At 45.0% G+C, this 144,179-nt stretch overlaps 1 protein-coding gene and 1 pseudogene across 1 annotated transcript; one reads left to right on the forward strand and one right to left on the reverse strand.

The window, feature by feature from the left end:
* The first annotated feature begins 5,830 nt into the window (after positions 1–5,830).
* On the forward strand, positions 5,831–92,745 carry LOC147711687 (uncharacterized). Its single transcript, XM_086919518.1, has 4 exons — positions 5,831–5,944; positions 20,097–20,197; positions 63,777–63,934; positions 92,538–92,745. The coding sequence occupies exons 2-4, from the start codon at positions 20,105–20,107 to the stop codon at positions 92,743–92,745; spliced, it is 459 nt and encodes a 152-aa protein (XP_086775644.1). The 5' UTR covers positions 5,831–5,944; positions 20,097–20,104.
* LOC147711688 (protein CFDP2-like) lies at positions 27,399–31,997 on the reverse strand (annotated as a pseudogene).
* Positions 92,746–144,179: the final 51,434 nt, after the last annotated feature.

Here is a 144,179-nt window from a genome sequence, read left to right on the forward strand (position 1 = left end):
GGTTCAGCGGTGTACTGCAGAGCTGGGTCTGAGTGTCCACTATTTATACCTGGTGCCAGCTTTGAAGTAGGAGAGGTTCTGGAGGGTTCCGGCCCTTGAGTTGTTTTGAATTTCCAGCCTCGCTATTCACCCAGAACATGGACTTCTATTGGAATTCTCAAGGGCATATTATTAAGCTTATTATCGTCGTTTTAGCGGCAGTTTTCTGCTGCTAAACCGGCGATAGTTTTTAACGCCGTTCTTGATAATATGCCCCCAATTTCTCCTTATACTTTTCCCCAGAGAATCAATTAGATTTTGTGATTCTAGAAGATCAGATGTATATTCAGTTCAATGTGATAAATATTGTTCCCATTTTAAACAGAGTGACACGTATAACTATCTTTTAACATACCATCTATGGAGTGCAAAGCATTCTCTATCCAGACTGATCTAAGAACTAAAATCTTGAATTGAAGACGTCAAAAGTTCTTTCAGCTATATTCCTTGTTTTCTTCAAAGCACATTACATTTCTTTTCATTTTCATTTTTTGGCATTTGAAATGTGATCATTATCTAAGGCTGAAGAGCATAACCTTAATCACCCAAAATAAAAAATTATGTTGGACCTGGCCCTTTTTGCGGGGTTATCCCCAAACTTTTTGCCTTCCTTCTGTATTTTTCTGAACTTCCTTTTGTTGGCTTTAGGACTCTAGTCACTTTACCATTGCTATTCAGTGCTAAAGTGCATATGTTCTCTCCTTTAAACATGGTAAGATTGATTTACACCTGTTTGGCAGATTTAAACATGCTCTCGCTGGGTGGGAGCAGACTTCTGTTTCTCTGACTGCACTCCTGCGGGCAGTGAAACCGAGATTGCTCCTGCCCAGAATGAGCAAGCAAAATCAGCTTCTCCCTCTAGGCAGTAACAATGCCGGCTACCGTACCATGAGGGGGCCATGCCTTGCAACCGACACACCTGCCAAACATGGCCAAAGGCAGTGCGTGGCAGGGGCTGGATTTATGTACAGTAATAAAATATTACTTTATGTGAAAGAAAACTAGAAATTCACGAAGGTTAGATTGACATTATAGTTAGGTGTGATAAAAAGATCTGCTTTTCTTTTTTAAACCTTAGAAATTCACAAAAAAACAAAGGCAAAAGTGAATTTATAGTTAGGTGAACATATCGGTGGCAACTTAACATTTTGATCTAAAAAAACACAGATATTCACCAGTCATAGCTATCAAAGCTAACTGTAACCCATGCCCCTGCCATGCACTACTTATGGCCTCACATATTACATCACTTGTGACGGTCTGTGACACCATTTATGACATCACTGATCACACCTCAATTGACATAATTGATGGCATCACTGATGACTTCATCCGATGAGCGTGTTAGTTTGTTTTATACTTTGCATAGTGGCAGGTAACTATAATCCTAGTTCTCTACCTAATAATGTACAAAATCTTTGCTGCTAATGGGTGTAAGTGTTCACAAAATGTTTATACTCCTAATTGGTCATAGGTGTGTAGAGGTCTTAAGCATGTGATACATGTTTATGTACAGGACTAACACTGTGTCCTAGGGACAATTGATGACTGGCATAAAGGTTTTTGTTGTTGTTGAAGAAGTGTGTGATGCTTCTATACATCTTACTGGTGGAAGTGCAACATTGCTAGGGACATAAATAGGTTTCTGGCAGAATTTGACTTTTGTGTTACTCTTTATGTCATATGAAAATACCATTGCATTGGAATTGCAATGGTTTTTGTGGTACCGATTACCCTGCATACATTAAAAATGTTTTCACACAAGGCAATGCTACGTAGATCCTACACCACAAAAGACCTGAAAAGTAATACAAAACGACCACTGCGCCACTTTAAAAATATAACTTAGGGATTTGCGTTGACATGCGTGGCGTATGAATGATGCACGAACTTTGAAAAACTGGGCCTAAATAAACAATATGAAAACTGTAACTGTAGTAATAATGTGTAAATTCTTTTTGCATTTTCACACAAGTCACATTCATTATATTGTTTTTTTTCTAAATCTAGATGACTGAAAACAGCTGGTGGTTACAAATACTGCAGTAGAAATAATAATTTTGGTTTTAGAATTGTGCCCTTTATTATTTATTATTCATCACAACATTACAAGCCACACAGTGATTACATTCACCTAGGGTGGTTGAACTGTTCAGATTGTTCATAGGAAATCTGGATACTGGATGCTGATATTTTGTATATTGTTGAGATTTAGTTTTTTGTATTGTATTTTTTAGGTGGCCATTATAACTTTACCACGATTCTGATAATTTTGTCACATTTTATCTAGTATTAATTTTCACAACACTTGGTTTGATCTAGGCTTTTAATGCCCATCTAAACTACCTTGGGGGGTCAATTACGCCTTAGTAGACATCTTTCTAGCAAAAGGGAATTGATGGACATGATGCATACCATGCTTCCAGACCCTCTGTACAACAAAAGAAAAAGGCTTGGTTAAACAACCAACTGTAATCTTCTTGGTCTCGTCTACTACTAATCCTTCTGCAGGCCAGTAACATGTAGATTGTTCCTCTCTTGATGATTTTCCAAACACTTCTGCTTAGGAGCTATATCCTGGAACTGGGATGGCAGTTTGTAGACTAAAATCTTACACTTAGAAGTAACCTCCCCAGAAATCCTACTTAAATTGTGCATCACAACTTTTTATTTAACATGCCACAAACTTGACTTGGTCCTTTTCTTGATGTTCCAAAACTAAGGAGTACCTTTCCTTCAGAAGTGCATAAACATAGTTAGAAGGAGGAATACGTTCACCCATATAGTGATTGGCTCACCATGCCAAAGACTTCTCCGAAATAATCTGGAAAGGTATACATTCATCAGCATAGAGATTTGGCCCCACCTAATCTTATTATCAGATAATCTTTCATAACCAACATCCTGTGATAGCAGGTTTTCTCAAAAGAAATTGGCTAGCACAAGGGAGATGCTATGTTCATGTGTTTTAATTAGTTTAGTGCTTGTCTTCTTCATATGTATTCTTAATAGACAGTACAGTATTTTACTGAACTGTCTAAAATATTTAGTCAAGCTGTGTAAAGGCTAAAAGTTGCCGATGTTCTGGCAGAAGTATTTATATATAAGCCATGAAATAATTCAGTTCAAGTACCTGTTTTTTAAGTCGTTAACCAAAGCTGCTAAAATGATGCTGCAATAGAGGACTGTAGGAAATGGGGGTCTCTAGTTGGCAATGGTGTGCACTTTTGTCCAAGTAGGGACCCTTGCTTCTAGTCAGAGTAAGGGAGTTACGCTCTTAGACAACCACTGCTCACCCCCTTTGTAGCATGGCATGAGCAGACAGGCTTATCTCAGAGGCAGTGTGTGAAGCATTTATTCAGACATACAGTAACATAGTGACAACACTACAAATGGACATCATGCCAGTTTAGAAAAAAGTTATATTTATCTAAACCAAACAAGACCAAAATGACAAAAATCCACCATACAGTATCAAGATATCACCAAAAATAGGTTGTTCGCAAAAATAAAGCTTGTAGCAACAAATAGCTCCACCTAGGGCTATTACAATGGTGTGACAGCTGCAAATCCCAAAGTATGGTGCCGACTGTGAGGTGCACGGAGTCATGCCTGGGTTCACATGGAACCCAAAGAACAGTACCTTGGTAAACGATGAAAACAAAGACGGTGCACGGTGTCGGTGAGGTGAGGTGATGCTTCGTTGATGCCAGGTGGCATCGGTTCCCTATGACCACATGGAAGATGCGTCTGTTCCTTGCTGTGATGCAGGGGAGGTGAGGCGTCGGTTCCTTACTGTTGCTGGGAAGGTGACGTTGGGGCAGCTGCGCAGCGTCGCTTCCTTATGATGATGCGGGGGATATGGATTCGGGAGGTCACCCATGTCAGGTATTGGTTTCGCGATGAGGAAGCAGCAGTGCCAGTGAGGTCAGGGCTGTGGTGTGGGGACGAGGAAGTGCGTCACGAGAGGTGTCATCAGCTCCGGTGCAGGCAGCAGCCTCGGTGACAGGGTCAGAGTCGTCACGGTACAACATTGTCAAGGGTTTGTATGTGGTGAAAATGGGTCGGTGTTGCTTTTTCCCTCTGTGGCAGCTGAAACAGCAGTTCCTGGTGCATGAAGGCAGAGGGGATGACATCTTTGTTTCCCTGAGACGTCAGAACAGGAAGCAAGCTCTAAACTAAGTCTTTGGAGATCTTCTTCAAGCAGGATGCACATCACACTGCAAAGTCTTGGTCCTCTCCTTGGCAGAAACAGCCACTGAAGGCCAACCCCACACAGCACACAGCAAAGGGGCAGTACTTCTCCTTCAGTTTTCCCAGCTCTTCCCCTTGGCAGAGGTTCCTCTTGAGCTCAGAAGTAATTTTAAGTTCTGGGGTCTGGGCCCCAATATTTATACTGAATTTGTCTTTGTTTTGTTGTTGCAGAGAGGCTCTGTGCCCAGTCCAACCCTGTCCTCTCTGGCTCAGATTCCCGACAGGAGGTGGAGACAGCATTGTCTAAGGCAGACCAGTCCTATTCTGGTGCCGGGTAATCCCCTCCCACTACTCTAAATGCCACCCAGGTCTATTAAGCCCAGCCCTGACTCATACAGAAAAGGCAGAACACACCTCAACCCCCCCAGTGGCTGTCTGAAGAGTATGCACATACCGAGCCCCTGTCACTCCAAAGACAGACAGTCAATCCACAGACCAGCAGAGGCACACAGGATGGCTAAGCAAGAAAATACCCACTTTCTAAAAGGGGTATTTCCAAACACACAATATAAAAATCATCTTTACTAAAAGATGCACTTTTATAGCCTTTCCATAGTGGATTACACTATCAGGACATGTCACACACCAGTACATGTCCTACCTTTCACATACACTGCACCATGCCCACAAGGGTACCTTGGGCCTACCTTAGGGCGACTCACATGTAATAAAACGGAAGGTTAGAGCCTGGCAAGTGGATGAACTTGACAGGTCGACATGGCAGTAGAGACTGTGCACTGACCCTAAGTGGCAAGTCTGAGACCCCTTTGAAAGGCAAATTATGCAGCATCATATCACATTTTCTGTGGCCATAATATTCCATTGTTTGGACATTTTAACACACATTAACTGGGTGAAAGGTTCACCTCACTAGTATCATTTTAGAATATGAATACTGCAATTAGCAGCTGAAAGGTGACCAGTGAACCTTTGCCAAGGCTCTGCCACTGGGCAGCACCACAAGTAGTAGCTTTTTTAAAGTAACGTTTGATCTTTTTTTTGTGGCAAGTGGGGTCAATCCATAACTACGCAGAAAACTTTGTAGCCGAAGAATAATATTATTCCAGTGGCTCTCGGCATATCACTCTTAGCACATTGCACTAGCTATCATTATCCACTCGACAGTTTTATGTCAGTCGTTGCACTTCCATTACAAACATTCCCTTGGGCTATGTACTTTACTGTCGAGTAGGCATATGTTTTACAAGCCAGGTTATAGGTGGGTGCTTAATGTCTTTTTGTAGCCTGCATTTTATCACACACCTCAAAGCCCTTGAGAGCGCCCGATGAACATGATGCCTCGACAGTTGTCCATAAGTCAATATACCTGGAGAAGTGACTTCTCTCCAGCATGCAGTTTAAGATTGGAATTCTCATAAACAGGTCAATATCAGTATATGCCCCAGCAAGCTGACTCATAACAGTGCTGCTGTGTAAGAGAAGAAAAGTGATTAAAATGAATTGACTATTAAAAGATTTAATTAGCGATAGCAACTGATGCAAGACGAAGGTCATTACCAACGAATCTGTTGAGACCCAGGCTGTATTGTATAAGTACCAGGCGCATAAAGCAAAAGCACCCGGGACAAACTTCAGACAAGTTGTTGTTGGAGCAAGCGGGTCTTTCTCTAGCGTGTCACTGCCCTAGAAGGTAAGCAATCATCATGTTATTATCTGCTTTATCAAAGCCAGGGACGCGTCCCCTGAGCAGGGGACAAGAGAAATGACAAGTGAGGTTTCCGTCACTGTGTGCCAGGTCTTGTCTTTTGGGGATCAATAGGTCCTCTCGGTGGTTTTAGCTTTACTCATTTGTACTCAGGTTGACGCAACGCACATCCATCTTCCATCTTTGACGGCTCATAAGCTGTCCGGTGGGAAGATTGTGTCTGGCACAGGAGGAGATCCACGTGCTTTGCCTGAGAACTGATGATGAAAGATCCCCAGAGGCAGAAGGGCATTTCTTGCTCATCTCACACTTTTGATGGATCTGACCTTTTTTTTCTAGGACACGTGTTACAAAACTTGTTATAAGGAAAAAAGACTGTTCTTCCCTCTAATCGGTAATACGATCAACGTTGACACTGTGGGGTAAGGACTGCAGAAAAATAACAGAAAGAGAACCCAGAACACTTGCAACAGATAAAATAAAAAATCGGAAGCCATCTCAGGGCAATATTTCTTAACTTATTGCATTTATGGACTATTATAAATGTACTTTTGGGAGGTATTTTTGCCTGAATCAGTTTCCCCTGCATTTATTGAATGCGTATTCACAAAGATTATTACATAGGTTAAGTGTCAATATATTCTATTGCCTCTGGGGGAGAGGTTAGGTTAAATGGGAAATTTGCTGCCCGACCCACGAAGGTTTATCATCTCTGCCTAGCTTGGGTGGGAAACACTGGAAAGAGTTGAGAGAATCCGATAGGACAAATTCGAACTCTCTAGTACTTGGCGAAAGGTAAACACTTTCAATGATAAAAGACTGTCAAAATGCCCTGCTTTGGAGTGCCTCCTGAGGAGATATGTTGGTAACCTCTAGGCTACCGTCTCAATCCTGCATGGAGCTAACCCAGCTTGTCATCCTTCTGGAGTCGGTAAGGCTGGCGTCATTTGGTTTAACATATATTACATAAGGACGTGCAGACAACTCTTTTTGTGGTGTACACTATGGATGTGGTCAGTGATACACCTTTTTTCATATTCTAGTAGTAAAATACACAAATCATAAAAAGTTTTTTTTATACTTCTTAGAAGAACGAAGGGGTCTAACAGCGGCACCAGAGTAAAATTGTCAAGTAGGAATTAGAGTAAAATGATGGCATATATTTAGAGCGCTCAATAAAGGCAGCCCAACGTGTTCCAATGTATTGCAGAGGGGCGCTATATAATGAAGAAAAATATTAGATTTTGGGTGACTGAGAGTAGACGTCGCAAGGCAGCATCACCTCTTGGGCAGGGATGTCTGATTCTGGGATCCAGGGCTGGCTTTAGCACTGGTGGCGCCCGGTGTGACCATCTTTTTTGGCGCCAACCCCCCCCCCCCCCCCCCCCTCCCCCCCCTACCCGAGACTTCTACCTCGGAGTCCCTCATGACCACCCAGCAAAAGTGCCCCTCTTCTCTCGATAGCCCCTCTCTCACATGCATTTCATTTGTTTCAAAGCACTGGTAAAGCTGACTTTACTAATAAGAATGGTTATCTACCCAAAAGATAATGAAACACTGCGGAGAAAACAAAAGGTCCTAACTCTTTAATGCAATTTGCATGCAGCTTTTTGATGACAGTTTGTAAGAGTCACTGTTTTATATTAGAGTTGTATCTTATGAATTGCGGTAATAAATCGGTTACAAAAGCAGCAATCCACTCAGTTATCCACATAAAAAACAGATCTGTGATCTGCACAATACGCGTTCTTTGCAGCAGGCATATTAACCCTCTGTGCTACTTTATGGCAAGTGCAAACTGCCACTAGACAACGCTCTGCTCTCTCTCTCTAGGAAGAACATTAACCACAAGCGTTATCTTGACATTTTTAATGCTGGGAGAAAACTGCACAAGGAACTCTGCAGCAGGTGTTTTTAAATCATAAGTTATTGCTAAACACGGCATCTCTCCCATGATGTTGGCGCCCCCCTTCCCAGGTTAGCGCCCAGTGGGGCCGCACTAGTCGCACTGCCCTAAAGTCGGCCCTGCTAGGATCAAACCGTGGTATACACACAAATGCATCACATGCCATCTGAAGATGGCAGCAGTTTACAAACTTATTTGAAGTAGGCTGGCAAATATGTTCATGCAAGGCAGGCAGTGCTTATTTCCTGCTAGTTTATTGACTTTCCTGTATCCCTGGTGTGATAGTCTTTAAAATATTTAGTAGCAGTCCGACTGCTCTTGATTCAGTGGCTTTCCTCCGTAGTCATGTGTTATCCCTCTCAGGACCCATTCGGTCTCACAATGCTCTGACTGGATGAGTTGTGTTATACCAATAGTGCCTTGAGTAGACATTTTGGGCCTTATTTATGAGGCTTTGCAACACTTTTGTACCACTTGTGCGTCACTTTTTGTGAGGCACCGGCGGTGTAAAAAAAAGCACCATGTTGCACCATATTTAAAAATAGATGCCTCTAGGCAGATGCTTCACTTTGTAAACCCCTGCACCACATTATACCTGCGCCGACTATTATGCAAGCAGGGTGAGCGTTACCCTGCAAAAAACCTCGTAGAAGTGGCAGATTGAAATCGATAAGATTTAAGTGCGCCACTTCTAAGAAGCTACTGAATCAATATCCTATCCAGTTGCACACGAACCACGTCCACAAGGAGTGTCTGTAGCCCCAGGGCACGCGCACCCCCTTGCATCCTGGGCTTTAATAGGAACTTACACAATGTGACTATGGGCTGGTATCTAAGATTTGATCTCCCCTTCCTTACCGCCTAGATTTGACCGTGCAGCACCCCATCAGGCAGAGGCCTGTCCTCCTGATTAGCATGTGAGTATCTACTGCTCACTTTCTCATTATAAGTGCAACGTCCTGCACACTATATAAACCTCTCTGAAACACGCAATTTTATACATTTCAGACTGTCCACCCCCACACTCCTGTCTTGAAAAAGACCCGCCGCGACCACCAACTGGGGCGCACCAGGGTCGAAACGTCGACGCTCACCTGTGGTCCAGAAATTCCAGGAGCCATTACATGAACACCATGACTCCTTGGATGTGAAATGGATTCTGGCCAATTTAACCCTTGTATATAATTGCATATATGTATTACTTGATTTCACTGTACATTGCTTCATGCACCGAGCACTTTTCACCAATTGTCACATAATTTTCACTTGTGTTTCACGGTCTATTTGAGAATCCAATTTTATCATTGAATGAATTAATTTGGATGTAACATGAATGAATTCTGATATAAAATCGCATCAAATCATCACTTGTCAATATGAAGTTTTTCAGTAGATTACTTGAGCATTTATTTTCTCATTGCATATGTGTTTCAGAGAGTTTCTAAACGTTTAATTTGCATTTATTAGCATTGTCAAAGTGATTTGTCTTACCCAACAGAACCACCATTGTATTTAACTACTGCATCAATACCCTAGCCTGCCTCAGAGCACGGGTAAGACTGAGGCATGCCTTTCACATGGGGCTTGCCCCATGTGAGAGGACACGTTGCTGGAGTTGTGTCTGTTTTCAGACACACCCCAGCAATGTGCCACTTTTGCACCTACAGATACATCAGAAATACTGATCTGTAACTCCTTGCAAAATGGAGCGCTGTACATTAAATATGGCATGACGCATCAATCCTGTCGCAAGGAGGGCGTAGTGAAAACTGTTGCAACGCTATTTTCACGTAGCCATGCTACCGTTTCCATAAATGAGGCCCTTTGTTTTCTTTTGCAGTCAGCGCTCCATTCGACTATAAATGTCCATTATCTTCCTAACTTGATCTTCTGCCCTCCACAGCCTTCTCAGGTTCACTCTCTTTCCGCAGGCACCCGATGCTCCCATCCCACCACGTTCCATTTTAAATATATATATATATATAGTATATATAAACCACAAAAAAGTTTTCCCTTGGTGAAGGCGCCTCTTACACAGAGTGACTCCTTAAGTTGAAGACTGTAGAGTCGTAGTCGTTTCAGCGTGGACCAGAAACCAGTTTTCTGATTTTTGAAGTCAACGATTTGTCTGCAACCTGTTTAGTCAAAGAGCAACTGAGGTAAACATAGATGTCCCATAATGATTGAAGGGAAGAGGTTAAATCACTGTCTCAAGAAAATAGTTTCTTGACATGAAGATTGACCTCAGAGGAAGTGTCAAGTGCATTGTGTGTTTTGAGTGTCGACATCATGTGGGTGGGGTATGGTACATCACCCGGAAAGCGTATTGCATCTACAAATAGAGTCTCATGTACATTATGCATAATGGGTGATCGACCATCTGTAATTAACTCTCAGGTACATCTTATGAGTTGAGCTTTATTGCCTTGTATGGAGTCTAAAGTACCTGGTAGAGGCTGGGTGTAACATCCTTAGGTATTCTATGACAAACAGCATGCAACTGTTGTGTTTGAACTAAATATGGAGATTCATGTTCCCAAATAGGCTGCATGTTCTACATCATGTAGCTTACCTGCGCTGCATGAATGGGAGAGAGCTGAGCAGCACAATATCTACTTAGATGTGACACTCTCAGCTCTCTATCTGTGCCGGTGCACTTGAGGCTGCTTAATTCAGACACTCTGTTCATCACCACCCCCCTTTTTCTGAATCGTTTTTGGCCACTATAGGTGCGGCAGGGTATACTCAGACATGAGTCCCTTTCTCACTGCACCATCAGGATTCAAGCAAGCCGGGCCGAAGACGGCTGAAATGCCAGAAACCGGTCCCCGGTAGCTTGTCTCCTTTCTGGTGAAGAATTGGCTTGGTAGATTAGTTTGCCCTGTTCCCATGATGCACTGGGCCAGGGACAGACTGATTTGCATATAGCCAGGTTCTGAGCTGGGATGGTGCAGTGAGATAAATAACGATGATGGATCAAGCCCTGATCTTTGGACTGGGTAGGAGTGGTCTGCTTAATTCAGACACTCTGTTCATCACCACCCCCTTTTCTGAATCGTTTTTGGCCACTATAGGTGTGGCAGGGTATACTCAGACATGAGTCCCTTTCTCACTGCACCATCAGGATTCAAGCAAGCCGGGCCGAAGACGGCTGAAATGCCAGAAACCGGTCCCCGGTAGCTTGTCTCCTTTCTGGTGAAGAATTGGCTTGGTAGATTAGTCTGCCCTGTTCCCATGATGCACTGGGCCAGGGACAGACTGATTTGCATATAGCCAGGTTCTGAGCTGGGATGGTGCAGTGAGATAAATAACGATGATGGATCAAGCCCTGATCTTTGGACTGGGTAGGAGTGGTCTGCTTAATTCAGACACTCTGTTCATCACCACCCCCTTTTCTGAATCGTTTTTGGCCACTATAGGTGTGGCAGGGTATATTCAGACATGAGTCCCTTTCTCACTGCACCATCAGGATTCAAGCAAGCCGGGCCGAAGACGGCTGAAATGCCAGAAACCGGTCCCCGGTAGCTTGTCTCCTTTCTGGTGAAGAATTGGCTTGGTAGATTAGTCTGCCCTGTTCCCATGATGCACTGGGCCAGGGACAGACTGATTTGCATATAGCCAGGTTCTGAGCTGGGATGGTGCAGTGAGATAAATAATGATGATGGATCAAGCCCTGATCTTTGGACTGGGTAGGAGTGGTCTGCTTAATTCAGACACTCTGTTCATCACCACCCCCTTTTCTGAATCGTTTTTGGCCACTATAGGTGTGGCAGGGTATACTCAGACATGAGTCCCTTTCTCACTGCACCATCAGGATTCAAGCAAGCCGGGCCGAAGACGGCTGAAATGCCAGAAACCGGTCCCCGGTAGCTTGTCTCCTTTCTGGTGAAGAATTGGCTTGGTAGATTAGTCTGCCCTGTTCCCATGATGCACTGGGCCAGGGACAGACTGATTTGCATATAGCCAGGTTCTGAGCTGGGATGGTGCAGTGCGATAAATAACGATGATGGATCAAGCCCTGATCTTTGGACTTGGTAGGAGTGGTCTGCTTAATTCAGACACTCTGTTCATCACCACCCCCTTTTCTGAATCGTTTTTGGCCACTATAGGTGTGGCAGGGTATACTCAGACATGAGTCCCTTTCTCACTGCACCATCAGGATTCAAGCAAGCCGGGCCGAAGACGGCTGAAATGCCAGAAACCGGTCCCCGGTAGCTTGTCTCCTTTCTGGTGAAGAATTGGCTTGGTAGATTAGTCTGCCCTGTTCCCATGATGCACTGGGCCAGGGACAGACTGATTTGCATATAGCCAGGTTCTGAGCTGGGATGGTGCAGTGAGATAAATAACGATGATGGATCAAGCCCTGATCTTTGGACTGGGTAGGAGTGGTCTGCTTAATTCAGACACTCTGTTCATCACCACCCCCTTTTCTGAATTGTTTTGAGTGTCGACATCATGTGGGTGGGGTATGGTACATCACCCGGAAAGCGTATTGCATCTACAAATAGAGTCTCATGTACATTATGCATAATGGGTGATCGACCATCTGTAATTAACTCTCAGGTACATCTTATGAGTTGAGCTTTATTGCCTTGTATGGAGTCTAAAATACCTGGTAGAGGCTGGGTGTAACATCCTTAGGTATTCTATGACAAACAGCATGCAACTGTTGTGTTTGAACTAAATATGGAGATTCATGTTCCCAAATAGGCTGCATGTTCTACATCATGTAGCTTACCTGCGCTGCATGAATGGGAGAGAGCTGAGCAGCACAATATCTACTTAGATGTGACACTCTCAGCTCTCTATCTGCGCTGGTGCACTTGAGGCTGCTAAGTGCCAATGCAGGCACCCTTGCAACATGGTGCAAGGATACTTGCCTCATGGGCGGGATTGTGTTTGAACATTCAGTACGAAAACTTTTTTCAGAGGCAGCTTCCCCTCTCTATGTGTGATGCAGGATGCATCAGACATAGAAAGAGGAAGTATCGAGAAGAAATAAACATACTTCTCCCAGTACTCTATGGTCAGAGTCTCATACAATTTTGGCTCTATCCCGTGTTTATTGGTTTTAGTAAATAAGGGATTGCATAAAAATCCTTGGGTGGATGCATGGGAATGCTCATGCTCCATTCAACACGCAAAAGGGGAGAGGGCCAAAATAGTTTATACTCCAATACCCCAAACCCCCTAAGTAAACTGTATTAACATACGAAATGAGTATATAGAGTGCACCAACACTACAAGGGGAAAATCCCAAGTCTGAAAAAACTGCCATCACTCACATACCGAAGTATGTGACATGCTTCATCATAGGGCCTGCTACAAACGCCCTGGTGTAGCCACATCCAGGGCGGAGCATTATGGAGGGGGAAAAATAATAAATTCCACGTTACAAGACGTACAACATAATCAGTAAATACGTACAACGAGCAACATACATGAGTGATACAATGTGCAAAGGAGCACCTCGTGGATCTGATGTGAATGTGACGAAAATTAGTGCAGTAAGGACGTGTGTTAAAACTGATTAGGGGTGCCAATAGAAAGAAATACTTTATTAGAACCAATTGTGGTACCCTTATCAGGATTAAAAATGAAAGAGGATGGGAAAATGTCTTAGTGAGAAAATGAGGTTCCCCAAGACTTCCCTCCTACCACTGCTCGAGTCAACATGTTTCGACCGCTTTCTTTATGCCCCGTAAGCAGTGGCGGTTTCTCTATTAGGGCGTCGGGGCTCCGCCCCTGTTACATTGTTGAATATGTAGTTCATAGTAATTTACAAAAAATGCCCATTTATCAGCTGCCGAAAATTCCAATAACTTAATGGCATTAATACCAGTCTCGAACTCGGGGCTGCAGAGAACTCAGGAAGCCTAGCCTTCGTGTTTTTGCCGGCTGAGAACCTCACAGCCCTGAAGGCTGTGATGTCATCAGCTCGGCAAACAACTAGCTGTGAGCGCAGTCTCCACCCCCTGATGGCGTGGAGGTTAAGTTAGCCCCGGGCGTTTTGAAAACAAGCCCGGGATCGCTAACCCTCCACGTCAATCAGAGAGTGGAGAGCTTGTCACCACACCCTTTCCCAACTCCTTACAGGGTGGGGTTGGGACCCCTCCCTGTGACGTGTTGGGAAAGGGTGTGGCAGGTGGGAAGCAGTAATCGAGTCTGCGCAGACTCGACCACCTCAGACGGCTTCCCGCGCATGAGTCTGCACTCTGCATGGCCTCTGGCAGTCGGAATGGATTTTTTACTGCGTCAGGATTACTCACTACTTGCTGGCGCTTACATCATTGGTATTTGTTGCTGCCAGAGAGTAGGCCGGACTGCCTGCCTGCTGATGTCTGATTCTGAACTAACTCGGTCAGTTGAGCTCACCAGCGAGGTAAAGCACAGGCGTTTATTTTTTATTTCTAGTAAAGGCCTGTTCAGGGTCTTGTTGTAACGTCGGGGCCGGGGCATGGCCTATTTCGGAGTTCAGTGCACCCGTCCACTTTTAATATGAAAATGGTTCTGTAATTTAGATATGAGATCTATTATAGGAGGTTTTGTGTCTGCTTGAAGAGTCATAGCAACGTGGATACGAGAGGTCTCGTTTGTTAAAAGGCCAGTTCATCAAATGTTAGTGATTATAACGTTCTCTAAAAAGCGCTTGTATAAGAAGAAATTTGACTACCTGCTCCTTTTAAAAAATGTTTTTAACAAAGAGCTTTCTGTGCAAGTGATGTTCACTGCGCTTTCCTTTATTGGGGACTGTTCAGTAAAGGCTTGTTTATTATATTTTTCTTTACAGGCCGGGTTGTATGAAATGTTCATCTATTACTTTTCTGAAATGGCGGCAAAGTAATATGCTGAACACTTTACAAACCTCTAAATAAATGAATACATTTTGCTTTGGTTTAAGGGGTCAGTACACTGTGCAGTGCTCTGGTATAAGCGCCCTTTAAAAGTGCCTGCATTTTCACGTTTGGTTGAAGCCTGGTCTATCCAGTGTTCATTCAGTTTTTCTTCAATGGTCCTGTTGATGGAGGGGTCACTGACTGCTTGTTTTGTGAAACCTTCTATCCATTAACGAGTGGGTCATTCCGAGCAGGGAGAATGTTTGTGTGTGCACAAAGGATGCATAGCTATCTCCTGGTTACTGCCTGTGCTCCAGGTTTCTCAGTGTCATGTACGGTGCTGTGTGCATGTGTGGGGGCAAGATGCAATTTAAACCGAGCAGGGCGCCGTGCATGCACTGTAGATGTGCTGGGTTTGTGAAAGTGACCCGTTGCTGTGCTGCACTGATGTTAAGATGTGTTGAGCTGTGGGGACAGGTTGCTGTGTAACAGTGTTAAGCTCTGCAAAGGTGCTAGATGAAAAAAGTGTTGTTAATTTACATTGTTAGCTCTACCATATGACTTGTGCTGAAGTGCTCGTAGTTGTATTCATTCCAAGTATGGACAGCAACATTATTTGAGTAACAAATGTACTACGATAAGAAGCAGAAATACGTACGCAGCAGAAATACGGCTGTACACTCACACAGACTGCTAGCTCAACTCTTGTTTAGCTTGAGAACGTCAGCAGCAGAGTGGAAAGGTCCTGCATGCACGTGGAGAGAGGCTGTGCATTTGGAAGACATGCATTTTTCTCTACTTTAATATCTATCAGTTTAACAGTTGCGTTTACAGCTACTCCCGACTGGGGGCATTTCTCCACTCTTTTTAAAAAAATGTCTCCAGGGGGAACCCCCGGACCCCCCATACGTTGTTCAGTCTCGGTCTCTACGCTTGCTCGCTGAAGGTGTATTAGGGCAAAATGTTTACGCCCCGCCACGTTCAAATGTCACTATCCGCCACTGCCCGTAAGGTCACTCCTGTCTTCCTCAGGACTGTCGCAGTCAAATCCACCAGTTACCCATGTCGTAATTCGATCATTGGGTTTCCCAAATAGAAGTAGGTCTCAAGGATCCGTACTCTTCTGGGTATGTCAGTAATTCAGTGGAGGAAATGTCCCCTAATGTTAAGGGAAAACATTCACTGGAAAAGAGTAGAAGATAATAAGAAGAAAAGAAGGGGAGTTGGTCCCTCCCAAAACAAGATTTCTTATAAAAAACCTCAATTCCACCCTGAAATTAATAGTTTGCTCGGGTCTATCTCCAAATTCGTAAATGTTTCAACTGGATTCCACACACACACTCATTAGTATGTTATTTAAATGGGGATGGTCTTACTAAACCTTCCACGAGATATACTTCAATTGTTGATTATGAAGTATAACAAACAGTAAGAACTCGGATCTGGTAGTACAATCACAAAACAATGACCCGCCCCGGGACTCCAAGCATCCGCCCACAACCTATCTCTGAACTCCCATTATCTAAGGCAAGTAGTAAAAGGTAACAGGTAAAAAGTAAAAATCTCCCATAGGGTTTGTACATTACAATCAAGAGGACTCACCGAGTTTATGAACTTCACAAACTCGAACTGGTGTCCGCCCGGGAGGTCTGCCCATGAACACATTCTACAAGGGATAAAGTATGCGTGATGACTGTACATATCCCTTTGGTCACTGGTGTTGGCGTTTAATACTTATGGTATGGCGCTAGGATTATTCACACCTCCCCCCATTCACCTTACCGTTCAGTCCGGCTAGACCGGAATTTCCCCTTGTAGTGTTGGTGCACTCTATATACCCATTTCGTATGTTAATAATGCTCATGCTCCACCTAATGAACGCCTACCACTACAAAATGTAATGCAATGCAGAGCATGCTTCTGCCTTGTGTCACATTTCTTTACAAAGTCACATAAGGCGTCGCAATTTGTCCCTTGCGTGGCTTTGTTAATCTTACATATCCTTTGAGATGTCTTGTGTCACCTTCCTTGACACAAGGACAATACAAAGGCTTTTGAAATCTGGGCCATCGTCTTATATACATTCTGTGTGAGATATTATGAACCTCAGAAAGTGGGATGTTTTGTTGTATGTTTTACATCAGACAAGCCTCGTGTTGTATCCTTGCATGCACTCTTATGGATTGATCTTCTAGACTCAGGTGGAGCCTTATGCAAACCGTAGGGATGGGCTGATAAAGCTAAAGATGGAGCTGCTTGTTCATTATAATGTTGAGGTGTAATAACTATATATATATCTTATGAGTAGGATGCAATATATATCACATGATGTGAGTAGGTCAGCATGCTGTACATCAAGATGGCTTGAAGTTCTAGCCTTATCTTTGATAGAGTCAACTGTGTGTTAAAGCGTAAGGTTGATGTAGTCCCAAAAATACTCTCATCTAGTGGTCTACAGGTGAAAATCAGTGTTTGACATACAGCTCTTGCCTATGGTAAGAATGTTTCATGAAGGGCACAGGATCCGTGGAGCGTGTGAAGAACGGTGACGTTTGATAATAGAAGTAATTTTCAGAGCCTTTTAACCACATTTTATAGTTTCGATCCATTCCTGTAAAAAGTTTGGGTTTACTGTATCTCATTCCATGATTTCTCGAGTTTATTGCCTGGATCCTTTTACAATTACAGATGCTGGCAAGCAGTCATATCTTGGACACACAATTACCTGCTTTTTTCTGTATGTGTTGCATTTATCACAAAAGATTGGCCATCGATCAACATATTGATTTTACAGTATAAAACTCTTGTATCTTTTATAGTGTGATAAAAACAATTCTATAATTCCTGCTAAAGAATGCTGTCTAAGCATATATTCCATGAATCACATCGAAAAGTCACTGAACGTTGGAACAATGGCAGATTTCTCTTTTGAGTGACAGGATATTACATATTGTTTGTTTTATTGTTGAAAGAAATATTATATACCCTACACATCCTAAACAATTTGAAAAGAAATGGGATAAATTAGTTACATGCAAGTGTGTATGCTCTTGATTCTAAATAAATTTGTATTACATGTTCACACACACACACATACATACATATACATATGTTAGCATCCTTGTGGGGACTATGTGTAAATACCTGCCTTGCGGTGACTAACCTTTCCCAATATTTTTAAAATATCCTAATAACAGAGAAATGTTAAGAAAAATTCATGGTACAGGATACTGCTTCACATTTGCAAATATATTGTTGCTTAACCCCTTCACTGCTGGCACGTTTCCGCCCCTGTGCGGTAAACAAACGAACAGGGGCGGGCCATGACGAACCCCAGCATGGAAGGGGTTAATCGCACGCACAGAACCATTTTTGTGAAGATCTACTACATAATGACCATTTGTGATTAATACGGTCAAAAGCACATGGTTACATTTTCATTTTATCAACAATTTACATAGAAAACATCATACTAAAGTCATATATGAAATGCTGCACATATCGAAGTGGCACACGAAAGATGGATTATGCTATTAATTTGTCAGAAAATATACTATAATTAAAGAAATGCACTCAAAACTGCATTTAACCCAATACTTAGTGCTCACAATCTTCAGAGATAAGGGAACTTAAACACAACAAGTTAACAGTTGGAATAAAGCAATATGATGCTAAAGTCGGAGCAGCAGTTCTTTATGGTGCAGAACTGTGGGGACTTAGCAATTTAAAGAAGTTGACGGGCGTGCAAAAAAAATTCTGCGCAGTATCACAGGTCTTCCAGTTTCAACCCCCTTGATTCCTCTCCTCTACGATTTGGGATCTCAATGCCTCGAAGATATGGCTCGTTATAGATCAGTTGCTTCCTGGAGGAGATTGTGGGTTACCCCAGAACTCTCCAAGTACGCCCGGCCTTTCTCGAGGTTAGAGATACCGATAGGGCCCACAAAATATCATGGTTGAGGGAAGCAAGGGCTATCTACATGGATATGGGCCTTTCCCCTTTGTGGGATGACCCATTAGAGAATTCCTTTCCCCTAGAAAAGTATTCAGGGACTTGTACTGGAACATGCTTGTGTTAAAAAGATTTGGCCGCTGTACCGGGCCTTCACTAACGGTGGAATTCTTAGGACGAAAACATTCTCCAGCCTTCGAGGGTTACTGGGACTGGATTACCATCCCTGGGGACAGGAAGAAATATCATCAGTTCAGGGTGGGGACTTTACCACTCAATGCCTTCACAGCGAAATGGCGCGGGGGACAATGTTCCACCTGCCCCTTCTGCCCCACCCAACATGAAGGCATTGGGAACATACTCTTTGTCTGCCCTGAATACCAAGTTCCCAAGTTATCATGGCTAAAACCTATCTGTTTGCAGTTAGGCTTGAGAACAGGTCTTGAGTCCGTCAGGATTCTCCGAACTGACAATTCTGAGGCCGTGGTTATAGCTGTGGCTAAGTTTCTCCACTGGATGTGGATTATTCGAGCACGTAAAATGAGTCTACAGTGACATCTTAAGGGTTTCTCTTAAAGCTTTTTAATGGGCTCACGTCACATGATATTATATACCCTGTATAATGATAAATTTATAGTATTTTATTTGTTATTTTTAGCAATGTTTTTTAAGGTATCTTTACAATGGAATGAACTGTTTATTGATGATTTTAAGCAGATTCACTAAATATTTGTTCACATGTACGTAATTAATTTTTTTAAACTACTGATGGATGGTCAACAATTGATGTGGTTCTAAGTAACATGTGGTATTGCAAAACCTGATTGCTGATATAACTAGTGGGTAATTTTAAATTTGTAAGTGTCTAGTTGCTGTAATGTCTTTTATGATTTTTATATCGAAATAAAGACTTATGAAATTGAAATTGAAGCTTGCCCCATGTGAAAGGACGCATTGCTGGAGTTGCGTCACTTTTGTGACACACTCCAGCAATGCGCCACTTTTGCGCCTACAGATACGTCAGAAATACTGACGTATCTGTAACTCCTTGCAACATGATGCGTCATATTATAAATATGACGCATCAATCATGTCGCAAGGAGTGCGCACTGAGAAGTGACGCATCGCTGCTTTCACGCAGCGATGCGTCATTTCTCATAAATGAGGCCCAAGGTGTTAATCTCGTTATCAGGAAACTGGTAGGTATTACTTGGCATGTACACTGTAAACTCTGCAGGTACAATAACTCAGTGCGTTGAGTCCGTGCTGCCAAGATGTGTGTGTTACTCATAGATCGCATCTTTGAATCTTGGCAAGGCCAATTTACACTTTAATCCTTTGAGCCCTGACAAACTATGCGGCAGTAAAAAAAAAGATTGTTACATTCCTAAATTGGTTTCTACTGTCTGTTTTTTATTTTAATGCCTGTTTGTCTCTTAATAGGTTTCAGAATGGCGTCGTCGTTTTTTCTCCTGGCTCTTCTGGGAACACTGTCTGTGCCATGGTGCACTGGGAAATCCATACCCGTGGAGCAATTGCAAGAGGTAGAAAATGAGAGAATGAAATGAGGTTGTAAGGAATAAAATATACATTTGGGACATTTATACCCAGTGGTTGAATTGGGGAAAAAGTCTAGGGGAACTATGGGCAAGAATCCGATGGCGGGAATAACCTGAGAACTGGATCAGTGGGAGGAGTCAGAGGTGTGACCAGAAAGAGCAAACATCCCAATTTTTAGTTTTTTGTTTAGCATTTCACTGATCAGTTACATCTTATTATGTTATTTAATTCAACCAATGGATACACATGTTTATTTAAGGTTTAATATGATTTATTGACTTTAAAATACATTCAAAACTGGGATATGTTTCCAATATCAGAATGTCCCAAATAAGCTTAAAAGGGCTGCCAAGGGAAAGGCCTCTTGTGATTGTGTTTTGTTCAGGAAGGTGCCCTTCCTGCATAAAACAATCACACTAACAACACAGACACTCATGCATCATGGTGCAAGGGTGCCTGCGTTGACGCTCAGCTGCAAATGTGTGCCGGGGCTGGTTGTATGGATAGGAATGCACTGTATCTTGTAAATACGGTGTATTCCTGCCCTTTCGTATTGGCGTAGGACAGTGTAGCAAAATGTATTGCGATGCTTCCTTATGCCAGTTCTTTATAACCGAGATTTCTATTTTTCTCCATTTCATTATTCGAAAAATTACATCTATATGGAATACATGCTCAGGGGCAGATTTACCACTATTTCACTCAACTCAGCGCAGTGAAAGGAAGACATCAGAAGTGCTCTTTATTTACAAAAATAAGGTACATTTCTGCTGCCTCTTCTCTCTAGTGTACTATGTGCTGCCTATCATCAATGCAGACCCACTTTCCACCCATGGAATGCCGCCCTGCCACAAAGTAATGTAAGGCAGTGATATGCACCGCCTATCGTTAATTAGATTTACTAAACCATGCAGAGACAGAGAAGGTGGGTTTGAGTGGCTTAGTAAATCTCAGTTAAGCACTTCTGTTGCCTTGCGTCATGCAAGGGCAACACAAGCCCTTTGTTAATCTGGTCCTATGTTCCTCATTTCATTTGCCGTTTTATTTGTCATGTCATTTCACCAGTGTTATTCCCCATTCAGTACTGCACTAAGTAAATACCAATAATACAGTGTAAGATGTTTACTGTTTTTGGTGGAACTCTATCATTCTGGTTTTCTGAACTTGTAATGGGACCAATTAATACTGCAGGGCAGATTTACTAATATGTTGCATTGGTATTGTGTCACAAAAGTGACGTAAACCAGCACAAAATGTTTTTTTTGTTTACTTTTCGACATAAAACTTTATTTGTATGGAAAGTGGCTCTAAACTAGCTATTCATTGCTTTTCTTCAAGGGTGGTGAATGAAGCTTCCATTGCAACCGCATACGTTTTTCGAAGCAAAGCAGTATCTACTAAAATTGTAGACAATGATTTGCGCCAAAAAATAAAACCTTGTTGAGACTCACGTTAAAACAGTAAAATGCTTTATTTCTCCTTACATTTTTCATTTGCATGTGTGTTATGGTGATTTGTTTGGCACACTAATCACCTGAGAAGGGATCTAGGTGCTTATTTCGCTTTTTGCTGAACTCAAGAAGTGAGGAGGAGGGTCTGATGGGTTGAGGGAGGCCGTTCCATGTCTTGGGAGTGATGTTGGAGAATGAATGACCTCTGTTTTTTGCTTTTGCGGATGCTCCCTTCATCCTTGCATGCGTGTGAGTGAGAACGAGGCAGAGTATGGGTGTCTGGTTGTTTAATGAAAGTGTATGCAGCTGTTCAGGTATTCTGGTCCTGTGTTTCGTTGGACTTTGTATGTGTGCATGAGAAGTTAGAATTGGCTGCGCTTGTGAATGAGGAGGCAATGAAGCTTCCCGAGGTGCGGTAGGATGTGAGTATGGCATGGGAGGTCGAATATGAGTCGTTTGGCAGTGTTCTGAATGGTCTTGAGTCTGTGTAGAAGTTATTTGGGGAATTCGGCATACAGAGTGTTGCCTTAATTGAGCTGGCATGGTGATGAGTGTTTGTGTGACGGCCTGTCTTGTGTTCTGAGACAACCATTTGAAGATCTTTTGCAGCCTGCATAGAATGTGGAAACAGGAGGTGCACAATGCATTGACTTGAGTAGTCATATTGAGCTTGACCTCTAGGAAGAGCCCTAGATTTCTTGTTTGATCAGTGGATGGTGATCCTAGGTCCAATGAGGAGTCCCATCGGGAGGTCTTGTTGTCAAAGACCAGTACTCCAGGCTGGTCAGATTAAGCTTCAGGCAGTTGGTTCGCATCCAGTCTGCTACAATAGTTTTACAGTTGGTGAAGTTGGTTCTGTGGTGGTTGTCCTGTCCGTCAGGGAGAGGATGACTCCAGTTGTGATCCATCTCCTTGCAGTTAGCCTCAAGGCCTCAATGCCAAGTGCTTCTTGGCCTTAATCCTTTCCATTTCCCTTGAGGGTACCAGGTGATTGCTTGTCTGGTGGTGTTTGATGCAGGCTTGCAGAGGATGTGACCTATCCAGCCCCAGAGTCTTTTCATTATTTGTTCATGCCATATGTCATTGTTGCTGATGGTGTTTGGCCAGTGAATTTGGAGGATTTTCCTCAGACAGGTGCTAATGAAGGTCTGGACTTTATTAGTGGGGGTGGTACCCGTCTTCCTCCAAGTACCAATTTTACATTGGTGTTAAACAGCCTGATCTTGGTGTGCAGAGTTAGGTCCGTGGAGCTCCAGATCTTTCGCTGACAGAAGGCAGCCCTTGCTTTGCCGATTCTTGCCTTGACATTGGCCTCTATGTCACACTGTTTGTCTATGACACTGGCCAGGTAGGTGAAGACTTCGACCTCTCTCAGTGAGTCGCCTGCAAGAGTGACTGCAGCCTCAGGATCTTTGTTTTCCCGTGGATGTTGAGACTAAGTTGTGCGGATGTGGCTGCCACTTTGTCAGTCTTAAGGCAAGGTCGTCTGCAAAATCAAGGTCATCGAGAGGCATGCATGGTTTTGACTAGATCCCCTTTCTTCTCCTTGCTGTGGATGCCTTCATGATCCTGTCTATGGCCCACAGAAAGAGAAAAGGCAAGAGCAAACAACCCTGGCGAACTTCGGTCCTCACTTCGAAGGCTTCCATGAATTTTCTTCCATGGACTATCTTGCAAGTTATTTCCTCGTAACAGCGTCTGATGATTCTTATACGTTTATCTGGCACACCATAGTAATGGAGGAGTTTCCAAAGTGTCTCTCTTTCGACGATGTCGAGTGAATTCTCATAGTCATGACGTTGATATGGGGGGCGAGTTCTATTCCATTGACTGCTCAAGGTACATTGTGCAGTGCTGCAATCTGGTCTGTGCAGGATCTTTCTTTGTGGAAGCCAGCCTGCTGACCTCGAAACTGAGCATCAACTTGTTCTTTCATTCTGTTCAGGATGACTCTGTTGACACTTTGCCTTGGGTTGATAGAAGAGTCATCCCTCTAGTTTGTGCAGTTACTCAGGTCACCTTTCTTGTGGATCTTGAGCAGATATTATTCATTTCAGTTGGGTGGCATATTTTCTTCCTCCCAGATCCTTCCAACCTCAGGGTAGATCTTGTCTATTGATATTTCAATGTCTGCCCTCAGTGCCTCTACAGAAATTTTGCCAGGTCCTGCTGAATTGACATTTCTCATATGTTTGAGGACTTGCCATATTTCTTCCTTGATTGGTCTGTTGCAGTTGATTGGCAAGTCCTCGTCAGCTGGCTGTATATCTGGTGAAGACTGCAGCATGGGCTGGTTCATCTTTGCTGTACCCAAGACTGTCTTCCCAGCTTTGTCCTTCACAGGTCTTCCTGGCTTGCTGTTGCTGCCGGACGGTTTCCTTGTTATGCGGTAGAGTACATTCAAGTTTCCGTGACTTGCTGCTTCCTGAGCTTCTGTGGCCAGATATCAATGAATTTTGACATGTCTGCTCTAAAGCTTCTCTTTGCTTCCTTGTTGGTTTTGGTGTATTTGCTTTGAGCATTCGCTTTTTCTGCTCTTCTTTGCCTGGTGTTGACTGCAGCTTCCTTTCCTTTCCCGCTTGTATCAGAAGCTGGCTCTCTATATAGTACACCAAAACAAAGTAAACTGTGCACAGAGTCCAGGCAACCCATATTGGTTTACAGAGACAAAAATGATAACACTAAGGGCATAATTACAAGAAAATGGTGGAGCGTGAGTCATTTTCGAAAGGCAGGGATGCACCGTATTTACAATAATACAGCACACCCCTGTGTTTCTCCTTGTGCTTTTGCTAAATTCAGCTGCCTAGCGCCAATGCAGGCACCCTTGCACCATAGTGCAAGGGTGCCTGCAATGTGGGAATGATTGTTTATGTGCAGGAAGGTATCCCCTCCTGTACATAAACCATCCAGAATGGCGATTTGCAGTTTCAATGTGTGCTCCACACATAGAAGTTGCATATCGCCATTTTTTTAATGATTATTTATGTGCAGGAAGGGACACCTTCTTGCACATAAACAATCATTCATGGCAATTTTCTGTTTCTATGTGTGCTGCAGAATGGCGCACACATAGAAACAGCAAGAAATGAGGAGAAATAAAGAATGGTGCCTCGTTTTGCCATGTTAAGACCAGTTTTTCCCAGGTCTTTATTTTGGCCCGTCCTCCTATTTACACCACCCTTGTAAATAGGGGACAGGGTCAATGTCAATGGGTGTTGTGGTGGAACGCCCATCGCAACACCCATTGCCCACTCCTTTCACACCAAGTGTAGCATGAAAGGGGCCTTATTTACAAGGCGGCGCTAAGCCACATTGAGTGGCTTACCACTGCCTTGTAAATAAGGAAAAGCCCCTATCGCCACAGAAACGTCAAAAAAATTGATGTTTCTGTGAAGATAGGGGCTTGTAAATATGCCCCAAAATGCTCTCTTTTATGGTAGTCTGAGCAAGTAGTGAGGCTTATCAGAGGATAATGCTAAGCATTTGTTGTACTCACAGAGGCAATAAATGAGAGACACACTCAAAGAATAAATCTGAGACTAATTCAGAAAAATAACTAGTATTTTTGTATAAATTTTGATACTAAGAACTTTGTAAGAAAGTAAGTACTTTTTAAAATATTGAATGTCACAAGTAAGTAACAAGTAAGTAAATATTCACTCAAATGCTTCTCTACACACAATGAGAAAAAAATATTTACGGTATACAGGTACTTGCAGTAGGTTTCTGGGGGGCTCCTTTGGGACTTAATGTGGTAGCAGGGCCAAGGTCCAAAGCACCACCAGCAGTTAGAGTTTACCTGCCCTGGGGCTTCCGGGTGCATAGGTGCTGGTCAGATCAGTAGCCTAACGCGCTGCACCAAAGGTGAGAGGGGGGCACCTGCAAAACAGAATGCAGAAGGGGATTTGGGGACCAGTCCGGGAGCTCCCAATGGGGCACTCAGTTCACAAGGATCCTGGGAGCAAGGCAGCACAGTCTGTTCTAGAGAAACTGGGCCGGGCGCTCAGGTGCAGAGGGGTTAGGTCGGCTGGGCTTGTGCATCGCAGGTCCTTGAGGGTATCGGTCTCACTGGTTGAGGGTGCAAAAATCAGGACAGCTGGGCCACTTGGGAGGTGGGACTCTGCTGTGCTGACATCCCTCAATGGCTGCTCGGTCTCAGTGTTGTTGGAGTCTGGATTGGACTCAAACCGTCTTCGATTGCTGCAAGGGGTCCGGTATGCCCGTAATTCGTGTTGTGCGGCTCAGGTTGGACCTGTAGTCTTCTTACTTGGTGGGGAGATGGATCTGACATTCTGGGGCGCAATGATCTTTTCCTGAGTGGGTGTTGTGTTGGTACGATTGGGGAGTGGCAGCACGGTAAACCAGACTCTGCTGTTTTGTTGCCCGAGAACGCAAGGGTGTAGCTCCTCTACTCCAAGGGGGATTGCTGGCAATTTGCGAAGGGCTGGCAGTCTATCGGGTTTCTTGGTTAGAGGTTCAGCTGCAGGATGAGTCAGTTTCCTTAGATTGTTGAGAGTAGTTCAGGCAGAGTTTGTCGCCAAAAAGTCCACAGTAAGTCTTCCATTCTCGTTTTCATGGCTCTTCTCCGTCCTCTTCTTCTGTGTCCATTGAATCCCAGTTCCTGGCATCACCTAAATACTCAATTTAGGGGGCGTGATGGGGAGTGATAGGTAGTGGCCAATAGGCTACTTACCTTTAGAGTGACTACACTCCCTATATGAACATTTCCTGTGGGAAGGGGGCATAACCCTGACCCAGTGAGCCTAATTCCACCAAAACTAAGATCATGTTCACATCAGGTAGTCCACCTTAGGGTTGGAACTGGCTTCATAGTGAATGGTACTCTCGACTAGCTTGATTTCTCACCTGTCCTGGTGCTCAATGGGTCTCAGGGCAGTGGGTGGCATCTCCCATGTTTGGCAGTAGGCCGGGGTCGCACATCAAAGGCGACAGCAGCTTTTGAAGTCTCCTGCCTTGATATGCTGATTACTAGCCATCTTGATTGGGGAGGTGAGATTTCCTCTGGCCAGATAATGCATTGTTTCCTCCCTCAGAGAGCATGTGCTCTTACCAGCTGGAGGTCAGAAACCTGTTTGCGATGTCAGACTGGTCTACACCAGTTAGCCAGTCAGAGGTTGATAGGATTTCAGGGGGTACCTCCAATGTACCCTCTGGGTGCATGTATTAATACACCCATCACTGGAATCAGTGTGGGTTTGTTAATACGAGATGTTTGATACCAAACATCTTTGGTTTAAGTGAAGCTATCATGTTGCAGAGGAACTTGTAATCACCAGTGCCCAGCACACATACTCAAGAAGGCTTCCCTGTTCACTGGCAATGTGCAAGAATCACACTGAACATCACTGGGGAATATCTCCTCATGCAGTTATGTCCTCACATCTAGTATGATGCATTCTGCCTTAGGGCTGTAAGTTCTGCAGTAGGGGTGACTTACATATATTACATACAGTCTCTTTAGGCATGACACATGGGAGGTGTGGCATGTCATGTCTTCACTTTTGTCTGTACCATGTCACACAGCCTGCAGTGGCAGTTTGAATGAGTGTGGTGAGGGGTCCCTTAGGGCAGCCAATACATGCTGCAGCCCTTAGGGGCCCTCGTTAGCATCCATGCTCTAGATATCAGAGGTACCATTTACTAGGGACTTACAGGGGTGGTAAATGTATTGCCAATTTGGAGAACAATTGTGTCATTTTATGGAAAGAGATCAGGCACTAGGGGCCTGGACAGCAGGAACCCAGTAAATCTCCAGAAAAATGTAATTATTTTTTAGGCAAAAATTTGGAGTGACCATGTCAAAAAGGGGCATTTTTCCTACAACTTGGATTTTGCAGAGAGTCTCAGTGGGAATCTATTCTTTATACTGGTGTTTTTTTGGACCCAAAACCTCTTGACCAGTTGATGTTAGTGTTTCTTTGATCTTCTCCAATTGGTTTTCTACTTGGTCTTTGTCGTCCTCTACTTCTTGCAGGACGTGAAACTTGTTACTGAGGGTGACTCAGTATTCACTCTGCTTCTGTGCATCTATTGAGGAAGGTGGTGTTATATTTCTGACATTGGTTTGTTAGTTCCAACCATGCTTTCTTCATGCTGTCAGTACCTCGCGGACTACTGCTGCATGCGCCTAGCCTGTTTTAAAATTGTAAAAACTATGATAAACTTGTATTTTAGCCATTTTTAATATTGAATTACCACGCCCTCTTAGTGTAATCGGTTCCGGCCCCTGACATTCTACTCCACTATGCGCAACCCCTTGGCCTCAGCCAATCAAGTCGGGAGGGGGAGGAGTTAGAGGCTGGGTCCCGGTACATATGTCAGCTGCAGTGCGGGAGTGAGCAGACATGCGCAGCAGGCGCGCCTGAGTCGCGCCAAAGGCAAGCCCGTCTGCGCCTGTCCACGCCCTGACGGGCACAGGGCCCAAATCCTCAAATACTTCTCAGAGGAACTCAGAACACTTGCTCAGCCGGTGCTCCCGCTCAATCCCTTCATCCGCAAGCGCCTCAGCCTGATTGGTATCTCTCAGGTACTGAGATCCCTCAAAGATTTACTGCGCCCCCATCCCCCACAACACTTGGGGATCTGGCCCTGCCCAAATCAAAAATAAAGCTCTACGCATATTCTACCTTAACACCCACTCTCTAGTAAAGCACCAGATGGACATTTTCCTGCTACTAATGGCGGAAAAACCAGACATCTTCTTGGTCACGGAAACTTTGCTAAATCACGACCCTACCCCTGAAATGCTAGCTGCACTACCACAGGACTACTACATCTTACATGAGAACCGACCGTCAGGAAAAACTGGTGGGGGAATAGCCGCGATTATCCATAAAGACCATAACTTCACCTCTTTTTTCCCCCTTGATCCTCCCCACTGTGGAGAATATGGCCATTACACTAGACTCCAGTTCTGGACCTCTCATCTGTGTCCTTGTCAACAGGCCCCCACACATATGCCCTTATTTCCTCTCTCGCTGAGTGAACAGATAGCTAACCTGGCCACGAACTATGCTAATATACTGTTAATTGGTGATCTGAATTACTGGTGAATGACTGCTGAATTATTTGACCTACTAACCAATCTCAATTTTACTCATCACATATCCTCAGCCACCCACATTAAAGGGCACCCACTGGATCAAGTTTGGACCACAAATCTAACAGCATCCGTGCCCCCGATCCTGCCATGCATATGGTCTTATCACTATCTAATGAAATTCACAGCAATGATCTCCTTCAAAATTAAGACCCCCCACGGCTGAGGGCGGCATGATAAGGAAATGGAGGGCTCTTAAGAAACAGGAATTACTTGACTCCTTGGCTAGCTCCGCCCCCGCTCGCAACCCTTATATCAATATCACGGAAGAAAACATCTTAGGCTGGCTACAAGCGGCCGAGCCGACGCACAGAAAAGGTTCTGTTTGGAGCTAAAAAAGCTAAAGTTAGCTTTTCGCCAAAAAGAAAGGAGCTGGAGGTTAAGTTACTCCCTTGAAGAGAAACTCCTATACCGAAAGGTGCAGAAAGAATATAAGAATGCCATTACTGCTGCCAAAGCTGCCCACTTCTCTGATAGAATTCTGAGCTCCCACAATAGGTCGAAGAAAATTTTCTCTATAGTCAATGATCTTTGCAATGCAGATAGAATACATCCTAAACAGACACCCACCCAAGAACTATGCAACTCTTTGAACAACTACTTCATGGAAAAAATCTCCAACATCAAAGCTAGCATCCCCATACCCAGCACCATGGAGCCCCCTGGCACCACGATGATGAATCTGTCCACCTTATATCACTTTCCTGATATTAGTACTCAGTCCGTCCTGGACTTGTTGTCCAGAGTTAAATCAGGCTTCCCCAGGGATTGCTGCCCACCTCACAATCTAAAAGACACCCTCTCGACCCTGCCGCACACCATAATGACTTTTCTGAACAAGTCCCTCTTGCAGGGCAAGGTCCCTAGTGCATTTAAAGATGATGTACTTTTAAGGTTTTAACAAATCAAATAAAGTTTTGTTTGACTGACTGGCATTAAAGGATGCCATAGTGGTCCCCTTCCTAAAGAAACCGGGAGCCAACCCTCCTGAATCTATGTAATTATCACTCCATTTCCTTGCTCCCCTATTTGCCATGGTTCTAAAGCCACACGTAGCAAAGTGTTTATCTAACTTCATAGAACACTCTGAATACTTAGATCCCCACCAAGCGGGCTTCCGCCCGGCCATTCCACTGAGACAATGATTCTCCCAGTATTGGACTCCTTACGTACAAATGCTGACAAGGGTATCCCTCAGACCTTGGTGCTCCTGGATCTGTCGGCCGCATTTGACACGGTCGACCACAAAATCATGATGGACCGTGTCAGACAGGCCGGCATCCAAGGCTCAGCCCTCGATTGGATTGGTTCATTTCTCGAAGGCCGTACCCAAACAGTACGTCTTGCCCCATTCACCGCCCTTAAAATTGTGACTACGTGTGGGGTCCCACAGGGATCGTCACTATCCCCCCACCTGTTCAATCTATATTTCTTGCCTCTGATCTAGTCCCTGAAGGACAGGAGGGTAACTACATTTAATGATGCTGATCACCTTCAGCTGCTTTTTACTATCCCCTAGCTCAATTTAGGAATTCCAGGCTACCATGCTTCACATTCAGCATTGGATGGACCTAAATAATTTCAAACTTAATCCAGGCACGACCGAACTAGTTCTGACCGGGAACAGTCAGATCTTCTGGGGCCCACTCCATTGGCCGACAGAACTTGGATCTCAACTCGCCCTGTCCTCCTTTGTGAAAAGTCTAGGGGTCACCATAAATGACGATCTCTCATTAAAATCTCAAATGAAGCACTGGTCTGGATCTGCTTCTTCCAGCTGCGCAAAATCAGGAAGATCAGTCATCTGCTCACCCACGCAGCGTTAATACAGGTAGTGATTGCCTTGGTACTTTCACACCTAGATTTTGCCAACTCACTTTACCTCTTCATGCCACTCTACTTAATTAAACGTCTCCATTTTATCCAGAACCAAGTTGCGAGTCTGATCCACCAGCAACCAAGATGGCAATCTGCCAGACCTTTACTACAACAACTCCACTGGATTCCCATTTCCCAACGTGCAGCATTTAAAACGAATTGCTTAATATTTAGGTCTCTATACTGCCAGAGCCCTAAATTCATCAACTGCCTGTTATCTAGGTATGCCCCCTCCCGCAACCTGTGCTCAGCCCACCATCAGCTGTTAAACACCCTTGCCTTCATGTTAAAACACCAGGGAGGACGCAGGTTTGCCTCCTTGGCCCCCAAATTGTGGAACTCCTTTTTTACTGGAGATCCGGGCATGTAACAACCTTCTGAGCTTCAGGAAAATGCTCAAGACATGGTTGTTTGGGCAGGCTCATGAGTAACTTCGATCTTGGTCCGGCAAACTCTAGAGCTAGCACAATGAAACCAACTGGTGTACGTGCTCTATAGAAATTCTTTATAACATAACATAATATTAGCTTTAGCCTGGCTACGACATGGTGATGGTCTGACGCCATGTCCGCTTCTCTCATCATTCTCACATTCTGCTGGGACCTCCAGAACTTCTTGGCAATTCTGACACAGTTGATTTGATTTTCTGCTGAATGGTTCAGTGACACCCACGTTGCTTGTATACTTTTTTGTGTGAGAATATACTACCGCCTACCACCAGACTGTTCAGGGCACAGAGATCTGCAATTCATATCACCATGGCCATGGTTGCCCGCGACTTCTTCGTACTGAGTGTTGCCGCTTCCAATCATGGCAATAAAGTTCCCCCATCAGTATGGTGATGTCTCTCTCAAGGCATTTCTCCAGGATGGACTGGAGTTTGTTGTAAAACTTTTCTTTTTCCACTTCTTTTATGTTATTTGTTAGTGCATAGCACTGAATAACATTCGTGTTGATCCTCTTTTTCTTTGTGCGGAAGGTTGCTGTGATGATTCTGGAACCGTGGACTTCCCATCCAATCAAAGCTCTGTTGGCTGCTGGAGTTAGCATCAGTGCTACTGCCTTAGTATGTTTGGATTTCTCTTCCTCGTGTCCAGAATACAGCAGCATTCCTCCTGGTGTCAGTCTTCTGTCCAGACTGAGTCCATCAGGTCTTGCTGATCCCACGCAGGACGAGGTTGAATTTTTCCATCTCCACTGTAATTTAGGCTGTCTTGCCTGTATTGTACATGTTCCTCATTTTCCATTTCCGATGATGATGATCTTGGTTGAAAGCAGGTGGATCGGCTTTGTGACTTCCAAGGAACGCTGGCTTTCAACAAAAGGCGTCATAGGTTTCCATGAAGGAGATTCCTCACTCTCCAGGCTGGTATGTCTTTTCGTTGACGTTTCTATAGCTAGTATTCTTTTAAATGTTGGGGTAGCTAACTTCACACATAGCCCTCCTCCACTCCCAGCTGAATGAATGAATGAATGGTCACATTATAGAGTGCAAACAAATGCCCAAGGGGTTCAAGGTGCTGGTAGCGGGAAATCGGTCAAGGGAAGGGAAGTGTCAATCCTCTAAGAGATTAGAGGGCAAAGAGCCAGGTCTTTAATGATTTACAAAAGAGAAGATGTGACTCTAGACAAGAGATTGGTGTATGTAGGGTATTCCAGAGTTTGGATGCAGCCACAGCAAAGGTTCTTCCTCCGCACTTTGTCCGCCTGAACCAAGGCACTACCAGCAAATTTTTGTTGGCAGATCATAGCTGTCTGGCTGGGACATAGCGTTGGAACAGGTGTTTAATTCTTCCTGGGCCTGAGTTCCCCTGCTCACTTTGCCACTGGATTCAAGCTAGCCTGGCTGATGAAGGGTGCTACCCAGAAACCGGTCCCAGGATGCTTGTTTGCGGTTCAGGGAAGACCTAGGCTTGGCAGTTCGGGCTGGACTATTCCCATGAGGCACAGGGTCAAGACTGATTTGCATATAGCTGGGTCTGAACTGAGGTGGCGAAGTGAGCTAAAGAATGATGATGGATTCAACCCAGATCTGTAACTGGGGGTGAGTGTCTAAAAAGTTTCAGCACCCTGTCCATCATCTCCTTGTGTTTGCTGTGTTCACCTTAAGTTGGCAGGGTATGTCCAGACGTGGGTCCCTTGCTTACTTTGCCACTGGATTCAAGCTAGCCTCGCCGATGAAGGGTTATACCCAGAAATCGGTCCCAGGATGCTTGTTTCCGGTTCAGGGAAGACCTGGCTTGGCAGTCTGGGCCGGACTGTTTCCATGAGGCACAGGGTCAAGACTGATTTGCATATAGCTGGGTCTGAACTGAGGTTGCAAAGTGAGCTAAAGCATGATGATGGATTCAACCCTGAATTGTGACTGATGGTGAGTGTCTGAAAAGTTTCAGAGCTCTGTCCATCATCTCCTTGTGTTTCCAGAGTGAAAAAGAGCCTTGTGAACAATCCATAGGGCCTTAAACAGAATTTGATTTTCGGCAAGGAGCAAATGCAGTTTTGGAATAGCAGCGGAGATTGAATGGGATTTCAGAACGTCTAAAATCAGTCTCGCTGCAGCATTCTGGACAAGTTGCAGCATATAGGTGGATCCCCTGTTAATGTCCAGTTAGAGGGCATTACAATACTCCAATCTGTGTTTTTGCTATGAAAGTGATAGACATGGAAATATCTTCCTCAGGGTCCTAATAATCCAGAAGGAGGATGAAACAGTTCTTTGACCTGGGGGGTCAAAAGAGAGCATATTGTCAACTATGACCCCAAGATTCTATGCCAAGGCAACAGGGCAAGGGTATGATCCAAGCATTTCTAGCCACCATCAGTGCGTCCATATATTTTGTTGGTAGCCGAAGACCAGTACCTCAGTTTTGTCCCAATTAAGGAGAAGAAAGCTGTTTGCCATCCAGGAGGGAACAGCCTGCATGCAGCTGTTGAAATTAGCTGTGGAGGTCTCTTCATTTTTTGTGATGGACACAATTATGTGTGCGTCGTCAGCATAGGCTAGACCACCAACCCAAAGGATATAATCACCTTGGCCAAAGGGGAGACATATATATTAAACAGGGTAGGACTTAAAGAGGAGCCTTGCAGGACTCCACAGAATGTAGATATGGGATCAGAGTCTGACGCCCCGATTTCCTGAAGAGGATCAGTCAGCCTTGTCGAGGAGATAGTATCGAAGACCACAAAGAGATCCAACAGTATCACCAATGAAGTGTCCCAGCATCCACGAATGGTATTTACTGCAGCTATTAACGCAGTCTTGGACCGTGGCTGGGCTTGGGACAAGCCATGCTGGAGTTCACCAAGTAGAAATGGCAAAATTGTATGGTTGTCTGTAATACTGTATTTGAATGAAAATTGCCCTTCACCCGTAAACATATAGTTAAAGAATGTGTGCAGTATACGTACACATGAAAAAGCACACATTTGGTATGGTATATACATATGTTGCATTGTTCTAAACATAATTTAAGAAACTCAACTACACTTTTATATGTTGTTTATTTCCTTGGCCCTTTGTAGGTCTTAGCAAGAAAATAGATTATTCATTGGGAGAAGTAAGAGCCCAATTGTTAGATCTGTCAGCCTTAGGGTGGTATCCCCCCAAACTTTTAGCTTTCTTCCTCCATTTTTACAGATCTTGTTTTTGCTGACCTAAGGACTTTGTGCACTTTAGCACTGATACCCAGTGATAATGTGCCTGTGCCCTGTCCTCTAAACATGGTAACATTCACCTATACCCAATTGAAATATTTAACTTGCATATAAGTCCTTAGTAAAGTCACTAACATATGCACAGGGCATGTAAATTAAATGCTATTAGTGTCCTGCAGCACTGATTGTGGCACCCAGTGCCAATACATATAAGTCATCCATACAGTAGGCCCTAGTCAGCCCAGGCCCTAGACAGCCCAGAGGACAGCGTACAATGTATTTAAAAAGTGAAACATGTACATTTAAGTTGTACATGTCCTGGTAGTACAAAACTCTCAAATTCGTTTTTCACTATTGCAAGGCCTATCTCTCCCATAGGACAACTTTGGGATTGCATTCTCTCATTTTAAAAGTGTCATTTTCAAATGAGTACAGGTAGCCAGTTCATGTTTAATGTCTCTGGAATCATAACTTACAGTGAAATCTGATATTAAATTGTAATTCTGAAACTGGCACTTTTAGAAAGTTAGCTTTTTTTGACGTAGGCATTTAGTGCCTGTAGCCTGTTAGGGTCACATGACTGGGTGTAGCTAACTGTTGGGCTTTGAGTATTCCTCCTAATCAGCCACACACAATAGCAAGCTTAGATGTGCCTGGATAGGCCATTACATGCAGGATGGGAAGGAGGAGTGGGGCACAAGCCAACTTACACTTGAATAGGCTGTGTCCTGCCTCCACACAAAGATCTGCACATCCCCTGTAGTGAGTCTGAAGCGAGTCAATGCAAGTACAGAGGGGTTTCCCTGCCATAAATTCGTTACGAAGGCTGGGCTCATGTAAACAAATGTACAAAAATTCTTAGGCATCACTTCATTTACAACATGTAAAATATATCATAACAGAACTGAGAGCACATGATGCAATAACCGGAGAGTCAAACATACAAAACAAAATGGATGTATTTGTTATTCTAACATAGTTATAGTCAATTTGTGTTTAAAAATGAATACCTTCAAGAAATTACATAAAAAAATTACATATATATATTCCATCCTTACACTCTCTCATACCCTCTCATCTGTCCACAGCATACATCAAAACAAAAACATACAGATGGTTTACATGACCAAGTTGATCTCATAGTTATGATTAATTCATATAGTGTATGGTACATCTATACTGGGCAACACTGATAGACCACATTTCTTTTTACTGCAGGGCTGCTTATTGATATGGTTCTCAATATCAATAATAGATAATATATTTTAGATAATATATTTTCTTCCTCTAGTGAGTATGAAGTGAGGACAGGGAAGGCAGGATGCCCGGGGACAGCAAAGGGGAACCTCTAGAAGCGTCTCCACCACCTCAATTCTTCAGCACACTTCTGGACCAGTGATAATGTGCGAGGAAAGGACTGACACTCTGCTGGACTGATGCTCTGAAGGAATGGCTTCCCTGATGTGCTGACCTGCTGCCCTCTTGCCTGGGGAAGAAGAACTGGACCTAAAACTCCATCTTGAACCCAGGACCCCAGAGTGACTCCAAGGGCTAGTCTGCTGGCCTCCTGATCTGAGCCTTAGATACATAAAAGGCTCCCCAAACAGCTCCTGGTCCCAGCTGCAGTGAGCTCCTGACCCCGAAGAGGTGCCTCTCAGGTCCTGGACTATTGATGTGGCACACGGGTGCTGAAATCTAGCTTTTGGGATCTTCACGACCACAAACGGGCTCTTTTGCTCTGAGACCGTGCAGCTCGCACTGAAAATTAGCATGAGACACCGCCAGGCCGTCTCTTCGCACTGCAGCATTGACCAGTCATGAGGGAGTGCCAACATGAAGCACTAGCCCGCACGTCTGTGATTACAGGCCTCCTCTTTGCTCTGCCGAAAGCCTCCTGTGATGCTTTCATTGCTCTTCACAGCCCTCTCCAATAGGAATGGGTCTCTTGGCACAAAACTTGAGAAGAGAAAACTTTAGCTGGGCTAATCTGTTTTTCTATCCGAGCCATGCTCCATTGAGGTCGGCCTAAACTTTTGGCGTTTACCTGGTCCAGCGCGACCACATAGCCATAGTTGACACCTAATGCTTTCAGGTGCTATTTTTCACTTTATTCTTTAAAAATTCATAACTCCACATCTACTGGTTTGATTTTTGTCATTTGGATTTTGTTCTATTTATTAAATTCTCCTCTATTATTCTAACCTGTGGTGGGATCTTTTTGTGTAGTTTTGCCAATGATTTAGTGTTTGAACTGTTGAACAGATACTTTACACATTGCTTCTAAGTTAAGCCTGGCTGCGATGTGAGAAGCTAACAGGGGGTTGACCAAATGTTAATGTAGGTTTTGCTTGAACCTTACCCTGATAAGGATTGTGGTGGCTGCTTGACCAGGGTGCACGCTCCAGTTAGCCAGTAACCTAATGTCTTACAACCACTTAAATAATAAAGAAAACCTTGTCAGGGATAACCAGAAAAGTCATTAAAGAAACCTATTCTTAACCCTCTGGTAGCTTGGCACAAAATCATTCAGGCTTAACTTAGAGGCAATGTGTAAAGTATTCATGCTGCACTCAAACAGTAATAAGTGAAAACATTAAATTTGTTAAATAACATTGACAAAAATCCCAAACCAATTCAGAAAATAGAGTAAAATCTCAAAAATCCAATTAGTAGAATCAGAGTTATGATTTTTCAAAGTTTCAGATAAAAATATCACTAAAAAGTACAAAGTAACTCTTGCAGTCAAAGTCACAAGCACAGGCAGACCACGATAGAGCATGATGTAGGAACAGGGTCCTGGGTCCAGGTTTGTCCTGGTGAAGAGTTTACCTTCTTAGCATGCAAGTCCATGCAATGAACCTTAACTGGAACTTCATGATGGCAGGAGCAGCGAGGTGATCATTGTCAACATGAAGAGCAGCTCATCTCTGGAGCTTTGGGTTGCCAGGAGATGCGGGCAGTTGTTGTTGGCACAAACAGCAGGTTGTGTCGGGCCTTCGCATTGGCGGGAGATGTGGGTGGCCGTTAATGCCAAGAGTTTCCTTGCAGCCTCAAAGAGCCCAAAACTTCTGAATTTTCACCTGTAAGAGTAGTACACTCTAAAGCCAGTCAAGGGTCCTAAACCTGGTGGGGCCCCTCTTGGAGATCAGAACTCACTCTAGCAGCAGGGCCCGGCCAGATGGGCCGATGCTGGGAAGGCCACTGTGAGCTTGCTGTGCCCATATAGCAGGTCAGCCAACTGACCCTTGGAGTCACATCTGGGGATCCTGGGTACACGTTAAGCATGTCCACTCTTCTTTTATAAGACAGCATGGCAGTCCTTCATCTGAATCATCCACAGTCATGGAGTGTTCTGATAAGAGGTTCTGAGGGTACCATTTTTACACAAGTGCTGTGGTAGGGCTCCCTATCTTTGTCTACCCCTATACTGGTTCTGGCATGTTCAGCCCCTTACCCTATGTTTGGCTCCAACCTATCTAGTGTAACAATGGGCAGGCAGGCCCATGTGTCAGCGTAATTTTCCAGTGTTGTGTTAGAAGCAGGAAGCCTAAGAAGTCAGGGAGGGTGTAGGGACAACCCTTTTGAAGCTCAGGCTCAGAAAGGGCTGAGTACAACCCACCAGGCCATCATCCTCAATAGAGAAGCATCCGTTTGTACACCCAAGGCCCTTTTGTTCCCTGTTTGGAAGAATAAAGATCACACCACATGGAGAACTATTTTCAGTCTTGTGACCCAGGACACTGGCAGAAAGGCACATTTGGTTTAGGCCAAAAAATGATGTAGCATTGCTCTGATAATTCCACGAGCACTAGTGCAGCAAGTGGCTGGTTTACTGCATCCTTAAAATATCTGAGAATTTTACATTACTCAATAGCTCTAAATGTGTCTTTTACTAGCAATTTCCTTTGTTTTCTGAATGAAAAGCACGGAAAGGATTTGTGAGCACTCTTGAAATCTTACTTTGTTAGATTTCGTTTTATTTTGAGCACCTCATGTTACCCTTCCTCTCCACTGAAATACGTTAGTCATCCCCTTTCCTCCCCTTAACCAAACCGAGTCTTGAGGAAATATCCATTAAGTTGGCAGACTTGATGTAGATTTCCGCATGGGAAAGTTTTTAAGTCAAAATTCTGTACCAATACACATATGCCAGCAAGCCATTGTGAAATAAGCCCTAAATCTCTTACCGATCTAAGGGGCATATTATCAAGCCTGTGCGCTAAAATTATCGCCGCTTTATCGGCCGAAAACGGCCGATAAAGCGGCGATAATGGGCTTGATAATATGCTCCGTGGAATTCCAATCGAAGCCCATGTTAGATGTCTTCACATCTAACATGTGCTTCGATTGGCATTCCATAGAGCATATTATCAAGCCCATTATCGCCGCTTTATCGGCCGTTTTCGGCCGATAAAGCGGCGATAATTTTAGCGCACAGGCTTGATAATATGCCCCTAAATTCGTAGAACATACTTGTCACTGGCATTGATTAGCATCGTTTGGGTGATTCTCGTACCTACTCACAAGATTCAATCATTCCACTGGACACCAGAACAAAGTAAAAATATCACGATGCGTTATACTATGGTTACGCGAGATAACATGAAGCTGATTGCCTACTCTTAGTACCAACATTGCTAAAGAAGACCTGAGAATCTTACCACTTCCATTAAATGTACCTACTTTATGAAATGACTTCAGGATAACACATCAAGGCACTTGCGCTTGCCGAGTGCTGTTAACACCAAGCGGTTTAAAGATTCATCCACGCCACTGTAGTCTGCCTGCCTAACCACAGTAATCCCATCAGCCAACTCACCTTCTTCCTAGCCACCAGCACACACTCCTGCCATCGGATGTCTTGAGGTTTAAGACGTCCTGTTGAAGTAAAACTGATTTTGGAGTGCGACTGTAGAGTGCATGCCAGTCCTGCCAGTGACGCCTGCTTACCATTGAGAGTGCAGAAAGCAGAATATTATGTCCTAAATCGAAACCTAAAATGTCATAAAAATATACTATTCTTTATTCCACATCCATGTGCCTTGAAGATGCATATATTGTCAAGGTACAAATATGTGGAGTTAACTTTAGTAAACTTATAGTAAATCTATAGTTATTTGTATGTAATTCCCTTTACAATATTTTGGTACCCAAAATTTTTAACATGATATTTTTGATGGACAATTTTCTATCCACCATATACCCGTAGTATAACTCTGAACCAGAGGAAGCTGTGACCCGGTGGACAAAACCAGTTACAGCTAGACATTTTTCGCACTTGCACCTGTTAAACAGATCCCTTGTATATGGAGGGTCAGAGGGCCCTGTGGGTGTTGGCACATGGGCCAGCTAAGCTTAGAAATAATGGCGCCACTAATAAGGGTCGTGCCGTGACTGCCTCCTCACGGCCTCACTTCTTTATTCATATCATCTCTCCGGTCACGTCTGGGAGACTAGACCACTTTCCTGTGGACGTGGGGTCGTCCAGGCAACACCCCTGTGCTCCACCAGTTATTGTAACACTACATTCCTCACCAACTTTAATAACAAAATCATAGATTAACATATGTAACAGTTTGCATGCAATAGTGGAGTAGGCTTAGGAACTCAGGATACAAATTGTTCATATAGTTACCACACGTTTGGTCACCACCGCTGCAGTCTTTTCTTCAAATGAGAAAGCCTGTGAGGCGGGATGATGGAGTAGGATTGCTCCATAAACTTTATTGAGAATAGTCATTTTGGCTTGAAACAGAAGGCATTGTGAGGTCTGTGTCTTCAATTTCTCGTGATGCAGAGGCAGACGTATTGGTCAGTCTTGGCCTAGAGTCCTCTGCCTGGAAGTTCTCTCTGGGGTCCCTCGGAGAAGGGACCCCAGAGGTGGAGTCATGAGGGGGTCATCTTCATTGAATGCGGCATCTTCATCCTGGCAGCAGTTGTCTGCACTAGGCCTGTGTACTTTTTTGAAGAAGGAGACCTTCTGAGTTACCTCTTCCCCGCCTCATCTAGCTGTGACCATGGTCCCTACCCTTCTCACAACTCTCCAGGGTAATGGCTTAACCAGAAGGCGGAACTTGCTGCTGGGGTGGCTGTCCTTCAGATACACTTGATTTCCAGGGCCAAGGCATGAGGTAGCGGCCTTGCGCCTCACACTGAACTGATAATTGGTGGCCCTGCGCCGGGCGAGTACCTCAGCATCATCAATGGACTCTGAGGTCCTTGTGGAATGGTATGGACGAGTGTCCCGCACAATCTGACCCATGCTGCAATGCCCTGGAGCTCTCTCTGTAGTCACTTGGGGCGTCATCTGGTATTTCCTCAAGGAACTGTAGATGGCTCTTTCTATGGATGAGTCTTCAGCATGTGCAATCTGGATTGCTTTGTTTAAAATTTTCATGAAACGCTCCACTTCCCGTTCGCTTAGGGACACCACGGGGTTATTTTGCGATTTTGAGTACCCCACGAGTTCAAGTAGTCTGTGAACTCTTGATCGTGGAATGGGGGTCCATTGTCGGACTTCACTTCTTTGAAGATGCCACCTTAGTAATGATTTAAGTGCCGTTGGTGTCCTGACTACTTTTGGCTCCGGGTACTTGGTGTGCTCGTTGATGACAACTAAGACCTATCGACCATCTAGGAGACAGTCAAAGTCCTTGCTGACCTGCTCCCACAGGGTTCTGGGTTGTCTTATGTAATGACTGGAGGGGGTTGGTCTAGAGTACCTCACACCCGGCAGCAGTGGCAAGATTTGACAGCTTGTTCTACCATCTCATCCATCCCAGGAACCAAACTTTGGTGCAAAGTCTGCTCTTGGTCTTAACCCCTTGTATGCTGGTGACAAACCCCACCGGTCACGCTCTGCGGTGCTCGTGTGCTGATGACGGCTGGGGTTCGTCACGGCCCCGCCCTGTTCGTTTGTTTACCGCACAGCGGCGGAAACGGGCCAGCAGCGAAGGGGTTAACTACTCCTTGGTTTCCTCTATGCACTTGTTTTCCTGCTTGAGACGTCAGGCTCGATGGAATCACTTGTCAGGGTCTTCTTAATAGACATCTGTTGTCATCTTTTGACAGCTCTTGTCTGACATGAATGAGAGACTCCAGGGTCCACTTTGCTTGGAGTGTTCTACTTGCCATGCTCAGCAGGATTTGGTTTCCAGTCGTTGCACTGGTCACCGGCAATAGCAAGCTGCAGACACTCATCTCTCATGTTCTCGATCAGGAATGTGAGTTCCATCGGGAGGGAGTGAGACTACTTGGTAATCAGCCTCACATACACTTCTGTGGCTTCCTCTTCTTCCTTTTCCTCCAAGGTAGCATGCTGCAGGTGTTTTAAGAGATAGTCTGCGGGATTAGATGACCCAGTCGATATTCGGTACAACGGTCATAATCCCAAAGCTGTAGCAGCCACTTCTTTATTCTCAGAGGGGGCTTTAATGAGGAGCTGTGAAAGAGGGATATTAGGGGCTTATGATCTGTTGAAACGACGAACAGGCAGCCATAGACGTAGATGTGAAAATGCATATAGGCCCAGTGAATTGCAATGGCTTCACTTTTCATCTGAGAGTATCTCTGTTCTGTCTCTGTCAGAGAACTGCTTGCATATGCCACTGAAACCCAGCTCTTATCTTGCTGCTGCTGCATTAGGACTGCCCCCAGGCTATTGAGACTCATGTCTACTGCTATGTTTGGGGGCTTGAGCGGATCAAAGTATGGTAAGGTGGTGTTGGAGGAAAGTGCTGCTTTCCTGTTCTGAAAAGCCTGTTCTTGGTCTGCCCTCTCCACTGCCAAGGTGTCAAGGCTTTTGTGAGTTCTTTGAGAGGGCAAGTGAGATTTGTCAGATCCAGTATAAATCTCCTGCAGAAGCTGACCATACCTCCGCACCTCAGAATTGTTGGTTGGTTCTGAAGCCTCTTGGATATCCCTCACCTTCTCTGGGTCAGGGGCAATGCCATCACTTAAGAAGGTGTAGCCCAAAAAGCTGATTCTCATCTTGGGGAATTCACATTTTTCTGTGGGAAGAGTCAGACCTGATCACTGGATTCTTTGCAACTTCCCTCGCAGGTGTGAGTGGTGTTCTTTGAGGGACTTGGCGTACACCAGGATGTCTTCACTTACGTTGAGGACTCCGGGCAGCCCACTGAGGATCTCTCAGATAGTGTTCTGAAATACTTCTGCTGCACTAGAAGTATCAAGGTTGAAGCACCGGTTGCATCGGAGACCTACGTGGGTCGCGAAGATGGTTATGTACTGTGAGTCGAGCTGGAGTGGTAGCTGGTGGTACCCCATGAAGGGGGAAAAAACAAGCTAGGTACAAGTGTATAACCTTCAAAAGACCAATAATCTAACAGGACAACATGTAATCAGTCATAGAACATTGTGCATAGATATTATCCAAACTCGTTTTATTTTCATGGTAATTTATCGTTTTTTTGTATCAAAAATATTTATACTTCATTAAAATTTTCAATGCATCAAACAATGTATCACATATGAAACATGATCATATTATTTGAAAAGGTCATACAATACAGTATAATTTTATATGGAGTACAACACTTTATCATGTATTTGGAACACAGTGCAGATGGTTCTTGGACCGAAAGGAGGGTCGGCGGTAGATGAGAACGCTGCACGTTTCGGCAGATTGCCTACGTCAGGAAACCATCTCAACCTTCTCTATTTCTGTAAATATTCGTTGATTTATAAAAGGTACTGCTTTTTGGACTTCCTGAATGTTTAATCAGAGAAATAGTTGGGACCTTTTGGAGAAGGCGGAAGAATTAAGGTAGATTTAATGGATCCATACGTCTTGTTTAGGCCTTTAAAGTTCTGTGTTCCATGATAAATGTGTATCACAGGATACCTGTTTATATACCTGTGAAAGGTCCCAATCTCGTAAATAGAGGGATCCTTCTTGTTATAATATTGTGCTTATCTCCTCTCCGAAGCACTCCTTCAGAGATGCTATCGTTATCGCTGAGGATATGCCGGTTATTTTTCCGATAAACAGTAATCAATCTGACAACCGAGGGAACTCTGCAGCATATTATCAACAACTAGCGATATTTATCGCTAAATAAGCTTAGCGTCATTTTTTTTATCGCCGCGCATCGCCAGATTTTATCACAGAGGTAACGTGCTATTAGCAATGTTTATCTGCAAAGTGATAAAATATCCGGCGATAGCGGCGAAATGTGTGAATATCGCTGGAAACTCAGCGATATTCAGGCATTATCGCTAATAGGGACTTAACCTGAATATCCACCTCCCATTGGATATACAGGCTAACAAGTGGTCTGAGCAGGCGTTAGGATTTGGCGATATTCGCGCTTAATGCAAATATTTTAATCGCCACGCCTGCGTTGATAATAGGCGATAGCCATATGGTTGGGTACGCCCACTTTGCATGTCATTAGCGATAAATATCGCTGACATGCAAAGCGGGCACAAAACCGCTCGCTATCACCTAAAAGCTGTCGCTAACTGATGTTAGCGACAGCTTGCTAATAGGCATATTACGCCTGCCTTGGTAATATGCCCCCCTTTCCCATGCTACAACTTAAGCGAGCCACCACATCATGAATAGGACTCTGAAGCCGCAGCAATTCTAAAGACACATAACCGGTGAGAATTTTCATGTCCTCAGAGGAGATAGTCAGAAAGTTTGGGCTTCTTGGGAGTTAAAGTGGGTGTCTGTACAGGAACACTGCCACGCCCAAGCTTTCCAGTCTTTGCAGGGCTCGATTTCTACTAGAAGAGGGGTTATAATCCTTTACTTTAAACAGGAAAGGAGAGCTCACTGCCCAGTGCCTGAAAATGGTTTCAGTGAAAAGCAGGATTGTGCGGCCCTTCCCCCTCCTGGCAAAACCCCGACTTTAGGACCTATGGCTGGTGTATGGTTGTGGCAACTCCGTTTACGTATTAGATAATGCTATAGAGACATCGGACATGCAGTTGATGCAGTTATATTTGTGATGGGGTCTTGCATTTCCGTTAACAGTTAACATATTTCATCCTCACACTTTCGTTTCCATTTACCGAAAGTTAAAGAAAACTGTTTTCTGCAAAGTTCTTTTCAAAAAGCCTCAACATCACATTCGTACCTGCCCTACAATTAAACAGGATGCGCGAGATTCACGCTTGTTTGTGGTTGAAAATCTCTACTGCTAAAATGTGGCACTTTTCATTTTTCATAGTAAAATTGATTCGCAATCCTGCTGTTTTAGCTCTAAATTTGGTTATTCAGTGTTTTTCTCAGTGAAGTTTACACAGTGTATGACAACAAACCCTACACAGCTCAAATGCACGGTTTAGTAGAATGTATTTAATTGGGATGTTGAGGCCAGGTGCCTCAAGGTCACCTCTAGCACAATTTAGCCCTACAAAGCAAATCAAAGAAGCAAGGAGGTATTAGCGCACCTAATGACGATGGCTACCATCCCTCAAGTGATGGATGCCTCAACCAGCTTCCCCCGCATCTCTCACCTGCAATGGTTAGGATGCTGATTCACGCATGCCAGCCGTCCAGAAGATTTAAGACACATGTGTGACAGTTGTTAAAATTGGACATCGCTTGTAAGAACATTTATCTTGGAAACTGACAGACTTTGCAACCTAAATATACACGAACTGGAAACAAGATTGATATGGTCGGTGAGCTGCATTTAGGGACTGGTGTCAGGTATAGGTAATGTGCGTCAGTGAAATCAATACTTCCCATCAAGCAGGGGGCGGAACACTTTGGCAGAAGAATCGGCCATTGCAGTCTCTTGGGAGAAAGACAAAATCAGACCTGTTGGATGTAATTGTGAAGATGAGGACGTTTGTCAAATGTCCTTGTTTGTCTGAAGCCAGATTGAAAATGGTTGATTGAGTGTCTTCTGTTTCGATACTATTTTTAACCTTTGGCTATTAACGTAAAGTCTGGAGTAGATGGTATATTTTGTAAGCAGGTTGAGTTTTTTTAGTGCGCGTGCGTATGAGATGCCCTGCATAAAAACAATGTATGGCACTGAGCTATTTCTATACGCAGAACCACAAAATAAACGCGATTCCCATTCATGGCTTTTCCATGTACATATGGACTTGCCACGATTGTCACAGTTTTCATCTTCTGCATAAATTACAGATTTTAACAAAAAATAGTTTCTTGTTCAAAAGGTCAACACCTATCAAAATCGAGGCACATAAGGGGTCTCGTCTTTACAACAGTTAAGTGGACAACTGTGAGTTGTTGCACAACTGAAGTCAGACATTTCAGAATTCGACACTTTTGCTCAGGTAGTTATGGCTGAGATACCAGCCCCCCCCTCTCAACACAATCCCCAAGAATTGGGAAACCGGAAACAGTTCTTGAACTTTTGGAAGGCGGGAAGGGAGTTACCCTTCCCGGCCGTATTTATTAAAATATGAAACAAAATGAAAACATTAAAATAACAGTTTCATATTATGTACAATTTCATTTCCACATTACGATGTTTGGCTAACCTTAACAGATTTCTAATACAAAGGTTCTCCTAGCCGAACTAACATCCTACAAAACATTTGACTTGAAATTGTACATCCTAACGTTAAGGGCCAACGGCAAGGTCGTAACCGGTGTCAGATCCCTAAACCAGAAAAACCACCCTCACTTGTGAGGGGAGTGACCGCACCGAGGCGTACCTCAAGTGCATCTACCAATTTCCCTTGGACTTGACGGGGGCCCCAATGAACTCGACGCCATTTAACGGTCGTCCGAGGACTCGTGTGAGGTGTCTAAAAGGTAGCGTAAACCCCCTCCCGCACCCCACACAACTTATCCATCTGCCGTCGCAGATGTCCTGGCCCCGGGAAATTCCCCAGGAGGGCCCGTAGCCCCTCCTATCCAGGAAGGGGCCTTGACCACCTTTCCTTTCCTTCCGGCGGCCTATCCTTAGACGGGACCGCCTCCCCGTTGAGGGGCCCATGGCCACCTCCCCCGAGCGCTCCCATCCGTAATGGGTGACGCCCCCCCATAGGGATCTTCCAATTACTGCTCACCGATCATGATCTTACCGCCCGACCAAAATAAATACGACAATTCTACCTAGCTCACTAAGATTATAAAACAAACATAACTTATTACAAGCATGAATACTGATCAACACTAGTGCAAAATTACTTTATTTGCAAAAACATACTGAAAATAACCATTCTTTATTGCATATTCAAAAATTTCACGACAATCATCACAACCTGCAAAAAACAGAGTTACCACATCAAAACTTTATTCAAAAAACAACTAGCTGTCCTCAGGGGCTGGTGGGTGGGTCAAAATTGGCTCTTCGTTCCGTCTCGAGCTCACGTGCAGCGGGGAGGTGCAGCTTCAGAGCACAGGAACAAGAGGATGCTTTCTTGGCTTTCTGCTCCTTTTATCCGTCTTCAGGGCGGGCGTAAACCCGCCCCCGCCTGCCTCCGAGGGCGTGGCCGGCCGCGTCAGTGTCTAGGACAAACCCACTCTAGGGCGGGAAAAAGGCGCGCCCCGGCTACGCCGCTTCGGGCATACCAGCCGAGACTCGCCTCCCGCCCAAGATGGCTTCCCGGGGGGATCGTGGTACTCCACCATACGTTCGGGGGGACCGAATGGTCGCCCCTTTCCATATGGCTGAGATACCCGCCACCCCCTCTCAACACAATCCCCAAGAATTGGGAAACCGGAAACAGTTCTTGAACTTTTGGAAGGCGGGAAGGGAGTTACCCTTCTCGGCCGTATTTATTAAAATATGAAACAAAATCAAAACATTAAAATAACAGTTTCATATTATGTACAATTTCATTTCCACATTACGATGTTTGGCTAACCTTAACAGATCTCTAATACAAAGGTTCTCCTAGCCGAACTAACATCCTACAAAACATTTGACTTGAAATTGTACATCCTAACGTTAAGGGCCAACGGCAAGGTCGTAACCGGTGTCAGATCCCTAAACCAGAAAAACCACCCTCACTTGTGAGGGGAGTGACCGCACCGAGGCGTACCTCAAGTGCATCTACCAATTTCCCTTGGACTTGACGGGGGCCCCAATGAACTCGACGCCATTTAACGGTCGTCCGAGGACTCGTGTGAGGTGTCTAAAAGGTAGCGTAAACCCCCTCCCGCACCCCACACAACTTACCCATCTGCCGTCGCAGATGTCCTGGCCCCGGGAAATTCCCCAGGAGGGCCCGTAGCCCCTCCTATCCAGGAAGGGGCCTTGACCACCTTTCCTTTCCTTCCGGCGGCCTATCCTTAGACGGGACCGCCTCCCCGTTGAGGGGCCCATGGCCACCTCCCCCGAGCGCTCCCATCCGTAATGGGTGACGCCCCCCCATAGGGATCTTCCAATTACTGCTCACCGATCATGACCTTACCGCCCGACCAAAATAAATACGACAATTCTACCTAGCTCACTAAGATTATAAAACAAACATAACTTATTACAAGCATGAATACTGATCAACACTAGTGCAAAATTACTTTATTTGCAAAAACATACTGAAAATAACCATTCTTTATTGCATATTCAAAAATTTCACGACAATCATCACAACCTGCAAAAAACAGAGTTACCACATCAAAACTTTATTCAAAAAACAACTAGCTGTCCTCAGGGGCTGGTGGGTGGGTCAAAATTGGCTCTTCGTTCCGTCTCGAGCTCACGTGCAGCGGGGAGGTGCAGCTTCAGAGCACAGGAACAAGAGGATGCTTTCTTGGCTTTCTGCTCCTTTTATCCGTCTTCAGGGCGGGCGTAAACCCGCCCCCGCCTGCCTCCGAGGGCGTGGCCGGCCGCGTCAGTGTCTAGGACAACCCACTCTAGGGCGGGAAAAAGGCGCGCCCCGGCTACGCCGCTTCGGGCATACCAGCCGAGACTCGCCTCCTGCCCAAGATGGCTTCCCGGGGGGATCGTGGTACTCCACCATACGTTCGGGGGGACCGAATGGTCGCCCCTTTCCATATGGCTGAGATACCCGCCACCCCCTCTCAACACAATCCCCAAGAATTGGGAAACCGGAAACAGTTCTTGAACTTTTGGAAGGCGGGAAGGGAGTTACCCTTCCCGGCCGTATTTATTAAAATATGAAACAAAATGAAAACATTAAAATAACAGTTTCATATTATGTACAATTTAATTTCCACATTACGATGTTTGGCTAACCTTAACAGATCTCTAATACAAAGGTTCTCCTAGCCGAACTAACATCCTACAAAACATTTGACTTGAAATTGTACATCCTAACGTTAAGGGCCAACGGCAAGGTCGTAACCGGTGTCAGATCCCTAAACCAGAAAAACCACCCTCACTTGTGAGGGGAGTGACCGCACCGAGGCGTACCTCAAGTGCATCTACCAATTTCCCTTGGACTTGACGGGGGCCCCAATGAACTCGACGCCATTTAACGGTCGTCCGAGGACTCGTGTGAGGTGTCTAAAAGGTAGCGTAAACCCCCTCCCGCACCCCACACAACTTACCCATCTGCCGTCGCAGATGTCCTGGCCCCGGGAAATTCCCCAGGAGGGCCCATAGCCCCTCCTATCCAGGAAGGGACCTTGACCACCTTTCCTTTCCTTCCGGCGGCCTATCCTTAGACGGGACCGCCTCCCCGTTGAGGGGCCCATGGCCACCTCCCCCGAGCGCTCCCATCCGTAATGGGTGACGCCCCCCCATAGGGATCTTCCAATTACTGCTCACCGATCATGACCTTACCGCCCGACCAAAATAAATACGACAATTCTACCTAGCTCACTAAGATTATAAAACAAACATAACTTATTACAAGCATGAATACTGATCAACACTAGTGCAAAATTACTTTATTTGCAAAAACATACTGAAAATAACCATTCTTTATTGCATATTCAAAAATTTCACGACAATCATCACAACCTGCAAAAAACAGAGTTACCACATCAAAACTTTATTCAAAAAACAACTAGCTGTCCTCAGGGGCTGGTGGGTGGGTCAAAATTGGCTCTTCGTTCCGTCTCGAGCTCACGTGCAGCGGGGAGGTGCAGCTTCAGAGCACAGGAACAAGAGGATGCTTTCTTGGCTTTCTGCTCCTTTTATCCGTCTTCAGGGCGGGCGTAAACCCGCCCCCGCCTGCCTCCGAGGGCGTGGCCTGCCGCGTCAGTGTCTAGGACAACCCACTCTAGGGCGGGAAAAAGGCGCGCCCCGGCTACGCCGCTTCGGGCATACCAGCCGAGACTCGCCTCCCGCCCAAGATGGCTTCCCGGGGGGATCGTGGTACTCCACCATACGTTCGGGGGGACCGAATGGTCGCCCCTTTCCATATGGCTGAGATACCCGCCACCCCCTCTCAACACAATCCCCAAGAATTGGGAAACCGGAAACAGTTCTTGAACTTTTGGAAGGCGGGAAGGGAGTTACCCTTCCCGGCCGTATTTATTAAAATATGAAACAAAATCAAAACATTAAAATAACAGTTTCATATTATGTACAATTTCATTTCCACATTACGATGTTTGGCTAACCTTAACAGATCTCTAATACAAAGGTTCTCCTAGCCGAACTAACATCCTACAAAACATTTGACTTGAAATTGTACATCCTAACGTTAAGGGCCAACGGCAAGGTCGTAACCGGTGTCAGATCCCTAAACCAGAAAAACCACCCTCACTTGTGAGGGGAGTGACCGCACCGAGGCGTACCTCAAGTGCATCTACCAATTTCCCTTGGACTTGACGGGAGCCCCAATGAACTCAACGCCATTTAACGGTCGTCCGAGGACTCGTGTGAGGTGTCTAAAAGGTAGCGTAAACCCCCTCCCGCACCCCACACAACTTACCCATCTGCCGTCGCAGATGTCCTGGCCCCGGGAAATTCCCCAGGAGGGCCCGTAGCCCCTCCTATCCAGGAAGGGGCCTTGACCACCTTTCCTTTCCTTCCGGCGGCCTATCCTTAGACGGGACCGCCTCCCCGTTGAGGGGCCCATGGCCACCTCCCCCGAGCGCTCCCATCCGTAATGGGTGACGCCCCCCCATAGGGATCTTCCAATTACTGCTCACCGATCATGACCTTACCGCCACAGGCCGGATAGTTGACCGGCTATCCGGACCCCCCACTCCTGCCTAAAGGTCATGTCTTAAACCCTTCAACCAAGCTATGAGGTCTCCTATGAGTAACTCATTCCCCACCCGGGACAAATGAACCCCGTCCCCCAAATACATACTGTCCCCTTTGATACAACCATGCGAAACAGAATGCAGTGTATTTGAACGAAACAATCTACTCACTTTGTTATTTATTTTCTTTACTGAATGATTCAGAGCAGAAACCGAAATAGCCCCCCGCCACACTTTCCGTGGGATCATATGGGACCATGCTATTGTGCACCCTCGAACTCTTCTTGCCAACCAACTTACTGTGGAAAGCATTGCCTCAAGAAGAAGTCGTCTACCAGTGGCCACCAGATCGTTACCCCCAAGATGGACTATGATTATAGACGGCGGTGACCTTGTCCGCTCTAACAAACCCTCAAAAAAGGATCGAAACTGGTCCATACAGAGCCTGCCCTTTCCGTAGAAGGACACCCTGTACCCGTATTCCCCAGCCACGTGAATCATATCACCTGCTTTGAATACGTCCGCGGCACGCCTCACGTATGAGTGGCCCACGACCCACACCTCCTTTTTCGCAGACGGTGATTTCTGACTGCTGGTCCCCAAGAGTCGGGTCGACTGCACAGTTCGCCCCGCTTCGTAAGCTTGCGCAACTGAAAACCAAACAAAAACAAGAAGCGTGAGTATATCATTACAGCTTCACAACATGTGCAACCGCACATACCTTTTATAACAGTTCGAGGACCAACGCCCCACACGTTTTACTTGTTCTACACTCAGACCCCTGGCTGTAGCCTCAGTAGCAGCCCCTATCCGAAAGGAATGGGTCCCGAACTCGCCGGGGTTCAAGCCCGCGGCCGAAATCGACATCGCAAGCACCCTCTGGAACTGAAACCTCGTCAGTGGGGTGGCGTCAGCGTGTCTCAACAAGGTCCCCCCCCATGCTGCAATCCTCTGCGCTAAATATTCCTCTACGCATACCACAGGGCACATGGAAGACCCGGGGATCCTCTGAATGATTACGCAGTCCCCGATTGCTCCCTGATCGGATTTGGACCTAACAAATGAGACCGTCATCGTCTCCCCCCTGACCTGAATGTGCTCCCGGCACAGTCCCCCCATCGTATCCCGCTTGTTCTTTGCCACTAATTCGCTTACCCGCATAGCCCCATGGAATGCTAGTGCAAATGCGGCTCGGAACAACACTGCTTCGTACTGGGATGAACACGTTGCCGGGAGCACGGGCAATAACAGGGTCAGCCTATCCAGACCTATCGGGTGCCTCTCATCTATTCTGCGACCCTCAAGGCGTTGCCACCCACGTAGCGCTTTCTGCACAACGAAAGACGCTGTCGGGTCCTGGATCCCATGAGCCTTTGCCATAAAGGAAATGGCGGCCCGATGCCTCTGGGCCGTAGCTACTGATTTGCCTGCCTGATGTAAAGAGAGCAGAAATTTCACTACAAACTCTTCCTGACCCCAAAGCTCCCCCCTAGCAGTACCCAAAAAGGCCCAATAGGAACGGAACGCCCCTTCATATGCCTTCCTCGTCCTGGGTGCTAAACTCTCTCCCACGAGGTTTTGTAGTTCGGGGCACCGAGAGACCAGAGAGCTTCGGGAAAGGGTGCCGCCACCGGGTCCGCTGTGGGCAGAAAACCCCAGAAGGCCTGCATACGGAAACGAGAAAGCGCATCAGCCGCTTGGTTCATCACCCCCGGCACATGTCTTGCCCTAAACAGTACATTCAGTTGCATGCATAACAACACAATTTCCTTGAGCAGTCTCAGAATCAATCTGCATCGTGCTGCCTGACTATTGATACACTCAACCACGGTCATGTTATCAGACCAGAATACCACAGAGTGATCACGGAACCCCTCGGGCCACGTTTTCAGGGCCACCAAAATAGGAAAAAGTTCGAGAAAAGCAATGTTACTTGTCAACCCGAACTCGTGCCACCATGACGGCCATTTTTGAGCCGACCATTGTGTACCAAATATGGCACCAAAACCTATACTCCCCGCCGAATCTGTCCAAAGCCCCAGCTCCTCGGAGGACACCGCTGGTTTGTTCCAGACAATTCGACCATTGAAATCCGCCAGAAATGCCAACCAAATGCGCATGTCCTGGCGAACCTCTGCTGAGAGTCTTGTGCGGTGTTGTCCTTCCTTCAGGCCGACCATGGCTTGTGCAATCGAGTGGGAAAAGGGGCGCGCCATTGGTATCACTCTCAGGGCAAAATTCAACTGACCCACCACCTGTTGCAATTGATGCAGGTTTACTTTTGTTGCACGAATACATGTCTCAAGGGATAACCTGAATTTTAACACTTTTTCCTTGGGTAATCGAAAACAACCTTCTACCGAGTCGAGCTCGATCCCCAGAAACTCGATCAAGGTCGAGGGACCCACAGTCTTACCTGGCGCCAATGGCACACCGAATTGATTCATTAAGACACAAAATTCATGTAAAGCCTGTCCACACTCAGGATCCCCGGCTGCCCCCAAAAACAGAAAGTCATCGAGATAGTGCATAACATGTTGAAAACCTGTTTTCCTTGTGAATACCCACTGCAGAAAACAACTGAACTTCTCGAAATAGGCACAGGAAATCGAGCACCCCATTGGCATACATCTATCCATGTAATAGCGACCCTGAAACTGAAAACCAAGGAGACGCTGATCGTCTGGGTGTACCGGGAGCAACCGGAACGCTGACTCGATGTCCGATTTTGCCATCAGCGTCCCGGGCCCCAGGCGATTCAACATGGCAACGGCCTCATCGAAAGATGCGTACCGCACCGAACACACTTCCGGGTCTATCGCGTCATTCACGGAAAGACCACGTGGGGCTGACAAGTTATGTATCAGCCGAAACTCACCCGGGTCCTTCTTGGGGACCACCCCTAGAGGGGAACAAACAAAGTTAGCAACCGGTGGCAAATCGAATGGACCGGCGACACGACCTCGAGTCACCTCTTTCCCAATCTTTACCTGCACCACCGCCGTGTGCTGCAAGACCGACAGTTGATTTTTACAGTTTGCTACACCCTGAAAATCCCCCACTGGGATGCGGAAACCATATGAAAACCCGTTTCGTAACACCCCAGCGGAAGCATGATCCGGGTATTCGTTGAGCCAAGGAATCATTGCCATGGTATCAATCGGGGTAGGTAAAGGCGCCCCTCGGACTATATTAGACCTGTTTGGCGCCTCCCTTACCACCGTTATCACCCGTTTTGGCTCTGCACATGGACTCAGGATGGGATGGCTGCCCACACCCCCCACACTCATGTCTGAATTTGCATGACCCCTGTGGCCTCGTACATTTCCCTCTGTTGAAATTCCAACATATCCCCTTTTTACCTGTGTTGCCACTCGGCTTCGAGTGGTACTCGTTACCTGCACCCGTCCGAAAGGGTGTCCCAGAGTTTTGGCGGGAAGATTCCCCCCCGATACTCCCTAACAATGGTACCTTCAACATTCCTGTACTCTCCATTTTTTGCCATGACACGGAGTCGTAACAATCCCAAGTCAAAATTGGGTCGTGTTCCTTAGCTTTTCTAAACAGATTGTCATAGCAGAACCACTGATTGCCCCCATATGCTACGGAATACTCCATGATACGTGATTGATAAATAGGCAACTCGGTCAGCAACTCGGGCCTGCGCTCGCCCATGATGGAGGTAAAAATGCCCCACGCTCTGCCCCAAGTACCAATGTTTTCGTCAACCTTAAAGGCGGCCATCTTTGCGCGCCAAACACTCGGATGCATGAGCTCCTTTTGGCTCTTCACGTGCTCCATCTCGTAGTGATCGGTAAGCAAAGAAAAAATGTTCACATACTTATTCGCCCAAATCTTTTCCTTAATTTCTAGTGGCACATGCTGAGCCACCTTTTCCCTTCGTGAAGGTACAGACCCCTCCCCTGCAATCGGCAATGGCAGCTTACCTGAACCAGACGCTGCATCTGCCACCGAACCTGGGCCTGATGCGTTAACAGAAGATGGTGCCTTCGCAGCCTCCCTAGATTCCCGCAGTTGTCTCATTACTGCCCGGGCGTCGTCAGCCGTGGTGCCCTCGCTATCTTTTCCCAACCACGCTGCCAATTGTGCCGCTAACTCGGGAGGCATATCCTCCCCGTTCACGGGGGTGACCACCACGGGGATCGGGTTTCCCTCTTTCGGCACCGGGGTTGGCTCCTCAAGTGGGGTATCGGGAACCGGGGTCTCCCCCCCGAGTGCCCCCCTTCTGGACCTCTTGCCTCTCCCACCGGGGACTGCTCCCGGCAAAGGCCGTTTCGGTCCTCCCTCCCCGTCCTTAGTCGCCATCTGCTTCTTCAAATCGGCTACCTCCTTCATGAGCATGCGGAGCATCTGATCGGTACTGACCCGCTTTCCGACTTTCTTGGGCATTCTCAGACGGAATATCTGTAAGACAAAAAGAAAGATTACAACGCTCAAAATTGGCTCTTCGTTCCGTCTCGAGCTCACATGCAGCGGGGAGGTGCAGCTTCAGAGCACAGGAACAAGAGGATGCTTTCTTGGCTTTCTGCTCCTTTTATCCGTCTTCAGGGCGGGCGTAAACCCGCCCCCGCCTGCCTCCGATGGCGTGGCCGGCCGCGTCAGTGTCTAGGACAACCCACTCTAGGGCGGGAAAAAGGCGCGCCCCGGCTACGCCGCTTCGGGCATACCAGCCGAGACTCGCCTCCCGCCCAAGATGGCTTCCCGGGGGGATCGTGGTACTCCACCATACGTTCCGGGGGACCGAATGGTCACCCCTTTCCATTAGTCCTCACTTCGTGAATTGGGAGAATGGAGTTTGCCTGCAACCACAAATAAAACAGACACTCTTTCAATGTACTTCAGTCTGGATGCATAGAATGATTTCGTTTATATCATGACATTTTAGTTTTTCTTTCCACTAAGACGCATGTCAACCAGTGTTTCTTGATGGTTGTACTGTTGAATATCGAATCCAACAATATTGTAATATTAAAATATGGAGGACAGAATATCGAGGGACAAAATTTTGAAATGTAAAAGGGAACAATAGGTTTACTATTTCTAACTCCAAATATTTGTGCTCGATATTCTGTTACACAGATATTGTGGGTTCGATATTCAAGTTGCACGCCTTTATTCAACATCAAGTGTACGAGATGAATATACACTTTGCAAATACACGTTTTATGAGATCTATCTATAAGGAGTCACAGAGACTTTGACAGAATCGCAAGAAATGCTACATCTATGTCAGAGGCTCTAGGTTTGTTACCATATAGTGCCTCCTAGTGTGAAACATACATAATGGATTTGAATTCAAAATATTGTTCTGCATGACTATTCACAAATAGAAAGAGGGATACAAAAAACTCTTGTAGTGAGAATACATTGTAAATCCAAAAACTGAAGGGTGAATGGAAAGCACTGAATAAAAAGGTATTTTTCTTACATGTAGCGTGCACATATAGGCTCGATTTCCTTGGTGTGTACCATTATGTTTGTTTTACTCAATCTATTTTACTGGTGGCAGAAGGAAGGTATTAGAAGGGCATTGTTAAACTGACAGTGTTCTGTGTTTCCATTGGAAGCAAAATCGTTAGTGGTGAATAACGTTTTTTGTTTTGAAGAAATCCCTTCCTTGGAACACATGGGAAACTTTTACACTCTGTTAGACATGGCCCTTTTTGCAGGTTTATTCCCATCTTTTTACCCTTTGTCTCCTATTTTCTTACGCTGTTTTTTGTTGGCTATAGGACTCTCGGCACTTTACCAATGCTGATCAGTGCTACAGTGCATACACTCTCTGTGTATATTGTGATTATGATTGGTTATCCATTATTGACATATTTGGGTTACTGTTTAGTCCCTACTAAAGTGCACTGTGTGTGCCAGGGGCTGCAAATCAAATACTACCAGTGAGCTTGCAGCACTGGTTGTGCCAGGGCCGTTTCTAGGTGTTTTGCCGCCCTAGGCAAGAATTGAAAAATGCCGCCCCCTCCGTTTTACTACCATCACTCTCTCCCCCTGTCATCCAGGCTAGAAGAATAAATGCATTAGATATAAAAGAAGGTATAATACCATACTGTTTAGGCTTTAATTTACATCCACATAACGCAGAGCTGCCAAGGAAATAAGTTAAGCGTCTGTAAAACCTGCTGTTACATAAAACGTCATAAACGTGGCCAATGCCACGAGTGACACCTTCAGCTATTACAGTCTGTTCTGCCACTGCCCGATGCATTCGGTAACTTGCGCTTTAGTTTTTACCCGTGTAAACGTGGACTATGAATCTACAACCAGAAAGTGTTTTTTTGCCCCTCTCCCCCCAAAAAAAGTAATGATTGGATGAAGGTGTCACGCCTGGCGCGACACTAACCCCAACACAAGTATGGCAAATGCAACACTCAAGTGCCTCAGGCCACGGGTTGTTCTACCAAGAGCTGGTTCGTAAGTACATTGGTTGTTGCAGTTATTTCGAACTTCACAGCAGAAGGGATTTTTGCTGCATTTTAGGGCAGTAACCAGGCTGTAACAGCCCTCAGACAATAAGCAAAGGCTATTGTAAATAGACATAACGCTTCGAATGACGTTAATTTTGTCGTCCCGTTAAATTCGCAACCAACCAGTTTACAGAAAGTATTTCCAATCGTTATGTATATTTAGCTTCGTATTTATGTCAAAATATTCTATCGCCTAATATTCTGTACCAGCTGATTAGGATGTCCTTCCCCTGTACTAAGTGTGTTGATCCTAAGAACTGACTTTTATGCTGCATGGCATTTTTGAAAGCTCAAATAATTAATGTATGAAGTTGGCATGTTAGTTGTGGATTGTAACAGAACATCCACTTAAATTCTGTATTCAAAACCTGACGTTGCTGACTGAGCAGAAAAGTCTCCGCGATCCACATTTCCCAACAAAAGTCCAAAACGTTGATAAAACCCTAAAGAACTATTGTTCTATGGTTTTAATTGAGTCCTGGCGAGCAAGCTGCATTTTGAATTCTGAAAGTGTATTAAAAAAAACTTTAAATAGCTTGATGGGTCAATGCACATGTTGCAGAAGGATACGACGAAGAGCTTCCCTGCAGACTGCAAGATTTCGTAGGTTTGAAGCCTGGTTTGGTCAGATTAACTCAACCTTTCATCCTCTCAGTCTTGATGAAATGAGTACCAGTGATCTCTGCTTTAATTCATCCTCTCAGTCTCGATGAAATGAGCCCCAGTAATCTCTGTTACATTAAGGTGATATATGTTAGTTGATTAAAAAACGAGATTTGAAATGGTTATTTTATTTAAACAGAACCACTTTTCCTCTCAGCAGCTACATTTTATGAAGGGTGAGCAAAGAAACGCGGCAGGGCGTCAAAGGCTCGGCAGAGCGACCTCTGCAGAGTGACGCTCAAATAACAGGCTATGTGAAGATTACGAAGTGTTATGTTATGTTATGTTATGTTATTTATTCTTTTGTATAGCGCGCGGCTACTCAAAAAGAGTGTCCCGGCGCTTTATGGAAAAGGAGGGCTGCAACACAATAACATAACACCGTTAAAAAGAAAAGGACAGAAGGCCAAACAGATACATACAGGAGAAACAGGCTACTGGGTGAACAGCCAGGTTTTAAGGCCTTTTCTGAAAGCTAAAAGGCTGGTAGCTCCCCGCAAAGTGAGCGGCAGAGAGTTCCAAGTGTTCACTTTATTGCAACTGTAAATTCTGGGAATACAATTTTGAGACTATAATCTAGAAAGGTGTCCGCAGAGCAGAATAGCACCATGTACAGATGCCAGGGTCCACTGCGTCTTCAAAATTATGAAAACGTGTGGTTTTTGTTAACCTTTGTATGGTGTTGTGTTTTAACAGGCAGTTGCCCGTGTGCACAGTGGGCTTAAATGCACCCAAAAAGTAGCCCCCCATCAGGTATGCGTAAAATAATTCCCCCTTTTGCGCCCTAGCCCTTTTGCCGCCCTAGGCGGCTGCCTAGTCCTGCCTAATGGTAGAAACGACCCACATGAGTAGTCCTTTAAATGTGTCTCAGATCCAGGCCCGGACTGGCCGTTGCGGGCACCGGGCAATCCCCCGGTGGGCCGCATGGTTGTGGGCCGGTTTTGGGCCCCTGGGGCCGTTTTTGTTACAGGGCTGTTATGCTGCAAAAACGGCCCTGTAACAAAAACGGCCGAAAACCGGCCCTGTCACAGAGCACGGTTGCGCCCCGCCTCCCTCTCCTCTCCCCCCCGGAGGGGGAGAGGGGGGCCGGCTGAGCACTTTGCCAGGGCCGGTTCTGGTTCCCAGTCCGGCCCTGCTCAGATCTGCCACTGCAGTGTCTGCATGTGCAGTTTTTAACTGCCATGTCGACCTGTCAAGTGCCCCCACTAGCCAAGCCCTAACTTTCCCTTTTCTTACATGTAAGCCACTCATAAGGTATACTCAAGGTACGCAATGGGCAAGGTGCAGTGTATGTGAAAGGTAGGACATGTAATGCTATGTATTACATATCCTAAGTGTGAAATACTGTACATTTAGTTTTTCACTGTTTAAAGGCTGTCTATCTCATAGGTTAACATGGGAGCTGCCTTGTAAAATCTTGCAAGTGTAACTTTCCACTGAGACAAGATGGAGAAATGGAGTTTAGGCTCTCTGAACTCAGAATTTAATAACACAACTTTTAGTGAAGGTGTTTTTTGAATGGTGTGTTTGAAAATGCCACTTTTAGAAAGTGGGGATTTTCTTGCTTTACCATTCTGTGTGTTTCTGTCCATTTGTGTATTCATGTCTAGTTTTGGAGTGACAGGAGCTGGGTATGTGCATTCACTCCAGACAGTCACAAGGGGGTTGAGGTGTGTCTTGCCCTTTTCTGGGTGACTCATACCCAGTCTGAATCGATCTTTCTGCTTTTGGAGTGGTGGGAGGCGTTATCCCAAGCACCTGAATAGGATGTGTTTCCTCTGCACAATGCTGTCTCCATCGCCCTGTGGTCAAGCTGGTACAGGGAGGACAGAACTGTTTTGTACTGATCTCAGGGACTCTGAAACAAACACTACAATAAGAAAGTGGGGTATAAGTATTGGACCTAAAACCCCAAAACTTAATATCACTTCTGGAATCAAGAGGACCCTGCAAAGAAGAGCGGCTGAAGAGCTGTGTGAGGAGTGCTGCCCTTTTATGTGTGAGGGGAACAGTTACTGCTTCTATCTGTGGGCAGAGGAAAATAACTGACTCTTTTTGCCCTGCTGTGGTATCCTGCTTGAGAAGATCTTCAAGGACTTGATGAAGAGCTTGCCTGTTGTTGGAAGTCTCAGGGAAATTAAAGACTTCAATAGATACTTTCTGGAACAGAAAGGAACCTGCCTGGAAGAAGGGCTAGGAGAACTGTGTGAGGAGTGCTGCCCCTTTATGTGTGAGGGGTAGGGTGACCTGCAGTTGCTGCTTCTGTGTGGAGCAGGTGAAGGACTGGACTGTTCTTCATCTTAAAAAAGAAGGAAGCATATGGGGAGCGCTTTATATCCTGGTGTGCTGTAAAGATCCTTGGAGGGCTGTGTAAAGAGTGTTCCGGTGTCTCTGGCCTTGGGACAAAGTCAGAGTGTTCCGTTTGGTGAAGCTTGTGAGGAGCACTTCATATGCCATTCATCCTTCCAAAAACTGGCACGTGGTGAGCGCTGGCCTTTGCTGCCCCTGGGCCTGCAACTTTGGCACATGTTGAGTGCTTCCTTGGCCTTCTGTCTGGGAACATGTGAAATCCTCTTGTGGGAAACTCCTGCATTGGGCCCCACATGTAGTGCCGTCTTTCATTGCTGATTAATAGCAGGGGCTCTGCTTAGTGGCCTGGTGCTGTTGAGGATTGCTGTGTCAGAGCAAGAGCGCGACGATCGACTCTGCTTATCACCAGTTGCTCTGTGGGAACCCCCCTCAGCAGAGCCCCGTCAGCCAGACAGCTGGATGCCGCACAGTACATCAGGAATCCCTCAGCGAAGCCCCGGCCCATGAGCGTGCTGGCTGATTGACACTGGGGGAGCCTACGCTGGATGACCAGCCTCACCGTCACCTCTGAGCCAGCCAGGTACTTTCTGCATCGGGCAGTGCGGGGGCCCAAGGGGAAGCTGCAGGGGAAAGCGGGCGTGTCCAAAGAATTTTCTGTGCCAGAAGCACCGCCGACTCATACTGTGGGTAGGACAAACGTGGCTCCATTCCTGGGGTATTATTACTAGCAGTCAAAGAGATCCCTGAGGGTCACAGACACATTGCAACATCAGGGCAGCTGCTTTTTGATCATTCCACATGCAAGGGACTAGTGAAGTTTCCCTGCCGATGTGGGAGGTGTGCGTGCCGCCCAATGCCTGCACTTACCTGGGGGCACTGTGTATGGCTCCAAGGATTGAGGAGACCTCGATGGAGGCACCCAATCAGAGTATTGCTGCATTCTACGGAAAGCTACCTGAAGCAATAGCCAATGTAATAGGAGCACAGGTGCGCTGTGCCCTATAGTGTCCTGATGATGCATGTGTTTTGTCCCTAAGTCAAAAAACAGGAGTGCAGGAGTGCTACACTCTCAGCATATGATGTTATTTTGGGATCCACCTACTTATTATGATCTATAGTGATCTATGTGTTTTCTCCCTGATTTAACTGCTGCATTTTATGCCACAATATTGTGATGGGGAACATTGTTTACAACGTTGTGTTTACACCGCACTACCTTAACAACGCTGCCATTACAATGCAAGTCGTTACTACGGCTTGCGCTGGATGGCGCTGTTGGTTAAGGAATATTGTAATTTTATATTCCAACACCTTCCCTACTGTTACATGGACTGGTGTTGGAATATAAAAGTATAATATTCCACAATCCGCGCCCTCCAACGCAAGTCGACTTGCGTTGTAATGGTAGCGTTGTCAAGTACCGCGATCTAAAAGATTGCGTTGTACTGACATACATCCATTGTGATTTATTTCAGTCTATACTTGGCAAAGATAGGATAATGAGTATTTTTCAGGACATGCATAGTATGTACAGTGATGGGGTTTTCATGATGTGTACAAAATATAAGTATTTCACTTGATTGCACTACCTGTAATATTATGAAAATTGCCAAGTTGGCAAAGTGTTTTATGTGATTGTGGTCTATGTTTATATTCAATATATGAGATATTTTCATATAGTACTGTGTGGAGTCTCTTTTGTGGTGTATATATTGTATCACTGGTGTGTGTTGTGAAAATACTTCACACATTGCATCTGGGAGAAGCCTGACTGCTCTGCCAAGCTATCAAGGAGGTTAGCATGGGTTATCTTGGGTGTGCAACTCCCTTACCCAGACTAGAGTGGTGGGTTCTGTCTGGCTTAGGTGCATACCCTAGCCAACCAGAAACCCCATTTCTAACACACCCTAAAAGCAAAATCATTCACCATTTTCTGAAGTAGTTATGTGTGCATTTAGGGATAGCAGTGCATTGCTAATGTTTGTGGATACCTAGAAAATTCCAACTTCTTAGGTGTTTCTAACATTCGCAATATCCTTCCAACAGCCCTCTGTGTGAACTCCAGTTTTCCTACCCCATCCCAAACATGTGACTTAAGAACATCTGGCCTTCTTTCATACTTTCCGTAGGTGTAAATGTTATCTGCAACTGGGAGTAGAAGCAGATAGTCTTCTATATTTTATAAACTGTTTATATATTCTAATAATCACTGCCATGCAGAGTCAGAGACTATACTTTAGATCTTGTTGCGAGTGAGCCAGAGGGAAGGTGAGGGAAGGGAAACTGATAAAATCAGACTCCCCGGAGTTCGGAATTTACCAGGTGTGTTCAGTGAATCTAATTCGAGTTATTGGAAAAAACGTGAATTTTGGTGCTTATTGCACCATGATCTGTATGTTACAGTATATGCCATACTTGTTTCCTCTTTTAAATTCTGTCAGGTTTGACATTAAGACATTTAATGAAGAGTGATGACTTTATCGCACTTGGTAATCAATCAATAAAGAAATTTGTATAGCGCGTGCGTGGTCCGTTGGTTTGGGTGCGCTGCCCAGGGCAGGGGGCCACCAAGAGTCGTCCCAGGCAGAGGGTGATGATCCCAGGATGAGGACTTCCGTCTTTTCTGAGTTCAGTTTCAGGCAGCTGTTCATCATCCACTCGGCTACGTCTTTCATCCCTTCGTGCAGGTCAGCTCTGGCGGTGGCGGGGTCGTTGGTGAGGGAGAGGATCAGCTGGGTGTCATCAGCATAGGAGATGATGTTGAGGTTGTGTTGGCGTGCGATGGCCGCGAGGGGGCTCATGTAGATGTTGAAGAGGGTGGGGCTGAGAGATGATCCTTGTGGTACGCCGCAGATGACTTCGGTGGCCTCGGATCTGAACGGGGGAGGCGGACTCTCTGAGTTCTTCCGGCGAGGAAGGAGAGGATCCACTCAAGTGCCTTCTCTTGGATTCCAATGTTGTTGAGGTGCTGCACTAGGGTGCGGTGGCAGACAGTGTTGAACGCTGCGGAGAGGTCCAGGAGGATGAGGGCCGCTGTTTCCCTATTGTCGAGCAGGGCTCGGATTTCGTCAGTGGCTGCGATGAGAGCGGTCTCGGTGCTATGGTTGGCTCGGAAGCCGGACTGGGAGTGGTCCAGGGATCCGTTTGTCTCGAGGAAGGCAGCCAGCTGTCTGTTGACGGTCTTCTCGATGACTTTGGCAGGAAAAGGGAGGAGCGAGATGGGGCGGTAGTTCTTGAGGTCAGTGGGGTCTGCTGAAGTGATGCTATGGGGTGCGATGACGGAGTCGGCCTTGTTGAAGACATGGTGTGGGTATGGGTTGGTTGGTGATCCGGAGTGGATGGTGTTCATCGTGCGGCTGGTATCTTCGGTGCTTACCGGGGTCCAGGCGCGGAGGGTGGTGGTGGGGGGCGTTGGTTCGGTGGTAGGGTGCGTGGTCGGTGTGCCGAAGCTGTTGTGTATGTCTGTGAAGAACGAGGCAAGTGAGTCTCAGAGGTCTTGCGAGGGAGTGATGTCATTGTTTCCGGCGTTGGGGTTGGAGAGCTCTTTGACGATGCTGAAGAGTTCCTTGCTGTTGTGGGCGTTGTTATCCAGTCGTTCCTTGAATGCTGTCTACCACACAATCCAGAATTCCAGTTTGCACAGGAGTCAGAAAACATTGACCAACTCAGAATCGTGGACGGATTTGTCAACCTAACTGAAACACTGTTGCTAATGCAATCTGAAAAAATCCACTTCTTGGTGCCAAGATTCCTAAATCTAACGTCATACTTTAAAACTGTTTTTTTATTTTTATTTCCGGTTCAAATAAATTATATAGGAAGCCTGCCCTGCTACATGCTGCAACACCCTATGATATGGACTGTAAGTGATTTCCTTATTTATTATTTGTCCATTTCTAGTTGCTAGATTTAATATCATCAGATGAAATGCTGCACTATCTCCCCACAGAAGGGATCCCAACGGAGAGGGAGTGGGGCACAAATGTAGAAAAGCGAAGTTTCCCAAGACTGGGAGTCACCTTTCAACAACAAGCCATTGACCAGCAGCCTAATTTGCGGTAAGTAGAAAGTGGGCTAAATCTTAATATGTTTTTGCTTGGCTTTTGCTTTACTATTAAAAAAATCCTGTTTTTAACCTTTTGGACGCTGATGACGGAACCGCTCCGTCATCAGCCGCGGTAGCGCTGTGCTGATGACGGCATTACACTAAAGGGGGGTTTGAACCCATGCAGTCACGGGGACCTGGACGCTATGTGGTACATGTGGGTAAGGGGTCCCCGCAAAGAAAGGCTGTGTTGTACTAGCTACACACACTAACACTACTACACTCACAAAATTCACAATTTCAAGAAATTTCACAAGTATTGCATTTTATTAACAACACTAGACACCTGCAATGGTGAATTTACTTCATATTATTTGATATTGGATAGAAAGCCCCAGAGGGGGAGAAAGGAAAAGGTGGGGGGTGCTTAAAGATGTGAAGTTCAAAGAAATAGGCACATTTAGTCAAAAACAATTGTTGATACCACAATCAATAAAGAATCAAGCATTTCAAATGCAAAAAGCCTAAATTTGTGGCCACTATTAATGAATTATTAAAGAGAGACATTCTACGGTCACAACCTATAGATGGAATTGTCAGGGGCTTGTGCCGGATGTCCAAGGGAAAAAGAGCCGTCCACGTTTCGACCCCTATCTATAGGTTAAATTAGGTCCTTAGGCGGGGTCTTCATCAGGACAAACAAGGGAAGAGGTTGTGGGGCAATTATATCTGGAAGATTAAAAACAGAATTTCAGATATTGAGAGTGACAAAACTTAATTAAAACCGTCGTAGTCACGACGGAGTAATTTCTTTAATAGCAATTACCATGGTCAATAGGCCTTAGAGCAGGGGTCTTCAAAGTGTGGGGCGCGACCCCCAGGGGGGCCACGGAGTGATTCAAAGGGGGTCGCGCATTCCCGATCACACTTCTGCCCGGGGCCCATCTGACTACAGGGATTCAGCCCCTCTCCTCCCCCGTAGTGTCTCAGCTCGAGCTGCAGTGAGCTCCGCTGGGCTGTGTCTGCAGTCTTATCTCCAGCACAGCCCGGCACCCCTGAGTTTCACAGGTCGTTAACGGCCATTTGCATATTTACATACCTTTTGAAAACTGATCACTGAGGCTGTTTTTTTTTTATAGTTCCAGTACCCCCTGGGCCCCAACTCAGCCTTTCCCTTACATTTGTATTTTACATTTACTGCAATAGTGTGAGAATGTATTTCATGAAAAGAAATAATAAAAAGTAGAGTTGCCAGAAGAAAAAAATACCAGCCATTTTTCAACACACTGTTTGCTACCTCTCACATTTTGTTTGCTTTATATACTTTCACAAGTGCCACCATTGCCTACGTAACGTTTGTTCTTGTGTTTGAGTGTGCCATTTATTGCAGTATTATACCTCTACTTTTACTTTGTACGCTTTTGTAACCTGCACACATCACTTTTTCCTCCTGTAATTGACCGTTTGCTACCTCTTGTATTTTGGTTGCTCGCTATTGTCACTTTTGCCTCATGTAACTTAACGTTTGCTTTTGTACTTTGTTCACTTGTAATTTTCTCCTCATGTAACATTACTGTTCCTATTCTGAAGCGCTCTGACACCTTCGGGTAACGTCCGCGCTATATAAAAACGCATAAATACATTCGTAATGGGACTTGTCTGTCTTTGTTCTCTTTAATTATCAGTCATGGATCATTGAGGCAGCCCTAGAACACAATTAAAAGTGCTTTCTATTTATATTTGCTGTTCCAAGTATGCACAGATGAGTGCTGAAATATACAGCTTTACGTGACTGCTTATTTTTGTACCGTCTGGGACATCAAAATATTGAGCAGGCAACCCTAAACATAGGACTGGAAGTATGTTGCAAGATCAGAATATTTATTTCCTCCACCCTCGATCCCTGATTAATGTCATAATAGCAATAGTTTAACCTATATCTTAAACCCTACGCCGCAGTCAATAATATGTTGAGTTACTTCAAGTGTCTGGAAATGCATCCTGCATTCAGAGAACTCACTTCTCATTCTAGCACTTCACTTTCATGCTCACCCTGCATTCACAGCTATCACAATGCACTCACACTGATCACCAGGCACTCACATCATTCACCCTCTCACCCTGCACTCGCAGTGATCACTCTGCAATCACAATGCACTTGCGTTGTTCTCCCTGTACCTCAACCTGCAGTCACGCTACTCATCTGCACTCATCCTGCACTCATGTGACACCTCATTCACCTGCCCCTTCACTGCTCAATTTGCAACTCGCTCAAACAAGCCCATCATTAACCATGCATTCTTTCATCCCACTCTGCACTTATATCCACACTCAAATTCATATGGCCACCTCACTCACCCTGCAGTCACTCCTCTTTCCCTACTCTCATACTGTGGCATCGCTCACCGTGCACTCACATGGGCACTCTTCTCATCCACAGAGGGCAGGGTTTTAGGGACCCCTGCTGCTCCCGGACAGGGCCAGGTGAGCTTCAAATGTGGCAGCACGTATTCCTGCGGAGTGGAAGGCCCATCACAAAGGTTGACTAGACATCTTTCTGATGTTAATTGCTGTATTTTGGTTGTAAACTGATACTGTTTTATTGTGAGCAAAAAAAATGTCAAAATAATGAAGCAATTCTATCCCAAAATAACGTGGCATCACATAACATTTACATTTTCCTCGCACACAATTTAGTCAAGCCTTCCGTGTAATTTGGTCCTCACCTGCCTCGTAATTCCAGAAGCCCTGCCTACAGGTTTAGAAATGTTTGTCAGGAGGGGGTCCTTATGACTGAAAATGTTGACAGGGGGGTCTCAGCACCCAAAAGTTTGAAGACCTCTGCCTTAGAGGGCTCTAATGTGGGAACTCGAAAGGACCACTCAGAAGTAGTGGACAATCACAACGATACGAATTCGCAACTACAGAGGAATTAAAAAAGAGAGAAGAGCAATCTATTATCAAAAATGTTTCAGTTCCAAATGTTCCTTCCAAAGATACAACTTGATGAGTAGACTTACAAAGGGTTAAACTCATTCATCTGAATGGTGAAAATACGTCAAGCCACAATGGTCAATGGCCATCTGCGGAATGTGTGCCACAGCATGCGAAGGGCGCAATCTTAATGGTAGCGCTGTGGGTGAGAATTAAAGATAGTCTCAAGATCTAAGAATTGACTACTGAGGAATAAGGCCAGTGTTGGGTAGATGTACTTACATCATTAATCATCACAATCCATCAAATTATTTGATTGACAAATAATGAACCAGCACCTGCAGGCAAAGTATAAACATAATGCGGGCTATCAATTAGCTTAAGAACATAAGGTGTCTGGACACAAAGAATTATTTGTGGGACTAAGGAGATGTTACATACAATCCTCAAAATTCCAAATGTGATTGGGGAAAGGCAGCTCGTTTCTAAAGCGTCAGATCAGTGGCGCGCTGTGGGCAAAGGAGGGTGAAACTAATAAAAATACATATAGTATTATTACTGTATCTCACCTAGATATGTATCTCTATAAGATTCGTTTGTAATTCAAAACCTGCTGCATCTTAGAGTCCGACTGGACAATACCATGTGGTATCCCTACGCAAAGAAAAGACGTATGGTGAATGAAAAATAACTTACTCTTATCGACTTATAATTTTGAATTTTGAATTGAAGGGGGGGGGCAGCTTGTTCCTAAAGTGTCACAACCGTGAGGCACTGTAAACAAAGAAAATGTGCTTTAGTTCAGAAACTGCTGCATGACGGAGCGGTTCCATCATGGCCCGCTCGCCGCGCCTGCGCGGCGCGGATTCCACGCCTGCGCTGGGCATTCCATTGAGCGGGCGGGGCCATGACGGAACCGCTCCGTCATGAGCACAGCTCAACCGAGGCTGGTGACGGAGCGGTTCCGTCACCAGCATGGGCGCACCGCGCTGCGCGGCCACCCCGCTCCCTTAGCGCTGTGGCAGAATAGCCGCCACAGCGAAGGTGTTAATGGTAAAGAGCACAGTTTTGTTTGCAAATACTTTTTTCGCACTGTATCGTAAAGATGAGTGTGGATCTGGTATTGTGTAACAAAGTAGTCGTACAAGTTTAGATAGATGGTCTGTGTTTGAGATCCAACAACAACAAAACAAGGCACAACACAATATCTCAGCAACATAACAAAACATCAAAATAGAACAAAATGATGCAACAACAACAGGGGAATCCTCCACAATGGTGGAGGAGCATCTCCTCAATAGCTCAGAGCCAGCAAGTGAAAAATAAAACGATATCTCAGTATTGTTTTATTTTTCATTTGTCGGCTCAGAGCCAGCTTGTGCAGGGAGGGGCAGGCCGGGGCATGGGACAGGGAGGAGGATTGCTACGTGCGCTTTTAAGTGCGCATTTGTGTTTGGTCGGCCGTCTCAGGCCGGCCAAACACACAGGCCCACTTAGGATTCTCCAGCCCGGCTGCATTGAGCAGCCGAGCTGGAGAAACCCCACAGACTCACTGAGCGGAGCATCTTCTCAGTCCACTCAGGCCAATCACTGTGCTGCTCTCATATGATTGTAGTGCAAGATTGGATGGGAGTCTGATGCTTTTCCAGGGACTCCAGGAACTATGGCAGAGGTGCGCGAGGCGGACGGCAGCACCAGGTAAGTGTTTATTTTCATCACTAACCCTGTCTCCCTCGCCCCCATGGGTGCTCCTCTGTGTGCGCCCTGCTGGCCCCTCTCCTCCTCCGTGTTTCCTGCTGGCCCCCTCTTTCCCCCTGCTCCCGGTATTATATTGTGTCGCCCGCCACTGCACAATAATACTGCAGCTTGATGATGCAAAATGTTATAATGACACAACAAGAAAACAAAAGACACCAAAACAACAACAAAGAGATACCAAAACAACCTTAGATTTACATGGCAATGCTACTCAGTGACAATTAGCATAACTGCTCAACAGTGTACAAATCCAAAACCTAACATCAATCCAACACAGCAATATGCCAGCAAAACACTGCCACGATGGCAGAGAAACATAACTTCAGAAGCACTACACAAAATACAGTTACAAAACTATACAGATGAATACAAAAAAGCAACAATATGTCAGCACTACTGCAACAGCATCCCAAAAAATAGAACAGTGCAAGTTCACAATAAAGCGAAAACGCATTAATACAACAAACCCACATAATAATTTCACAACAATCAAGGCAACAACCCAAGAAAGAAAGAAAGAAAAAATGCAACACCAGAGCATTCCAAATGAAATGTACCGTTCCATAATTCACAATGTAATTTTCCAGGACAAGTGTCAAGATTCTGGCAAAGTCTTTAAGCACTGGATCAGTGAAATACATTCCATGATACACACACAATTTGCTACCAATTACTGATACAGAATACTGTGTGTTCATAATTTTTTGAGAAAACAGAGGATTATGATTTTTCCATCAAAATGGTGCATAATATTACACGGTTCCTGATCCCTAACATACTGTGATCCCTAGGACAGTTGCACAAGGCATGCATTAAGAAGGGTGCAACTTATGAAGAAAGAAAGCACTGAACATCATGGAGCAGATTTACAAGCCCCTTGCGCCGCCATTGCGTCACTTTTTTTGATGCAACAGCAGCGCAAACAGTGCGGCTAATTTACATTGTGATGCGTCTAGGGAGATGTGTCACGTTGTAAAGCCCTGCGTCACCTTATATCTGCGTCAGGTATAATGTATGCAAGGTGGGCGTTCCCGCTCAAAAAGCCATGCAGAACTGATGCAGTGAAATTTACAATATTTCACTGCATCACTCTACGCCTTCACTGCATCAAAATCCCTACGCCTGCTCGACCAGGCGTAAGGAATGACACAGGGCTTTTTGAATGGGACTCACCTATCTGTTGTGGAGCTTTACTGGAGTTATGTCACTTTCATGAGCAACTCCAGCAATGCGTCACTTTTGGGCAAGCAGATGCATCAGAATTTCTGACGCATCTGTTAATCCTTGCGCCATGGAGCACTGAAATGTAAATACAGCGCATCCACGGTGACGCAAGGACATTTGGTGCTGGCGCAAGGAAACTGCTGCATCTATGCGTCAGTTCCAGGTAAATCTGCTCCCAAGTTTCTAGGTTTTCACTATAAATAGTTGTTTGACCAGGAAAATTACTTTACGGTGAGGAAACCTTGTTTATGGTTAGGATTGAACAGCACCTTTTAAACTGAATATCTTACAGTCAAAGCCTCCTAGTGACACTGGGTCAATGCCCAACAATGAGTGAGAACAGATCTTGGTTCTGAAGGTGGCAGATAATAGTGTGGACCTCAGAGTAAATTGGAGTGGGGACCCAAAGACAGAAAGTAACCCATAGGACCTCTTTTAGGTTCTTGCAGTGGCTCCTACACAGGTTGCTTGGGTGCTGGACCATTGCGCAACAGAGCATGGGCAGGACACCCCAAGTTGCGGTTCTAAGAAAAAAAAATTGTTTCAGGGAACCGATGGTAGCGATGAGCTTGACCCTGTGACATCCACAGTAGAGATTAGTGAGTCGCAGATCGGAAGGCAGAGATGCAGGGTCTCCCAAAGCAAATTTAGGCACAGGCAAGAAGTGCCCGCACCAGGCAGAGCCACCACTTAGATCAACTGCATTTGAATATTGATATTGACTGCCCTCCTCTCTTCTTTGACGAGGGGTTGTGAGGATGTGTTTGTACTGTACTCTTTGTCAGAGTCCCCGATGTCCATCAGCCCTCTAGGATATTTTATTCAGGCAAGGTGAGCTGTAGTAATAGGGCTGCCAAACAGAGCTTCAGCATGATATGAGTCCAAGGGCCTTATTACGAGTGTGGTGGTGCTGGTGCGGGACCGGGCCGCACCGCCAAACCAGTGTACAAACTGCCTGCCAGATCAGGAGTTTTCCCCTGGTCTGGTGGTTGGTTCTTTGGAGTTCCCAGGGCAGTGCCTATTTAATTGGCCCCAGAATGGGAACATCAAAGGCAGTACCTGCACGGCATGAACTGCTGCAGTCTATGCCGTGCAGGTTCCGCGGTGCATGCACACAGGGAGAATCCACATGGCATAGGGTTCCTTTGTTTCCTCTCTGCCGTGGTTTTAAGTGCGGGCTCACCGCCATGAAATCCGTGGCAGAGAGGAAACTCATAATATGCTTAGTGGGACTGCGGAGGTCACACCAAGTATATTGCGGCCTCAGGATCGCCGCACAACAGCCAGCGGTTCCCATCACCGTGAGTCTGGCTATCGTGGACCGCCAGACTGATAATAAGGCCCTAAGTCTTAGCCTTGTGGAAAAAGGCACCAAGCAGCACTATGTTCAGAAACTGCAACAGCATGGTCCGTGCAGGTTTGAAGCAATGGAGACTGTCTCTTTCTAGAATATAGCGTCCAGTATACAAGCTCAGTCTTTGCTAGTTTGGCAGTAACCAATTGCCAATTGGTTCAAGCGCATTCATATAGTTCAAAAAGCCAACCATTCATGTTGGGCTGATGTTCCATTCTGGTTGCAGGATAGAGAAGGTATTTTCCTGCACCAGAAATGGCTTTTCAGGACTAGGGCCTGCAACTCAAGTCACGTACATTCTCTTTAGACCAGTTTTGTTGGGAAACCTTATTTATTCACTTTGTCCAGGCCAGGGACAGAGGAACAGGCAATCGGGAGAAGATGTACCTGTTGTTTTGCTGTGGGGACCAACCATTCTCCATCTTATGTTCAGCGTTCATGCGAAACAATATTTGTGCAAATTTAACGTTGTTATTCACAACATGTGTAATGACACTCAGTAATGCATTTACTTCTTTGTAAAATAAGGCTAGGCTTGTCTAGCTTACTTGTGAGTAATGTTCTTCTCAGGATTTTCTATGTCAGGACACCTACAAAAGAAGGTGACAAACCACAAAAAACGTGTAAGTTTGTGGGTATTTTATTTCAAACTTTTTGGTGGTAGGTTTGCACTCTTAAAATGGTCATAGATTTAAGCCTGTCAAATTCAGAAGTAAACCCATTTTATTGGTGAAAAGGGGTTAGAAAACCTAATACATTGGCGGGGGTGCACGGGAGAGTGTTCTCTGTGTGAAAAATGTTTTATTCATGGTGGACAAAAACATTTATGAATGCCTACGTTATTATTTCTGAATACGAGTACTGCTGGAAAGCATAGCTGATAAAGATTTCCAGGAGTACTATTGCATCTGTTTTTTAAGTCCCTTAATAATAAAAAATGTCCTCCTAATGTAGCAGTAACCGTGTAGTATCAAATTACTGACTTTCTCTGTTAATCGGTCCCATCCCAATAACATTATTCAGGAATTATCAGGTTTTGAACCTTTGGAATCTTTTACATTTTGACTATAATTAACTAAATTAATCATGACATGAAATTGAGTATTTTCCCATTTGTGCTACAGATGTCACACTCTTATCTTTATCGACCCTTCATCCAAAGCCTCGCTTTGAATTCATGTGCTATGCTAGTAAAGCCCTAAAAAAAATAATTTTACTGATAGCGTGCTTTTCCTACAGGTATACAACTTCCACTTGAGTGTTAGGTATTCTTAACATTAGCTTGAGTAGAATGCTATTTTTGCATTTCTGATCACTTTTGCAGCATAATCTTCTGCTTTGGGTGTTTATTATTGAAAAACAAAATAGTTTTCCTAGCAGGTGCACAAAACATGCCAGTTTCCTGGCAAACTCTTTGCCTAAAGAGCAACTACCAGGGCAGCAGCTTTTCTGAGTGCTTAGAGTTTCCTGCTGAGCATATGGAGGATGGCTTTACAAAGGGGGGTTGGCCCTTCACAAGGCGAGCAGAAAGCGTAGCCTCCACTGACCTGGCAGGCTGGCTGGCAGCTCACCTGGTCTGCTCACCCTGAGCTGTGTCAAACAAATCCACGTGAGTATATTGTAAATCACTTTATGTGTTTCACAGAACAAAACAACAAAACCATAAATATTAACTTTTTTGTGTGGTGGTACACTGTTTCAAGCAATTGGTTTAATTGTAGGACTGAAGACATGCAATATGCAAAATATGGTGACTTAGATGAGGGGTTCTTAATCTGGGGGTCTGCAGCCCCCTGGAAGTTTGTCAACACCTACTCCGCGGGCCCATGACTATTTAGAAAATGAAATAATATTAGCAGTAAATATACATATATGCTTTTATTACAAGATCAAGTGAACAAATGCATAGTCATGACTGATGTGTTTCAGCCTGCGCCTTCCTCCAGACTATCTATCTATCTATCTATCTATCTATCTATCTATCTATCTATCTATCTATCTATCTATCTATCTATCTATCTATCTATCTATCTATCTATCTATCTATCTATCTATCTATCTATCTATCCATCTATCTATCTATTTACAGGGCCCTATAGCTAGATACAGATTTTACATACCAAACCATACACATTCAGTAGTTATAGTTATCTCAAGTAACTATAACTCATGCCCTGAAGTAACTATAACTCACGCCCACGCCATGCACAATTTTCTCATCAATAATTTTACAGCAAATGGTGCAGTGATATTATCAATTATCTCATAGAAGATGTCATAAGTGATGTAGTATCTGAGGTAATTAGCAGTGCATGGCGATGGCATGAGTTATAGTTACCTTAGGGCATGAGTTATAGTTAATTGAGATAACTAGAACTAGAACTGCTGAATTTCTATGGTTTTGTGTGTGTAAAATCTGAACCTAACTATAAAATCCTTGTAACCTTTTTTTGTAGTGAATTTCTAAGGTTTTCCTCTTTAATACTTTTTCCTACATATAGCATCCCTATAACGTTAGTTTTTTCAGTAAATTTCTAGGGTTGTTTAATGCTATTTTATAATTATAACATCCCTGTAACCTTTAGTTGTTTCAGCGAATTTCTAGGGTTTTTTAAAATGTAAAGCAATATTTAATTTCCATACGTTAATACAACTGCTGGAGTGCACTGCCTTTGGCTGTGCATGGTGGTGGATTAGCTGCTGGGCGTTACATGTGGCCAGGCCCTGCAGCAAAATCCCCGCATGCAGCCAATCTGCGGGCCACCTCCTGAGCCACTTTCATGAGAGGTGGGCATGCGGTCCCCCTCCCGAGGCCGATTTTGGCCCCGATGGTGCCATCCCCTGGGGATTAGCTCTATAGTTAATGGGGAAGGGAGCAGGCAGCCCCCCTCCCTGGCCCGATTTTGACCCTAAGGACCCCATTGCCTGGACCCCAGCCTACAAATGGTGGGTGCCCTGTTGCACCCCTAGGGTACCCACCTTATCCCGGTTGGGTGCCGGGGGAAGAACCAAGGCTTACGCAGCTCCAGCTGACTCTTCGCATCCAGCCGGTGCCAGCAATACTCCCACCTGCAGGGAGTATCAAAAAATGCTGCTTTCTGTGGGCGGAAGCAATATACAGAACTGTTTTCCTGCCCACATCACGGCTGGCAGGGAAACCGATCTGAATTCCTCTCCCAGCTGGCATAATTCGTGTTTGCTCTTGCTTGGTGGGAGTTTTGAAATTGCGACTGACAAGCACGAGCAAACACAGGTTTCCCTGCCTGCACCAGCATTGGCAGGGATGCTGCTATATCTGGGTGGTGGAAACACCGTTACATAGCAGGAGCAGGCCCTGGGAGATGGGGGTTCTCAGGGCCATTAATGGCTCTATGAGGGGGGCCTCTTGGCTCCTGTCCCTTTTGAAATTGCAGTCAGACTAGGGGGATGGGGTCCCCTGGGTTGAAAACAGCCCAGAGAATGGGGCTGTGGCCCCCCTCCCACTTTATGAACTACTCACACACCCACCCACTCATACCCCCATGGAACCTCTCTGACACCCACTTACACTCCCACACAACCCTTCACATATCCATTCACAGACCCATACCAGTACTCACACAACAAAGCCACTCACACATCCACTCCCTCATACTGCTGCTCACACACCCACTAACTCACCCATACAGCCACTCATGCACCCACTCATTCACCAATACAGCCACTCACACATTCAGTCATACAGACACTTGTACACCCTTACAGCCACTAACACATCCACTCAATCATCCATACCGAACTCACACAACCACTCACTCACCCATACAGGTATTCATATACCCACAAACTCACCCATACAGCCACTCACACTGCCACTCACTCACCAATACAGCTACTCACACACCCACTCACATACCTCTACAACTACTGACACAGCCACTCATTCACCCATAGAACCACTTACATACCTATTCACACATCCATACAACCAGTTACATACCCACCCACTTACCCTTACAGCCACTCCCACAGACATTTACTCTCTAATACAATCACTCACACTCACTCACTTACCTATCCACACATTCAAAAAGCTACTAACTCACTCATATAGCCACCCACACACCCACTCACTGTCCAATATAGCCAGTCACTCACCCATACAGCTACTCACATACCCACTCACACATCCTTAGTCACTCACACACCCACTCACACACCCATACACCCAATTAGACATCCACTCAGATGAGATAAGTTGGAAATAGCATGACTAATTACTAAGACTGAAAGAATAGTAATTTAACTTATGCTGTAGCTTTGTATATATATTTAACTGTCAAATGTTTACAAAGCGCTTAACTCATGGAATGATGTCATCAGTGATGTCATTTGAGATGTCATCAGTGATGTCACTGCCCATGTCATGAGGCGATGTAATATGTGAGGTCATAAGCAGTGCATTAGCTCAGGTAACTATACCTGCTAAATTTCTATGGTTTGTATAAGTAAAATCTGAGCCTAACTATAATGTCCTTGTAACCTTTGTTTTTTCAGTGAAAAAAATTAAAAAAGAATATATATATATATATATATATATATATATATATATATATATATATATATATATATATATATATATATATATATATATATGTATATATATATATATATATATATATATATATATTACCTACTGGCGGTCGCCAGTAGGTATATATAGTTAGGATTTTTTTCCTATGGGATTTCTGAAAATTCTATGTCAAATAACTTTGGCGTTTGTGGACGGAATTGGCTGAAAGTTTCAGGAAAATGGCACATATTGTTTCTGAGCAGCCCCTGAAAATTTTGGGGGGTTTCGTCAAGGGGGGGGGCGAGAAAAAAGGGGGTCCCAAAACGCGTTTTTCCCATTCATTTTTCCATAGGGCGGTTGGAATCACTTTTAGCTCGAACGGCTGAATGGATTTATACGAAACTTGGCAAAATTGTAGATATGGTTTGCCCGACGTGCCTTTGCTATGTCTCAATATATGTGCTCCAGTGGATTTTGAGAAATTAACGTTTTAAAAAACAGATATATCTGTGACAGCGCTCCGGTTAGCACCCCGGTTCGCGTACCTGACGCGTAACGGAACTTCGCGAAGTGAAGCTGATTGGCTCTCCGGTGTCTGTCAACATTCTAAACAGTCCGGACCGGCCGCCATCTTGTCTCTCGGTAGGATCGAGAGACAAGAGGTGGAGAAAAATGAAGGGGGAATTTAATGAAAGGGGGCAAGGTAGACCCCTCCTGACCCCCAGGAATGATGTGGGGGTTATTAAAGGGTCCCGTGGGGCAAATAAAAAAAAATCGATTTTTCGCGGTAGAAGCACTTCCCGGTACGCGAACCGGGTAGCTCACCGGTAGCGTAACGGGAGTTCGCCATTTTGTGTTTCAGTCGAATTTAATCACAAGATGGAGGAAAAACAATGTGGAAAATGGGTATAAGGGGGCACGGGAGACGTATCCTGACCCCCTAGGTTTTCTGAGGGTGGCTGAGGAGGCTCATATATGTCGGGAAAAAAAATTAATTTTTCGCGCGGTTAGCTGCAGGTATGCGAACCGGGTAGCGAACCTGGAAGCGAACATAAGTGAAAATTAGTGAAAAAAGGTACATTCGAAATTTAAAAAGAGTAATTATAGTTAAGGTAGCTCTGAAAAGAGCTTTTGGGTTCTGTGTAAGTTCTAGGTACTTATAAGTAGGTACCAATACACAGTCTTAAATTTTGTATGAAAACTCTGTTTCCCTCATCTGAGAAGTGCACACCATCTCCTCTGTAGATATCTTGCATGTAGTAACGCAAGTTATTGTTGTAGATGGCGCCCATTCCATGGTCTCTCATATAAGCTGAAACAGACTTATTTACATGCTTCCTCGCTTTCTCAATTTGTGGACAAATTTGATTGGACCACCTCCCTTTCTGTCTTTGGCATATATTAGAATATACGAAAGCAGTTTGAGGAAAAAGTGCCATTAATTGCTCAAAGGTGTCCTTTAAGAGCATTTCCATACCTACCCCAGTCAAAGTGCCCAAATCATTTCCTCCACAGTGCACTATTATGAGGTCAGGGTTTGGCAAATGTAAAAAGGTTTTCACCAATGGTATCAATTGGTGACATCTCTATCCTCTTTGGCCAATCCATTTGATTTCCACATTTTGTAAATTGAGGTTGTGTAAATTTCTGTTATCAGCATACCTGTGAGCCCAGCGGATGTAGCTATGTCCAAGAATCCAGACAGAAAACATGGTGAGAGGAGGTTCTGCTGCAGTCAGATGAAGTGTGGGAATGAAATGGCAGTTGAACCAGTAGGAGTTTGTAAAGAAAAAAAACTGTGGAGATTCAGTGCTAATGATTCACTAGCAATGATTGGTGGATTTCCATTTCTGAAAACAGAAAGTTAGGGTGCATGGATGTGTTCTTTGAAAGATGTAATTTGAATGGTTAAGAAAAAATGATTTTAAGAAACATCGCAGTGGATTAGCAGGTGTACTGAGAGTTCAGAGTTCATTTGAAACATTGTTGTGTGAGCTTGTAAACATGAGAAGTCTTTCAGGAGGTAGTTGCTATGGAAAAAGGGCAGAAAGGGCAGAGGGGGGAAGGCTGTTGATTTGAAAAAAGTGAGGGAAGAGTTTTGATTGGGTGACATGAGAGATATGTGTGATGAAATACAGCATGTCTGTGCCTTTGTTGGTTGCAGCCTCTGGAGTGCATACCCTTTGCTCTGCTAAAGAAAAATTGGTGTGTGTCTGAGACTGTTTTGAAATTCAAAAAGCATTTGCCAAGGTGAGAAAAAATTCATTTAATTTAGATAGAGACTAGTATAGTTTATGGAGAAAATAAGGAAGCCAGCTGTGCATTTAAAATGTTGTTTTGTGTCAAGTGTTTTCATTATTTTTTCCAAAAAGATTTTGCTTATTTGACAAATTATAATTATAGATAATGTGAAGTATTAGTACTGACAGGGTGTGCTTGTACATAGGAGGTGTGCTGTGTTTTCAAATTATGACCAGAAAATCGTTTTTTAACAAAAAGACATGCTTTTTACATTTATGAGAAGGACAACATGGGGTGTGCTTTTTAAATAAATATTTCACTTCCCAACATGAATATGGGAGAATAATTTGCTTGTTTGTTGGTTTAAAAACTCGTTTCTTGAAGTCATTTAGGTTTCACAATATGTTCTGCAAGAGTTACATAGTCAACATGGGGGCATATTTACAAGGCTTATGAGACACATTCACGTCATTTTCCCCATTTTAAAAGTGACTTTAAAGGTGGTGCAAGGTCCTTGTAAATACACCCTCATGAGTGCTTTGCAAATTTAAGTCATTTTCCCCTGGTGCATGTGCCTTGTAAATATGCCCCTATGTGTGCTAGACAATTTTAAGGAACTTCTCCCATGAATCTGGGAGACTAATTTGCTTACATGATGTGTTTAAAAATCGTGCTAAGGTGAGAAAAGATTCATTTAATTTAGAAAGAGATTAGTATGCTTTTTGGAGAAAATAAGGAAGCCAGCTAGGGTGTGCTTGTACATAGTAGCTGTGCTGTGTTTTCAAATTATGACCAGAAAATCGTTTTTTTTAAAAAAGAAATACTTTTCACCTTTATGAGAAGGACAACATGGGGTCTGCTTTTTTAAATAAATATTTCATTTCCCAACCTGAATATGGCAGAATAATTTGCTTGTTTGCCGGTTTAAAAACTCGTTTCTTGAAGTCATTTAGGTTTCACAATATGTACTGCTAGAGTTTCATAGTCACTATGATAATAATGATATACATTTAGGACTGTTTAGGGGGCATGGATATGCTGAGGCTTCTGTAATTGTCAAAGGAGGAGAATTATGTACATTGCACTGCTGCATACAGTCCTCACCTTCTGCGTACTTTTGGATATGCTAGACTATATCTGCTCAATGAGATACCTAAGCTGAGGAAACACAGGTGATGTCATTGTGAAATGAGCAGAAATATTTGCACGTTTTTCAATTACATCACCTGTGTTTCCTAACATTACTAATCACATTGTGCAGATGAGGTTTAGGCCTGTCCAGGGAGACAGAGGAGGTCTGGCCTTTGTTCAAGTGTGCAGTGGACATGACTCACTTCATCTGTTGGCCTGCACATGTATTATGTCCTCTGTACTCTTCAACAAGCCAACATTTCATCTGCAACCCTGAGTAGGCCTCACCTCAAACAAATTTTTGTGACTGCAAGACCTGCCTTTTTGCTCCTAGATATTTCTTGGTTTTACCATGGCTGCCAGACAATCCAGCATACCTCTGGATAGGCCACACCTTATGCTGGTGCCAGGGCCTTGTAAGTACGCCCTCATGTGTGCTTGGTAATTTTAAGTCACTTCCCCCTGGTGCAAGGGTCTTGTAAATACGCCGTCATGTGTGCTTGGCCATTTCAAGTCACTTCCTCCTGGTGCAAGGGCCTTGTAAATAAGCCCCCATGTGTGCTTGGCAATTTTAACTCACTTCCCCCTGGTGCCAGGGTGTTGTAAATACGCCCTCATGTCTGCTTGGCAATTTTAAGTCACTTTCCCCTGGTGCAAGGGCCTTGTAAATACGCCCCCATGTGTGCTTGGCAATTTTAACTCACTCCCCCCTTTGTCTATGTTGTTAAATTACTGTAGGTATAATTGACAACTAGTGTGTTAATTGTTTGCCTACTGTTATTGGTTTACTGTTTGGTAATAGTGGTTAATAACAAATTTTTTAAAAAAATTCCACATATTTAACTGAAGATCTTTTGAAAAATTTAAAAATGCCCTCAAGGCAAAGGAAACAAAAAGAAGCAAAGCGACTTACACTCCACCTTGGTAAAGATTTGCAGCAGTCCTCTACTATAAAATCGTTTCAAGTTGCCAAAAAAGCTCCGGGTAAGAAAATGAAATCATTTTTAAAAAGAATTTGCAGACAAAAAAATACCACTATTGAACATGTTTTGGTAATCAATAGAATTAGGAAACTAAACAAGGTAATTTATGATTTCAAATCAAATAGTAGATGGAAGAGAGTAGTTAATCGTAGTAATTTTTGTGAAGTTTTCTCAAGAGAATGGATGCATAGTTCAAGTTGTGAGGCATTTTTTGATGAGGAGAGTTACTTCCAGGACAATGATTTGGTGCATGCAGTTGACACCAGTGGTCGAGCATATGAGGTAAAAGATGGTTGTCCGGTTGAAAAAGAAAAACTTGTGTCTGCAGATGCAGAAGAGGTGTTAGGTGATGAGGTTTTAGGAAGACGTCCTAAGGGTCCAGTGTACACCTGGAAATGTAGTAGTATTTGTAGTGTGCGACAGGATTCCATCAATTTGCTTTGTGATTTTGTTCGTACATTTAATAAGAAAAGTTTAAAACAGAAAATGAAGTTGTTGCAAGAATTAGATCCTTGCAGAGTGAGAGAAGTAACAGGTTTGCATGGGCATTCACTGGCATGTCTTTCCAGAAGAGTATGCCAGAGTGTTTTTCATCATTTCAGGATGCTTGCAGTGCATCAGAATAAAGTGAGGAAATTAGTGAGAATGTTGTATTATGCTAAGAGTCCAGCAATTATGCTTAAACAATTGAGCAGTGCTCTTTTGCATGGTTCAGAACTACATGTGAAGAATATTTGTGAAGAAATTGAGTTCTGTTACTTTGCTAGTAAAGAGTAACCCTGGGCGAAGAACTACGCTCCGTTTGCGGAGTTTGCGGAGTTTTGGCAACTCCGCGTTCCGCGGAGTTCGCGTAGCTGCCGATAACTCCGCTATCCGGTGCGGAGCGTAGTTGTCGCGCGCTAAATAACATTGTCGCGCGCTAAATAACATTATCGCGTGCGCGGCAATGGCTTACCTTGGTTCTGCGTTCGCTTTTTCCCGGTCGCGTCTGCCACCATGTTTGTAAACCCTCCCGTGCGACTGTGCGCGCTAGCCATCCCGAGCATGCAGGCAACGCCCCGAACACGCGCACCGCGCTCCCGAAGACGAAAAACGGCGCGCGAACGGGCCCAGCAAGCAACTCCGCATGGTTGCGGAGCTACGCGTAGTTCGCGGAGTGCAACTACGTCTTCGCGTAGCTCCGCGGAGTCCGACTCCGCGAACTACGCCCAGGGTTAGTAAAGAGAACAATGTTGAAATTGACCCAGTAGAAGAAGGTAATGTGGAAGAGAGTGTACAGATTTCTAATATAGATAAGTTTCACAAGGAAAGTTCCATCTTTCAGGTGAAATCAAGTGAGAGGCCTAATTTCACGTGTGTGTGTTGTCGACGGACTTATTATAAGAATCAGACTAAGTTAGTGGATTTATATGCAAAAAGTGAAATGGAAAACAATAGTGAATGGAAGGATTTTGCCACATACTTGATGGTAAAAAATTGTTTTGATTTGGGATCGGACCAACGTATGTGTACTTATTGTTTTAACAAATTAAACCAAAACCGGATGCCTGCTAGAGCGGTTTATAATAATCTGGAATTGGTTAACATTCCTTCTGAATTGAAGGATTTAAATACTTATGAATCTATTTTGATTCAAAGTGTGCATCCCTTTCAGGCTATTGTACGAATGGAGCCAAAGACAGGGAAATTGCCTCCATCAGATTTACAGAGAGGATTAAAGGGAAGAGTTGTTTATTTGCCTTTCGATTTGAAGAAAAACATTAATACAATTGGAGTAGAGAAAGTGGAAGAGGAACCTCTGGTTATCCTAGTTAATGGGGTTCTGACAAAGAGTAAGAAAATCTGGCAAGATTTAGTGGATGTTAGGAAAGTCAAAAAGGCAACATTGTATTTGATAAAAAACAATGAGTACTACAAGAATGTATATGTTGCAGAAGAGGAAGTAAGTGAAGAAGAAGACATCGAATTGTGTGCTGGACAAATTGAGAAAGTAGAAGCCTCTAAAAATGAAGAAATATATGAACATTATAGTGTTCATCCTTTGCATTCCAAGGAAGTCATGGGGAATGCTATTGAGTTGTTTCGAATGAAACAAGCCAAAGGGAGTCCCATTAGTGTTTGGGAGGAAAGTTTGGAAGCTCGGTGTTTTCCACAGTTATTTCCCACAGGTCGAGGAGGACGATATGATGAGCGACCTGATCAAATTCCTGCTTCTGAATACTGGACTTTACGATTGTATGCAGAAGATCCTAGGTTTCGTCAATGCATTCCCTATTTGTTTCATCTACTGTTTGAAAGTGATCTGTCTGGACTGTCTTATGCAGTGAACCACATCCTGAAAAGTGGTGTACAACTGCGAAATATCTCAGCAATGGACTTTATGGATAAAGTCAATGTGCAAGACAGTATTTTGGATTCTCACCTAATTAATCTGATGGCATGTCAGCGTGGTACTAATGAGTATTGGTACCGTTGTCATGGTGACTTAAAATGTATGCTGAGGAACTTAGGAACTCCCACATGGTTCCTCACTCTCAGCTGTGCTGAGTATGGCTGGGAAGACTTACTTGAATTTCTACGAGAGGCAAATGGAAACATTGAAAATATTGAATTCAAGACACCCGGAGAACTGTGCTCTTTGGATCCAGTGAATGTATGCAGGTACTTCAATCATAGATTTGAAGCTATGATGTCTTTCATCACGAACAAGAAAAATCCACCTCTTGGAGAGGTGTTGGATTTCTTCTGTAGAAAGGAGTATCAAGCAAGAGGTTCTCCTCATATACATATGCTGCTATGGATCAAAGATGCACCCAAATTTGGAACAGATCCGGATGACTTAGTGATGAATTTCATAGAACAGTATTCTACATGTGCCAAAGACAAAGGAAGACAAAAGTCTAAGAGAACAAGTTTTACGGTTTCAAAGCCATCCTTGTGGAAAGTACTGTCGTCGTAAATTCAGAAACAAGAACAAGTACTATACAAAATGTCGTTTTGGATTTCCACGATTGGTGATATCTAAAGGAAGAGTGAACAATTTGATGTCTTCGCTGCGACATAATGTGACAAGGAAATCACCCAAAAATATATACAATTTGAAAAGAAACGAAGAGTCCAAGAACATCAACGACTACAACCCAGTGATTTTGTCCATGTGGAATGCTAACATGGATATACAGTTTGTGGCTGACAACTGTATGGCTGTGGCTCGGTATGTGACGTCTTACATCACAAAAAAAGAAAAGACAGAACTCAAGGATATGTGGGAGGACATTTCCCATGAAAAGAGCCTCAGTAAGAAGTTGTACAGTTTCAGTCTGAAGATGTTGTCGCATCGAGAAATCGGAGCTTACGAATGTTCTGACCGGTTATCTTCAGCAAGTCTCTATGCCAAATCTAGGAGTATCATTTGGGCAAGTCTTGGTCTTGCTGCAACGCGTAATCGAGTTCTGAAACCTGTACGGGAAATTGAGTATTTGGCGGAGAAGGAGCCAAGCAGTACAGATATTTTGAAGACCAACATGTTGGATACATATTTTCCAAATAGAAGCAGTCACCTGGAGAATGTTTGTCTGTATGAGGTTCTACAAAATTACATTTTCAAGAGGAACATCACAGAAGATATTGATAAAGGAGTGTATGCTGTAATTGGAAGTGAGGGATGTCTGGTCAAGCAAAGAAAATGTCTATTGGTAAATCATCGAAAATTGGATTGCGAATCTCCAGAAAGAAAAGAGTTTTTCCATTTAGCTCTTTTGCAACTTTTCAAGCCTTGGCGTGCAGAAGAGAAACTGCTTGGAGATTTCCTCTGTTACGAAGACTCTTTCAATGCAGCCAAGTAGTCCATAGAATGTCCTGTTTTTCCAAAATATCTAGAAATGTTGAATGCAGAAATCGAGCAGGAAGCAACAATTGCAGCCGAGATTGCTAGAGACAGTTCTCAGGACAGTCAGAGTTCTGTTTCATTGAGTCAGGATCCACTAGGAGGACCAGTTATCGAAAATGAAGCTGCCACTGCCATGATGAAGTGGAAAGAGCCATGGCACATGCTCAGGAGGATGCGGTTAACTTAGAAGATTTGGAAAGACAACTCAACGTTGAGCAGAGGAAAATATATGACGAAGTTATTAGCCAAATTGATCATGGATTAAGTCATGAGAAGAAAGAGTGCTCATGTATGTCATTGAAGCCTGTCCGACTGTACGTGAGTGGAGAAGCAGGAACTGGAAAAAGTTTCCTCATTAAAGCAATCTCATGTTATCTGCAGAAAAGGACTGAGTCATCACTGTCTTGTGTTGTCACCGCTCCAACTGGACTGGCAGCACATAACATTAAAGGTATTACTTTGCATCGGCTACTGATGCTGCCAGTGGAGCATGATAACAAATTACAATACCACAAGTTATCAGGAGATGCTTGTTGTGAAGTATCTGGAGTCCTGAAGAAGATGAAACTTCTTATCATTGACGAAGTAAGCATGGTTTCCAATGTCATGCTTGCCTTTGTGCATTTGAGAATGCAGGAAGTTTTTAAAACAGAGTATGATATGTTATTTGGTGGCAAACACATCATTGTTTTCGGTGATCTTCTGCAGCTGACACCAGTGAAAGGACAACCAGTGTTTAAACTGCTTACGCATGAAGATACCAGGAAGTGCCTAGGGAGCATTGGCAACGTTAACATATGGTTAAACTTCAATTATGCTGAGCTGCGTGAAAATATGCGTCAGACGAAGGATGAAGATTACAAGAATATTCTACAAGATGTTAGAATCGGGAAAGTGACTGAGCATGCGAAAGAAGCTTTACATGCACGATTACTGTCAAATTTGTATCCAGAAGAAGACGTTCTGCCAGAGAATATTTTTCATAAAATTACTGAGAAGAAATCGGGAATATGTTTGAGGCCAACTCTTGCAGAATGTTCCATCTTCAACAACAAAATGTTGAATTTAGAAAAACAAGAGATTGTGAAACTGGAAGCTATTGACAGAATAGAGCATATGGGAGCAACAATTATTTTGTCTGCGAATTTGAAATCTAAATTAGATTCATTAGAGAAGACTATATCTGCTGGTTTTGAAAAGACTCTGAATGTGTGCTTAAATTGCTGTATCATTTTGAGAAGGAATTTACATGTTGAAAGAGGTCTGGTAAATGGATCAATGGGTAATGTTGTTGATTTTGAGAAATACAGAAATAGAGATGGAATTGAATTTTTAAAAATTAAATTTGATGGCATTGAGGAAGTACAGCTAATTGGTCGTTGCACAGCTAGGTTTTTGCTTGTAAAAGACTTATATGTTCGCTGTAAGCAATTTCCTGTTTGCTTGGCATATGCAGTGACAATCCATAAATCACAAGGTTTAAGTGTAGACAGTGATTTGGTGAATATTGGCAGTTCTGTGTTCAAAGAGGGTATGGCTTATGTAGCATTGTCACGAGTCAGAACTTTATCGGGTTTGTAGTTGATTGAGTGTGATGTTACAAACATTTGTGCGGATCTAGATTGTGTTAAGGAATACAATAGGTTAAGAAGAGAGTATGCGCCACATTTGCCTCAATATCCTTTGTTTGAGAAACGTGTGGTAGGCCGGAAACAAAGAAATATCACTAATAGTAGGGAGGTTGTAGCAAAAAGACCAAAAGTCGATGAACCCAAAATTGTAAGCAGAAAGAAAATGAATTCTGTTGAAGATGTTGTTGGTTTTCAATTTGAAAATAGTTCTGGTGTCAACTGCTATGCTAATGTAGTGGTTAATGTTGTCTTTTCTCTAGAAACTTTAACAGAACAGATTGTGATCAATTCGGATCAAAGTTTTTGCTGTTTGTTGAATTCTGTGTTAGAGAAATGTAGCACTGATAGAACAAGAGTAGAAAGTGTGTCTGAAATTCGAAATCTGTTAGACAAATGTTCAGGTCAAACACAATTCTCTCAAAATATTCAGCAAGATTTTCAGGAGTTTTTAATGTATATGCTTAATTTATTGCAAGATGAAGGTGTAGATGTAGATCATCTGTTTGGCCGTTCTTATCAATGGCAGCATGACTGCGAGAATTGTACGTTATCAAGTACTACTAGTGTAGACTCAGAAAGATTTATAAATTTAACTTTGCCAGACAGTAAATCAGTATCCTTCAATAAGCTAGTAAAAGCAGCCGATCAAAACATGGAGTGTAGCCAATGTAAGTCTGCAATGCTGTCCACATTATTTATACGAAGATATGGCCAGTATGTCATTTTAATGTTCCAACGATGTAGGCCTGATGGAACAAAATTGACAACTTTAATTAAAAAGTTTGTGGCTTCTCAGTTGTCAATATCAGGAAGGACTTTTCTAACTGCAGCAATTATATATCATGAGGGTCCTTCAGCAACATCAGGACATTACACAACTTATTTGAAGTCTGGAAACGGCTGGTCATTCTGCAATGATTCTGTTTTAACTTTCAAAAAAAGATTGCCTTTTCACCTTAAAAATTCTTGCCTGGTGTTCTTACAACCAAAGTTTTAGGGAAGGAATCTCGGGATTTGTTCTGAGGAATTTCAAGAGGTTCGAATGGCTCCTACACTATATAGCCTTGTGGATAAGTGTAGCACAGAGCGAAAACTGTTTGTTTTAATAAGCTAATTCAAGCAGCAGATCAAAACAAGGAGTAGAGGTAATGTAAGTCTGCAATGCTGTCCACATTATTTATAGAAACTTATGGGTGAAATGTCATTTTACAATTCCAACTATATAAACCGGATGTAAATAAGTTGTCAAGTCTAATTAAAAATGTTTTGGCTACACAGTCGTCGATTTCAGGAAGAACATTTGTAACTGCAGCTATTATATGATATGATGGTCCTTTGACAACATCAGGATATTACACAGCTTATTTGAAATGTAAAAAAGGCTGGTCTTTCGGCAATGATTACCATTTGACTATGAAGCAATGTTGCCTTTTGACTTGTTTTCAGAAGTGAGAATTTAGGGTAGGTAACTGGACTATAATGATTCTAGGTGTTGCTGTAACTTAGTGTGCTGTTTTAAATTGCTTTGTATGTCATATTTTTGTTAAAACGTTGGAGCTTATCTTTCAGAAAGTGGTGGGCAGAAAATAATAACAGCACAACAGAGTATAAGCTGTTCATAGGACATCCTTTGACGTCATAGAAAGTAAGTTACTTTTGAGGAGTTCTGATTTCTGATTGGTTATATTATATGGGTTTTTTAAACACAATCATTTTGATTGTGTTTTTTTTTCCCCGCTGTTATATGATGAAAACCTTCAACTCACTGTTTTTAGTGAAATTTGATATATTCTGAGAACAGCAAAAATAAACCATTTCATATGTATAATTAATTCTGTACTTTGAAGTGTGATTTTTAATATGTACTCATCTTGTCTCATGCTCACTCATCTTTTACTACCTTCTATCAATTTTTAAATTTTTGTTCTTTCATTCACAGATTGAAAGTATAAAAATAACAAGTGACTAAGTTAACGACAATTATAAGGTAAGTGTTTAGTACTCATTCCGTTACATCTCTATCACATTTAACTTTTATTAGTTCCACTGCTTCATTTCTTTAACCCTCAGTTTCCTGCCTTTACTACTTCCCTCATTCCTTTTCTATTACTTACTTATTCTACTCCTTCCACTCCTTTTCTCAGTCCCTCTGTTCTCACAGTTCCTCACTCCTTTTCACTCAGTCCGTTTCTCTAACACAAACTGTCACTGTCTCTTCACTCTTTTACAAGTTGTTCTTTATGCTTTCTCTCTGTAGTTCATGCACAGTATCTTATGTTCATTTCTTTGCTGTTTCAATTATTCTTTTTCTATCACTTCTTCTTTTCTTCTTTCTGTTTTTTCTCTCTGTCATTCCACATGTTTTTATTTTATTCACTATGATACACCTTGTTTTAATCCTATTTACTAACACTCTCTTTTTTTTTAACACCTTCCCTCAGGGTTGTTGTTTTAGTCCGGTTCTATCCCTACTTCTTATTCCACATCCTTTACTCTGTTTCTTTTTAATTTGAAGATTCATTCACATTCTCCAAGTAACTCTTGTTTATTATTCTTCTACACTCTTCTTTTCTTTCACTTCCCTTTCTATTTTCTTTTTCTCAATTTTTCCCGCTTACAACTTTTTTTTGTATAATTATCTATTATACAGTATCTCTGTGTTACTCCCTCTAGCTGTCTTTCTTTTAACATTATTCTCTCTGTCTCCTTCCCTTATATACACTATTTTTTTTTCATTTTTTTTTTGGTTTGCTTCCGGTTCGCGTACCGGGGCGCGAACCAGGAAGCGAATCAAAAAAAAAGAGAATGCAAGAGTGCTAAACATTTTAGCAATTTTTTTATAAATGGGAGGTAGTTCTGAAAATAACTTTTTTTATTGTTTTTGTTTTATATTTTTTTTATTATTTTTCTGAACATTTTTTATTTTTTTTGTATTTTTTGAACAATTTTAATTTTTTTTTGTTTTTTTAGGGGGAAGAACGAAAAACAGGCATTAGAAACGGCTCAACAGGAGCAAAAAAAAAAACACTTTTTGGGGCGTTTTGAGCACTTGTGATTTTCAAATGCTCTGTTCATTAAGTTTACACTCATCTGGCCGTAACAAAGCAAACCCCCACAATAAATACACACCAGCTAGATGTGTTGAAAATTAGTTTGGATAGTGGGGACCGTCTCCCTCGCCTCTGGTCCCGAAAGACTTTCATGCGTTGAGGTGGTGGACACAGGAGTTGGTGGATTTTCACGTAGGTTACGCACCTCCGCCACACTGTAATTTATTGGATGCCACCTTTGCATGTGGCGATGCATAGTATAGTTCCCAAAGCTATACTTTTTATCTGTGCCTCGGGACAGAACTTCTTTACATATCAGGCATGTAACATGACGGGGATTCACCTTTTTTTGGCCTTGAGGAAATTTAAAAAACTGCCAAATGAAATTGTCCTTGCCGTGTGATTTCCGGGGCTCTTCAGGCAAAAATACTATGTCATGTACATCCTGTTCTTCTTATTCCTCCTCTTCTTCAGGGTTGGGAATGAACTGGGGAGGTGGTCCATCCTTCCTAGGAGGTGGTGGTGGTGGTGGGGGTCCACCAGCTGCAGCTACAATTGAAGCCATCTTCCAATAATCAAAATAGGTCTTCCTCTCACAAAGTTGAAAGTCAGAGTGAGAAAAATAGGAGGGGGCTTTCATCATTTGGGACAAAAAAATGTTCTAAACCAATGAAAAGTGTTATTTTTAGGTCACATGACCTAGCCTTACATCATTAGGAAACCAAAAGTGAAATCAACCAATAAAAAGTGTTATTTTCAAGTCACATGACCTGTTACGCTTACGTTACGCGTCCCGCTACGCACCCGGAGCGCTTCCGGGTAGCTGCGCTTCACGCCTCGGTTCGCGTTCAAGAACGCTTTCGGGTGCGCTAACGCGGCAACGGGATACGTCGCGCTTACGCGACGCGTCACGATGTTGTTTTCTAATGCGGTAGTTGCGCTAACGGAACGTTTACCGGTTCGCGGACCGGGTTGCGGAACCAAATTGAGCTAACGGGAAGCTACCCGGTGCGCGGACCGGTAGCGAAACACAAAAAAATAATAAAAAAAAATATATACATAAAAAAATTATATTAAAAACATATAAATATATTTTTCCATTAAAATAAGAATACATTTTACAGCTTTTGATATTTGCTATTAAAAAAACATTGAAATTCACTGAAAAAACCATAGGTTATAGACCATATATAGTTAGGAATTAGCATTTACAAAACCTTAAAAATTCACTGAAAAAACCATAGATTATAGACCATATATAGTTAGGGATTAGGATTTACAAAACCTTATTTTACTCACACAAAACCATTGAAATTTGCATATATAGTTAGTTGCACTAACTATATATCGCGCACCCGCAATCCACTGCTGATGATATCACATATTACATCATTCATGACATGGTCAGTGACATCACTGATGACATCACTGATGACAACTCAAATGGCATTACTGACAACATCACTGATGACATCATTCATGTGATAATACGATGAACCTCTTCAGACTCTAATATAACCTTAGATACACTCAGTGTAAACAGACACTCACAGATTGTCACTCATCCATAGAGTTACTCATACACCTAGTCAGTCATGCAAAGAATCAATCACACCTCCATTTCCTCAACTATACAGTTATACACACCTTACTTATTGAAACATATTCTAACACATATTTACTCTCTTATACAATCACTGATACAAGTTTTCAATGATCCATGCAGCCACTCACACATTCACTAGCTCTTATACACAGTAATTTATATATGTCAACTCTCACATGTACTGTGTTTTATATATGTACTTACTTTGACATATAGCACTGAGATATCCATTCACTCACCAATACACTCATGCACACAGTCAACGACCCATACAGCTGTTTCCACATGCAGTTTTGAACCCATACATCTAGTGAATCAACTGTTCCCACATCTATGCACAGAGTCACACACCTCCCAGCCACCCACACACACACACTTACTCTCCCATACAAATACTTGGGCAACCAATCAATAGCCCATATAGTTACTCATATAGCTACTGATCAACACATGCAGCAGTTTACAGAACAACAGATATAATGATGCACAAATTAAGACAGTTTAGTCACTAACCCATGCTCTCAGTGAGACACATTTAATCACTCTCTCATACAGTCAGTCATGCACCTACTAAATCCTTCATCCAGACACTTATACATCCACTCATTCTTCAATATGTAAGACATATTTTAACTTTACAGAAACATACAGTCACTGGATGATGTCATCAGTGATGTCATCAGTGATGTCACTGACCATGTCATGAATGATGTAATATGTGACATCATCAGCAGTGGATTGCGGGTGCGCGATATATAGTTAGTGCAGCTAACTATATATGCGAAGTTCAATGGTTTTGTGTGAGTAAAATAAGGTTTTGTAAATGCTAATCCCTAACTATATATGGTCTATAATCTATGGTTTTTTCAGTGAATATATATATATATATATATATATATATATATATATATATATATATATATATAGCCTCCACCAAGATGTAAATACCACGCGCACTCCCACGGTTGGCAGAATAACGATGTATTCCATTTGTTGCAGTACCATTATCCCCCTTCACCAATCTGAAGGCAGTTACGAGCTGAGTGAAGGAAGTGAAAAAAGCACAGCAACCCACTGGGGTATGGATGCAGTATTTCATTACAGAGACAGTGCGCCAGCTCACTGTGGCATTACTTAGTACAACTACAGAGTCCCGGAGGCCGTGCGGTCGGCCACGCCTACTGGGGCAGGACTTAAAACATTAAATCAAGTTGCACCTACGGCGTTGCTGATCTTCTGAATATTGCCTTTGTGAAAGTGCTACATGCACGAAACGTGTCATGCTTTTGTTTTAATCCGAGCTGTGATTTGTTTTACCCGTCATTTTAGCCGCCTTCGGAAAAATTAATTCCCTATACAGAACTCACTTGTGTGCTGGCTCACTTAAAAAACCAAAGGTTACAGAGATGTTATAGTTAGGCTCAGTTTTCCCTCGTACAAAGCCAGAGAAATTTGCCGTTATAGTTAGTGAGCTAACTATATCTTGCGACATTTCAAATGACATCACTGATGACTTCACTAATGACATCATCCAGTGACTGTGAGTGTTTTGAAAAGGTTAGAGTGTTACATTTTATACCAAAGTGTATTGGTGAATCAGTGGGTGTATGAGTGCCTGATTGGATAATTCAGTGGATGTGTGATGATCCATGATTTTATGGTGAATTATGTTTCTCCTAACCTCACTGCTGCATTACATGCCCTGATAATATCATGTATGTCATTATGATTCTTGCATTGACATAATAACCAGTACTATTTCATTTATTGCATGATATGCACAGTACTTAGGATTAATGTCATTTTGGTCTTATATTATGTATAATATACTATATATATTTTTTATAAATCTTTTGTATGGAGTCTCTTTTGCGGAGTATTTATTGTGTTACTGGTGTGATATGTTGCACAAATGCTTTTCACATTGACTCTGGGGATAAGCCTGCCTGCTCTCTGCCAAGCAACAAAAGAGTTCAGCACAGGTTATGTTGGTGTGTACCTTATTTGCGCTGACTAGAGTGCTGCGTTCTGCCTGGCGTAGGTGCTGGGCCTAGCCAACCAGAAACCCAATTTCTAACATGAACCTATAGCTTTTTTGCACTCTTGACAATGGTGGCTCTCTTTGCTCTCATACACATTGTAAAATTGCTTAACCACGTGGTTGTTGGGAGTGTGGCATGTGATTCCTAGGTTATGACGATCTTTATTTTGATGAGAAAATAAGCCAGGTCTATAAACACGCTTTTCTAATTCTCCTTTACAGGAAACAGGCTAAAAACAGATATGACTCTAAGCCACTCACTAAGGTCCTTCGTGTAACATCTGTGGTTGTTGCCACTATCCTGGCCAAGTACACTGTACTATCATGCCATTCTCAAATGGTTAACCATAAAAGTCTTCACCAGAAGGTCTGCTTCTGGCACATGAATTATCCAAACCCTCAAACATCTTACCCATATGTTTGGGTATAACTCAACTCTGTGTATATAATTGAATTGAATGCATTTAAATCTAGAGTTCTTAGGTAATTTTTCAGTGAACTCAATGCCTCCACCCTGTTTGTAGCTGTCGGTTCTCTGCCCAGGTTCAGGTAGAATTTTTCAATTAATATAGTTATGTTAGTATGTAATTATCCCAAAAGAGATCTATATAGTATGGATACCACCGTTCTGCAAATACCATAAAAATCATAGTGCATCAAATGATTGTTGTTTATCTAACTTACTGGGAAGTGAGTCATGAACTCAACTGGTGAAGTGCCATATGTAAAAATTTCAAAATATAAAGTTCGCTGTTACCATATGTTGATCATGGGAGTGATCCAGGGTCCTTTGCCTCACAGTTTGAATATGTCTCAGAGCTGCATTAAGCACCTGTTGAAAAGATGACGAATCCATTTAGTAGTTAAAGGCTTTATTCTGGCAGCACAGCAAATCCACCTTCCTAGGAAGGCAGTCCGAGATTAACCGATCACACTCTGCATTCCATGGAAGAAACGTTCCACAGAATGCAAACTAATTCATAACATTGGCATGTGCATGTTGATAAATCAAAAGACAATCCAACAGCACCATATCGGAATTTCTGGTTCATAAGATGGTGCAGGCCACAGACACATCAAATGTCTTTGACAGTACTACCTACTTAGGATAACTCACCTGACATTACTGTGCTGGTGTGAAGTATGAGACTAGACACAAAACGATTCAGTGTTGGTGTAGATAGTGCCACAATAATGCCTACCTAGACCCTAGAATGTACTGAAATACTCAACATACTTGATGAGGAAGTCTCACCCACTATATCTGGCATGCTTCGTGATCAGCTTTCTCACCATACCCTTGTAAGATAATACTACCAGGGCAGACTTAATAAAGAAACTGGATACAAACAGGATCCAGACAAATATAATAATACTTTGAGGTAAACCTTAAGGGTTTCATTTATTTGAAGGCATCTCAGATAAGGCTAAAATAAAATGCTGGATGAATATGGGTACAATGACGGTTCATCCACAACAAGGCAATATGTTTCTGCTTTAGTCTCGCCTAAGAACCATCTCATGGGCGTCTCGATTCGAGCTGCAAGATAATACTATTCATAGGGCTCCAAGCATGATTAGGGGGCTGGTACAGTTTGCTATGGGCTACTGTTCTCCTCGCGGTTTCCCAAAATAAATTCATAAATTTGGAATGTAGCTCAGCAAAATATTTCTATTGAAGAACTACTGGTAAGGCAGGGAAGACACACTGGAATTGATGAAGCATTATTTTCTTGAGTGTTATCCTGCCCATTGGTAAAAGGGGCACCAAGGACCGGATTTGACAGACAAAGCAGCCCTGGCAATTTTGACAAACCAGCCCCCCCATCTACTTTTTTAACTAGGGGCCGATATAGCAGCACCGCTGCAAAACGGGCCCCCTTTAACAAAAACAGCCCCCACCCCTGCAAAATCGGCCCACACCCTTCCAGCCTCCCGGAAAACGTCCGATGCCTGCTACGGCCAGTCCAGCCCTTGGGGCAGCTCACATCAGAACTAAATGGATCTCCACAGGGCCATCACTGCTCTTCAAATGTTGCCAAAGAGCAAATCATTCTCAAGCTGAGAGATCGGCACTGAAATAGTTGAAGGTGTTCCATTTCTACTGAAGTGCAAAATGGCAGTTGCATTTGTTTCGTGCCTCTAATGTCTGTGAACGGAATATACAGGATTTCCCCCAACTGACTTTTAATCAAGCTAAACTTAGTCAAGAAGTCTATGACATTGTTAAGTCCTGATTGACACTGCACAGCTAAAGTAAGACATCATCAGCATATAGCAATTCCATGTGGTGTCTCTTGGCTAATGTTATGTACCATCACAGACCCTTCATACTACAGGACCTCTCCGATGGCTCCATGGCCAGCACAAAGAGATAAGGGGGAGAGAGGACATTCTTGCCTTTTGCCACTGTTTATAGTCCATTTTTTGATAATACAGATCTGGTTTGGGCCCTCAATCTGAGGTCCGAATGCATAAGCTTTTCTACCGCCAGATGCTGACTCCAAAGCCCATTTTAGAAACTACTGCAAACAAATATTGCCAATCAAGTGTGTTAAAGGCCCTTTCTATGTTAAGGAAGGCTACTGGCAATGGAAGCCCACTAGGAATGGAGTTGTCTATAATATGGAACAGTCAGCTTGGGCTGTAGGAAATTTTGCAGCCTGGGTCAAAGGCTTTCTGATCATGATGGCATTATTTGGTTGGCCAGTTTTTCCCTAAAATGTTGCAATCTCAGTTCAACATTGATAAAGGGCAATATGAATTTACATCAGTTGAGTCTCAGCCAGACTTTGGTAGTACCACTATGATGGCTTCTCAAACCTTAGGTTTTGGGAATCCTCCTGTTTGGTGGCTTCATAAAGTGAAAGAAAATGTGGGATCAGAAGTTCTTGAAAAGTAGCTTAAAACTACACTGGAAACCAGTAGGAACCATGTTTTTTAACCCTGGCAAGTTCGGTGATAGCAGCTTTAATTTTGGCTGGGTATAGTGGTTCATCTAAATGGGCCTTGTGAATAGGTCAAAGAGAAGATTGCAACAGCACCCAAGAAGTCTGAGAGTTGGGTCAGGTTGTGAGGTAGAGGGTCAGAGTAAAGATTTAAAGTAAAGGTTTATATAATATTCAGCTAAGTCGCTAATGACTTCTCCCGGTAGTTTTTTTGTTATATCAATGTTGTACCCTATTTTAATTACATTTATTGGATGTCTTGGCTCTGAACCGGAAAAAGTTAAACCAGTTGTCTGCCTGCTTTGTCTCCCTCCCAGTGTTGTCTTGTTGTGTATTCTTTATACTCAAGTTACTTCATCTTGCCAAGAAGTGCCATGTCTCAGATCGGGTATGGTCCAGCTTTTGTACAACCTGTAGGTCACCTGGCAGTGTTTTCCAGTTTTCTTAGGGACATTTCTAATTTTGTGGCATTGTGGCAAGGTAAGAGAAGACGCATTCCAGTGGATGATATATTCCACCTTCAGTTAGCTGCTGTCTTTATGATTAGGCGATCCAACACCTCTTAACCTCACCATAGACGTAAATTTGTGCTCCTGAGGGACACAGGGTTGGGCTCAATTACTAGATTCTTGAGGCCTTTTGTAGGAGGGCAAGTGTCTCATTCTGTCATATGATGCCGTCAGCAGACATGGAGGGGACTTCAAGTCTCGAACACTCTGCATTCTACGAGTCAACCAAATGGGACTGCATCTTTGTTATCATAGTACCTGAAACACAGTCAGAGGTTCTCCCTGCCAGGCCTCGTCCACCATTAGGCATCTGAATCTCTATTAGTTTTTCTCTGTGCCAGGTCTGACCCGTCTTACATGTCCTCCATTAGCTCGGCTCTTTCAGTCTCTACTTGTTTCCTTGTTGGTCTTATTTCATTTTCGAGGTTGGTGGGGGCCATTGCACCTAAAGCGAGTAGTCAGTTTTAAGTCTGCGCCACCTTGTCTCTCCATGCACTCCCAGACCTCTTTTATTTCCATGAAAATGCGTGACTTCTCCCTCTCCAGTGTTCTCAATTTGGCTGCAATGATTGTATGCACTGCACACCTATCTGTGACTGCTTCTGCTTCACATCTACGAGGTAATCATGTTTCTGTTGCACTACCACTGTGTAATAATCTGGAAAATGTGTACTGTCCTGGTTTCAAATCTCTCTATCGCTGTAGCTCATTAGCTGAGGCGATATTTAGTCTTGACAGTGTCAGAGGGGGTCGATTTCCTGGGTGCATGTTCAATATAAAAAACAGAAAGTCCCTTTGGATCCCCCAGCTGTGCTCCATCAGTTTTTGAGAAAGAACTCAACACTGAATCCCTCCTTACCCTGAGGGATTGCTGTGGTGAAGATGTTCTTGCGGGGTGAGTACCTGGGGTTCTTCAACCCTATATTAGGGGTAACTGATTCTGGGCCTGATTTAAATTTTGGTGGACGGGACACTCAGTCGCAAACGTGACGTATATGCCGTCCTTCGCATTAAAAATGCATTAAATCCTATGGCACTTGTAATAGGGCAGATGGGATCCTCCACCTTTGCGACGGATGATCCCATCTGCTGAAATCTAAATCAGACCCTTTTTCTCACAAGCCCGCATGTTGAGAGTGCATATTTGCGACATATGGAGTCATGGTAGGCAGTGTTGTTTGAGACTCGGTGACTCTGTATGCTAGTTTTCAGGCTGCAAAATGACCACCTGAGGTGCCACAGTGTTGATTTCAAATTCAAATGCCTCACTGTCTCGTTGACAGCAGTAATATTAAGTCACATGTTCTTGTTACGGTATATGTTGCAAACATTCCTTTGGACACTTTGGATAATGCATCTGTGGTATACGGAGGTATAGTCGGGGTAGAGAATGTTGTTTTTTTTGTTTCCTCCTAGTTAATTTAGGAGTACATGTCACTGTTGCTTGACCTTTAAATCACCAGATAAATTCCTGCAATGCCAAAAGTCGAGTGGCTGCACAGTTTGAGGGTCCTGTTGGTCCTGGAACTGGTGTCTCGTTATTTCAAGAGTTGGTGGCTGCTGCTCCAAAGGTGTGGGGTGGTGACCAGAAACCTCAGCGTCCATCTTAGGTGTGCTGGGGAGGTTTCTTCTTAACCTCTGTGAACAACAAGCAGTATCAATAGTCACCCCCATTGCAGAATGTTTCCAGAGTAATCACAATCCTTCATTTAGGACTTCCTATTTGGTTTAGGAATGACAAGTGGATCGTTCTGATCACAGTGCTAAAGGAGGGTTAGAATTTGTCATGCAGTCTTTTGATCTTTAGTCAAGTATGGGCAGCAAAAGTACAGAAACCTAAGAAGATTCACTAACTGTCTTTACAACCAGGGATGGAGTGATAGCTCCACTTTAATGTCCAGTAATCTTAGCCCAAATGTCAAGGCCTGTGGCCCCACCTGGTGCAAAGAACTTCACTATGTACTGCCGGTGTTGCTCAAGCCCAGACTCAGTGACCAGTGATGTTCTAGGCCAGTCTCACCAACCTTGATCGCCTGTTGCTCCTCCAGCCATTTAGGTCTGCCACAAAAGTGGTACGAATGATCCACTGTGTGGTTGGATGAAGTGCTCAAAGAGCTCACCATATTCCCTGTTGAAAAGGTCTTTGCTGCACTTGTATCTCTTTTCAGGGCTTCGATGCACCGGTGCACTGCTCTGAGTCCCGTGATAGGGGTTGGTTCATATCTTGGTTGTCTAGTTCATTAAGCATATCAAATGATCTGGTCAAGAGGTGAAGGAGCTCTCAATTAATGCATCTCCCTCTATGGATCACCTGCCACCCCCTTCAAGGTTACCTTATTCAAGTCATACCTTGCAGGATAAACTTTTTTCTTTTTTAAGGAGTTGGTTGGAAAAAAATAACAGGAGGCTGTCATTTAAGTATACATTGGATTATAGCAAATTATCGCTAAGTGGGAGAAAATAATTTGAATTGATTCACATGAGTGCTATTAAGCAAAAATAGTTTTTCAATTGAAAAACAATGTTCATCTGTTTGAAAAGAAACATGCTCATTTGACCAATCCCAAAATTATTTGAAGCATATATCGTTTTCCCATTCTTTTTCCTTTAACTGACACCCTTTACTTAGCACCCTTATGTTGTAGACTTGCACTTATTTGAAAGATAAATAATGGATGTCCTTTTCATTTTCTAACAGGATAATATCTGCGGTTCCAAAACAGCGACTGTCTTCTCCAGCTGATCGTCTCTGGGCTCATCGAAATTTCTATATGGGGTAGTAGACAGGCTGATATTCACATTGCTTGTTTGAATTCCATTAAGGCTTAGATAGCTCCATGTTTAGATGACACCAATTTCATTCAATAAGTTGAATATGAACGTAAAGACAATGTAGAAAATGTTTGTGATTTTAAGTAAACTGTGGATATTCCACTCTTATGTGTCACTCATAACTCACCATCAGTGAGCATTATTGAGACTTTGTATAAGGAAAATTGTAGAGACAACCCTGGACACCGGAAGGAAATGAAGAAAGGAGCCACACACTTGTCTGTTCAAGAAGAAAAGATAGCTACAGAATGCGGGATGTCTGGAACACTTGATTTTGATTTTATTATTCAAGGTTGTGAAATTAGAGCCAAACAGTGCAGAACTGAGACACAACAAATCTATTCAAATACAACAAATCTCCTATATCTATGGATGTTTGTAAATGATTTGTTTGGGTTTTCACAAACACATCTCTACCATACATGCAGAAAGTTTGATTCTCACCTTGACAAATAGTTTTGAGCAATTCAGACATATACCTATTTTCCAGTACCGTGACTTTCCAATAGATGTATTGCATACATTTCACTTTGAGTAGGGAAAATAAAATATACTACTTTTCCTGCACAGTAATATTTTTACAGTTAGCATACTATATTTTGCACACACACCCTTAACCTTTTTTCACTTTCGGACATTTTCTACAGCCGCTATGCCAGAATGATTTAGCTGTAAATTAGATCTCCGTGTAATCGTGGGAAACCACCGCAAAATCATGGCTGAAACCTTCAAAGATAGCTCTGTATGGATGATTATATACTTTGCATAGAAAAGTTCAATAATCCACCTGGTGATTCCTACTAGTCTAAACTGAGGCCAAGAGTTTATGTCTGAATCCAAAACTAGGCGTGTGCAGTACACACACGAATATCACCTATGCAAGGGATGCACGCTCTTGAGAGTGCCTTAGGGCACCCTGTTTGTAGGAAATTAAGAGGCATATTACAAACAACTAACGATATTTATCGCTAAATGGGCTTAGTGAGTATTTTTTTAACGCCAAGCATCGCTGGAGATAACGTGCTATTAGCAACATTTATCTCTAAAGCGATAAAATATCCGGCATTAGCGGCGAAATGCGTGAATATCGCTGGTAATCCAGCGATATTCACGCATTATCGCTAATGAGGACTTAGCTATAATATGCAAATCCCATTGGATATAATGGCTAATAACTGGTCTGAGCAGGCGTTAGTTTTTGGAGATATTCCGCTTAGCGAGAATATTTCCATCGCTAAGCCTGCTTTGCTAATAGGCGATAGCGACGTTAGCGACTGCTTTCAGTCGCTAACAGTTTGGGTATGCCCACTTTGCATGTCATTAGCAATAAATATCGCTGACATGCAAAGCGGGCCCCAAACCGTTCGCTATCGCCAACAAGCTGTCGCTAACTGCTGTTAGTGACAGCTTGCTAATAGGGCGATAGAATTATCTCCGCTTAGCGGCGAAAATGGCCGCTAAAGCGGCGATAATCACATATCGCCCGCCTTGGTAATATGCCCCTAAATTCAATCATTTCCCATTATCTATAAATCTTTTATTCTGAAGTGTACTGAATAGAGCCAGCTAGGGTGTCAACTCTTACTTAGTGATTCAAAATGAAAATTAATGTATAATATAATTTAGATAGATCAAAAAGCTTCCTTGCAAATAGGAGACAAGTGGTGGTCCTAGGACAGTACAGGTCAGAAGAAAAGTTAGTAGGCTCTGGAGTCCCCCAAGGCTCCTGCCTGAGCCCCACACTTTTCAATATATATATGGCTCCACTTATCACCCTCATTTCATCTTTTGGCATAGATACCATTGCATACACTGATGACACGCAGCTCATTCTGGTGCTAGAGAATGACACCCGTGAAGCCAAAACAAAGCTCCAAAACTGCCTTACTGCCACGTTTAAATGGATGAACCTAAATCATCTCAAGTGCAATACTGGGAAAACTGAAATTCTACCCTTCGGCAAAGGAAATACCTTCAACCCCACATCCTGGTGGCCTGAGGACGCCATTGCCCCCCCAAGTACTGCCTCCTCAGTCCGTAACCTAGGGATCAGATTTGACCCCTCCCTGAGCTTCAAACAACAACCCACTGCCGCAGCAGGAACCTGCTTCGTAATTATTAAAGGGCTCAGGAAATTTTTCGACCTCATTCCCATCTCCGCAAGGAAAACCGTCGCTGTAGCCCTCATTACCTCCCGCATCGACTATTGTAATAGTCTTTATGCAGGGACAAACAGAGAAGTCTGCCACAATTTACAAATTGTACAACATGCTGCAGCCAGACTAGTGTTAGGATGGAAAAAGAGAACCTCGGCCACAGCAGCAATGAACATCCTACACTGGCTGCCCATCTACAAAAGGGTGCTCTTCAAAATTCTACTGATCACTTTCAGGGCTTTCTATGGAAATGGACCCAACTACATAATGAAAATGTTCAAACACTACAGCCCCACACGATGCCTCAGGTCCCAAGGGGCTAATCTTCTCAATATTCCCAAATGTAGACTTAAGACGAAAGGAGGAAAACCCCTGGCGGTACTAGGCTCCAAGGCCTGGAACCTTCTTCCCTCTCATCTCTGTCAAATTCCCACAGAAACAATTTTCAGAAAGGCTCTCAAAACCTGGATCTTCACTCTCTCTGAACAGTAATGTAAAAACCTAGTCTAGATACCCCTTTCTCTCCATAACTACCAGGGTCCTTGAATCTCTTCTATAGCGAAAAGATGCTCCTTGGAGTGCAACCTGCACTTTATAAAAACCCCATCACATCACATCACATCAATACTTAAACACAAAAAAATCAGTTAACCAACATCAAACTAGATTGATACAAATATTTTACAGTTTCTTCAGGAACGTCACCTTTCAAACCACTGACCATTCAAGTATTCAGTTTTACCACATAATACTAACATGTTCATACTTAAAACAATAGTATTTCCACTGAAACTGCCGGTCTCCTAGCATAAATTCTATTGAAAACAAAGGCCTAATTAATTCATCTTTTACTGGCTTCAGTGCATTGGGGTTATTCAGTGTTATCATCCAAATGCGTTATTTTATGATGCCATCAACAGCCTGATCCGGTCACAAGGCAAGGCTAACAATAAAATTGAACACCAAAAACCTGCCTGCTGTAAGAATTGTGTGACTCATACATGAAGGCTGTAATTATACAAACAGCTGACATCGGCAATTAAACACACCCCTGTAATCCTCCTTTTCACAAAAGGTTTTCAATGATCTATTTGAAATTGACCCATGGGTACAATGAGAACCAAACTAATGTACAAGGGTTCCCCTAGTGGTAGGGTGATCTCTCCTAAAGGATACCTTACCTAACGCAACAGTACAGAGTATTTCAGAGTCAATTAAACAAATTAGTTAACTGCTTATGATTTTGAAAGTCCAGTCATCATGGGGCCAATTATATTCCAGACTTCGGAACAGCAGGCTCAGTACCTACCAGACTAGCTCAAAAGATTTCAATTGCCCAGTATCATGTTCTCGTGCTTCATGATTGCTGATAATACAAACACTTTCTCACAGCAAGCTGAAGTTTAATTCTCTTTGCAGTTGTTGGATGCTATAAGCGTAAGCAGATTTGTAAGACTTGGGGGCATATTTATTTAAAAAATCATGCAGCGCAGGATGTCACCTTGCAGCGCAGCATGACAGGGAAAGAGCAGGAATGAGCCATATCTAACATTATATGATGCATTCCTGCCATTTCCCAATTCTTGCGCATAATGTGCTGCCTAGCGCCAACGCAGGCACTCAGCAGCATGTGTTGTAAGAAGGATTGTTTTTTTGCAGGAAGGTACACCTTCCTGCACAAAAGCAATCCTAAAAGGCATTTTCCTTTCTATGTGTGCGGCAGAAATTTCTCCTCATTACGCCTCACCTGGGAAGGCGTAGCATTTTGACACATTCCCAGGTCTATTAGAAGTGGTAAATCTGGGAATTCTTCAAAGCCCATGGGTGGATGCATGGAAACACCCATTGCTTCATCCATGGAACGCCTCCCAGGGCAGAGTAATGCAACACAGCGATTTGTGCTGCATTGTGTTTCTTTAGGCTTATCAAGCCACACAAGGTCAATCAATCAATCAATCACAAGAATTTGTATGGTGCGCTACTCACCCGTAAGGGTCTCAAGGCGATGAGGGTGGGGGGGGGGGCACTACTGCTCGAACAGCCAGGTCTTGAGTTGTTTCCTGAAGGAGAGGTGATCCCGGGTCAGCCGTAGGTGAGTGGGGAGGGAGTTCCAAGTCTTGGCTGCCAGGTAGGAGAAGGATCTTCCTCTTACAGGGGATTTCCGAATTCGTGGGACGGAGGCGAGGGCGAGGCTGGCGGATCGGAGCTGGCGGGTGGGTGTGTAGAAAGTGAGGCGGCTGTTGAGGTACTTCGGGCCCATGTCGTGGAGAGCCATGTGTGCGTGGGTGAGGAGTCTGAACGTGATCCTCTTGTTGAGGGGTAGCCAGTGCAGGTCTTTCAGGTGGGCAGAGATGCGGCTGCGGCGAGGGATGTCCATTATGAGTCGTGCTGAGGCATTCTGAATGCTCTGGGGTCTTTTCTGGAGTTTGGCTGTGGTTCCAGCATAGAGGGTTTTCCAGTAGTCCAGACGGCTGGTGACGAGGGCCTGGGTGACCGTCTTTCTGGTTTCTGTGGGGATCCATCGGAAGATCTTTCGGAGGATGCGCAGGATGTTGAAGCAGGATGATGAGACTGCGTTCACTTGCTTGGTCATCGTGAGGGAGGAGTCCCGGAAGAAGCCCAGGTTGGCTGCGTGGTCCGTTGGTATGGGTGCATTGCCCAAGGCAGGGGGCCACCAGGAGTCGTCCCACGTGGAGGGAGATGGTCCGAGGATGAGGACTTACGTCTAGTCTGAGTTCAGTGTCAGACAGCTGATCTTCATCCATTCTGCGACGTCTCTCATTCCTTCCTGGAGGTTGGCTTTGGTGGTGGCGGGTCATTGGTAAGGGAGAGGATCAGCTGGGTGTAGTCGGCATACGAGATGATGTTGAGGTTGTGTTGGCGGGCGATGGCTGCGAGAGGGTTCATGTAGACGTTGAAGAGGGTGGGGCTGAGTGAGGATCCTTGCGGGACGCCACAGATGACTTCGGTGGCCGTGGACCGGAACGGGGGGAGGCGGACTCTCTGGGTTCTTCCGGCGAGGAATGAGATGATCCACTCCAGGGCCGCTCCTTGGATTCCGGTGTTGCTGAGGAGCTGTATCAGGGTGTGGTGGCAGATGGTGTCTAAGGCTGCTGAGAGGTCCAGGAGGATGACGGCAGCCGTTTCCCCATTGTCGAGCAGGGACCTGATGTCGTCGGTGGCTGCTATAAGGGCGGTCTCGGTGCTGTGGTTTGCTGGAAAGCCGGACTGTGAGGGGTCGAGGGATCCGTTGGTCTCAAGGAAGGCGGAGAGTTGTCTGTTGATGGTTGACTTGCATGTCTTGATATACCCAACTTAAGAGTTGCGTCACTCTTTTACCACATTACATGGTGCAAGAAAGACGCAAGCCTTTGATAAATATACCCCTTGATATCTGGAGACACTTATGAGAATTCGAAGTCAGCTTCCCGAGAGAAATTGTAGATATCATTATGCAGAGTTAGGAACTTGCATATGGAGGTTTACCCTATGCAATATTCGGCTAGTCGTTAGACAAGGGGCCAAGATTTACCAAAATTTGCGCAACGCATTACTTTGTTACAACCTGCAGTGTTTTGCCCACAGTGAACTTTTAAACAACATACATCATGTTTATTAAGAGTCGAAACACGTGTTAAAAGTCCTCTGTTTACACCATGCTAAACATATTTAGTATTGCGCTATGGTGCATAAGCAAGCAAGAGCTATCTTGCAGTGTAGGTATACACTCATGTACAAATGTGTGCAAGCAAAAAATCACCGAAATGTCTATTGTGTAACATTTGTAATTTCATGGAAATTATATGTATTACGTATGGGAAAATATTATGCTTTTTCTTAAACACATTGTTTTGCCTCTGTTTTCATTTGATGCTAATACACCATGCAAACCAGTTCATGCTACTTTGCATTACTTTAGTTGATTTGACTGTGCTTGTGATCCTAGGACTTTATGTACAGTACTCTCCCAGTTATGCCCACTTTGAATGAACTATATGGCGATTGGTGCTGTGCATCAGAAGACCAGTTAGCACTGTGCTTATGTCAATGTTCGGTGCAAACAATCCTTTAGCATATGAAACTGGAGCAATGATGCCATTTCCACTGCTTTGTCAGGAAGCAATTGCAGCTTGCACCACCCATTGCCCTGGCCAGTGCTGCCAATGACAGTACCAACACAACTTCCAACCATCCATTCCTACAAGTGTGACAAATCAGACAATTTTAGGCCCCCAAAGCTATAAAAATGGCTGAGCTTCAGGTATTAGTAATGTTTAATGTGCATTCAAATTAATAAACAACTGTTGCTGTACTCATGTCTAAACCAACAAACAGCACCACCATTTGGCATACTGTCATAAGTGCTGGTGTTGACAATTAAGCACCAGTGCTGAGCACTGGAAACCACCGGCTCAAATTAAGCACTGCTGGGATAACTAAATTATGCTGCAAGAAGTGGCTAAGCTTGCGGGGTCTGAAACACATTTTATCGATATATTATCTTCCTCTTTTGCATTTTTGACACATACTGATAGTAAAAAGACCTCTGATACTATTCTGAATACAAAGGTTTCTTAAGAAAGAAAAGCATGCACTTACATCTTATCCTAATAAAAGTGATATTCCCCAAGGATTGTGATTTCGTCCTACATGAAAGCAAAGAAACATTGTTTAAATGACATCTTTCTTTCGATCCTCAAATGAGAAACGTGTATTTCAAGAAATCTACATATGTAAGATTCTTCCCCAGAACTACATTTTGCAACACTCAGCAAAAGAGAAGTGTACATGTGCACACCTCTTAAATTAAAATGTGGGCACCTTTCATTACACTTAGTCCAGTTATGTTTAGAATAGGTTGTCATGGTTTGCTTTTATGCCTAACGTAGAAATTCTTCAAATAAAATAGAGCCCTGCTCAGCTGTATTGTACACTGCATACATATTCACATATGATGTACGTTTCTCACTAGGAGACAATGTGAGGTTCCAGACTCCAGATCCTAAACAAGCACTTACAATGCAAGAGGTCTTGCAATGACAATTGTTTTGATCTATTGGCATTGAAAATGTTATTGGTTTTTTTCTTCCCTTCGTGAAGCATTAATCAAGTAGTGGCGTTGTAATTGACAATGTCTATTACCCCCTGTTGACCCCCACAAAGGCAAAGCTCATCAGCATGTGCCCTTCATAAGAAGGAATATCTGACAATCGCATCTTAAAAATTTTGCAATAATTCTATAATTTCACCGATAATCTAGTGACTGATCACGTTGGGTCAGCAACAGCACTGCAAAACTTGAGCACTACCCTGTCACCCATTTAATGTAATGGACACAAACTGACATCTAAATGTTATCCCTGACTCATCTCGAATCTTACACACTATAATAGACTCCCAAACATGCTTTTCCCAACTTTTCTCTCTTTCTACCTACTCATCCAGCCAACAGGTGCACATGCACCCTGCTACTTGCATCTCACACCTTCCACTTCAACTAATCTAGCCTATTCAAAACACTAGCGCTGATGCATTGGATCACCTAGGCAAAACTAATCCCACACAGAAAAGGAAGCAAATATTACTAATCTACTGTCCACTTACATCGGGTTCTAGACCAGAGTTCTACTAGGCGCAAAACTCTAAAAACGCCTCGTCAGGAGTGGTAAGCGCCACATAAATACAATTTACAATTACATTCTAAGGGGAGGGGGCTTCCTGCCCATGCAGACACCCGCCTCAGTGCCCCACATACAGGGAGTGAGCACTTTATAAATGATGCAATACAGTAGATGCAAGTCCCACAACTTTACATTCATAGCCACACCATCTTAAGCATGCAGCTGCATCTGTGGGGTGATTGCACATATGGAATGAAGCGTCAACATACGTGTGATATGATGTGATCTTTCACATGCACCGTTGAGACCAGACTGCACTCAGGGGTTAAACAGACGGTGATGAATTTTGAACACAACTTAAAGGCACAGTCTATGAGGGCAGTGTATACTCACCAACACAGACACATTCCAACTCATGCATTCTCTTTGCCTGCAGTTCACACAGACACTGACTGCAAACCTCCTTGAACCGGTTATAATTACTGGAGAGGTGGTTCACTTTTCCACCAAGCCATTGTGATCTGCAGTTCCCATCACAGAAAAGCCCTAAGAGACATAAAGGATTGTCGCAGCTGTTTCCGAAACATTTATAATAAAAAATGTTTTTTTAAAACTCTCATGTTGATTTCCGTTGCTACAGGAACGAGTTCCAACTTGTGGGTGAGATTTTTCTGCTGACCATTTTCGTGTCCCACTTCCACCATCCACAGATGTGAACACACCGAGCAGTGTGGGCACAAATACCTGCAAAGATGACTGAAGTACTGCGTGGTGTATATGGTCAGCCCTCGGGCCACCCACAAATGCCGTGAACGAGCTGCCCCTCCCATGGGGCCAGCTGGAACACTCACCAGAGAACAACAGAGGAGCCAGACTTCACGAAGTAGCTGTTCCATTTTGAAAAAAAAGCACTCGTCATTGTGGAAAGGAAACATGATCCGTCACTACACGCATGCTGTGAAAGAGCTGCCCCTCTCGGGGTTCCAGCTAGAACACTCGCCAGAAAACAACAGAGGAGCCGTGTGTGCCTGCAATCAGCTCACAGGAAACATGATCTGGCAGTAGACGCCTCCAAAAGAAAAGAAAGTGCTTTATGACAGCCGTGAAGCAGACGATCCAGTCAGGATGGGCCGGACGAAAAGGAGAAAGGGCGGTTTCAAGTAGCCTCCTTTTCAATGGGAAGCTAGCGTTTACCATAAACACTTATGCGACCCAATGAACATGAGGGACGAAGCTTCAAGTCCCTTTGTAAACTTTCCTCTCCCCAATATATCTTGCAGAGCAAGCAACGCATGCGTGCTGCAACGCTAGGCGAGACCTAAAAGAGAAGAGTAACTTTTTGGCGGCTTTTCTGTACTCTAAGTATCCTATTGAAATATTTGCTGCTCTGAGAACTCTCTCTCTCTGTTGTAACAAGAAATTGCACAAATAATGAAAGAAAATTCACAAGGAATTAATTATTTTCACCCTATTTGCATTACATTTAAATGCGCAAGAAATGTTTTTATGATGCAGACCAAAGCGTTACCCCATTACCTCAACTAGTAGCATTAAAGTTAATTAGAAAATGTTTAATCTGTTAATGCTTGTACAACATTGTGCTACAGCAATCAGTGACTGAAAATTGTGGGCCAGCATAGCAATAGGAAATCTGCATTATATTGGTGCGCCTAAAAATTGGGTGGATTAGAGACACGGTTAACCTCAAAATCTATGAAATAACGGGTCCCTAGGGATTTATTTCAAAACAGCATTTAAAAATAGTATATAAGAAAGAACTGACTCAAAAAGGAGATTGATATTAGAATTTCGAAAAACCATGAATGGTTTATTAAAAAAATGTTAAAGTACAATACAGAAAATCATAAATTCAGATGCAGTAATAATTTCAATAAATTACAGAAAGAGATTTGCCATCTAGGCCATCAAATGCAGAATAATTTAACAATGGGCAAAAATTGGAGAATTGCAAAGTTTCAGGTGTGCAGCAAAATTAGTAAGACATCAACCATTAGAGGCGAAAAGGATCCGGCTCACCTGCTAATATCGATTTGCCCCTTCTGACCTAATGTTGTCCGTATGTGTTAGTACAACCTACTTACATAAACAACAGTGAACTAGTATGAACGGATGCAATACTGCGTGCAGGGGAAAAGACGTTGGAAAAGGGTTTTGTCTAGCAGGCTCTTCTAGAACAGTGTCGTCCAGAAATAAACAATCAACATCATGCTGCACATAGTGCCAAGCGAGGAATATAAACACAATGAATATCATGATATGGCATCCATTTTGAACTAGATGCTATCAATTTCTAACTGAGGCCTAATTAGCATAAGCCATAAAATCACACTTGAACACATTTTACTGATTTTGTTTAAATTGCATTAGCTCCATGTCAGTATACACATGTGAACTGAAGAGCAGAACTACTAATATCAATGCACATTTTAATTTATGGATCAATTCTGCCATTATGGCCACAGCAATTCATAACATACACCTCTGGCCACCTAGCAAGCATTGTTAAAGGAGGGAGGTATATCCTGGTTAACACAGCTATTCTCCACCAAACCTGGGACCCGCAGCTTTGCTAGGCATTTTAGAATTAAAACAGAAACACCTCAATCAAACAACCTCTCTCCCCTCACGCTCCTTCCTCAATTGTAGCTAAATGATCTATAGTGGTAGCATATCGAGGCAGTCAAGGGATATACTCGTGTGCATAGTGGTTAGCATCATCAGGCTGGGGCCGAGCTATCTGTGGGCATGACCTCAGGGAACAGCCAAACAAAGCAACTTCAGGCAAGTCGGGCATATCGGTTTGTGAAATTCGGAGGAAAGAAGGTGAATAAATGAAGCCCGCAGTTCGAGGTAGGAGTTGCGCTTCTGATCAACAGTTAGAGACATTCCTAGTATAAGCCACAACTTCTGGAGCCAAGTGATGTAGTCAGGGATCCTGTTATTACCCCACAGTGAGAGAATCACCTGGTGGGCTGGTCCCAGAACTAAGGCCATTTGCCTCCCTCTCATAGAACGAAGCAAAAGTCAAGGGATTAGGAAACCCAGTATGTTGTTGGCCGGGAACCTCAGGATTGTGGTGTTAAAGGCTTGGTCTATGCCAGTTAGTGTGCGATCCCAGAAGTGGTTAGTTTCGAGCAATACCACAGAAGATGAATTAAAGTGCCAGTACCCTCCCACCTCGTCCAGCACTCTGAGCGTTCCGGGTTCCATGCCTGAAGTATCGCTCGGGTCAAGTGCTAGTATGACACTATCTTGTATGACATTTCGGTGCTTGCCATGTTGTATGCTGGATGTTGGGCTCTACAGTAGATGTCTTCCCATTCCCTGGAAGAGGGAGTTCTGACAAGTCCCGCCTCCCATCTAGTCTGCCCTGTGGATTTGGTCGGTGATACCCCTTTATCCAGTAGGGCATGGAGCTCTGTAATGAGGTGCTTGTTGTCTTTTTTAATGAGTATCCACTTTTCACTTTTAATGTTGGTTTGCATCACCCAGTATTGCACCCAATATTGCCCCAGGAATTATTAGATACGGTCTGCTTCTTACAGGGCATAGCCAGATTTTAATTGTTCAAATTGGATAATCCCTTGGGTATTGAACAGGCATCCAATGCATTTGCGACCACCCTCCTGCCAGTGCCGGAACCCATCCTGTTGCATACCTGGGGTAAAATCCGGATTGGAAAGGATTGGGGTTATAGGGGCGGGGATGGTGGTCAAGCCAGCCTTAATCGCTCCTGCATCTCATACTCTAAAAACTCAGGGGGAAATTTGCAAGAACTTCGTTAAAATGATCGCCGTTTTAGCTGCAGGAAACTGCCGCTAAAATGGCGATAATAGACTTGCTAATATGCATTATAGAATTCAAATAGAACCCCAGGTTGGATGTCCTGCACATCTAACCTTGGCTTCTATTGGAATTCTATAATGTATATTAGCAAGACAATTATCACAGTTTTAGCGGCAGTTTCCTGCCACTAAAACGGCGATAATTTTAAGGAGGTTCTTGCTAATATGCCCCTCAGTCACCGGTGAGGAACAGAGGCCCCATACCAGGTGCTTATGGGGAAGCCAAGATTCTTTGCATATGTGGGAGCCCGCTACATCTTGGTCAATAAAGTACCAGTGCTTTTCAGAATGCGGTCGGATCCATTCCACTAGAAAGCAGAGCTGAGAGGCCAGGTAGTAGCGCATTATCCATTGCACTGCCATTCTGCCTTCTTGCGGAGGTTGGTACAGTATTTTTTTTTTGTGGAGGGGGGATTGCTTCTATAATAATAATAATCCACATTTGTAAAGTGCACAATCACCCGTAAGGGTCTCTAGGCGCTGGGGGCCGCCGGGAAGATTAAGCATGCTATTGCCCAGGGGCGGGGCTAGCAGCATGGCCGGCTGAGACGTGTCCTGCCGGAGCTCCGGCCGGGCTGCCAATGAATCCGTTGTTTATACACCACATTGGATGAAGAATATCGCAACAGGTGGTGTCTGTAAGCGCTCTCTATCAGGGGCTTCATTGCTGGCGCTGAATGCAGCGTGGATCTCCCACAAATCCGCCGAAATCGGCACCGGATCGGGTGCGCTCGCTCTAGACAAGATGGCGGCACCGGCATAGGAGGCGACCGCGGACGAGAGAACCAGACCGCGGAATCCTAACCAGGTGCGGAGGGAGAGCCGGCTGCGGAGCGGAAAGGCTGGGACCCGACCCGCGTCCCGGGGCAGACGAGTGGAGCCCGCCCAGCACCAGGGATCCTGAGTCAAGCCCCGGCCGCCTTTACCAAGATGGCGGCCGCCTACGGAAGGAGCTGGTGAGCGTCTGCGGAGGAGTGGGGCAACCTCGCCGGCAAACGGGAGCGGGAGAAGTCCGGAGCGGTTTCCCCCCCCCCCCCCCCCCCCTGCCCGGCGGCAAGGACCACGAACGTCAGGAGCGGTGGAGCTCCCTTGCCCCTGCGAGGTGAACGGGAGCGGGAGCTGAAGGGGAGGTGAGCCCAGGGGGAGACGTCCTGAAGGTGAGGCCATCCGGAGAGAGGGGTTTTGCAGTGGGAGCCGGAGATTCTGGCACCCGCTCCGCCTGGTGCGTGGTGCTGCAGTACCGTGTGGCCCCGGGTCGCGGGCCCGACAGCAGACGGCAGCAGCGGAAGGCAGGCAACGGCGGACAGTGACTGCAAGCATATAATGCACCCGGAGAGGCGCGGTCCAGTAACGCACCACACAGTCGAGGGGACGACGGGGGAGCCAGGCCTGGGGGTACACTCTGGTCCCTGAGTGCTGCTCCCTCCCCGCGGACCAGACGCTGAGCCCTGTAGTGGGGGTGGTGCAGTGGGGGATAATCGTTATTAAGTGTATGACGAGAGGAGAGACCCCCCAGCGGACACCCCACTGCGGTCCTTCACGGGCAAGAGAGTACGCCTCGGACACTCCGGATGCCACAGAGGGAGCGGCAACCTGTGACACTTGGGATCTGAACCAGAAATAGAAGCTTCCCAGGTGGCTAGGAGGGGACAGGACGAGGTGCCTTCAGTGGGGACGTGGGGTGCACAAACCAACAGCCACACAACACTCACCCTCCCCCCTCTCTAGGTGCGACACCCGAACTAACGGCAGCAACCGGCAAAAAGGTGTACACGTGCTGGGGACAGCGTTAGGGCTACTGGCGCTCACCTTCAACGAGTCACAGGCACCAGAAGAGATCGCGCCGAGATCACAGCCGATCACGCAGCCAGGGCAGCCATGGGCAAACGAGACCCGATACCCAAACTAACGAAGCAAGGCCCCATGGACAACTTTGCAACATCTAGGACAAACGCGGAGCAGAGGCTGGACACGCCGGGACCACTCACAGAAACGACAATGCTCCTGGCAGCCATCCAGGCATCTAGAAGTGATATCCAGGAATCGCGGGCGGCGTTGGAGGTAAAAATCAGAGAAGTGGGCTCAGAGATAACGCTGCTACGCCAGGACTTTCGCAATTTATCAGAGAGAGTAACACTGGCTGAGACCAGAGTCACAGATAATGAGACGTCGATTGCAGCGTTAAAAAAGGACATGGCAGAGTTACAGGCCTCCCATCGGCACCTACAATGGAAGGTGGATGATGCCGAAAATAGATCCCGCCGCAACAACCTTCGCTTTGTGGGTTTTAGGGAGGGACTTGAGGGGAGGGATGTGGCCTCCTTCCTCCACGCGTGGCTCAAGGCTACTTTCCCCGCAGCTAAGTTCTCCGAATGTTTCGTTATTGAGAGGGCCCACAGGGTGCTGCTGGCCAAACCGCCGGAGGGCGCAAGACCAAGACCGGTCATCGCTAGATTCCTAAATTATGCTGACAGAGACTTAATCCTTAGAGAAGCCAGGAAGCTGGGGGAGATCCGATTCGAAAATACCACGATTATGATCTTTCCGGACTATGGCCAAGAAGTGTCAAAACAACGCCGCTCCTTCGACTCAGTGAAGATGAAACTACGTGCCTTGAAATTAGACTACATGCTTCTTTTCCCGGCAAAACTTAAAGTTATCTATACAGACAAAACCATTTTCATCACGTGTCCGGAGGACGCCTGGCAATGGCTTGAGGAACGCCCGATTTTGAACAGTAGGGAAATTATTATTATTATTATTAGCGGGTTTATATCGCGCTAGGATCATCTCCCGGAGGAGTATCTCCGCGCCTTTGAGAAACCTTTCAGCTTGTAACAATAGGTAGGCAGATGGTAGTAATTAATTAGGAAATAAGAAGGTTTTTAACTGTTTCCTAAATAAGAGATACTCCTGACAGAGTCTCAAAGAGAGAGGAAGGCTGTTCCACAATCTTGGTCCGGCAATGGACAAAGCTCTTCCACCTTGTCTTGTCTTTCTGGCTCTTGGAACTTGTAAGAGACCTTGTTCACTGGATCTCAAGGATCGAGCGGGCCTATAGAGAGAGAATCTATTGTTTAGATACTCTGGGCCTTTGTTCTGGAGACTTTTATGTATAGTGCATCCTATCTTGTATTTCACCCTTTGTTTGAAACAGCGGGAAGAGACGCCATGGACAGATCACTGAGGGAAAGGGCGCGGTGGCAACAGCCCAAGCCACAAAGACGAAGGTCCGGAAAGATCAAAGGACGTAAACCAGCGACGCCCTATCAGACCCGAGGTGCCGGCGGGAGGAGAGGGGGCAGATCGACGTCCCCGAATAACAACTCTGTGGCGGGCTCCAGGTTCAGCAGCCTACGAAACGGTATCCGCTCGGAGGGCGACGAGGACAAGGACTCGGAGGGGCAGGAATCCGGGGGAGATGGAGAGAACAGTCGTGCGGAATCAGTCCACCCCCTGGTCACTGAGATACAGCTGCTGGAACAGGACTCTTCGGGTCTAGGTCCTGCGGCCGACACTCAGGACTCGCACTCATGAACATGGACTTCTGGGGGACATTAAGATAGCAGCCCGGTACCGGGAACACGCAAGTTGACACGCCTTCATATGTTGTTTTTCTTGTTCTTACAGTTGTTTGGTATTTGATGGGAGGGAAATGCGGGAGGGCGACAGGCCTTCTCCCGCGGATGGTTAGGTCCCTGGAAGGGCCGCGACTGGAAGGGGATGGAGGTGGGGTGGGGGAGGCAGGGGAGACATGGTTTTTCTGCATTTGGGAGTTGGGGGACCAGGGGAATCGGGAAGGGAGGGGGACACAAGTTGAGAAACAGCGACTGCATGCCAATACGCACCTTACGCTACACCACTCCGGGTGCCATTCCTGGAAATACGGAGGGAACGCACAATGGCAGACCCACTAGATCACAATCACACTGGTGACACAGGCATCACGATACTCTCTTGGAATGTGAATGGCCTTGGGTCAAAGATCAAAAGGGGCCTAGTGAATGCATATCTTAAGAGGCTAGCGCCGGACATTATATTACTCCAGGAGACCCACCTAAGAGGCACTCAGTGCGCTTTTATAGCAAGAGGCAGGCACGTGGTGCTAGCGCACGCAGGTTACACAGCAGATTCCAGGGGGGGCGGCAGTCCTCGTTACAAAATCCACACCGTTTGCTGTCACTCGTACATGGTTGGACCCACAGGGGACATATGCAGGAGTACAGGGAACATGGAAGAGGCGCAGGTACACAATCGTCTCAGTCTATGCCCCACCAAAACTACAGGCACGCACCCTCACTGCAGTCACTGCTATCCTTCTAGACACGGCAGATACGATTCAGATAGTGGGGGGGGACTTCAACGATGTAATGTGTGCCACAAGGGACAGATCGGGGTCCTCGCATGCAGCGGGTCAAAGTACGGCGCTGGCTAGACAGATGCACACTTTGGGCCTCACTGATGTCTGGAGATGGCTCCACCCTACACAGGAGGCATACTCCTTTTACTCCGGGGCTCACAGAGTCTTTTCCAGGTTAGATTATATATTTACTTCTAGGCAAGAAATTACGGTCAATGACTTAGCGGACTATAAGGCACGGGGAATCTCGGACCACTCCCCCCTGTATGTACATTTGGGACGAGGGAGGAGGGAAAAGACCATGGAATGGCGCCTCGCGACATGGGACCTGCAAACACCGGATCTATTGAAGGGAATTAGAGCTGACATAAAGGTCTATGTGGCTGAGAATGAGGGCTCAGTAGAATCAGGGATCACGCTCTGGGAAGCACTGAAGCCAGTCCTTAGGGGTCGTATAAATAGCAGGTTGGGAGCGGCCAGGAGGGAGTTACAACATGCGGTTACGAATGAGGAGGTCTCGATCTTAGCCCTCGAAACAGAATACCACCAGGGGAAGGAAGAAAAAATACTTAGGAAACTACTAGACACACAAAGGCACTATAGAGAACTTGTCACGGGGGAAGCACGCACACAGGCTCTGGCGACACTCCACCGCCTATACGACGTGGGTGACAAATCGGGTAAACTTCTAGCATGGCTGAGCAAGAGGGAAAGGGCGGCACGCTGGGTTGACAGGATTGAAGTGACAGGGAACAGTTCAGCCTGTACGGACGAGGCTATAGCAGAGGCCTTTGCAGCGTATTACGAGGACTTTTATAGAGCCAGGGACTTGGGTGACGAGGCGGAAGCCAGCCACTATCTGTGCGACATGGAGGTCCCAACACTGTCCCAGGAGGACGCTACGGACCTGGAAGCAGAGATTACACTAAAAGAAATAGAAGAGGCAATAGCGTCCCTGAATCCGGGGAAGACGCCGGGACCCAACGGCTTCCCGGCGGAATTTTTCAAACGTACGGCGGACCTGCTGCAACGCCATATTAAAAAGCTATTTATCGAGGCATTCCAAAAGGCGAGCCTGCCACCTAATCTAGCCACGGCCACAATTGTCCCTATACACAAGGAGGGTAAGCCCAGAGACGAGTGTGCCTCCTACCGCCCGATCTCTCTCCTTAATATGGAGACAAAGATTCTGGCTACGGCACTTGCTCGGCGCCTGCGGAGGGTAATTTCTGATTTAGTGCATGCAGATCAGTCCGGGTTCCTTCCAGACAGGGCAACCAAATTAAACCTCCGCCGCACCCATAACTGGCTGCAGGAAGTCAGAGAGAGGAGCGAGCCCCACTGGTTCCTCTCGTTAGATGCCGAAAAGGCCTTCGATGCAGTCCACTGGCCCTTCTTGTTTGAGACGTTGCGGAGGTTCGGCTTTGGCCCTAAGTTTTTACAATGGATTAGACTCCTATACTCTGCCCCAAAGGCACGAGTGCGAGTGAATGGACGACTGTCGCGCGAATTCCGCATCAACAGGGGAACACGTCAGGGGTGCCCACTGTCCCCCCTCCTGTTCACATTGACGATAGAAATACTAGCAATCCGGATCCGACAGAATCAAGGGATTAGGGGGTTTACCTGGGGAGACTCGGAAGCTACCCAGGAAAAAGTCTCATTATATGCGGACGACGTCCTGCTGTTTGTGACGGAACCGGATGCCACGATCCCGGTCCTGTTCAAAGAGTTGGATGACTTCGGGGCGAGAGCTGGTCATACTATTAATTGGCATAAATCGATTCTATATGACCCACAGGGCCGAGAGCGAAGGGAGTGCCTACCGGAACTCCTCATTCACACCACAGAGGGATTCCAGTATCTGGGGGTATTCATAACGCTAGACGAAACACTCTCCCTTAACAACAATGTGACACGCATCGTGGCAAGTGCGAAGCTAGAAATGGACTGGTGGAGGCAGCTTCCGCTCACCCTATTGGGTGCGCAGCACTGTATAAAATGGTTCTGCTGCCAAAGTTCCTCTATGCACTGCAAAATGAATACTACCCGCTCCCTCCCACAACCTTGTCTAAAATTCACGGTGATCTGCGAACGTTCTTATGGTTGGGGAAGCACCCGAGAGTAGCCTTAGCCACACTACAACGCCACCAGTACAGCGGTGGGATCTCCCTTCCCAACCTAGAGGCATACTATTGGGCAGAACACCTTGCCCCGATAAATGAATGGTTGCATGCAGCAATAGATCACCCTACTTATGCGCTAGAAAGATCAAAATGGTCTCACACGAACGTTCTGTACTACCTATACGGTGGTCCAGCGGGGAGACACCTTCTGCCGGCTACTAAGATCACGTTGACCGCGTGGAACAGGGCGACCAAACGCATGGGATGGGACAAACGACCCACCCGACAGACCCCACTATGGCACTGTGTTTCTAGGGAAAAGAAGTGGTCCACAGGAAATGCCAAGTCTATATCAGTTTTCACGTTTCATTTATTAAAAGAAACACACTCAAAAAACTCTGGACCGCTTGAGTTTTGTAGCAAATAAGTCTTTGAAAGGGATGATGAGTGTGTTTGACCAAATTATTGATGTCCTTAGGCTGAATCCTTGCTCATGTAATCAGAATCAGGAGTCCATATGGTGTAGAAAAATTACTTTTTATTAAATTAGGTTAAAACATGAACAGCCAACACGTGTTTCGCCCCCTATGGCGATTTGCGCCGGGGCTTTTTCAAGGCTGTAAAAGATCAAACAGTACAACTGTAAGCGCGAGTAATTTAAGAAAGAGAACCTTTGACCCCAGTGCCTGTGAGATGGAAAAAGAAAGGAGGAGTGAAAAAGTGTGAGCTAGATAAAGACTAGCATGATTTTATAGTGTGAAAATTCTAAGTAAAGGAATTGATAGATAGAAGAAAGCCCAGTGATATTTATAAAGTACAAGAGGGAAGACGGATGCATGGTGGTCTTAAGTTTGTCTCCGCAGTGATTTATATAGATTTGGTGATTTTATGGCTAATGATTTAGTGAGGTTATTTACAAGAAGTGCGATTCAGGATATTCAGGGTAAAGTAACATGACCAAGGTGGTTTAATCATAAGTGATCAGAATAGACTGCCAATAGAGCGTAAGGCGAAAGGAAAAAGTTCAAAGTATCTTCTGCAAACCTATTTACAATATCATGTGTTCATTTTACAGATCTTCATAATGTGGACTTGTTTTCAAAATCTCCAGTTAGTTTTTAAAGTTTCAATCTGTCAAATATAACATGTATGTATTCAGAACGGTATATTTAAGTTGTATGTAAGAACATTTTATAAAAAACATTATACGAAAGAACATTATTTCATTTCAGTAAGTTTCCTTATCTAGGCATGATTCACATGGTAGTACATTCACTGCTTTTAATTTTCTCCACAGAATTCATTGCATTAGCCATATACCATGTTTTCATAGGTTATTTTTGAATATTTGTGGGGCAGGTATAGCTGTGAAACCCAGTAAGTAGAGATGAGAACAATTATTTAAATAGAAAAACGACATGGTAGGGCAAGTAATTAAAAATGCAATCGTTCAAAGCTTTAGTACTACAGTCAGAGGAAAGGCAGCATTTGTTGGTAAGGTAGGACAGGTTTTAAAGCGTTAGCGGATTATTAAAGGCTAACTTTTGCACGAGAAGTATTCCAACATAATATTTGAACTGTTGCGTTTGGCAAGGATTAAAAGCCGACATGGAATCATAATGTGGCAAGTTGGAGCGTCCGGTATTAAGTCAAGGTTGCAATCAAGGACGGGCGATAGCGTGGTTATAGCGAAAGTTTAACCCAAAGGGAGTGTACATTATGGTTAAAAGCCACTTACTTCTCAAGGTGTAATCACCAGGTCACGTCTTATTCGTCCGCTCGGTATCGGCCGCTTTCGCGCTTACAGTTGTACTGTTTGATCTTTTACAGCCTTGAAAAAGCCCCGGCGCAAATCGCCATAGGGGGCGAAACACGTGTCGGCTGTTCATGTTTTAACCTAATTTAATAAAAAGTAATTTTTCTACACCATATGGACTCCTGATTCTGATTACATGAGCAAGGATTCAGCCTAAGGACATCAATAATTTGGTCAAACACACTCATCATCCCTTTCAAAGACCCACTATGGCACTGTAAGTGGCTGGGTGAACTCAACAAACTGACAGGCTTTAGACAGTGGAACAACATCGGCATCTTGACCATTGGGGACGTGATTGCCAGGGGAGAACTGAAAACATTCCACGCTTTACAGGAGGACTTTGGCCTACATAACACTCAATACTACAGATACTCACAGCTCAGACACGCCTGGAGGGCACAGAACATCGATCTGGCGGAAATCCCAGAATACGCCCCGTTGGAGGGCAGGTTACTGCAGGAGCAAATTGGGAGGCGGGCGGTGTCCCTCACGTACAGAACGCTCACCAACAATACATTAGGAACCCTACAAGACTTGCGTAATAGATGGGAGGCAGACACGGGGGAGATGGAAGACCTGGACTGGGAGCTGGTTCTCATGCACCCTCGTGAGGTTGCGATTAAGTCTAGACTCCATCTCATACAGCTGAAAGTGCTGCATAGAGCATACTACGACAGGGTGCGACTGTACAAAATGGGGAAGGTCATGGATACGACATGCCTTAGGTGCCACCAGCCAGAGGGAAATTTCTACCACACACTTTGGGGCTGTAGAATCATACAGACATACTGGGAGGACATATTTGGGGAATTAGAGGAGGTCCTGGAAACTACTTTACCACGTGACCCAAAGCTAGCGCTGTTGGGGTTGACGACCGAAGTCGACTTGGCCCGCCCTTTGACCATATTTCTAGTGCTGGCCCTAGTGGTGGCCAAGAAAGACATTGCTCGGCGCTGGGGAGCGGCCGAGCCACCAGAATTGGAGGAGTGGAGGAGGGGGCTCGACCTCTATATGGTGGCGGAGAGAGTGACGTATAAGGCCAGGGGTTGCCCAAAGAAGTTCCGGAGAGTATGGACAAAGTGGAGGCAATACCACGGACTAGAGTGAACTCACAGGAGCTCTAAAGGAGAGCGCTGCTACACCTGATGATTGATCCATACATAATAGTGGGGGCGGAGATTGGGCCTGTTAAACGGTATCACTGTGGTACCTGTGTTTGTTCGATGGTGGTAATTTCATCAGGAAAGGGTGGACGGACTCTGGGGTGGGGGTGGGGCATGGTAGGAGCTGTTTTTTAGGGGTAGTTTTTTCTCATTTATTTGCATTTGTAACATGCTTTGGTTTGCATTGCACTGTCGCGGTTGATTGGTAGGTAATCCTCATTGGCAAAAGAAAAGTTGCGGAACTGACGGATACTGGCCGAATGTTGAAGCCAGCCCGTGTCCTCATATATTCTCAGACGATGCGCCTAGTGCAACAATAAAAATGTATTTAGAAAAAAAAAAAGCATGCTATTGCCCAGAGTCACATGGTGCTGGGCTAATCTGCCGCCAGTGCCAGGGATCGAACCGTGATCCCCAGATTCCAGAGTCACTTGCCCTAGCCTCGGCGCCATACCTCTTCCTCGCTTCCCATCCTAAATACATTTGTCAATTTCTAGTTATAGGGGACGCAGAATGTGCTTTGGTGGGGTCAATGGGAAGTTCTGAAAGAGATAAAGAATACATGGCAGCGTTATTATTTTGATGGCCGATATTCTGCCCAGCCATGATAGAAGGAGGCGGCTCCAGGTGGTTTGGTCCACGTGTATTGCGAGGTAGGAGCTGCATGATTGATTGATATGGGTTAAGGAACAGATTGAGACAGCTTAATACCGAGGTAGGGTATGGCGGCTAAATCGCCCCAGGGTTTCAAACAGATAAGGCCAGAGATCAACGCCTTGCTCACAAAACCCAAGGCCAACCCCAAGGACCTCAAGAACTTCCGGCCCATCTCCCTACTCCCATTCCCAGCGAAGGTCATCAAGAAGACCTTCAACAGACAACTGACCTGCTACTTTGAGGAGAACAGCATCCTGGACCCATCCCAGTCCGGGTTCTGCAGCAACCACATCACCGAAACTGCCCTCATCGCCGCCACCAAAGACATCAGGGCCCTGCTGGATAGCGGAGAAACTGCAGCCCTCATCCTCCTGGACCTGTCAGCCACCTTCGACACCGTCTGCCACCACACCCTACGCACACGCCTCCACGATGCCCAGATCCGAGACAAGGCTCTGTACTGGACCACCTCCTTCCTCTCCGGCAGAACCCAGAGCGTCCGCCTCCCCCCTTTCCACTCCAAAGCCACCAAGATCATATACGGCATACCCCAGGGCTCATCCCTCAGCCCGACATTGTTCAACCTCTACATGGCACCCAACTGCACAACCTCAACATCATCTCCTACTCTGATGACACCCAGATGATCCTCTCCCTCACCAAGGACCCCCTATCCGCCAAAATCAACCTCCACGAAGGAATAAAAGCAGTCGCCGAGAGGATGAAGAACAACCGACTGAAACTAAACTCGTACAAAACAGAAGTCCTCATCCTTGGCTCCACCCCCTCGGCCTGGGACAACTCCTGGTGGCTGGCCGCATTGGGAACAGCTCCAACACCCACCGAGCACAGACGCAACCTGGGGTTCATCCTCGACTCTACCTTCTCTATGACAAAGCAGGTCAACGCCGTCTCGTCCTCCTGCACCAACACCCTCCGCATTCTCCATAAGATCTACAGGTGGATCCCCACCGAAACAAGAAGAACGATCACCCAGGCTCTTGTCAGTAGCAGGTTAGACTACAGAAACACCCTCTACTCAGGAGCCTCTGCCCTAACTCCTGAAATGACTTCAACGCATACAAAATGCCTCTGCACGCCCAATCCTCTACATCCCTCACCGCAGCCACATCACACCCCACCTGAGAGACCTACACTGGCTACCCATCAACAAGAGGATCACATTCAAGCTCATCACCCACGCACACAAGGCACTCCACAACACAGGACCAGCATACCTCAACAGATGACTCAGCTTCTACACCCCCAACTGCCAGCTCTGCTCCGCCAACCTCGCCCTCGCCACCGTCTCCCGCATCCGAAGAGCGACCTCCGGCAGATCGTTCTTCCATCTCGCCGCCAAGACCTGGAACACCTTCCCCACCCTCCTACGGCAGACCCAGGACCTGCTTACCTTCCGAAGACTCCTCAAGACCTGGCTATTCGAGCAGTAGGAGCCTCCCCCACCCCCAGCGCCTTGAGACTCCCATGGGTGAGTAGTGCGCTTTACAAATGTTCTGATTGATTTGATTAATTGGATACACTCTATCAAACACTTTTTCAGTTTTGATGGAGAGAAGAACAGCCTTCTTCGGGATCTAAGTCCCATATTTTCTAAAGCGTTTTCCAATAGATGCAAAATGGGTAAAACTCTTTCATACATCTGGCACTAAGGGGTCCATTAGTATGGCGGGCGGATTGCCCCCGCCAGGCTGGCGGTAGCCACCGCCAGCCTGGCGGGGGCAATCCGCCCGGCATCCTTCCCTGTATCCCCCCGTCATATTAGTATGGCGGGGGACCACGGCGGAAGAAAACACCGCCCGCCACTTTTCCGCCCCGGTAGCCTTGCGGCCGGGGCGGAAAATGTTTAATATGATGGCAGTGTCTATCAGACACCGCCACCATATGATTATGTTGATTATGTTGGTAGCCGTACAGGCCAGGAAAAGCCTACCTTTGGTTGGATCGAAATTCCTGGGGCACATACATCTGCAGGGCCTGTAAGAGTGGAGAATAATTGAAAGAGAACATGCAGAAATGCGAGATTTGGGGGGAATGAGGGCCCGGTATGTGAAGTTAATTCGCATCTCCTCTGTAAACAGAGTGATCGGGAGTATCTACCCTGGAGTACATGGGTGAAGGCAACAAGAAAACTCCGGCTATTGCTGATTTTTTTGCATTGTTTTTACTTCAAATACTCCTAATTACAAAAGGCCTAGAAACAAATGAGGACAAAAAAGAGGAAAGGGGAAAAAAAAACAGCATCCTAGACCCCTCCCAGTCAGGCTTCCGCAGCAACCACAGCACTGAGACCGCCCTCATCGCCGCTACAGACGACATCAGAATCCTACTTGACAACGGCGAGACGGCTGCCCTCATTCTCCTGGACCTCTCCGCCACCTTCGACACCGTCTGCCACCACACACTCCGCACACGCCTCTACAACACAGGGATCTGAGACAAGGCCCTGGACTGGACCTCCTCCTTCCTCACCGACAGAACCCAGAGAGTCCACCTCCCCTGTTCCATTCCGGAACCACCAAAACCATCTGTTGCGTCCTGCAGGGATCCTCCCTCAGCCCGATGCTTTTCAACGTCTACATGGCTCCCCTCGCTCGCATCGCCAGACGGAACGACCTCAACATAATCTCCTACGCCGACAACACCCAACTGATCCTCTCCCTCACCAAGGACCCCCTCACCGCCAAATCCAACCTGCACCAGGGCATGAAGGGTGTCGCCGAATGGATGGAGGCAAGCCGGCTCAAGCTGAACAGAGACAAGACGGAGATCTTCATCTTTGGGCCCAACCCATCGGCCTGGGACGACTCCTGGTGGCCTGCATCACTGGGAACCCCCCCGGCACCTACCAACCACGCACTCAACCTAGGGGTCATCCTTGACTCCAAGCTCAGCATGACCAACCAAGTCAACGCAGTCTCCTCCTCCTGCTTCCACACCCTCCGTATGCTCTGCAAGATCTACAGATGGATCCCTGCGGACACATGGAAAACTGTCACCCACGCCCTCGTCAGCAGCCGGCTCGACTACGGAAACGCCTTTTACGCCGGAGCCCCATCCAAACTCATCAACAGACTCCAAAGAATCCAGAACGCCTCCGCACGCCTGATCCTAGACATCCCACGTCGAGACCACATCACCCGGCACCTGAGAGACCTACACTGGCTACCCGTCGACAAAAGAATCACATTCAAACTCATTATCCACGCACACAAAACACTCCACATGAGCAGCCCAGCCTACCTCAAAAGCAGACTCTCCTTCCACGTGCCCAACAGGAAACTCCGCTCCACCGACCTGTCCCTGGCCTCCGTCCCACGCATCCACAGAACCACCACCGGTGGCCGATCATTCTCCTATCGCGCTGCAAACCTGGAACGCACTCCCCCTCCACCCACGACAGACCGCAGACCTCCCGGCCTTCAGAAGACTGCTCAAGACCTCGCTCTTCGACCACTAGCAGCAGCTCCCCCCCCCCCCCAGCGCCTTGAGACCCTAACGGGTAAGTAGTGCGCTTTATAAATTCCCTGATTGATTGATTGATTGATTGATCTTATGTTGACAGTTGGCCGTTGTCCACCGCGGACCGTAAGAGATATAAGGTGGCACACCCCGGTGCGGGTGGCCTAGACAGAGACCACAGGTCTTGTGAGGTGGACTCACCGGTGACCAAGGCTAGATTGGCCAGCAATGCTTGGCATTGCTGAGCCCTCTCCTCCAGCCTAGGATGTGGTTGCTTCCTGCTTTTGCCCGCCTTCTGCCATGTTGGCACCTGGGTGGGGACCTGTGGGGAAAGCAACAAGTAGGGTGGAGATGGGGTCCTCCAAGAGGTCGATAACTCACCGGGCATCCTTGAGTGATGTGAGTTGGTGAAGCTGACCCTCCCATCAGAAGTCCAGTCTGAAAGGATGCCCCATCCTTTGAGCGAAAATAGCCAGTAATGGGTTTAAAATTCCTGCGGCAGAGGAGAGTGAGAAGGGAGATATCTTGAAAAAGTCAAATGGTATATTCATAAAACTGGATAGGGTGTTTGGCTCTTGCTTTCTGCAGGATGTTCACTTTTTTGATTTGAAAGTCATGTACACAGGCTAGAATATCTGGAGGTTTGGAATTAGGTCCCTCAGGGTGACCGGCCCTATGCCTTCTGTCCAGCCGTAATTCAGCATCGTCTTCCCAGTCTAGGATGGAGTGAAATAGAGCCTAAGGATATACTCGGACATCAGAGCCCTCCACGCCATTGAGGACCCCTCTGAGGTGAATGTTGTTTGAGGCCGGAACACTTTCGAGATCCTCCACATGGGCTTTGAGGTCATCTTGTTGTTCATTAAGGCGGATGCTCTCTTGGTGTAGCATTTCCACTTCATCCCCTTTCATAATCTTCAAGGGTGGCAACCCGTTCTCCAATGAGGACAGATCATGTCGTAGTTCTCACATGCCCTGGGGAAAGCCCTTTTTGAGGTCTTGGATATCTGTTTTTTGATCGTCAAAGATGGAGGCCAAAAAAGCTTGAGTCACCGGAGCCTGGTCTGAATCGAAGACCCCCTCGGCATCAGGCTGCGAAAGGGCCTGTAGGTTAGGAGAAGCCTTTTGGATTGACTAAAGTGGAGCGGGTAAACATTTTCTGCACTGGTTGTTTGCCTTTGTTTTTAGCTGCTGCCATAGTTGGGGGCCTCACTTTGCGCTGGGATCCTGGGCGGCACATCCGCTGTCAGGGCTCTCCCCTTGAAGAGTCTCCACTCCAGTTACGAGGTACTGGAACATTTGTAGCTGTATAGTAGCATTAAATGATTCACAATGGGACAAGTGAAACAGAGATACACTTGCAGATATGTACCATATTCAAAATGTCACACCTACTCCTGAGTGAACTCTGTGTTTGTGCATCCCTCTCTGGCAGTGGTTGTAAAGTTTGAGTTAAAGAATTATTGGCCGAGTGCCATTGATGGCTTGGTGGTAAAGAAGGGTTATGGACCTAAATACCCTGTATTATTTAGTGTTATTGACCCAAAACCACTCCATGAATAAAAGGATACCTTTGAGCATTTGAGGGATTTTTAATCTATAGTTACGCCCCGTAGTTCCTTTTTTTTAAGAGCTCCTTTAGGAGGCAGGGTGAACCCGATGATGGAGCATAACACTAATAGAGTGTGTGAGGGTTATTTAAAGAAAATAATGTTTTTCCTTTCCCATATTCATTGACGCAGAGTCTAGTTAGGGTGAGCACTCCCAGATCACATCACATGTTGTGATACTAGGTGGGATACCTGTATTGTATAGTTAGTTTGGGAGGACGTATCCCCTCTCTCCTTCCCGTAAAGTGAAAGGAGCGCTCCACCCTTCAGGATTGGCCGGTGGTTCCCACACTCCCAGCTCCTGGTTGATAAGTGTTATGAGGAGAGCCTTCAATGACAAACCTTTTGCCACATAGGGCCAGTGTAATGCTTAAATGGCAACAGAGATATGGTTGTGCATGCATAAGTGTTGATATATTTTGGATTTACTGGTATCTGCAGAGAAGACAAAGAAGGGCGTCAAGGCACAGTCCGGTGACATGATCTATATATAACACAACCAACATTATGGGTGTCTGCCCCCATAAAGTAAATTCTCAATGAAATATAGAGTTTGTATGGGGAAGATGGTGCCCTCGATACCTTGATTTAACTGAGATTCTTCTGAGAGGCTGGACATAAGATTCCTCCCAGGTTCCTCCCTTATCTCAAGGGGTAGGTGAGGGCCTGGCTTTTGAAGACAGATTAGTGTGGGTGACACTTGATTCATGCTACAGAAGTGAGATTCTCTGTTTTGAATGATTTAAGCTGTAGAGCGTTCCTTAGCATCCAATGTTTCACTGTTTGGCGATATAAGGGACCTGCTCTTAGGAATTCACTAGCTTCAAGATTATCTATATGTTATCAGCAGAGTGATAGCAAGAAACGATGAACAATCTGATGATTGCCAGGAGAGAGCTGAGTTGTGAGCAGTGATGATGAAACTCTGTGAACCATCAACAACAGAAATGAAAGGCACCAAAGTGAAAGGATGTAAGAAGTTTACGTAGAAGCTTTTATCGAGGTAGGAAGAGACTTTATCTTAGATGGTATGTTGGTTGCTGATTTCACTCAATCTCTCAAGTAATGTACCAAAGGAAAAAGAGTTCAAATAGCAGAGGAACAGCAACAAAGTTACTTTCAACAGTGGTCTTGAGATCATCCCAGGCAGGTTGTGATCGAGGATTCTAATCCTCTGGCCAGAACCAGTTTGGTGGTCAGAGAGGGGTCTAATGCCTTTGAGAATGGCAGCGATCCGGGAAAAGCCTGATCTTTTGATGAGTCAGCAAGGAAACAGCCCATTGAAGATAGGCCTAAAGCTTGAACGTGCTTCTGAAACGTCTATTTGTTGTATTACAACAAAGTTAATCAATAAGTTCAAGAAACATTGTTCAAACTCATAAACTGCTGGCATTATATTGAAGATGATACTGATAGTTTTCTCGTGCAAAAACTCATTTAATTAATGTGGGCTCCTCATTAAATCACAATGGTATAACTGCTCAAAGTAACCATTTATAACAAACCTCTTTCTAGCAGTAACACTGAAGGTATTTGTATAGCATGTGCTCATATTTTAAGGATTTCTCCTTGTCAACAAAACAGCTAACACATCTGCAATCAATGCATTTCTCCATTTCTTCTGAGTTTGCAAAATAATTTTTACACTCTTTCTCACTATCTCTTCCGCTCTCTGTTTCTCTCTCTCTAGATATATCTCCCTCTCTCTGCATTCATTCACTCGCACAGTATGAATAGTGTTGCCTAGCCTCTCAGGGGTGGGACTTACGTCCACCGCACCTGGTCCTAGCCATTCTTTCTCACCAGCCCATACATACAAAAGGCACCCCTGGTGGCTTGGATGCCGAGGAGGTAGGCAGCGTGAGCTCGGAGCTCCGCGCCCGATCCCGGAAAATATCCTGAATATCTGATCGAACCCCGACGAAATCGGTATAATCCGACACTGGAAGGTACCACGGAGGGTCCGGCGCCGACGGCGGACGACTCGGGGCCATCCCAAGCCCGATATCTGACTCTGAAAGCTGAACTCAGGCGTGAAGTCATCGACCTAAAATGGCGGCGGTGGCATGAGGCACAGGGACGACGGAGTCGCTGGCCCGGAGCCACATTAAGGGCTGCTACTTTCACAGATAGGAGGTGTTAGCGGCTGCATCGCGCCCCACTCGGGGTGTTGGAGTGGACCTCTAGAGCGCCACCGGCGGTGGTTGGGAGCCGAACCCTTGGTGGTGGCGGCGACAACATGGCAACGATCCAGTGACGATGGCCCCAGGCCTCTGAGCACGACTGGCGCCAGCCGGACTAGCGGGCGATCGAAAACCCTGCTCCCTAGAGGCAGCCTTGGATCCGGAGACTAGAGCGGTGCCCCAGGCGCGACACACGTGGCGGGCCTTTTCCGCTACTGCTGCAAGAGGACCTTCCTGAGGGCGAAGCCCGGCGACGTTCGGAGCGGGGGCAGAGACAGCTTTGGAGGCCACCGCTCGTGCCGGCTCAGATGGGGAAGCCGAAAGGGAAGGGAGATGGTGCGACCGATACAGAAGCTGCGGAGGGAGCGGATCGAGACCAGTCGGCGCTGCAACGGATGCAGGACCGGATCCTGGAGGCCATCGCCACCACAAAAGACGCCTTGCAGCAGGACATAGCCCAGGTGGCGACGGGCTTGGGCCTCCTAAAAGCTGACCACGATAAGCTCAAGGACAGAGTGAAATCCGTGGAGACCACGGTTCAGGAATTGGCCCCGAGCCATGCAGCGGTGAAGGCGCAAATGACGGAGGTGATGGATCGTTTGAAGGTGCTGGAGCGGAGGGCCGAGGACGCGGAAAACCGGAATAGGCGCAACAACATACGCCTTGTAGGCCTGCCGGAAAAAATTGAAGGTGACGATATAGTGGGCTATCTCGATAATTGGTTGCGAACGGAGGTGGCGCCGGAGGGACTGTCCCCCTTCTTCTCCCTTGAGCGAGCGCATAGGGTACCGGCGCGCCCGCCGGCCCCGGGCCTCCCGCCTCGCCCAGTGGTGTTCAAGTTGCTCCATTACCGGGACAGAGACTGGCTTTTGCAAAGGGCGAGAGAAGCAGGACCCTTTCAGGTGGACAACAACAGGGTCACTATGTTCCCGGACTATACGTTTGAGACACAAAGGCTCAGGGCGAACTTCCTGTCCCTTAAGCGGGAGCTCCGTGATGAAGGCATCAAGTACTCCCTGTTATTCCCAGTGAAGCTGAGAGTGGTGGTAGATGAACAGACACTCTTCTTCACGTCCTCGGCGGACGCTTGGGCCTGGTGGGACACTTATAAAGCGGGAACGGATGGTGCCAAGGCCAGGGAGGAGGAGGCTAAGGTGACACAACCGATCAGGAAATCTCAACGGATCAGGAAGAACCGCAGGAGGACCGGCAAACCTTCGGTGTCACAGACGGAGACGGAGAGGCAAGCGGCCCTACAGGCAGTGGCGGACTTATCCAAGCCTACCAGAAGTCAGTCCGGGAAGGGCACGGACTCGGAGGACCCGGGCACGGGCTCGGAGACTGGACTTTCGGAATTTGGTGGAGCCCGGGGCCCTATCGTGACGCCGCAGACTTCGGAGGAGATACTTGAGGCGTGTTAATCTGGACTAGTGGAGTGGACTTGCTGGTTGGACACCGGGGCGCTGGGCCCGTGGCAGTGGAGCACTGCTACTTGAGGTTTCGGGGCGCTATGATGTGGGGATTGTGGGGCGGAGTGTGCGGGGTTGATTTGCTTTCACGAACCTTTCGCATCGTACCACGCCCTACTGGCCCTTAAGGTCATCGCAGTGGAGACTGCGACCATTGCTGCCTTTCTTTGAGGGGTGGTTGGGAGTGTTGGTTTGGATGGGGGTACTTCCAGTTGCGGGGGGGCCTGTCCTGGGGGGGTGGGAGTTGAGAGCAGTTGGGGTTGCTCGGGGTGTTGTTGTTGATGAGGGGGTTTGGCTTCCTGTTTGGAGAGGGTGGGTGGGTTGGTCCGTGGTCGCGGAGCGAGCAAGGTCAATGATCTTTATTGTTCGGTCTGGTTGTGTGAAGGGGAATGGCTAGTACCGGGGCGTTGAAATGTGTGTCCTGGAATGTGCGGGGTATGCAGTCCATGACGCGCAGGCATAAAGTTCAGGCATACCTCAAGCGCAGGGGGGTTCACATAGCGTTCCTGCAAGAAACACATCTCAATAAGCAAGAAGGGATTGCACTGCAGAGGCGTTGGAGGGGGCAGCTGTTTAATACGACGTTCTCAGCTTTTGCGAGGGGAGCACTGATTTGGATACGGGCGGGGGTTCCCTTCCAGGTTACAAAAACATTGGTGGACCCTGAGGGCAGGTATGTGGCAGTGGAGGGGAGGCTGAGAGGCAGGGTGGTATCTCTCTGCAGTGTGTACGCTCCCAATGTGGATCTGCCCGCATTTTTGTCTACACTCTCAGGTAAACTGGCGGGTTATTTGGCGGGGCCGGTACTCCTGGGGGGGGATTTCAACTCGGTTGAGGATGTGATATTGGATAGGTCCCATCCCCCACTGCATGCGTCCCCAGTGCATAGAGTAGTCAAGCGCAGGCTGGAGTGGCAGGAGAGCTGGGCCCTCACAGATGCATGGAGGGCGTTACACCCCACTACTAGGGACTACTCCTTTCACTCGCACCTACATGATCTACACGTTAGGCTGGACGTGTTTCTGTGTTCATCATGCGTACTTTCTGCGGTGGGAGGGGCGGAATACTTGGCCCGGACGATATCGGACCACAACCCTTTGTTGCTATCCCTGAACTGGATGGTGACTGCTAACTGCGTACCAACATGGCGCCTGCAACCCGACACCCTGGATGGCTTGTTGTTCAGGGAGGCCCTGGGAGACCGCATTGAGTGCTACTTTGAGGAGAACAACAGCACGGCCTCCACGAGGGCGATAGAGTGGGACGCGTTTAAGGTGGTGGTGCGAGGGCACTGTATAGGACACACGGCTGGGGCTCGCAAGACTTTGTTGGATGATTTAGATAAGGCCGAAACGCGGTTAAGAGAACTGGAGAAGGGTCGCCCGAATCACCCTGAGTTGCAGGAGGGGCTTAGTGGGGCCAGGGAGGGGCTGGCTGTGGAACTGGAACGGCTGCGCAGCTTTGATCATAAGGCGTACATGACGAGGGCGCATGCGGAAGGCGATAAGGCGGGGTCTATGTTGGCGTGGCTCGCTAACCCAGTCAGGAGGGGTATGCCGATCATGATGATCCAAGAGACAGGGGAGGAGCCCTGCCATACCCAACCCGGGATCCTGAATAAGTTTCGGACTTATTATGAAGGTCTCTATAAGAGTGGTGAAACAGGGGGGACAGATGAGCTAGGAGAGTTCTTGGACGGCTTACAACTGCCGAGGGTGGAAGATTCGGAGGCAGAGGAGCTGGGTCGGCCCATAACGCTCGGAGAGATAGGGTGCGCGGTAAAACAAATGGCTAGAAATAAGACCCCGGGACTCGACGGACTCCCGATAGAGTTTTATAGTAAATATCTGGAGTACCTTGCTCCCCGGTTGCGAGAGGTCTACAATGAAGCGCAAGCGAGGGGTCGGCTCCCGGGCTCCATGTGCGAAGCCCTAATGATCCCGCTTTTAAAACCGGGCAGAGAGGGAGCGGCTTTATCCTCGTACCGTCCGTTGTCCATGTTAACGACGGACTACAAGATCCTGAGTAAGATTCTTGCCAACAGACTGCTGGTGCATATGACTGGCCTTGTTCATAAGGACCAATGCGGTTTTATCCCGACGCGCAACACTACCCACAATATTCGCAGACTTACGAGACTGATGGGGGCGGACTGGCCGGGCGCCGTCTCCCCATTTGTCCTTTCTATTGACATAGAGAAGGCCTTCGACAGCCTTGAATTGGGGTACTTGTATGAGGTGATGCGACGCTTCGGGCTGGGGGACGGATACATAAACTGGACCAAGGTCCTGTACACTGATGCGGTAGCGAGAGTCCGAGTGGGTGCTCTGATCTCGAGGCAATACCCGGTTGGGCGTGGCACCAGACAGGGGTGTTCCCTATCTCCGCTCCTTTTTGCCCTGGCGATGGAACCCTTCGCTGTAGAGGCCAGGCTGGGCCGCCACTACGCCGGTTTATCATTTAGGGGCAGGCCACATTTCATTTCTTTATACGCAGACGATCTGCTGATGTTTTTAGCTAACGCGGGCCCCGAGCTAGAGGGGGCACGGCGGCTACTGGGGCGGTTTGGCCGGCTATCGGGCCTGAGGGTCAACTGGCCGAAGTCCTGCTTATTCCCCTTGAGGTCAGGAGAACCGTGTCCACTCACCGCGCAAGAACTCCGGTGGGAACCGCGCTGTCTGCATTATCTGGGAGTCTATGTCTATCATACCCCGGCGGATTTGCTGGAAGGTAACATCACACGTTGTATTAATGCCCTACGGGGGAACATGGACTTCTGGTCTACCCTGCCGCTGTCTCTGGCTGGTAGGATCTCCCTGCTCAAAATGGTGGCCCTGCCCAGGCTCTTGTATTATTTTAGGACGCTCCCGGTGTGGGTCCCGAGTTCTATTTTTAAGCGCCTGAGATCTCTGATCATAGCGTTCTTATGGGGCACGGGAAGGAGGCGCATAGCGCTCGACACCCTGCTACGCCCCAAGGATGAAGGAGGATTGGCTGTGCCTGATTTTGAGGGATATTATCTGGCCGCGCAGCTGCAGATTTTTACTCAGGAGGTCGCGAGAGTGTATAGAGGCCCTGAGGACGCGAGAATAGAAGGCACTCCGCGACATGTGCTGGCGTACGTCACTTTACACCAGAAACTTCGGGTAGGAGATTTGACGGTCGAGGAGCAGACGTTCCAACTCTGCTGGGACCGGGCCCGTAAGCGGGCGGGAGTCCGCTTTATGTATGCCCCTGAAATCCCGTTGGGGATGGTTACGGCCCTCCCACATGGAGGAGACTGGTCACGATTGCTGGGTTGGGAGGAGGCGGGGATACAAATGTTGGGCGATCTGTATGAGGATGGGGTACTGCTGCCGTTTCAGGAATTGCAGGAGCGGTTCGACCTGCCGAGGGGCGACTACTTGTTGCACGCAGCGGTCACGGGCGCTATGCAGGCTCATTGGGGGGAAGGGTTGCAGGAGCCGGGCACCTCCATGGCATGTCAATACACAATGATGGCTGCGGGGACCTTTAAGGCTGTCACCTGCTTGTACTCCAGGGTACAGAGGGAGGCCCTACAACCACTGACAGCTCTGAAGGCCAAGTGGGAGCTGGACCTCCAATTAGAGATTCCTGACACGACCTGGGGCCAGCTACTGAGGCGGGCACGGAAGAGCTCGAGAAACGCCAGGTTTCAGTTAATCCACTTCTACATCGTTCACAGGGCATACCTCACACCGGGGAAAATACAACGATATTTTGGGATAGAAAACGCTTCTTGCCCCAGATGTAATACGGTTGGGGCGGACCTGGGTCACATGTTATGGGATTGCCCATCTCTGGGAGACTACTGGCAGGAAGTTGGGCGGGCCCTCAACAGTGCAACGGACAGGGACATCCAGTACACGAAAGCGGTGGGCATCCTCCATTGGTTCCCGCACACGCCTAGAAACAAGACTACCAGCAAATTTATAGACTTGGGGCTCATTCTAGCTAAGCGGGAGATCACGAGGAATTGGAAATCGAGAGTGGGGCCCGCGTATAAAAGGTGGTATGGGGAATGCCTGAGGTGGGCGGCATGTGAGAGCACCCTGAGGTACCAGATGGCCTGGAGAACAAATGACGAGAAGGCTTTGGAGAGGGCAACTGCGTGGGAAGTGATGGTGCAGGCGCTCCGTGACATAGATGATGAGGAGCAGGAGGGCGAGGAGGAGCTGGATATAGCAGACCCTGTCACCATACCGGGGGGCACACCTTAGCGAATGTATGTACTTCCTACATCACAACAGACGTCCTTACAACGATGAAACAGCGCAGCGCGACCACGGGGGGGGAGGGAAGGAAGCGGGAATTGGCGGGCTGTTGGGGAACGAAATTATGGGGCGGGGGAGGGGTGAAAACCACAAAAGCAACCCAGCCATACTTTAGTACCACAAGTGTCAGACAGTGTAAGTTGGTACGAGAAATACGCATGGACAGAGGCAACCCGTACCTGAGAAAGGGGCGGACCTCCTGAACAAGAACGCAATGGACAATAACATTCCTTGTATACAGAGAAATTGTAATTTTGATTATCTTGTCTGTACAATTATATTGGTGATGCAATAAAAATTATGTTAAAAAAAAAAAAATACAAAAGGCACCCCTCCCTAGGCGGACATATATATACATACTGTATCAATGAAATGGCCATATGCTGGAGTTCAAAAAACTATGGGCCCGATTCACATAACTAACTTAAGACAAAATCCTAAACTTACTACCATTTTCGTATTCACAGAAGGCACTTACTCAGTTTGGTATTCACAGAAGACACTTACTCATTTCGGTATTCACAGAAGTTAGGAGTTCTAACTTTAGGACTCCTAAATGCCCTCTGTGAATACTGAAAGTCTTAAAATTAAGATTTTCTCAGTTTAGTAGGAGCAAAGTTAGGACTCCTAACTTTAGGACTCCTAAATGCCTTCTGTGAATACCGAAAGTCTTAAAATTAGGAATTTTCTCAATTTAGTAGTAGTAAAGTTGGGACTCCTAACTTTAGGACTCCTAAATGCCTTCTGTAAATACCGAAAGTCTTAAAATTAGGATTTTTCTCAGTTTAGTAGTCCTAAAGTTAGGACTCCTAACTTTAGGACTCCTAAATGCCTTCTGTGAATACCGAAAGTCTTAAAATTAGGATTTTACTCAGTTTAGTAGTAGTAAAGTTGAGAAAAATTCTAATTTTAAGATTTTCGGTATTCACAGAAGGCATTTAGGAGTCCGAAAGTTAGGAGTCCTAACTTTACTACTACTAAATTGAGAAAAATGCTAATTTTAAGACTTTGGGTATTCACAGAAGGCATTTAGGAGTTCTAAGGTTGGGAGTCCTAACTTTACTACTACTAAACTGAAAAAAATCTTGGGCCGATTCACAGAACTAACTTAAGACAAAATCTTAAACTTACTACCATTTTCGTATTCACAGAAGGCACTTACTCATTTCGGTATTCACAGAAGTTAGGAGTCCTAACTTTAAGACTCCTAAATGCCTTCTGTGAATACCGAAAGTCATAAAGTTAGGATTTTTCTCAGTTAAGTAGTAGTAAAGTTGAGAAAAATCCTACTTTTAAGACTTTCGGTATTCACAATAGGCATTTAGAAGTCCGAAAGTTAGGAGTCCTAACTTTACTACTACTAAATTGAGAAAAATCCTAATTTTAAGACTTTCGGTATTCACAGAAGGCATTTAGGAGTTCTAAAGTTAGGAGTCCTACCTTTACTACTACTAAACTGAGAAAAATCTTAATTTTAAGACTTTCGGTATTCACAGAAGGCATTTAGGAGTCTGAAAGTTAGTAGTCCTAACTTTACTAATACTAAATTGAGAAAAATCCTAATTTTAAGACTTTCGGTATTCACATAAGGCATTTAGGGGTCCTAAAGTTAGGACTCCTAACTTCTGTGAATACCGAAATGAGTAAATACCTTCTGTGAATACCAAAATGAGTAAGTGCCTTCTGTGAATACCAAAATGGTAGTAAGTTTAGGATTTTGTCTTAAGTTAGGTCTGTGAATCGGGCCCCTTAATTTTAAGACTTTCGGTATTCACAGAAGGCATTTAGGAGTCCTAAAGTTAAAAGTTTTAACTTTACTACTACTAAATTGAGAAAATCCTAACTTTAAGACTTTCGGTATTCACAGAAGGCATTTAGGAGTCCTAAAGTTAGGACTCCTAACTTCTGTGAATACCGAAATGAGTAAGTGCCTTCTGTGAATACCAAAATGCGTAAGTGCCTTCTGTGAATTCCAAAATGGTAGTAAGTTTAGGATTTTGTCTTAAATTAACCCTGGGCGTAGTTCGCGGAGTCGGACTCCGCGGAGCTACGCGAAGACGTAGTTGCACTCCGCGAACTACGCGTAGCTCCGCAACCATGCGGAGTTGCTTGCTGGGCCCGTTCGCGCGCCGTTTTTCGTCTTCGGGAGCGCGGTGCGCGTGTTCGGGGCGTTGCCTGCATGCTCGGGATGGCTAGCGCGCACAGTCGCACGGGAGGGTTTACAAACATGGTGGCAGACGCGACCGGGAAAAAGCGAACGCAGAACCAAGGTAAGCCATTGCCGCGCACGCGATAATGTTATTTAGCGCGCGACAATGTTATTTAGCGCGCGACAACTACGCTCCGCACCGGATAGCGGAGTTATCGGCAGCTACGCGAACTCCGCGGAACGCGGAGTTGCCAAAACTCCGCAAACTCCGCAAACGGAGCGTAGTTCTTCGCCCAGGGTTATCTTAAATTAGTTCTGTGAATCGGGCCCAATCTTTTCTTTATGATTGACAGTTACGGTCAACCAGTGATTGATCATTTTAGAATGATCAATGCTTATATTTACGATTGTTAAAGGGACAGACATCTTGGAAGCAGGATACACTCCTTAGCCAAACCTAAAAAGTAATGTTATGTTGTGTAAGCAACATAATGTTAACAGGTTAACATTGATGGCTTAACACCTTATACGTTGCACTTGTGGGACTTTGTGAAGTAGTCTAACAAGAATAGATAAATATGAATACAACATATTCCACAACTATCATTAGTACTATTGATGAATAGCAATGAAACAATAAAATTATAGCGGAGTTAATATTTCCAAGTTCAACAGAAAGTGCCTCAAGAGGCAAATTAATGATGCCCCGCTTGAAATAGTTAATAAACTAGGTGTAGGCTTACGCACACTTCTCACTGCCATACCCCTTCAAAAATACATTCCACAGTGGAATGGGCAGGATAAAGACACTCGTGTATGGTCCTAGATAAATAGAAGTTCACAATTGTCAGCAGAGTAAAAGCATTTCAAGTGCATTGCACTATCACAACAATGACCTATATGTTTTGAGCCATTGTATGCAGGCACCAGCTAACCAGAAGACTTTTGGCTAATCGGTTCCAAACCCCATTATATTAACAAGTTTAAAAGCTGTGTAATGTAATTTCAACTTCCAATAGTAAACCCACTGAGCTACCGTTATTGTTGGATATGAGTCCCGGCTGACCAAACATCCCTCAGACAAACTCACATCCCTGGAGTCACACAGCCGAAAGTACAGCCTCACTGTGAGGAAGTCTACTTGGCCCGCTACTTATACTCAAGTCACATCATCCTGTCTGTCTTGAACTCTGACAAGGCTCCAAGCATTTTAATTTTACGGGCAGTGTAAAAGATTGGGCTGTTGGTTGGCTGGGGAGTGAGACCTGGTCGAGCAGTAACCATGAGTCAAGTAGTAACCACAATCCTTATCAGGGTAAAGCACAAGAGAACCCCAAATTATCCTGTGCTCAAACCTCTGGTAGATTGGCACAGAGCAGTCAGACTTACCGTAGATGCAATATGTAAAGTATTTGTACAACACTTCAAACAGGAATTAAGTGTAAAACACCAGACAAAAAGCATCCCACACCAAGTTAGAAACATAGAGTGATTTGTAATAAATAAAGCAAGACCAAGATGACAAAAATCAAATTCGTAAAAACAAAGTGTTGTGACAGAAATAGAATACAACGGGGAAGAGGAAAATCTATTTATTATTTAATAACTACAAAGGCCCACGAGAGGCTGGACAGGAGAGAAGCACCCCGACCAGCGTGGAGACAGCAACTGGCCGGGCACCCCAAGTGACATCACATTAATACTCTGCGAACATTCGGAGATGACAGGTGTGACGCAAGTACAATAAACATAAACAAAATACTATGTTAACACACGCCATAGAAGGTTATGGCTAAACCTTTCTAGTACATATTGAACATCTCCCTTTCCACAAAATGTAGAAGAAAACAATGACATTGTCAATCTCATACATAATCATCAAAACGTTTGGGGACTCTGATTTCCCTTCCAGACCTGGTCTGAGGATGTACTCTTTGACTGACACCAGTATGAGTGACCCCAATATCTGCCCTGCTAACACTAGGTCTATCCTGGCTACTGGTGTTGAATCTCTCTTCAATGACAGTATCCTCACTATCAACACTGGAAGTCTTCTCAATTTAATTAGTAGATACGTTCACGCTTTCATGTCATAGAAACTTTGGTTGCCAGACTCTTCTTCTTCCCAACCTAGACTGCCATCACCGGGGTCCGCACCAATCTCGCATTTCACTTTCATTATAATCTTCTCTTGCCCTGATTTTGAGCTTGACTACATCGTCCTTGCTGCTCCATCCTTTTCCCTCTATACACACAGCACCTCTGGCAGCTTCTTGTACACAAACAGGTTTGCTAAACATTGACTCTCCCTTCGCCACCTTGTAAGGTATTTTTACAATTACCCAGTCACCTTGTTCGATCACCTTTTCTCTTGCCTTACTTGTCATGTCAGAATACCTTTTAGATTTCTCTTGCTTAGAAACGATATTCTCCTTGACTCTGACTACATTATCATCAATTACTTCTGTACTCTCATTTTCTTTGTACGACTTGTATTTAGGTGTGATTTCACTGTTACAATTTCCTCCCCCTCATCAAATAGAATGGAGTGTGCTTAGTAGAATCATTAGGGGTGTTATTGTAAGTGCATATCTTCACCCGTATAAATTCCTTGACATTCAAATTAGATGCAATTGCTAACTGGACACCTTCCTTTATAAATGTATTCATTCTCTCCACCTGCCCATTGCTTTTGGGACTATACATTGGTGTCTTTTCTTGTCTAATGCCTAAGTGCTGTAAAAAATCTGTCATTTGTTTAGATACCAGTAGCGTACCATTGTCCGAGACTATTATTTTAGGTTGTCCTTCTATAGAGAAAACTTTCTTCAGAAACAGGATAACATGTTCAGTGGTCACTGAACGCACAAACTTGTAATGCACCCATTTTGAATAGTAATCAGATAGTACAATTATATATCTGCAATCATCCTGTAATACATTAAAGGGACCAGCAAAATCTATTGCAATTTTTGACCAAGGTCCATTTGGTATTTCTACCATCTGTAGCTCCCCTCTGCTTACTTTCCAATGTTTGTCAGCCTTTAGACATTGTTCGCATTTATCGATGTATTGACCCATTGCACATTACTGTGGCATCAATTGATGCTACCACACATTTATTGTCATCACCGGTACCTTCTTCCTGCTCATGCACAGGTAGTCGTGACAAACAGTCTGCCCTACTATTATGACCTCATTTTAGGTGTCTTATTGTAAAATTATACTCTTGTAACTTGGACAACAACCTTATTAGCCTTGAACTTGCATTACCATTTCCGTCCATCATGTACACCAATGGTTTATGGTCTGTGACTTTCAAATTTCCTACCCCACAAAAATGTTTTTAGTTTCTCCATAGCCCATACACACGCAAGTGTCTCACGTTCAAAAGTACTGCAGTTCACCTCTTTTTCACTCAACCTTCTAGATATGAAGGCTACCGTATTCTCCTTATTTCCTTGAATCTGGCAGAGCACCGCTCCTATTCCTTTTGCACTAGCGTCTACAGTGACGATGTTTTCCAGCTCTGGATCATATGGTTTTACTTTTAGAGCCGGTGCTATAGTAATGTCCTTTTTGATGGTTTCACATGCATGGTTTTATTTGTCAACCCATTGATATTTTACATTTTTACGTAACAACTTTCTTAATGGTTCCACTCTGTTTGCATACCCTTGTATGAATCTCGAGTAATATTCGCTTAGGCTTAAGAATGATTTTAGAGTTTCTTTGTCATCTGGCTTTGGGGCATCTCTTATCGCTTCCACCAGGTCATCCTTTGGTGTTATTCCCTCTGACGTCAAGACATGTCCTAAATACTCTATTTTACTTTTCATGAACTTACACTTGTCTTTTGAAACTGTCATTCCTCTACTTTCTAAAATTCTCAACACCTTACTTAGCATTCCGATAAGTTCTTCCTTGCTTTTTGAGTGTATTAAAATGTCATCCTGAAATGCCTCGACACCTTTTATGTCTCCGAATAGGATGTCCATTAACTTTTGAAAGACTCCTGATGCTGACGCAAGCCCAAATGGTAGCCTTATATATCTGAAGGCACCATATGGGGTTATGAATGTTGTTAATTCTTTTGATTCTTTAGTTAAACACACCTGGTGGTAAGCCGATTTTAAATCTATTAGAGTAAAGTACTTTGAGCCAGCGATTGATGTTAGTATTTCCTGTATTTTTGGGAGTGGGTGACAATTTACCAGTATGCTATTATTCAGTGACCTAAGGTCTACACACAGTCTTATCTATTCTGTTTTCTTCTTTTTAGAAACCACAATAGCTGACACCCACTCTGATGCATCGGTTTCTTCACTGACTCCTTCTTTGTTTAATTTGTCTAATACATAATTTAACTCACTTTTAACCGATAATGGTACAGTTCTTACCTTGTGCTTTACAGGTACTGCCCCTTCTTTTACTTTTATTTCGTGCACAAATCCTTTTACACATCCAATCTAATTTTTTAAAAAGTTACCAAATGTTTCTAATACCATTTCCACCCCTTCCTGACATCCTTCAAGTTGCACTGAATTGACAAAATCTTCTTTTATTATTATGGGGTCTTCTGACCCTGGTTGCAAAATTACTCCTAGTTTTGCCAGATCTTTCCAGCCCACCAGATACCTGCCTCTTTCTGTCACATATATTTTTGAACTAATAATTCTTCCCTTGAATGTAAGAGTATCACAAAAATATCCTACCATATCTATATCTTGTTCACCGAATGCCTTTGGGTTTACATCTGTTTCGTGCAATTCTACATTTTGCCATTTCTCCTCAAATGTTTTATCTAAAATTATTGTTATTGGTGAACCTGAATCAGCTGTGAAGTCTAATTCTACAGCCCCAATCATTACTTTACCTATAGGTCCTTTTATTTTACCATCAACCATTTCAATTGACAATACAACATTGGCACACATTTCTTCATCATAATCACCTAATGCACGTCTTTTCATGCTGCCCATTGTTTTTTTTGTTTTGCATTGTGATGTGTAGTGACCAGATTTTTTACACTTTAAAAATGTCTCACCAAGCGCAGGACACGTTTTGCAGTCAGCCAAGTGCTCCTGCGATCCACACCTGAAACAGCTCAAATTTTTTCCTCCTACCTTCTTTTCATTCCAGTTCTTTTCAAAACTCTTATGTTCATACCTTTTATTATCCTGTAAATAGAACATGTTAAGTTACTACTAGTACAAGACAATTCTTTAGCTGATATTAGCAATCTTTCTATGCCCTTAGCAATATCCACTACTTCCTGCAAAGTAGGGTTCCTACACGCTAATAACCTCTCCTGTACTTTCTTTGAATAGCAGTAAAATACCAATTGGTCTCTTATATATATATATATATATATATATATATATATATATATATATCTGTCATATCATCAAATTCGCAGTCTTTAGCCAATACGTGCAAACTTGCCATATATTCTTCAATTGTCTCTACTTCTTCTTGTCTCCTCAACGCAAATTTGTGCCTTCCTACCATGACATTGGTTTCCTCTGAGAATTTTTTATCGAGTCTTTTTATAGCCTCTTGGTATTCGTTTAGTGGTATGAAAACCCCTGGTGGGCTTTCATATTCTGGCAAGCTATCAAATATATCCTGTCCAGCTTTCCCTAGAAGACGAAATAATAATGCTTTTTTTCGCTCTGCATTGTAACTAGGGCTTCCTGTTTTATGGTATTTATTTTTTTGCCATTTCCATCTGTATTTATCCATATTTGTTTTTTGAGCAATTTTTCTGTATTTATCCACATTTATTTTTGCCATGAGCAAAAGACGACACTACAGCTAGTATTTTTCCACATTTATTTAAATTGACAATGCACACATGCGCCTGGTGTTCTTGGTCAACATAATACATTCATCGGAAAACTTTGCCATTGTAGTACAAGCACATGTGCATTTCAAGAGACTTTGAAGACATTAGGCTCTTTCTGGTTTGTTAATGAAATGATGAATTATGTGGAAAACAGTTGCAAACTAGGATATTTTGCCTTTCAAGTTTGAACTACTCTTGTGGGGCAGCCTCGGACAGGCCAGCAGCCCGTGGGCCCTTTGTAGCCTGTTAGGGACCCATGCTTTGATCTGATTGGGGCTGAGACCACGAGACGTGCCGATGGACTCTCTGCTGAGTGGCCAGAGAGGACTGGCATCCATGTCATGGGGCTACACTGGGGAAAGCTGAAATATTGCTCTTCCTGCTTTGAGGACCCGACTATCATGAGAGGTTACTTCCAGCATTGTCTCCCACCTAAGATGCTGTGAACCCAAATGATCCCCAGGAATGGACCCCAGACATACTGACACTGGTCGGGAGAGCGGTGGCGGGGGTGCCAAGGTGGCTCAGACAGCTCTCCGAGTGGGGGCAGTATCCTCCAGGCACCTCACAAAAGCAACTTCCCAGGCTGCACATGGGAGTGCGGACAGGTAGGCGTAACCACTATCAGTTCAGGTCAGAAAAAATACAGGAGGAAGACAAAAAGTTCTGGGATGACCCTGCAAAATGAGCTAAGTCCAACAGCACATATGTCATGTGCTCGAAGGGCACTTTGCTGCACATGCTAACTTTGTGCATGCTCACGCAAGGGAGTTGGAGAGGGTTCAGGGACCGACATAAACCAAGAAAAGGAGTTGTTAGAACCTGTTACGAAGCTGGTTATGACAAGCAGAGAGTGAGAGTCAATGAGCATTCAGCTTTTGCTGGTGGAGGGGGCTGAGCGTGTTCACTTGTGTGGCTGGTGCTTGGTGACACCAGTAAATGTAGCTGGTGTGGACATGATGTAGGAGTCAGTAACCATGCACAGCGGTTGGTGGATGGGGGAAGTCTGTCAGCTGTCACTGGCGATGATTTTGGAAAGTTAATAAATAGCCACCCGAGGTCAGTAATCTCTCCACCAATCTTTTAGACACCTTCATTAGGATAGTCCGACAATGAAGGCTCTCAGCCATTGGAAGTGGACTCTTCTTAGGAATAGAAATGATTATTGTAGCTTTGCTTCAAAATTAGAACTTTCTCATTGTAGTGTGTGTCCGGCCTCAGCCTCAAATAAAACAAGAGGCCACTATTAAAGCTATCCTGATGAAAAAATAAAACATCGTAATTTCTGACAGCACTCTTGGTCCGCTTACAGACTGCCTGACACACACTAACCGCAAGCATTCTCACAGAGTACCATGTCCACCCTACTGAATCATTCTTACACTCCTCAAACAGCAGAGGTGTTGCTTTACTGACTGTACTGCTATCTATACCCATCAGATCAGCTGCCTCACTGTACCAGAAACACTCATACACACCTCATGGACTTGTTCTCTAGCCAGACTTTAAAATAGCTTGATGTGAATAAATGTGTGCATGACTGCCCATTCACTCTACCCTCAGGTAGCAGTTGCAACTCACAGCAAAGTCTAGCATTGGCAAAGTCAGTATGTCTGGCTTGCAATTTTCTTTATAAGCCTGACTTAATAGCATTGGCAATGCTTGTTCTCACTTGTCAGTGCAGCAGGTGAGGTTACCACCTGTCTCTGGGCTCGGCACAAAGTTTGGTGTGCCTCGTAACAAGCAGGGTTGCAAGGTCACTTGGTACTGTTTTCACTGTGCATGAAGATGGCAGGCAGTAAGAGTGAGATTATTTCAAAAGACATTGAACCATTGCTGGATGGGAAGAGAAAGAGTCTTCTCTGCTAGCTAATCCAAGATAACCTGCAGCTGCACAGTTATAAAGGCAATGTAACAGGGAAACTAGCAGCTCCAGCAACATAAGCCATGAAACAAGCACTTCTGCACCATATCCACTTGCCAACAGCAGTCCTCAATCAGGGGCCACGGAAATTCTTAACCCCGACTTTCACCTTGGATTAGATCGAGGTGGGTGAGCCACTGAAAGCTTGAACCAAGCTCTGGCTCAGCTCGAGCCAGAGTGGCTCGGCGGTCTCGGCTGGGCCTGTGGTTGTGGGCCAATTGAAGCCTGTTAGGCCCCCAAAGCTATGCTCCAATTGTGGACCAGTCAGCCCTGGTGGAGTGGGCAGCCGTTGAAAAACAATAGCAACAACAAGGTGATGCTTCACCAATCGCACAGCTTCAATAAGAAACTCTTTCACATTTTTCTTGTTCCAAAGTTCATATTTATTCCAAATTTTTTCAAAGTTGATCATGCTTATGTCTACTTTTCACAAACAGGCATGTTAATATTCCCAATTTTTTCAAATGAGACGGTTATGCCCATCCAGGCCTTATACCGCGTCACGAGGGTTATGTCAATTTATGTTGTAACAGCTTAAGATCTTAGTAAATCCCAAGGCATTTCGGGCTCTTATATGGCCCTTCATCAGGGGTAACTGCATAGATTAAAGAAAGCCTCTTATACGTTTTCAACATTTAAAACAATGCGTCCATTTTTCCAATGCATCCAGTTATATAATCAAATTTCAACCTATATCCATAACTAACCTTTACTCTTTCCATCCCATTAAGCTTAAACAAAACAAAACAACCTTTCAAAGTAAAAAAAAAATGAAGCTTTTCGAGTCTACATAGCATGCAGTGATCTCCCCCACAGCCATCCTTGGTCTTAAAACCTGCCATTTTG

Source organism: Lissotriton vulgaris, chromosome 5, assembly GCF_964263255.1.
Source record: "Lissotriton vulgaris chromosome 5, aLisVul1.2, whole genome shotgun sequence".
Classification (NCBI taxonomy): domain Eukaryota; kingdom Metazoa; phylum Chordata; class Amphibia; order Caudata; family Salamandridae; genus Lissotriton; species Lissotriton vulgaris.

What these genes read in the sequence shown, in the direction of transcription:
- LOC147711687 (XM_086919518.1), top strand. Translation starts at nt 20,105, where the DNA reads ATGGCGTCGTCGTTTTTTCTCCTGGCTCTTCTGGGAACACTGTCTGTG. An exon ending in CCGTGGAGCAATTGCAAGAG is followed by an intron (nt 20,198 to 63,776) that starts GTAGAAAATGAG and finishes GTCCATTTCTAG; the next exon opens with TTGCTAGATTTAATATCATC. An exon ending in GACCAGCAGCCTAATTTGCG is followed by an intron (nt 63,935 to 92,537) that starts GTAAGTAGAAAG and finishes TCTCCTTTACAG; the next exon opens with GAAACAGGCTAAAAACAGAT.